Consider the following 121,896-nt stretch of genomic DNA (forward strand, 5'->3'; position numbering starts at 1 on the left):
ATTTTACGTAATTGAATAGGCATTAAAACAAATCTGGTGCATAGTGATGCCAATGGAGCAGGTGCAGTTAATTTTTTAAGGGAGGATGTACTTGTCAACAGCCAGATGCTGCTCTGAGATGTGTACTTTTCCCTCAGTTTTATGGGTACTACTGGTATTTATCAGTCCAGAGTGAACAGCTTCCGCATCTGGATTATGTGGGTCTATATAATCACAGAAGGACTTGTCCTTAATATAGCTGTCAGAATTGTTTCTTTTTTCCCATGTTCCTTTTTTGTGAGCTGTCTTTGGGAGTGAGAAACATGTTTAAATATGGGATTAAAATGTCTTAAATAAATACTCCAATAATACAAGGTTAGATTTGGACCTGGGAAGCCTCAGTTCAAATGTCTAATTTGGATTCACATCCTCCATTGCCATTTTGTAAAACAAGAGCAGAGATGGCCTGCCTCATCAGGCTCTGGTGAATAAGAAGAGATATCTCACTATTTATCCTGCCCCATAGGAACTGAGGGCAATAGAATGTTCTTGATCTGAGACCTATAGGTATGTGAAGTATTTTAAGGGTTTATTTATTTATTACATTTATATCTTTCTCTTTCCTTCAAGTTGCTCAAGGCAGCATAAATGGATCTCTGCCTCAATGTTATCCTAACAACAATGCTGTGTGGTAGGTTACGGTTAGATATAGACTTTCTTCACATGGAGCTTTTATCTTATGATTAAGATGGCTCCTTCACAGACGTTTGTGGTTTCTTTACATGATGCCATGAACCTCCAGGGTGTCTTCTGCACTAAATGCCCTTTGTTCTTTTTTTAAATAGATCGCAGATAATGAGCTACCAAATTACCCTGTTGTGTTCTGCTTGAGTTCCCTCCATGAAAAGAGGCAAGAAGAGGAGTGAGACCAATGAAAGATAATGGAAAACTCAGATATGGGGAGAAGGAGGGGGAAAGGGAAGGGGGGAAAGGAAGTGTGTGAAAAAGGGAGTTGGTGTGATCCTGCATTTAAAATGGAAGCAGAAAGCCCCATTTTAAATGCAGGATTTTAGGCTACTGTAGAGATACCCATAGAGACTTGCCCAAGTTCATCCAGTGAGCTTCAGGGCTGAGCAGGATTTGAAGAGGGGAATACTTTATTCCCTGCTTCCACCCATAAAAGCAGCCTAAAAATAACTGCAGACAAATAAAACCAAAGACTGCTGAGCAACCTTAGCAGTCATGGAATAAGAGGAGAGGCCCTCTTATGGATCAGTAAGTGGTTAAAGAACAGAAAGCAGAGAGCAGGAATAAATGGTAAATTCTCCCAATGGAGAGATGTAAATAGTAGGGTCCCACAGGGATTTGTATTGGGACCAATGCTTTTCAACTTGTTCATAAATTATCTGGAGTTAGGAGTGAGCAGTGAAGTGGCCAAGTTTGCCTATGACACCAAATTATTTAGGGTGGTGAAAACAAAAAGGGATTGTGAGGAGATCCCAAAGGATCTCACTAAATTGGGAGAATGGGCATCTAAGTGACAAATGTGCTTCAGTGTAAACAAGTGTAAAGTGGTGCATGTTGGGGCACCCCCCCCCATTTCATGTATAACTTGATGGGATCTCAGCTACTGGTGATTGGCCAAGAAAGAGATCTTGAGGTTGTGGTGGACAGCTCCATGAAAATGTCAACCCAGGCCCCATCTACATGAGCTTTTTACTCTGGGGCAGCTGTGAGTCAAGGTCCCTCAAGATAGATGATGCAGTCGCCACTTTGCAGCCATCCATGGTTTTCTCCCAGAAACTGTGGATTTCTGAGGTGGCATTTCACTGCAATTTTTGGGGTTTTCTGTGGGTTTCCCTGAGGTTGCAGGCCACCCGTCCCTTCCCCGAACTGACTTCGCATTTTGTGGTGGGCATGTTGTAGGCTTGTGTAGTGCTTGCTCTGTGATGGCCCTTTATTCCCCCATCCCTTTGCAGCTGCGCAGTTAGAGAGGCACAGAGAGGCATTTTCAGTTATTTAATCACACCTTTGCACATTTTTGCAGCTTCTTATCTTTGCAACGGTTGCTTTTGGACTCAGTGCCCAAGGGCCGGGAGGGGTCTTGAGGGAGGACCATCTTCGCTCCGGCCACCATGGTAGGCACGTACCGCTCATGCTTGTGAGTGCAAACCATCGTGAGAATCTTGGGCTGAGGAACTGACAAACAGATGGCGTGGAAATGAAGGTGCACAGAACAACCAATTTTTAACTAACAAGGGAGGGAAAGACACAACAGAACCCCTAAAATACAAAACAGCCAATTAAGTGTTGCACCCCCATGCTCACGGGACTGCACAGCTGCACATTTAAGTACAATGGCAAAAAAGGGCACTGCGAGCCTGTTAGGGAAGCCCGCAGTAAATCGCGAGTGTATCACAGGAAATGCTAGTTTGAAGCTGCATTGCTGCGCAGTTGCGAGGGCGTGGGGGGTGAAAGCGATGCCATGTTGATGGGGCCCCAGTGTGTGGCTGCTGTAAAAAAGGCAAACTCCATGTTAGGCATAATTAGGAAAGGAATTGAAAATAAAACTGCCAATATCATACTACCCTTACAGAAATGTATGGTGTGACCACACCTAGAATACTGTGTACGGTTCTGGTCACCACACCTAAAAAAAGATATTGTAGAGCTGGAAAGCAGGAAAGGCCACCTAAAATGATCAAGGGGCTGGAGCAACTCCCCTATGAGGGAAGGGTACAGCAATAGCTGGGATTGTTTAGCCTGGAAAAACGGAGGGTAAGGGAACACACGATAGAGGTGAACATAATTATGCGCGGCATGTAGAATGTGGACAGGGAGACATTTTTCTCCCTCTCTCATAATACTAGAACTCAGGGTCATCTGATGAAGCTGATTGGAGGGAGATTCAGGACAGATAAGGAAGTACTTCCTCACTCAGAGCATAGTCAGACTAATGAATTTGCTACCACAAGACGTAGTGATGGCCACCAATTTGAATGGGCTTAAAAGGGGGTTAGACAAATTCCTGGAAGAAAAGGCTATCACCAGTGGCTACTAGGTCTGATGCCTCTATGCTCCCTCCAGCATCAGAGGCAGTATATCTATGCACACCAGTTGCTGGGCAAAATGGGCGGGAGGGCGCTGTTGCACTCAAGTCCTGCTTGTGGGTTTCTGGTCGACAGCTGGTTAGCCACTGTGTGAATAGAATGCTGGACTAGATGGCCCCTTGGTTTGATCCAGCATGGCTCTTCTTATGTTCTTAAAACGAAAATCTATTAATTAATTAAATATTTAATTTGCCCAATAGTATATGTTTGATGGGCAGATTACTACAAGTGAAACAAATAAAATACAATATACTATGTACCACATTAGATACCATTTTCAGTGGTATATACCATTTTCAGTATATACCATACTGGCTTTCTACCTTATTAGTGATAAGTGACATATATAAATAGGAAGCACATTATTGGAGGGGGGAACTAAGTAGCCATCAGTTTGCAAAGGCTCCATCCCTTCAGTTTGCAGATGTGACCTGCAAATGTCCAAGGCCAGAAAAACAATAAGCCACTGATCACTAATACAAAATTTTTATTCTATGATTTGATGTCATATGCCAGGGGTGGGTAACTGTGGGAGGTCTGGAAGTCATTTTGGCCCCCCAGGTGCCCCCCATGGGCTGCATTGGGAGCAAATTATTTTTTTAAAAAAATTGCTGATTTGTCGCCAAAATCTGGTTGCAAAACTGTAAGACTCTGTAGTAGCACTAAAAGGGTGTACCTTGTTTGCATGCTACATGAGTGTTTCAGTGCCGCATAGCCACAACAGAGTGCTAAAATGGACAAATTTAGCTTGCAAACAAGTGAAATTACACCCTTTCAGTGCTCTGGAGCCTCTATGGAGCACCGTTTTATTTGTAAAAAAAAAAAAAAAGATACTAAATTTGGAGGAAAGTTACGGGGGGGGGAGAAGATGGGGGCAGCAACGGATTGTGAGAGCTGCAGTGGAGGGCAGCAGGGGCTTCATGTACCCATGGGCCGATTGTGGCTAACCCCTGCCCTATGCATTGCTTTTGCTGGAGGTCAGTCTTTACATTGTCTACAAGACCTAGCCAGTTCAACCCCAAAAAGTAACTGTGTGCAAACATGAGAATAAATGTATAGATTTTCAAGCATATCTTCTCCAGAAGGAATAGAAATTTGATCTTAAGGAGAAAAAGAGGGCAAGAGAAAGACCTTCTGTGACAAATCGCAGATGCCACATGGAATTCCATAAAACAGCAGAATTTGAACATCTCTGGTTATAGCGCAACATGCAGGGAAACTGTCCAATGTTCCTGAAGGCTGCAACACTGTTTATCCCTGGTTAGTGTTTACTACTGCAACACACTGCAGCTCATGTTTCAGTTTGATTTTCAAGAGCCCTGCCAAAGATACTGAGGGCAAAACAAGCCCCCAACCCACCTGCTGTGACATGTGTCTCTTGTTACCCAAATTCACAGTGCTATTTTTATCATACCTTGCAGCTTGTCCAAACTGGTTGCTGACTGTATGTGACTTACTGTTAGTCAGTGGCTTGATGGCTTAGATTAGTGGTGGGCAGAAAGTAGATGGCCAGATGTTTTGGACTTCAACTCCCAGAAGTCCCTACCAGCATGGCCAGTGCCAGTCCCAGGTTTTTGATGGCTTTTGGACAAGACACCCTCAATGGGCCTCCTCCTTCAGCAAGTCTATCTTCTCACTGTCATTGTCAGCAGCTGCTGTTGCTCCTCATCCTCTCTCTCATCGTTGCGACCATTTGCTTGCTTGACAGGTAGAGAGCCAGTGAGCAAGGAGGCAGTGGCATTTACTGCTCCCCCTTCTCTCCACCACCATTGTCTGGACAAGAACAAGAGGCAGATGAAGAAGCAGGTTGCAATGGTGAAGAAGAGGAGGAGCTACCCCAGGGAGCTCTTGTCAGTGGGCCCCTGCTGGGGTGTGGGCCCTCAGCGGGTGCCCAACTATGCCCGCCCTTGGTGCCAGACATGAGCATGGCCAATGGTCAGGAGTGCTGGGAGATGAAGTCCAAAGTATCTGGAGATCTACTTTCTGCCCACTCCTAGCTTAAACCACCAAGTGGGAGAAGATGGGATTTTGCTACTTTTCATACCAAAATATAGCCAGTTAATTTTTTTAAGATCTCGTTAGGGATGTCGGAGAATTTCTCCACGAATCTCCGCGAGGCCGAATGCCAATGCATTTGGCCCCCCGAAATTGGTGGGGAAATTCTCCGACCCCCCCCCCCGGATGGGACTTACCTCGTGCGAATGTCCCTCACGGTGGCGGGTCCCGGCGGCAGTTTGGCGGCGGTTCGGTGGTGGTGCGGCGGCTGGTCTTCTGACCGGCCGCTGACGCCGCCATTTCAAAGTAAAGTAAAAAAACCCAAAAACAACGTGATAGGCTACGTAAAGATTTACGCTATTTGCATTGCCCTTATTTTTGCTGTAGTCTACGTAAATCTTTACGTAGACTACCGTGCCCAAATAAGGAATGCAAATGGCGGCGCCCATGGGCGCCGCCATTTGCGTACGCGCTTTTTTTTCTTTCCCAAAGTCAGCCATGGTAGGCTACGTAAAGATTTACGTAGCCTATCACGGCTGACTTTGAAAATCTAGCCGTGATAGGCTACGTAAATCTTTACGTAGCCTATCACTTTTTTTGTTTTTGTTTTACTTTACTTTTTTCTTTCGCGGCCGGAGAGGCGGGGCGCTCCCCCCCGGCCAGAATTTCGGCGGGGAGGGATGGGGCGCCTCCCCACCCACCAAGAATTTCCTGGGGAGAAATGGAGCGCCTCCCCCCCCCCCGAAAAAAGCTGCAGGACCAGGTAAGGGACTTTTGTCCATCCCTAGATCTTGTGTGGGGAAAGAATGCGTCCATCCACCAAAGTTGCTTAGGCATCATTGCTGCCTTAAAGAAAACCTAAGGAGTAGGAAGAGAAGAAATGGAAGACTATTGCAAGTTAATTTGAACCAGACCTTTTCTGAGTCAGGATCAAGAGGTAAACATTAGAATAGTAGTAAAGACACCAATTTTCATGTCCAGTTGGGAGGATTTGTTGGCAAGAATCCTCTGGAATGGACTGGACCAACTGATTCATTTGTTTTCTGCTATCACAAAATTGTTTTAACAGTGCTATTTTCTTTTTTAGGGTGAACTTAGCATTCTATCCATCACTAAATAGTTTTAGATGTTCAAAAGTACAGAATGGTTAATTTAAAGCATTGACTCTATTTTGCAAACCAACAGTGCTCTTTCAAGTGTCTCCTGAAGTTAACGGGAAGGACACACACACACAGTCTTTGGGTATAAATTGGTTGTTATAAAATCACTGTAGCTAAAATTGGGGTTCTGAATACTGGACATGAGGATTGTGACTGATCTGACACATATTGGTAGGCTGCTGATGTTAGCAATGCTGTTAGTATCAAGTTGTGGGTGGGACACCCATTCTTGTTCTCTGTAAATGCATCTTCTTAATTGCTGAACTGGTGGGAGCCGGAAAAGATAGCGGGCAGTAGCCTATACTGCTACTGGCACCTTTGCTGTTTCTGTTGCACTGGTGGGACCCATTGCTAGCACAACAGGAAACTAACACTTCCTAAAGCAACCCCAGAAATGAGTCAAAACACTCATTTCCAGAATGGGACAAATCAGCAGAGCTCCCTTCTTCGAAGTCCGCTGACCTACCCTTTATTTAAGGATCTGCTAGCTTCCCATTGCAGTAGTGGTGAGTCCACAAGTGGATGGGCAGCACTAGATACTGCCCAGAATATCTGTAGTACAGATGTAATTTGGTTTAACAATCAATGTTGGGAACTGTAGTTCTGTGAAGGTAGCTGGGGACATCTAACAGGGAATTCTCAGCTATAATTCCCTGTGTTCTATAGTTCCCAGAACTGTTGAGGAAAGCCCCAACAGTTAAACTGGTATAAAAGCAATAAGAACAAGAGCTATGCTGGATCAGACCAAGGGTCCATGTAGTCCAGCACACAGTGGCCAACCAGCTGCCTGTGGGAAGCCCACAAGCAGGACATCAGTGCAATGGCACCATCCTGCTCATGTTCCCCAGCAACTAGTGTACAACGGCATACTGCCTCTGATGCTGGAGTTCCATATAGCCATCAGGACTAGTAGCCATTGATAACCTTCTCCTCCAGGAATTTGTCCAATCCCCTTTTAAAGCCATCCAAAGTGGTGGCCATTACTACACCTTGTGGAAATGAATGTGCTGTGTGAAGAAGTACTTCCTTTTATTTGTCCTGAATCTCCCACCAATCAGCTTCATGGGATGGCCCCACTGGGTTCTAGTATTATGAGAGAGGGAGAAAAAGTCTCCCTATCCACTTTCTCCACACAATGCATAATTTTGTACACCTCTACCATATCTCCCCATGACTTGGAACCCTCCTTTTTTCCAAGTTAAGCAATCCCAGCTGTTGTAACCTTCACTCATAGGGGAGTTACTCCAGCCCTTTAATCACTTTAGTTGCCCTTTTCTGCACTTTTTCCAGCTCTACAATGTCTTTGTTTAGGTGCGGTGACCAGACCAATGTATGTTTGTAGTATAGATCTGCCCACTGCCTTGTTGTGGTGAAGGAGCTTGCGTAACTCAGTGAAGCCATAAGCTATGCCGTGCAGGGCCACCCAAGACGGACAGGTCATGGCAGAGAGTTCTGACAAAATGTGGTCCAATGGAGAAGGAAATGGCAACCCACTCCAGCATCCTTGCCAAGAAAACCCCATGGAACATATCACAAGGCTAAAAGATATGACCCTGGAAGATGAGCCCCTCAGGTCGGAAGGTGTCCAATATACTACTGGGGAAGAGCAGAGGGAATTTCCAAGTAGCGCCAGAAAGAGTGAAGCGGCTGGGCCAAAGCCAAAAGGACACTCAGCTGTGGATATGTCTGGTGGTGAAAAGAAAGTCTGATGCTGTAAAGAACAATATTGTTTAGGAACCTGGAATGTAAGATCCATAAATCATGGTAAACTGGAGGTGGTCAAACATGAGATGGCAAGACTGAAAATCGACATCTTGGAAATCAGCAAACTAAAATGAACAAGCATGGGCGAATTTAATTCAGGTGACCATTATATCCACTACTGTGGGCAAGAATCCCTTAGAAGAAATGGAGTAGCGCTCATAGTCAAGAAAAGGGTGGGAAAAGCAGTTGTTGTTGTTCAGTCGTTCAGTCGTGTCCGACTCTTCGTGACCCCATGGACCATAGCACGCCAGGCCTTCCTGTCCTGCACTCTCTCCCGGAGCATGCTCAAGTTCATATTCATTGCATTGGTGATGCTATCTAGCCATCTCATCCTCTGCCTTCCCCTTCTCCTTTTGCCTTCAGTCTTTCCCAGCATCAGGGTCTTTTCCAGAGAGTTTTCTCTTCGCATTAGGTGGCCAAAATATTTGAGCTTCAGCTTCAGTATCTGTCCTTCCAATGAGCAGTCAGGGTTGATTTCCTTTAGGATTGACTGATTTGACCTACTTGTAGTCCAGGGGACTCGTAAGAGTCTTCTCCAGCACCACAGTTCGAAAGCATCAATTCTTCGGCGCTCAGCCTTCCTTATAGTCCAGCTCTCACAACCATACGTTACTACTGGGAAAACCATAGCTTTGATTAGACGGACCTTTGTCGGCAAGGTGATGTCTCTGCTTCTTACTATGCTGTCTAGGTTTGCCATAGCTTTCCTCCCAAGGAGCAAGCGTCTTTTAATTTCATGGCTACAGTCACCGTCTGCGGTGATCTTGGAGCCCAAGAAAGTAAAATCTGTCACAGCTTCCATTTCTTCCCCTTCTATATGCCAGGAAGTGATAGGGCCAGATGCCATGATCTTCGTTTTTTTAATGTTGAGTTTCAAACCAGCTTTTGCACTCTCCTCTTTCACCCTCAACAAGAGGCTCTTAGATCCTCTTCGCTTTCTGCCATTAGGGTGGTATCGTCGGCATATTGGAGGTTGTTGATAATTCTCCCAGCAATTTTAAGATTGTACCCCAATACTGCTTTTCCCACCCTTTTGTTGACTATGAGTGCTACTCCATTTCTTCTAAGAGATTCTTGCCCACAATAGTAGATATGATGGTCACCTGAATTAAATTCGCCCATGCCTGTCCATTTTGGTTCGCTGATTCCCAAGATGTCGATGTTCAATCTTGCCATCTCATGTTTGACCACCTCCAGCTTACCTTGATTCATTGATCTGACATTCCAGGTTCCTAAACAATATTGTTCTTTACAGCATCGGATTTTCTTTTCACCACCAGACACATCCACAGCTGAGTGTCCTTTTGGCTTTGGCCCAGCCGCTTCACTCTTTCTGGCGCTACTTGGAAATACCCTCTGCTCTTCCCCAGTAGTATATTGGGCACCTTCCGACCTGAGGGGCTCATCTTCCAGGGTCATATCTTTTAGCCTTGTGATACGTTCCATGGGGTTTTCTTGGCAAGAATACTGGAGTGGGTTGCCATTTCCTTCTCCATTAGACCACATTTTGTCAGAACTCTCTGCCATGACCTGTCCGTCTTGGGTGGCCCTGCACGGCATAGCTTATGGCTTCACTGAGTTACGCAAGCCCCTTTGCCACAACAAGTCAGTGATCCATGAAGGGGGGGAAAAGCAGTACTGGGGTACAATCACAAAAACGATAGAATGATCTCAGTACAAAACCAAGGCAAACCATTCAAAATCACAATAATTCAAGTCTATGCCCCAAACACTGACGTCGAAGAAGCTGAGGTTGATTGGTTCTATGAAGACCTACAACACCTTCTAGAACTAACACCAAAAAAAGATGTCCTCTTCATCATAGGGGATTAGAATGCTAAAGTAGGAAGTCAAGAAATCACCGGGATAACAGGCAAGCATGGCCTTGGTGTACAAAATGAAGCAGGACAAAGGCTAATAGAGTTTTGCCAAGAGAACACGCTGATCATAGCAAACACTCTTTTCCGACAGCACAAGAGGTGACTCTACACATGACATCACCAGATGGTCAATATAGAAATCAGATTGATTATGTACTTTGCAGCCAAAGATGGAGAAGCTCTATACAGTCAGTTAAAACAAGACCTGGAGCTGACTGTGGCTCAGATCATGAGCTGCTTCTTGCAAAATTTCAGCTTAAATTGAAGAACGTAGGGAAAACCACTAAACCATTCAGGTATGACCTAAATCATATCCCTTATGAATATACAGTGGAGGTGAGGAATAGATTTCAGGGATTAGACCTGATAGACAGAGTGCCTGAGGAACTATGGATGGAGGTTCATAACATTGTTCAGGAGGCAGCAACTCAATCCATCCCAAAGAAAAAGAACTGCAAGAAAGCAAAGTGGCTGTCTGCTTTACAAGTAGCTAAGGAAAGAAGGGAAGCGAAAAGCAAGGGAGAAAGGGGAAGATATATCCAACTGAATGCAGAGTTCCAGAGAAGAGCAAGGAGAGACAAGAAGGCCTTCTTAAATGAACAATGCAAAGAAATCAAGGAAAACAATAGAATGGGAAAGACTAAAGATCTTTTCAAGAAAATCGGAGAACTCAAGGGAATGTTTTGTGCAAAGACAGGCATGATAAAGGACAAAGAAGGCAGGGACCTCACAGAAGCAGATGAGATAAAGAAGAGGTGGAAAGAATACACAGAAGAACTATACAGGAAAGATCTTAAAGTCCCTGATAGCCATGATAATGCGGTCACTGAACTTGAGCTGTACATCCTCGAGAGTGAAGTCAAGTGGGCCTTAGGAAGCATTAGTAACAACAAAGCTAGCGGAGATGACAGTATTCCAGCTGAGCTATTTAAAATCCTAAAAGATGATGCTGTTAAAGTGCTGCACTCAATATGCCAACAAATTTGGAACACTCAGCAGTGGCCACAGGACTGGAAAAGGTCAGTTTACATTCCAATTCCAAAGAAGGGCAATGCCAAAGAGTGTTCAAACTACCGTACAATTGCGCTCATTTCACATGCCAGCAAGGTTATGTGCAAAATCCTACAAGGTAGGCTTCAGCAGTATGTGAACCGAGATCTACCAGAAGTACAAGCTGGGTTTCGAAGAGGCAGAGGAACTAGAGATCAAATCGCCAACATTCGCTGCATCATGGAGAAAGCAAGAGAATTCCAGAAAAACGTCTATTTCTGCTTCATTGACTACGCTAAAGCCTTTGATTGTGTGGATCACAACAAACTGTGGCAAATTCTTAAAGTGATGGGAGTACCAGACCACCTTACCTGTCTCCTGAGAAACCTGTACGAGGGTCAAGAAGCAACAGTAAGAACCGGACATGGAACAACCGAACGGTTCAAAATTGGCAAAGGAGTACGACAAGGCTGTATATTGTCACCCCGCTTATTTAATTTATATGCAGAGTACATCATGAGAAACACCGGGATGGATGAATCACAGGTCAGAATTAAGATTGCTGGGACAATTATCAACAACTTCAGATATGCAGACGATACCACCCTAATGGCAGAAAGCGAAGAGGTTCTAAAGAGTCTCTTGTTGAGGGTGAAAGTGGAGAGTGCAAAAGCTGGTTTGAAACTCAACATTAAAAAAATGAAGATCATGGCATCTGGCCCCATCACTTCCTGGCATATAGAAGGGGAAGAAATGGAAGCAGTGACAGATTTTATTTTCTTGGGCTCCAAGATCACTGCAGCCGGTGACTGTAGCCATGAAATTAAAAGACGCTTGCTCCTTGGGAGGAAAGCTATGGCCAACCTAGACAGCATAGTAAGAAGCAGAGACATCACCTTGCTGACAAAGGTTCATATAATCAAAGCTATGGTTTTCCCAGTAGCAACGTATGGCTGTGAGAGCTGGACTATAAGGAAGGCTGAGCGCCGAAGAATTGATGCCTTCAAACTGTGGTGCTAGAGAAGACTCTTACGAGTCCCCTGGACTGCAAGGAGGTCAAATCAGTCCATCCTAAAGGAAATCAACCCCGACTGCTCATTGGAAGGACAGATACTGAAGCTGAAGCTGAAATATTTTGGCCACCTAATGCGAAGAGAAAACTCCCTGGAAAAGACCCTGATGCTGGGAAAGACTGAAGGCAAAAGGAGAAGGGGACGGCAGAGGATGAGACGGCTAGATAGCATCACCGATGCAATGAATATGAATTTGAGCACACTCCAGGAGAGAGCAGAGGACAGGAAGGCCTGGCGTGCTATGGTCCATGGGGTCACGAAGAGTCGGACACGACTTAAGGACTGAACAACAACAACAACAACAACAACAACAACTAGCATAGCAAAAATAATGGTAGTACCAGTTTTCCTGTGGGAATTTTGGTTCTTCTTTTGACCTGTCACTTCTGTGTGACAAAAGAAGAGAATGTCAGACCAACTGCAGGAAACTTTATACTTGAATAAGCTCGGCCATGAGAAAGTCTGGAAGTGGAACATATGTACTTGTTACTCTAGCAGATTGCACACAAAAATACCAGCCTGCACACACTCTAAGTGCTCATCTGCAACTTCGTTTGGAATTTATGAGGTAAAATAATTCACAATAAGAAAAACAATGCACATTTATAGAGCCATGTTTTAATTGTTCAGAGGGTTTTGCTGACAGATTCCCAGGAATCCTTGCAATGTCCCTGTATTGGCCAATAATATTAATCTTAAACTACAGTTTGGAAGCAGGGCTGAGACTTGCTTAATGATGGCTTGCCTAATGCCACCCAGGCTTGAATTCAAGCTAATCTGAGATATGAACTATGAGCTTGGCTCCTAAGTTGCTTCCAAGGGAGGCTGGTGGCTCTGATTTCTGTGGGGCTGTGAATCCATTCTGGGTTTCAGTCAGAACCAGCCAGAACTTTAAAGGAGCTATCCAAAGTGCTGAACCCTATCCCCAACATAGCGGCAGCACCCTGGATTGCTCCTTTAGAGTCCTGGCTGGTTCTGACTGAAACCCAGAGTGGAATCACAGCCCCACCGAAATTGGAGCCACCAGCCTCTACTGGTTGCTCCTCCTTCCACCTATGGGAGGATGATTTCCCCCTCCATCTGCAGTCCCCTACATTGGCCTTCCCCAGCTTGGCTGAGAATTATGGCAGTTGCAGTCTTAGACATCTGGAGAGCACCACGCCAGGTTGGGGAAGGCTGCCCTTTGTCAAATCCCACACTTTCCCAAGGAAGCCCAAGTCCCAGGAGTGGATTTGGGAGTGGGGAGGGAAGGGGAAGGCAGAAAAGACGCCTTCTGTCAATGTGAGCTCCGTTCCATTCACAAAAGGGCAGTTAGGAACCGAGCCATTCTCTTTATCGCTACACTACACTACACTACACTACACTACACTACACTACACTAGCTCTCTGCCGCAGCACAGTGATAATCTTTTTGGTGAAGTCCTGCCAGGAATTTCAGGCTCCAGCTGGCTGAAAAACAGCTGTATCATCAACATAACGACAAGCCATTTCTTCTCAACCAGCAGCCAAGGCTAGAGTATGAGAGATGTAATTGGAAATTTCTTTCACACACAACAATCAATACTTCCACATTGCCAAAGTTGTTGCAGAGATAAATCATCCCTTGCTCCTTCTTTTATTATGGTCATGTTGCAGATACACGCGCGCGCACACACACACACACACACACACACTTATGAAGCACACAGAGTGAATTAGGGATGCTTGAGGGTTTTGTTCTGTCTGCATCTGACCTGATGTTCAGATCGGATGTTCTGCAGGCAAAGCATGTGCTCAGCCAGAGCCAGAGCCCCACCCTCACCTCTCTTCTCCATGGCGCCACAAGCACCAATGCGGATCAGAAAGCAGTAATCTGGATTTTGCACTTCTCCAGATTGTGTGATGCAGTTCTCAGCTCTAAGAAAAGAAGAAACGTAGTTTAGGATAAAATCCATTTACAGTGCAATCCTATACATGCCGACTCAGAATTAATTCCCCAGAACATTTAATTATGAATTTTTGTGTGGATTTAAACATGTCTGAGATTTATGTGGAAAGCCATTTGGAACAGTAGCACAACCCATTCAGACCCAGACTTAACACAACTGCCCCATGTCTAGTTTTCCGTACACATCAGCCCTTGGTTCAGACGCTGAGCAGAGTTTTGTAGCTATTTTCCCCAAATCTCAAATGGATGGACAGGTAACATATCCATTTCACTCTATGCTTGACTTGTTTAATAGGTTTAGGAACTGATTGAATCTATACTGGAATTTGTAGAATTCCCTGACTATTACTGCTGCAAGCATCTAATTCCTCAAGATCAATCATGTGTACATTTTGATTCCTATTCCATAAAACCAACTTCCCTGTTCTGGAAATGATGTGTGTGTGCGTGTGCGTGTGTGTGTGCGCGTGCACGCACGTGCGCACACTCATTGGGACAAATCTGTCTAGATGCAGTACAACTGATGGCAAAAGCAGTGATGTAGTGGTGCCAGGGGTCACAGGAATGCAGCAGTGACACTTTTTTATTAGGAGGGATGCTGATGTCATCTGCCACCCACCTCAGACTTCCCTGTCCCCTCTGAACTTAGCTGCAGTCCTCACAGTAGCTAGGAGGAAATGAATTTTCCCATCAAAAATATATTGTTCCCTTTTGCAATACAAAGTAGTTTGGGGTGGCTTGGTCTTGAATGGGCAATTCAGACCCATTAGTTCTACAAAAGGCCTGCTCCTGGTGGAGATGAAAACTGCTAGAACTGGTTTGTTGAGATAGATCAATACCGTTGCCTGAGTTTTTGGACTCTGCTTGAGGGCATGGCTATGAGGACTGTCACGAAGAGTGTCTGCACTTCAAAATGTACCACTACACCACTGGTCAAAAGGTCTCTTAGGTGCATGTATCTCTGAGCCTGTATATGGACATATGCATGTTCAGAGATGACACTCACTAGCACCATGAAGCAGACTGATTCTGTGCAAATACACATTCAGGAAAAAAGCTGAGCCCTCAATGACAGCATGTTCAAAATGTGGAAGTACAAGTCGCTCCATTTTCTTTCTTGACTCTGGGCTGTGCAATGGATTTTGGGACAGACCTGTTCCTGGAGACTGGATTAGGCACATCCTTAAAGCCAAACTGCATATGCCGTTAAACGTGCCTTAATGCCACACGCAAGTCTTTTGTTACTGTAAATAATGGCAGGCAACTGTCTAGGATCAGAACCAGTGTCCACAGGGAGGGGGGATTTAACCCATTCATCCATTGCTGTGATCCTGATTAAAATGCCCCCCTTGAATCTGCTCTTTGACATCAGTGGAAACTTTACTCCCATGCCAAATAGCAGCTTCCAGGGCAGGGGAGGTTAATCAGCACTATGGCACAGAAGGAAAGGGTTAACCCTCCACCCTGGGTACCATGGTCACAATCCTGACAGGGTCCTCATCAGCTGCTGTTTACAGTAATACACACACACACACACACACACATGCACACACACATGCACACACACACGGCATTAAAACATGTGTTCAATGTAGGGATGGACAAATCTATCCATTTCGGTTTCTGTCAGTTCTTCATTTTACAATCTTAAATTCAGTTCATCCCAAACTTTGAGATTATTTTTTAAACGTTGCTTGAAAATCTCTATGCATTTTTGAGTGCATTTCTCTTAAATATACATTTTTGTACACAATTTTGCTTAATATACAAGTTTTGGGAGCAATTTTCCTTAAAAAATGCTATTTTCACTAAAGTACACACTTTTGTATGCATTAGTTTTGAAGGATAACTGAGTTTCAGTTTGCGTGTTGGTTCAGAAGTGTGAAATTAGATAAGTTCACGTTAAAAAGCAAACTGAACAAGTTTCTCTCCCATCTCTACTTGAATGTCTCGTGTAGTTTTGCCCTTACAGCGTATGTTTGGCCAACTTCTGCTGCCTCGATTGTTTGCTAGAAAATGTACACTCTTTTGTCTACTTGTTCAATAAAGCAAACTTTTTTGCCCTTCTGTCTCACACCTGATGTTACTGCAGGAAAGACAAACATGAAGATCAGAGTGTGGAAAAAAGGTTCTTTGAACATTGGATCAGTGGAGGCTGGTGGCTCTGATTTTGGTGGGGCTGTGAATCCATTCTGGGTTTCAGTCAGAACCAGACAGAACCCGAAGGAGCTATCCAAAGTGCTGAACCCTATCCCCCAAATGTATTCAGCACCTTGGCTGAACTCATTTAGCATTCTGGCTGATTCTGACTAAAACCCAGAATGGATTCACAGCCCCACTGAAATCAGAGCCACCAGCCTCCACTGCATCGGACACTGTCTTATACGGACTGGTAGCATCTCTCCAGGCAGGATTCTTTCCTAGCCCTACCTAGAGATGTCAGGATCAAACCTGGGATGTTCTGCAGGCAAAGCATGTGCTCAGCCAGAGCCAGAGCCCCACCCTCAACTCTCTTCTCCATGGGCTGGGATTCGTGTTTCTTTGGCTCTAGATAACTGCTACCTTTCATTTCTCTGTGCTTCAGTTAGATCCTGGACTGCAGAGGATTTTTTCTTAGCTGTAGCATGACTCCCCCACCCCTGCCATTTCTTCCTCTGCAGTCTGAGCAGCACAGGTGAATTTGAACTTCCATAATGCTGCCTGTCCATTAACTCTTTGGTGCAATCCATCAGATACGCTGTTTGCGTATATTCTTGGATAATTAATGCAGCTTCAGAAGCACAGGGATGCAGTCCATTTGCATGTCAGACCAGGCTAAATAAAGACAGAATGCATTTGCATAATGGCTACTGCTTGGCAAGATGCAACGTTGTCTCTGAATACCAACAGCCCATGGATGCCCACAGTCCTGAGACTGCTGCTGAGGACTGAATGGGTCAGGTGTCTCATTTGAACATCATGAAAGATGCTGGGACAGAATTATTAGGACACATCAACAATTTTCCTTTTCTAGGTGTTTTCCATTAAGAATATAGAAACCCCATTTTGAGGAAATGTCACTGATGGGTGAATCTCTTTGGCTCAATTCAAAATTTAGCTTGGCAATTATGAACTTTGTCAGTGATCATTTGGGGGGAAAAGCTTCATGGGATTCTCCCCCCCCTCCCCGAGAGCTCTCTCCTGGCTTGCAATGTTTGTGCCTGTGCACTGAGGGAGCTTTATGCATATATATACCTTATCATATTGCTTTCTGAGAATTGTAGATCTTGCCAATAGCCATGGTGGAGAGCCAGTAGGAAATCAGGAGTGTAGGAAGCTGAGTCAGATCATGGGTCCATATAGCTTAGCATTGTCTTTGTTGACTGGTATGACTGTCCTGCAGTTCAGGCAGGGGTAAGAACATAAGAAGAGCCCTGCTGGATCAGACCAAAGGTCCAACTAGTCCAGCAATCGTTCACACAGTGGCCAACCAGCTGTCAACCAGGAACCTACAAGGCAAGCAGGACATGAGTGCAACAGCATCCTCCCATCCATGGTCCCCAACAACTGGTGTACAGAGGCATACTGCTTCTAATAATGGAGGTAGCATGGAGGCATCAGGTCTAGTAGCCACTGATAGCCTTCTCCTCCAGGAATTTGTCTAACCCCCTTTTAATCCCTTCCAAGTTGGTGGCCATTGCTATGTATTGTGGCAGCGAATTCATAGTTCATCCATGTGCTGTGTGAAGAAGGACTTCCTTTTGTCTGTCCTGAATCTCCCACCAATCAGCTTCATAGGATGACTCCAAGTTCTAGTATTATGAGAGAGGGAGAAAAACGTCTCCCTATCCACTTCCTCCACACCATGCATTATGTTGTACACCTCTATCATGTCTCCCCTCATTCGCCTTTTTTCTGTGTGAAACAATCCCAAATATTGTAACCTATCCTCCTGGGCTAGATAAATCAATGGTCTGACTTAGTCTAAGGCAGCTTCCTATGATTTGCTTACCATCACGAGACTGTTACAACTTCTTTGGAAAGACAAGAGAAGATTTCTGGGGACAGTGGGGTCTGCTGGAGACTAAATATTCTTTCTGTGGCTGATGAAAACATAAATGCTTGAAGCCAGTTTGCCACATATTAGGTCTGGAGCTCACGCTCAAGGCAGGTGTTAAGTTTTTCATTTGCATGATGATAGAAACAAAGCTCACAATCCAAGGGAGCATAAATTAAAATGGAGAAGCCAGTAGCTGAAGCAAATAGGATTGCAAGTTTGGAACAGATGTCATGGAGATTGCAGCAGGAAGGGCTCCATGGAATATATCCCTGAAACCGATGCCTTATTGTAAAGATCTTGCTCTGAAGGAACCCTAGCAATATGGTACTCCTTAAGAGTTAGGATTTTTCCCTCTGAAATGGCATAGTAAAATCTGGCATAAGACCAAATAGTTGAATTAAATAACCACCCTTATTAAAGTATGATTAATGGAGAACACCTTATTGGCACTACAGGAAGGAAGTATCTTCTCAGGTTTGTGCTTGTCTCACTGTAGATTCAGTCTTTGTGTGCAGCCTGATCCTCTGCGTATTCATAGAATCATAGAATAGTAGGGTTGGAAGGGGCCTACAAGGCCATCGAGTCCACCCCCCTGCTCAATGCAGGAATCCAAGCCAGAGCATCCCTGACAGATGGCTGTCCAGCCTCCTCTTGAACGCCTCCAGTGTGGGAGAGCCCACCACCTCCCTAGGTAATTGGTTCCATTGTCGTATTGCTCTAGCAGTCAGGAAGTTTTTCCTGATGTTCAGCCGGTATCTGGCTTCCTGTATCTTGAGCCCATTATTCCGTGTCCTGCACTCTGGGAGGATCGAGAAGAGATCCTGGCCTTCCTCTCTGTGACAACCTTTCAAGTACTTGAAGAGGGCTATCATGTCTCCCCTCAGTCTTCTCTTCTCAAGGCTAAACATGCCCAGTTCTTTCAGTCTCTCTTCATAGGGCTTTGTTTCCAGTCCCCTGATCATCTTTGTTGCCTTCCTCTGAACCCTCTCCAGTTTGTCTGCATCCTTCTCAAATTGTGGTGCCCAGAACTGGACACAGTAGTCCAGATGAGGCCTAACCAGTGCTGAGTACTTCCCGGGATTTGGAAGCTATGCTTCTATTAATGCAGCCCAAAATAGCATGTGCCTTTTGTGCAGCCACATCACATGGTTGGCTCATATTCAGCTTGTGATCGACAACAATTCCAAGATCCTTCTTGCTTGTAGTGTTGTTGAGCCACGTACCCCCCATCTTGTAACTGTGCATTTGGTTTCTTTTTCCTAGGTGCAGAACTTGGCATTTATCCCTATTAAATGTCATTCTGTTGTTTTCTGCCCAGCGCTCCAGTCTATTCATGTGGAAATAACCTTAATGAGCTCAATGGAGCTTTAATCTAAGTGAGTGCACATACGCATGTAGCTTATAAGAATGCTGTTGTGTCAAGGTTTGGTGTAGCTTGATCACTTGCTTAATGTAAAGACTAGGGCTGTCCAGTGGAGGTTGGAGGCTCCAATTTAAGTGGGGCTGTGAATCCATTCTGGGTTTCAGTCAGAACCTGCCAGAACTCTAAAGGAGCTATCCAAGGTGCTGTATCCTAGCCCAAAATAGGTTCAGCACCTTGGATAGCTCTTTTAAAGTTCTAGATGGTTCTCACTGAAATCAAGAATGGATTCACAGCCCCACTGAAATAGAAACCACCAGCCTCCACTAGTGCGATCTATCTTGGTGTCAGTCTGCATCTCCCTACTCAACTTGTATATTCATAAATTAGAGTGCAATCCTATGGGACTGCTGCCCTCCTTCTATCCTAAGCCCGTCAAGCAAGAGCCAGGCAGGACAGGAGAAATGACAGGGGTGTTCTTGCCTCCCACTCTTCCTTGAAAGGTTGTTTTAGCTAGATGGGTTTCTGAGCCCATATAGCTTGTTTACTTTCCTGGGCTGGGGCCGGGAAAGGAGAGGCTTATGGATCTGACAGATCTACTTCCTCTACTCACCCTCCCCTCCCATCAGTGCAGCCCTTTTCCTATCTCCTCATTCTCTTCCAGGGTCACTGATGGAAGAGAACTGGCATTGAGAATTGCAAAACCATGAGCACAGCTCCGCTTCCTTGGAGATTTCACCAATTCATTCTACCATTCATTTAATTGGTACGAGTGTGTAGATGTGCGATATAAAGAAGATGACAAGATCTTAACTGCTTTGCTACAAGGCCAGAATGGGCCTCAATAGAAGTCATAGCAGGGCTCAAGTGGAATACCCAACTCAAGTGGAACAGTTGCCAGCAATTTCTGCTAAACTAACAATAACAGCCTGCCGACTGCACCATCTAGTGTTTAGCAAGAACATCTTGGATGGTTCACCAGCAGCCCATTTTTAAAGAAAGCCGGTGGTTGTATCGCTGAGGCTGCTGATCTTCATTCCTAGGAAGATGGACTGAAATTGACATTAGCCTTATGTTGTATTTAGAGATGAGGAGAAATTAATTCAGTTCAAGTTTTAATGGGAATTTACCTACTTTCACACTTTCAAACCCATGCACAAATCGAAACTCATTTATCCTTTGAAATACACACTTCTCTGAGTTCTCCAATTTAAAAAAGTGTAGAAAAATATCAGGGAAAAGTGCACCCCCGAATGCATACATTACTGAAAATAATGCTCAAAATTGCATTTTATGAGAATTGCTTCAAAAATGTGTATATTAGGTAAAATTGTGTTAAAATGCCTGTGTTAGGGGAAATGCACACAAATATGTGTACAGATTTTCACTTTTTTTTTTTTAGTCTCAGCTTTCCAGATGAATTGAACTGAAGATTGGAAAAATTATCAAAGCTCAGGACAAACTAAATTTAATACTGGAAAAATGAGAAATGGAGAAAAACTGAAACAGATAGATTAATCCATCCCTTGTTGTATTCACTTGAAAACAACGGATTGATTGGGGAGGCTCTGAATCTTATAAATTTAGCAGTCAAGAGTGGAAAACAACATGTTCATGCCATTGCAAACCATTTTATTTGACAAGGAACCCCCCCTCCCACATACTTAACATGTCTACTCAGAAGTAAGTCTCATTGAGTTCAATGGTGCTTACTCCCACTGATGAGGTTGGTGGCTATGATTGGGTCTGCCAAGAATAAGAATGAAGGAGAGAGAACGAACAATATATGTATAATACAATTCATTTTTTGGTTGTGCATCAAAAAAACTGTAAAGGCTGCTACTTTTGCAGCAGAGAAAGTCAGAACATGCAGGTAAGCAATTTTGTAGAAAGCAATGAATTTTACTGCAGTATGTCACTGTGGTTCTTCTCCTCCTCCTCCTCCTCCTGAATGCTGCCATGTCTTTTTTATATATCTAGCATGACACAAACATTTACCGTGAAGTTTTGCATATCTGTGCAATGCCTGGCGCCTTGGGACAAAAATGCTATGCAAATAGGCAGCAAAGTGAGTTTGCTTAAGCAAACATTTAATACAACTTCATAATTTTTCCCCAGTTGCCTTTTTCAACAGTGAAGAACAAAGATGTGGATTTTGACTGAAGTTTCCATGGCCATATCCTGGTTCAACAGCTAAGGATTTGCAAACCCTACCGGGTGTCTGGAATGGGGCAAGGCTGTCCTGGAGTGAAAAATAATGTTCCAAGGGACGGGGACTTGATTTTGCTCCAGTCAGGAAGATAATTGATTTTATTATATATTGATAATAGAGGCTGATACCCACTGATAGCCTTATCCTCCATGAATTTGTCTACTTTGTCTACTTTGTCTAATGGTAAGGTTCTCAGAGTTGTCTGCTAGATATCCCTATTCCCACCTCCAATATCTCATCTCCTCACAGAAGTACAATTCCCAGGGGGCCCTGGGAAGAGAGTGTGATTCCATTTCCCAGCTCCCCCTCCCAGATCCGTGTGATTTGGCCTGTAGATGTGGGCAAACTGTTTGGAGGGAGTTTTTATCCTTGTCCTTCTTGGCGATTAACAACCAGTCAGAAGGGATTGACTGAGTGGTTCCATCAGGTAATTCATGCCTTTTTACAAGAGAGACTGGTTCCAGCTGTCTTGAAGGAAGCAATTGTGTGGCTATTTTTTTTTTAAAGAAATCCTATTTAGACCTGGGAAATTATAACTATCACCCAGTCACTAAAATCCTCTTTTTGGACAAGGCATTCAAGACGTTGGTGGGCCACCTCCAGACACTTTTGAAAGAAGCAGGCTATCTAGATCCATTTCAATCTGGGTTCAGGCCCAGCTTGGTGCTGAAACAGCCTTGGTTACCTTGATTCTTGACCTCTATCAGGAAAGAGACAAGAGGAGCACAGCCCAATTTGTTCTCCTTGATCTCCCAGGGGATTTTGATACCATGGTATCTTGCTGGAACAGCTCTGTGGGTTGGGAAAAGAAGGCATAGTGATATGGTCAGTGCTGGCTCCAGGTTTTTGTGGTCCCCTGGGCAAAACACCCCCAGAGGACCCCCTCCCTCAACGAACCTACCTTCTCACCACCATTGTCACCAGGTGCTATTACTCCTCCTCCTCCTCTTTCTCATCATTACTATCACTTGTTTGCTTGGCAGGCAGCGAGATAGTGGTCAAGCAGGCAGTGGCATCTACTCCTCTTTCTCACTAGTATCACCATTTTCTGGGTCAGGGTAAAAGGCAAGCAATCAAACAGGTTGTAATGGTAAAGAGGTGTCCTCAGAAATCGGGAGCTGGCACTGTTTGGCATAATGGCAGGAGATAGTTTGATCTGAAAAGATTCCAATCTTGGTCAAATAAAGATATTGTAAGAATACCGAATGGTGTTGCTGCAGCTTGGAAATCCTGAAAATATGTGATGTGAATCTTCAGGAGACACAAAGAAACCATTGCAGATATTGTGCTAAGAATGCCAGAACTTTTGTAGCAATATTTGGATATAGCAGAACTACAATATTCTTCCGGGTAGAATAGCAGTAGAATCTACTGGGATACAATTGTTGTTGACTTTCAGCAGCAGCACTGTTAAAACAAAAATCTGATATTTATTTAGTCCACATGTTTTCCTTCTTCAAGTATAATCCCTTAAATAAGGTTTGGTTTTTGTTGAGATAATCTGTTCATTTCTGAGTGGAAAATCTTTCCAATTTTGCATCCTTGTTTGCATAATGCTTTCAGTGTACAACAAAGTTGTCTGAAAGTGTAGATTAAACTCTGGGGATTACCTTCAAGCATTTGCAAATTACCACATCCATGTCCTTTATGTGAGTTCTGTAAGAGGCTCAGTGACAACTAAGCTGAAAAGCAACAGCGGATAAGGAATTTCCAGTACAATAAATCTTCCTCTCTTCTCAATTTAGCAGGCATTGAAGCAAGATGGGATGATTCTAACATCAGGAGGCTTAAGCTTTCCCACAATGACAAGAGAGTCGAAGTCTTAACCAGTTCTGCCTCCCATATAACTGCCATCATCAAATATTCTGCAATGCAGAATTTGGATCCAGGGCCTGTTTCCACCAGCGATTTCCTCCAAACTGGCTGTGTGTGTAGGTCGTTAAGGATAGATGATGTCCTGGCCATCCAGCAGCCACCCCAGAACTTATCAGGGAAAAAAACAGATTTACTGAGACTGCTCAACGTCTGATTCTTGTCCTCAAGTCAGATTCTCCCTGGTATAGTTGCTGTGGGCCCCAACCATTGACCTCAGGTATGCTAGTTCTGCCTAGGGGTGTGCCTTTCACCGTGACCCCAGTCAAGGGGTGTTTCCTATGTGTTTCCCATCCCTGCACAAACTAATTAGTGTCTACTCAGAAGTAACACCCATTGTGGTCAATGAGGCTTCTCCCCTGAATAGAGATTCTGTGGGTTAAAATGGGGGCTGGTTTCTGTCTTTGTGTTTACTGCTCTCTTTCCCACAACAAACCCATTAGTGTCTCCCCAGACGTAACTCCCATCATGCTGAATGAGGCTTGCCCTCTGACTGCCCACATCAGTACTTACAGAGATCCCCCTCAACTGAAATGGCAGAGTTTAAAGCCCAAATCCCTAAGTGCTGTAAAGCAGCATCTTGAGGCTCCAATTCTCCCTTGTTTGGTTTATTGCCTTAGGAAGTAACTACTTTGAGCCTTCGTTATAGAGATCCTGTAGGTTAAAATGGGGGCTGGTTTCTGTCTTTGTGTTTATTGTTCTCTTTCCCACAACGATCCCATTAGCGTCTCCCCAGAAGTAACTCCCATTGTGCTGTAAGTACACATCAATACTTACAGAGATCCCCCTCAATTGAAATGGCACAGTTTAAAGCCCAATTCCCTAACTGCGGTTAAGCACCTTCTCGAGGCTCCAATTCTCCATTGTTTGCTTTATTGCTTTAGGATGTAACTAATTCACAGCTTCGTTATAGAAATCCTGTGCAGTATCAGTTTGGTTAGAAAGGGGGCTAGTTTCCCATCCCTGTGTTGGCAGCGCAAGCATATGTGTATCTACTCAGAAGCGACACCCATTCTGTTCAATGAGGCTTGGGGCTCATTGGGAGGCTTGTGTTACAAATGTGCACAAGGGGAAGTAACTACTTTGCACCTTCCTTATGGAGCCTGGGAGAGGGGAGCCTCTCTTATTAGTTGAGCAGCCCCTGCCACTCAGATGACATTCACTCCAACCCCCACCCCCCCAGAAGCCACTTAGTTATGTGAAGCCACCTAGAATGGTGCGATGTACACCCTCATGGAGCCCTGCCCTGACCAAAAGCGGCCCTTACAAAATGCGGGTGAGCCACTCCTCCCTTCTCTTCTGTTGTCATGGAAACAGGGCCCAGGTCTGCAGTTCCACAACAGAAGGGCTGAAGAAGATCATTAGAAACTGCAGTGTTCAATGAGACCCATCCTTTATTTAAGTCGGGGCTGGGGAACCTGGGCCTTTCAGATATTCTTGGACACCAGCTCCCATCATCCCTGACCATTGGCCATAGTGACTAATGGGAAATGGTGTCAAACAACATCTGGATGGCCACAGGTTTCCCACTCCTGCAGGAAGGATGAGGTCCCTTGCCTAAGATGTGATCAGTGTTGTCAAAGGGCCTTGTGCCTGGAAAGGGGGAACCTTGACTGAGCTCCTACTTGTCTACTGTGTAAATCCAGAGTCATCCTCCAGAGACTTGTGGGCTGCTTCCACACTGGGCATTTAGTGTGGAATAGCTATGCTTGGTTCACTCAATATCTAAGGGCATCTGCATGACATCATGAGCAAAACATCCTCCCCCACATTTTAACAGCTTTTTCTGAAGTCAGAAAATCTAACCTTTCCCCCCATAGAGTGGAACAGCTGTGCAATCTCCTGAGGTATAGATAAAAGCTGTTTGATAATTTTTGTTTTGCTGGTTATAGCCTGTATCAGAGGCAGGCAACCTGGTGCCCTCCAGATATTTTGAATTACAACTTCCATCGTCACCAGTCAGCATGGCCAATGGTCAAGGAGAATGGGAGCTGAAGTCCAAAACATCTGCAAGGCAGGGGGAAGGCTGGTTGGGGAAGGCTGCTAAACATACAGAACTGACAGTATGTCCTTTTGAACTCAACAGGACTTATTTCTGAGTAGACATGCATGCTGGGTTTGTCCCATCCCAGTAGGCCCTGTGGCATCTGAACCAGTTTGCTTCAGCTTTTAAAAATCATAATGAAGAGTCCAGTATAGCTGTGAGAAGGTGGCTACCAGGAGAACATATCACTGTTTAACTTCTCAGCTAATTCTGGGAGAAAGGAGGGGTAAAATCCCAAAGAGTAACTATGCCAAACAGCTGCATTTTGGTCTTGTGTTGATTTCTGAGTTATTATCAGAGAGATCTTTCATGGGAAACAAGCTAGAGGGGAAGGAGGCTATTTAGGGGGGATATTTCAGCTCTCAGCATCTTCCTAAGGGGTCAGAACTGAAACACCCTGGTTTGATGCGTTAATTGCCTATGGGTTAGAGTCACTTGTCAGAACTAAGTAATTAATAATGGGATTAGTAACCACTCCCCTGTTTGTAAGCTGATACAACAGTGGAAAGGCTTTGCTGGTACCAACATATTTTATTGCCTAGAACCCTTTCTCGCCTGCACTGATTTTTCTTGCAGAACACTTTCTACCTGGGCTGTGTTTCCACCAGCGATTTACTCCAACCTGGCTGCGCGGTGAGGTCTCTGTGTTTCCATGACATCATGGCCATTCAGCCCCAGTGCCACATTTTATCTCTGAAAAACCGCTTCTTCTGAGACTGCTTATAGTCCGACTTTTCCAGCTTATTGCAGCTCCATTACTGACCTGTTTCCACAATCGCACTGGGTCCAGTATCATAGTCCTGCCCATGGGGTGTGTAGCCCAGCTTTTGTGGGTGTGTCGCTCTGACCTCAGTGACCCAACCCTTTCCCTCCCTGTTTTCTGGACGTTTCATCACTGTTTTGGGGCAGGATGCTGAGGGGCCGACTTTTAAAACATCATTGAAAATAAGCACAAGAACACAGCCCATGACCCCAGTCAAGGGATGTTTTCTCCCATTGTGCTGAATGAGGCTTGCCCTCTCAATGACCACAGAAATGACAGAGAAGCCCTTCAACTGACATGGCACATATCAAAGCCCTCAATTCTTGAAATGTGATTAAGTGCGATCTTGAGGCTCCGGTCCATTGCCTTATGATGTAACTCATTCACAGCTTCCAAATAGAGATCCTGTGCATTAAAATGGGGGCTGGTTTCCATTTCTTTCCCAGAAGACACCCATTAGTGTCTCCTCAGAAGTAACCCCCATTGCTGTGGATGAGGCTGAGATTCCCCCTCAATTGAAATGGCACACATTAAAGCCCAATTGCTTAAATGTGTTTAAGCAACCAAGCAAGGCTCCGAGGCTCCGATGAATTGCCTTTGGAAGAAAGTACTTCACAGCTTCGTTATAGCTATCCTGTGGGTTACAATGGGGGCTGGATTCTGTCTTGGTGTGTACTATTATCTTTCCCACAACAAACCCATTAGTGTCTCCTCACAAGTAACTCTCATTGTGCTGAATGAGACTTGCCTTTGAATACTTACAACAGAACTTACAGAGATTCTCCCTCAATTGAAATGGCATACTTTTAAGCCCAATTCCTTAAATGCAATTAAGCACGATCTCAAGGCTTTGGTCCATTGCCTTAGGATGTAACTAATTCACAGCTTCCCTAAAGAGATCCTGTGCATTAAAATGGGGGCTGGTTTTGCTCTCTTTCCCACAACAAACCCATTACTGTCTCCTCAAAAGTAACTCCCTTGTGGTCAGTGAGGTCCTCTGGGTTAAAATGGGGGCTAGTTTCCCTCTTTGTGTTCTCCCCCCCCCCTTTCCCAGCACAAGCATGTGTGTGTCTACTTGGAAGTAACTCCCATTGTGCTCACTGAGGCTTGCTCCTGAAATGCATGTGCATCTGGACTTTCAGGGGAAAGGAGAAAGGGAGGAGAGTGGGAAAGCCTCTCTTCATAGCAAAGCTGATTCCTTAAAAAAAAAATCCCATGCTCCTCCATTAGCTTCTCCTTCTATTGTCCTGGAAACATGGCTGAGGAGGTGGGAACACTGAAGTTGTGTGAAGGAGAGGGGGAGATGATCCTGGAGGGAACAGTCAGGCAGAGATGAAAAGATGCACACATAAGCACCCGTTTTAGGGGCAAGAAAGTAAGTTTAAAGGGGTGTGGGATGCTCCAGACACAGCACTGTGATTTTTCGCTTCTTCTCTAAAGCAAAACAAAGGGGCTGGGAAGGCAGGGAGGAGACTGGCCACAACACTTTGCTTTTTCATCTCTTTGTTAATGCACAATTGCAGCTTAAATACTTGTTTTAGGGGCAAGAAAGAAGGTTTAACAGGGTGAGGGGGTGCTCCAGACACAGCACTTTGCTTTTTCGCCACTTCATTAATGCACAATTGTGCTTTGAATCCCTGTTTCCAGGGCAACAAGGAAGGTTTAAAGGGGGTGGGATGCTCCAGGCACAGCACTTTGACTCTTCTCTCCTTCTCTAAAGCAAAACAAAAGGGCTGGGAAGGCAAGGAGGAAACTGGCCAGAGCAGGAAACTTCAGCGGGGCAGAGGGAGGGGGGAATCGGAAAGAGGAGGCGGCGGGAAAACAGACGGGGTAAGCAGACCCAACCCTCTCCAAAAAGACTCCACCCAGCCATCAAGAGAATAATGCAATTAGGTCTCTGTGGAAACAGCGTAGACCCCCAGGGTACAATCATGATAAACTGAGTGTTTCAGGACACGGAAACATGTGAGAGAGAAGATGTGATTGGGGAAAAATTGCAACAAAGTTGGAAAAGAAGGGAAGCCGATAGTGCAGAAACACACCCTATGTCTGTTTGTGCTTCCAGAGAATCTTGTAACCAGAAAACTCCAGACTGGCCCTTTGTCTGGTTTCCTGCTAGGGAGCAGCTGCTTTGCCTTTACTGCTTGCTATACTTTCTGTCTGGACTTCCATCAATTGGAGTAATGAAACCCTCTCTCCCCTGGACCTTTGTCTGTTGAACCTTGTATTGTTAGAACCTGCTGTAGGATATAATGTTGGTATTTTCATAAGGCCATGGATTATTGTTTGCCATGAACTGAGTACCTTCACCTTTGATTGCCCAGAAAGCCTTCTGGTCTGGACTATTAGTGCCTTTTAAGACTGTTGTTTTGCCTTGACAGCTGTACCTTAGAAATTTCCACTGCAGACTGTTGTTGGATCTGATCTCTGCCAGTGCGTGTGTGTTTCTAGCCTGGCCTGATTTTAGGCCTCTCCCCTGAACCAAAGATCTCCCAGGCCCCCTTTTCAGTAGAAGCTCTGAGGGCAAACTCTCTCTGCTGCTCAGGACTCCTTGTCTAGTTAATTCCTGAGTCCATGGACCCAGTTCACCTTGGACCCCAGCAATGTGAGATCCTGAAATATAGAATGTATCTCCATTAGCTGGGATTCTGCCTTGTCATAACTTATTCCTATATCCCTGAACCTGAGTCAGCTGGAGGCTTCTGTGCATGGAAATGCTGCATTTGGGACTATTTCCATCACCTAGGGCTCTTTGGCTTAATTTATTCTTGAACCCTTGTACTTAGTTTGGCTTGGATCCCTGCTGTGTAGCAATCCTGTAAAAGGAACTACCCCCAAAGCTGGGGCTCTGCCTGGCTGTGACTATTCTTGACCATAAACCTGACTCAGCTGGAGGTTTCTGAGCTTGGAGATCCTGCTGTGGGAATGTCTCCATTTTTGCCTGGGGTCTAGCTGTGACTCCTCTTGAATTGTGAGCCATAGTCTGTTATTGAATCTTGAATTGTGAAGCTGGATCTCTAAGTGCTTTGAACTCTTAATGTTGTTCTAAGAATTTAGTTTCTGACTATGACTATGTACTTGTTCCTGGACTGCCCCCTAATCTAAACCATGGGCCATTCACTCTCAAGCTAACTGACTTGTAACTTCTAAGATTAAGTGCTGTGACTTTTGCAGTGTGATCTGTGTTACCTGATTCGTATTTGAATAAAGCTAAGTAACTGAATCCCCCCCCCCCCCCAGCACTGGTTAGGCCTCATCTGGAGTACTGTGCCCAGTTCTGGGCACCGCACTTGAAGAAGGATGCAGACAAGCTGGAGAGAGTTCAGAGGAGGGCAAGGAAGATGATCAGGGGACTGGAAACAAAGCCCTATGAGGGGAGACTGAAAGAACTGGGCATGTTTAGCCATGAGAAGAGAAGACTGAGGGGAGATAGGATAGTGCTGTTCAAGTACTTGAAAGGTTGTCACAGAGATGAAGGCCAGAATCTCTTCTCAATCATTCCAGAGTGCAGGACATGGAATAATCGGCTCAAGGTACAGAAAGCCAGCCAGCTGAACATCAGGAGAAACTTCCTGTTAGAGCAATATGACAATGGAACCAATTACCTGGGGAGGTAGCAGGCTCTCCCACTTTGGAGGCATTCAAGATGAAGCTGGACAGTCAGGGATGCTCTGACTTGGATTCCTGCATTGAGCAGGGGGTTGGACTCGATGGTCTTGTAGACCCCTTCCAACCCTACTATTCTATGATTCTATGATTCTGTGATTCTATTAGTCTATATCTTGGTCATCCTACCCTACAGTGAGGAAGCTAGGCCCAGTCTGGGCAATGCATAGGATTCCACTGATATTTTGTGGTCTCACAAAGTGTTTATCAACTCCTGATGATGCTGGCTACTGAGAGTGAGATCCAGTTCACTGAATCAAAATTCTCCAAGAGTATATTGAAATGCCCCAGAATTGAGCTGAGGATCATTTTGCGAAAACATGTCTTTCAGGTGACTTGAGTGCAGCAAAATAAGATACTGCATTGCTATCAAAATATGAGCCATGATATTGCTACATTCAGTTATTAAGTCTTGAAATAGTGGCTAGAGGATTGAGACAGTAATTATATATGGTACAATGAAAGAGGTGTACACCAAGGCTGGAGAGAGACTGTTGTTTTTTGAGGGAATGTTTATTGTTTCTTTTGTGCCATGGTTGCCTTAACAAACAGGCATTGCAGATTTCTGAAACAATTCAAAAACCTTCAGTTAGCCCTCTTGAAGCATAAGATACCAAACATGTGAAGGGGATATTGAGAAAATGCAAGCTAGCCTTGCTTCTGGGTGCCAACATGCATGTCGGCTTGTCAGGCGCTGCTGGGAATGGAACTAGATCTATGTACAGCTGCTCCATGGTGACCCAATGAACTTCAGGCTGCAGCATCTTCCTAGGTAGCTAAGTACCTTCTGGCCCTGGACTGACTCTGCTCACTGGATCCTTCTCGACAGAGAGAAGCAGAAGGTGGTTTCCTATTCCAGATAAGCCTTGCCTCAATTCTACAGTTCTGACTTAGTCTTTGGTCCTGACTGCAAGCTTTCTCCATTGATTCTGATGCCATCATGCAACTCCTGGCTCCCTGTTTTTGGCTCACCTTAGACCACTGTTGACTGGAGGGAGGGGCCATAGCTTAGTGGTAGAGCACATACTTTGCATGCAGAAGGTCCCAGATTCAATCCCAGGCATATTCAGGTAGGGCAGAAAAAAATCCTGCTTGAAACTCTGGAGAGGTGCTGCCAGGCTGTATCAACATTATTGGGCTGGATGGACCAATGATCTGACTCAGTAAAAGACAGTGTCCTCTGTTCCTGTGATTCAGCCCTGACATAGCCTTACCCCTTGGCTGATGCATGATTAGTGGCAGTCCAAAGGGGGCCATATGTAGGCATGTTGGGTTCCTTTCACAGGGATTGACCATGGGTGCCATCCCCATATAGGGAAAAACAGGTTGCTACCTGTAACAGTAATTCTTCAAGTGGTCATCTGTGCATTCACTTCATCTGTCGCAGAAGTTCCCAAACAAGGTCACCACAGTGGCGGTCTCAAGGAACTGAGGGAATAGGCGGGAACCCACTGGGGACATGCACACTGAGACGGTGGGGGAGGGTCCCCGCCAAAACTCCTCAGCTATAGAGGTTTCCCAAATAAAGTCTCTGTGTAGGCGCAGAGCTCATATGTGTGGTGCATGGAGACCACAACGAAGAACCCTATATGCATACATCCATACTCACATAGACCCCCTTCAGACTGATGCTGATCATGGGTCACCCGGGATGTGTGGCTGACACATGCATCAGCATCTAGGGGGCAGGGCTAGGCTGTGCATTCCTGATAGACCTTCACATGCTCAGTACCCATGGCATACCAAACACCTAAACAGGGCTTTGACCAAAAGCCAAAGTGGGATGAGCATACACACTCTAAGCAGGGATTCTTCTTCAAAACCACCTTCAACACCCTCAAAGGGGAAAAGTGACCACAAAGTGAATTCCCCTTCTCAGTTTTGGAAAAGTCACCACTTTCCGTCTAGCCTGATAGCTACTTTGAAAGATGCAAAAGATGCAGATAATCCATGGGAGAGGAATAAAGAGAGAGGAAGATAAAGATGGTATGGAGGAAGAGCCAAGATTATGGCTACAGCTGGAAAACTGTATCTGCTCTTTAATTCAGAGTAAAATAAAAACTTCATAATATTTCACACACTGTATTGGTGCCTATAGTTTAAAAGTGAAACAGCTTCATTTGAAGCTGTCCTAGTATTCTGCTGAAAGTGAGAAAGTTTTAAAAATAGTTATAGCAATTTCATAGCAAAAAGACAGGGAGAATTTTGGAACAGTTATTAAATTAAACACCAAGGCTGACCTTATCACCTGGGGCCAGTTCCTCTGGAACTATAATTATCGGAAGCAGCCAAGTTAGAAAGACTGTTTCATATTTTTTGAAGGTGCAAATCACCTTCCCTCTCAGTTTTCATGTGTCCCTGCTCATGGATATTCCAAGATTATGGTTACAGTTATAACTTCCCCCTTCTCATTGAATATTTATCAAATCAGTGCAAGCTGGTGGCTCCGATGTCAGTGGGTGAATCCGCTCTGGGTTTTAGTCAGAAATCTAAAGGAGCTATCCAAGGTGCGAAGTTCTGAGTGGTTTTGTCCGAAACCCAGAACAGATTCACTGCCCCACTGACAGCAGAGCTACCAGCCTCCACTGACCAGATTCTCACCTCCAGCTCACCTATCACTACTTAACATGTCTCTCCTTGGGAAAGAAATCGTTATCCTCTTCCCTCTTGTCCCTATATTATTTTCAAATAATGGCACATTAAATCGGGGAGTAGCTTCAGTAACCAGCTCCACTGAAAGAACCAGAACTGCTTGCTATAAGGGAAATGTTTTCTGATATTATTTGAAGGATTGGATCTGTGCTAAAACAGCAACAACTTCGTGCCCAGGAAATCCATATTCTGTAAACATTTAAGTTGCACAAGTTTTTTGTTTTAAGTTGCTTCTATTTACTTATTTGGCACCATTTATTCTGCTTCTGTTGGCTAACGGTGACAAGGGCTCCTCCCGCTCCACAGACCACTTGAATTACTGTTCAGCTTAGGGATTTCATTTGTTTATTTACAAAGTTTATAAATCACTTTATATCTAAAAAAGATTCCTGAGTGGTGAACAGTAAAGGAACAAAAAAAGAATCAAAATACAACAGAATAAAAATATTTAAAATCAAGTTATACCAATGCAGCCATGGCTGTTCATTCAAGAAAATCTTTTTTAAAAAATAAAAATGTCTTTAGCTGATGCCAAAAACAAAGCAATGTTGGTGCATGCTTGACAGAAACTGGCAGGGAATTCCACAGAGGGGGAGCCAGTACATGGAAAGCTCTACTCCAAATGGACTCTAGATGGACTTAGGTCCATGCAGAACCACCAGGAGCATCTCTTCCAATGACCTCAGTGATTGGGCAGGATAAGGGGATAAGGCGCTCTCTCAAATATGCAATGAGGGATGAAATGGTTTCTTCCATTTTGATCCTTCACTGATCTTCTGGATTTCTCTCCCAGCATTCCACTCATCTTGAATTCCAACTTAAGGAGGATTTGTAAAACTATTTCTGAAACCGAAACGTGCCCAGAGCAGGATGACCAAATGGTGAGGGGCTTGGAGATCACATTCTATGAGGAAAAGGTTGAAGGACTTGGGTATGTTTAGCCTAGAGAAGAGATAATTAAGAGGCAATATGATAGCCATCTTCAAATATTTAAAGGGCTTCCCCTAGATGATGGAGCAAAGTGGTTCTCTGTTGCTCCAGAGGGTAGGATCTGAACCAAAGGGCTCAAACAAGAAGAAAAAGACTTAAATATCAGGAACAACTTCCTGATGGTATGAGCTGTTCAATAGTGGAACAGCCTGTCTCGGAAGGTGGTGGACTCTTCTTCATTAAATATTTTCAGGAAGAGCTACCTATCAGGGATGGCCACCCTGACGGGCCATCTATCAGGCCCATCATGGCCACCTATCAGGGATGCTGTAGCAGTGGATATCCTGCATTGGCAGGGGGGTGGACAAGATGACCTTTGAGATCCTTTCCAATTCTATGAAGTTTGCTGCAGCTTTCAGCTCCTTCAGTTCATTTGCATCTTCCTTCACTCTATATTACTTATATGCACATGTCTGCACTGATGAAACAAAAAAGCCATTTTGATGTGATTGTATATATGATTGCACCAAATTCTTTTGTGTGCTGTTTTACTGATGAGCACATGCATTTCTGAATACTGGTAAAACCACACAGAAAAAGAATGTTGATACAGCTGGGTCAAGACTGGATCTTTTCTTCCATCTGTCCGTCTGTCCTTCCTGTTTTTTTTTTTTTTTGCCATGCTTTATCAGTGCACACCAAATAGTGCAGAATTCCAAAAGCTGGGAACAATTTCTGATAAGGAGAATGCTGGACACACTCCTCGCACACCTGTCGTCTGCCTTTTGAGATTTCACCAGGCAAATAATGACATGGTTTTAAGTTTATCTTTACATCAATGTGGGCTGTGATTTTTGCGAGTGGGGGGGAAGGGGGAATACAGGGCTTTTGGAATGCCGAATTCTACAGCTCCTCCTAAACACTGTACTTGCGTAGTATAGTCACAGAAACCTGAGGCTAGAATTATGTGCCATAATTCTGTGACTCCTTTTTTCAGAACTTTGTTTCTTACACAATGCAGTCACACAGGTTGCAATTTTAAGCAGAAAACTGATGTAGGGGAAGGGGCCTTCTTCAAATTTTCCCTCAGGCCCAGCATTAGCAGCTGGTACCCTTGGGCAGCTGTATCACTCTGGACAGGTTGCCCGAGGCAAAGGACAAGATGGCTCCTAGTCCATGTACAAATGCTGATTGGACTGGCGGCTGGATCTTACTTCAGCACTAAGGGACAGTGATGGGACAGTGTCCTCTGCTGTTCTTGAGGCCAGCAGGCTAGCTTCAAGAGCACAGGGAAGGCCATGCTGCTCACACAGCTCTGTCCTCCAACACCTTGTTGCTGCTTGCCACTCCCCAGTATCTGCCACTTGAGGCAGCTGCCTCACTCTGCCTAATGGTAGGGCTAGCCTGGTCACTGTGGGAAGTGAAAATGTAGCAGGAAAATGACAAGAGGAAAACAGTTAAGAATCTCCTCCTTCCCCATGAAAGTGGAGTTTGTTTGTTTTACTTCAGACTGCATCCGCAATAGCTGTCTTGTGTAAAAATAAAATATCCCTCCCCAAAGACTTACAGAACTACATACCACTGCTTAGATGCTAAATTTGTTATCTATTTATGTAAAGGAGGGGATTTCTGTCAACTCTGCCTCCATCTGCAGCCCCCCACATCATTTCCTGCACTGTTCTCAAGGGTCCCTCAATCCCCAGGAGAAGATTTCAGGGGGCTGCAGAGAGAGAAGGGGAAGGCGGGAAACTTCAATTTCATGAACTCTGCTGTGTTCAAAGAAGGAAAGTTAAGATCCAAGCTAGTACACACAGTTCTGTCTACAAACAGCCTCATATTGGCTCCAATGTTTGCAGTCTCTCTCTCTCTCCCTCCCCCCCTCCCTCTCCCTCTCTCACTGGGCCAGTTCGCATGTTCACCATCCCATGGTCTGTTTTAGAGTTGTACGTGCTTCGTTAACCATCCCAACAACCCACCCTCTCTGGGTTTGGATGATACGATAAGCCACAGAGACTGCCTGCCACAGCTTGAATATTCAAAATGGCCACTGGCATGCAACACAACCAACCAGGGCTGAAATAAGCCACAGTGGGCTGCGGCGATCATGCGAACCAGGTCTATGCATTTTATTGGAAGCACAAGAAAACATGTTAATGATTTTTCCTTTTTAGGAGGCAGAAAAGGTGATTATGTACACAACCATCACCATTAGTGAAAATATCAAATGCTTTTTATATTAATTTTGTAAGGTGTTAATATTTCAATGCCTTTACATATGTGGAAAACAATAAATAGGTATTATACACCATTCATGCAGAGACTGAGGAAAAAATACAAGAGGCTTCCAGAAAGAAAACAGCAGGCATATAGGGAAAAAGTGGCAATGTAGATTAAAAAAATACTATGGAGAAGTAAGTACATTCTGTGTACATTCTGTTTGTAATTGTGTAGGTGCCATTGATTCACACCACCAAGGAAGTCCTGTGTCGGCCAAGGGTTCCTTTCAGGAGGAAATAATGAAATAGGAATTCTTCACACCTGAAATGCAGCAAAATTTCAAGATTATTTATTCCACCAAGTTTATTCTGGGCTTGTTATATGAAGGTTAAGTAGGTGGATTTTAGGGTGCAAAAATAAAATCAGCCCTATTATCAAGCTGTAGCTGTAGAGCTCAAAGGTTGATATGGCATTTGCTCCTCTGGAGACATGTACAGCTGCTTAGAGAGGTGCAAACTCCCCTCTGAACCTCCTCACAACCTCTCTGAATAACTGGAAGGATTAGAGTATGGATCTGACTTCTCTTAAGGCAATGTGAATGCAGCAGCCAAGCCCTTCGTAAGCATTAATGGAGACCAGGTTGACACATTACTTTCGCCATGGGTACTTGTATATCCATGGCAGGTTTCCAACCTCACAGCTGTATTATGAAACAGAGCTCATTGCATAATTTGAGGCCATCCCACAGTGAATTTCATTCCCTGCGATGCATGTTGATGGTCACTGCCAGTGGGAATGAGGAAACGCATTGTGCGAAGCCCTCCATTCATGCAATAAGTTCTGCTACATGATATGGCCTGGAGGTGCCATGGTAGAGGCTCAGCGAGATGATCTACTGCAGTCTTCCCCAACCTGGTGCCCACCGGATATTTTGGACTTCAGCTCCCAGCAGCCCCAGACAGTATGGCCAATGGCTGGGAATGCTGGGAGTTGTAGTCCAAACCTTCGGGAGGGCACTAGTTTGGAGAAGGCTGATCTACTGTTTCCCATTGGAGGGAACCTCTTTTCTGTCTAGGGCTGCATTCCCCCAGGGGTAATCTGTCAGGAGCCACAGAGGAGATTGGGGCAGTAGGTGGGCCAGAAAAAAAAGTGGATGCTCTCTTCTTCTGCTGCAACTCTCTGTCCATCTCCCCCTTCCCCCCTAGGGAAGGGACAGGTGGCTCCTGCCAGAGGTCTGAACTGACCACTTGCAGAGGGCTTCTGAAATCAGGTTGTAGGACCACAGGTTGCCCACTCCTGGATTGTGGGATCCTCTCTTGTAGGCTTTTGTTTTATGGGAACCAGTTTTAAAGGTTTTTGTGTTGGAACAGAGATGGCAGGAGATCACATCAAGAAAAAAGGGGTGCACCTAAGGATTAATTTGTTGTTAGAGTTTTAAAGCTATAAATGCATCACCCAGGATGCAGAGCTAATTAATTGTCCTGGATGCATATATAGAGCCCCAAGAGGAAACAGGGGTCATAGGGTTGGGGAATGTTGCCTAATGGCCAGATGGAGCCAAAAATGTTTCCTTCTTAACCAAGGCTTCTTGCATATAAAAGTTTATTTGGGGTGCCTTTTAGAACCAAAATTTGCTTTACTTTGCCTTTACTTTGTGGACTCAGTTATTCAGTCACTCATTTTGTTCCTTCTTTGGGGTTGCAGCCACCATCAGACACAGAATCAGCATGAACATCTGATTTCTGCTTGCTAAGTTACCTTTATGCACTATTACATGGCCCTTCAGTGCCCCAATTCCAAATCAACCCAGCTGCTACCCAAAAGTGAATGGAAATCTTCCATTTGCCCTCTTTGATATTACAAGCATGCTCTCTGAGGTGCTTATTCACCTTGTCTTCATTGCTTGGGGTCCTGGAATGGTATTTGCTCCAAACCCTTTGAGTTATGTAAGAAAAAGTCTCTTTGACTTTTTTTTAGCAAAAACTACTGGTTACCACCAAAGATGGGACATATTAATTCAACATTTAGCAAACACAAAGAAAGTCTTGAACATACACATTTGTTGCCCAGGTGCGATGAGGAATTGTTGGGCTGCCGAGTTTTATTCTTCCCTTGAGAAGACTGCTCTCCTAAGAAACAGAAAATGTGTGTCAGTTAATTACAAAGATGTACATACAAAGATATAATCGTGTTAAAGTTTACTATATTAGCCATAGGCCATTGCAGTCAGCAGAGGAGAGCAATAGATGTTAGATATATTTAGAAAAATATGGCCCAAACATTCATGAAATATGTTTATAACATTGCACACAGTTGCATAATGAGAAATAAGTTCAGGAAGAATCATAGAATAGTAGGGTTGGAAGGGGTCTATAAGACCATCGAGTCCAACCCCCTGCTCAGTGCAGGAATCCAAGTCAAAGCATCCCTGACAGATGGCTGTCCAGACTCATCTTGAATGCCTCCAGTGTGGAAGAGCCCACCCCCTCCTTAGGTCATTGGTTCCATTGTCATATTGCTCTAACAGTTAGGAAGTTTTTCCGGATGTTCAGCCGGAATCTGGCTTCCTGTAACTTGAGCCCATCATTCCATGTCCTGCACTCTGGGATGATGGAGAAGAGATCCTGGCCTTCCTCTCTGGGTCAGCCTTTCAAGTACTTGAAGAGCGCTATCATATCTCCCCTCAGTCTTCTCTTCTCAAGGCTAAACTTGCCCAGTTTTTTCAGCCTCTCCACATAGGGCTTTGTTTCCAGTCCCCTGATCATCTTCATTACACATTTATAGTTTTCAAAAAAAGGAAACAACAACGTTTGCTCAATTATAGGAAAGTTTCATATAAGCTCAACCCAGGACGATGTTGGGATATGTTCTGTCACTATGTTGACTGCCAAATGGAAGTAACTTAACCAGTCTTAATGGCACAGGTTGAAAGCAACATTCTAAGTAGATGGCCAGGGCCAGCTCCTTGGCCAAGACACCCTCAACGAGGTCCCTCCCTCGGTGAGTCGACCTTTTCACTGCCATTGTCGCCAGCTGCTCTTGCTGTTCATCCTCTTTTTAATCATCGCTACTGCTTGCTTGCTTGACAGGCAGAGAGCCAATGAGCAAGTCAGCAGTGGCATCTACTGCTCCACCTTCTCATTACCACTGTTGTCTGGGTGAGGCAGGTGAACAAGCAGGTTGCAGTGGTGAAGAGGAGGAGCAAGTCCAAGGGGCTCTTGTCAGTGGGCCTCTGCTGGGGTGTGGGCCCTAAGCGGGTGCCCAACCATGGCTGCCCTTGATGCTGGCCCTATACACAGTCATGTATTGCAATCTTGAGGCCTGATTGCAGACCTGTAACCCAGGGGAGGGCATACGTCAGACTTGTGGGATCTACTTGGTTTCCTCCCCTAAGGAGCATGGTACAACAGATGTATACTTAGAAGTAAAGAATTGGTTCCGAGTACCAGAACTGAGCAGAGCTCATAGTCCTTCCATTGAAAAAATAAGAATATAAGAAGAGCCAAGCTGGATCAGACCAAGGGTCCATCTAGTCCAGGATTGGGTTCACACAATGGCCAACCAGCTGTTGACCAGGAACCCACAAGCAGGGCATGAATGCAACAGCACTCTCCCACCCATGTTCCCCAGCAGCTGGTGTACATAGGCTCATTGCCTCTGGTACTGAGTCTATCACTCCTAGCTACCCAAAGCTTTCTTCATTTCAGCATTATAACTCAGGGCAAGAGGGGAGTCATCATGTTCTTGCTATTGTTAAACAAATTGTGAGTCAGATCCTTGCTGACATGTTCCAAATCACCCAGAGATCTACAAGTAGATCCTGTCCTACCTTCTGCCCACCCCTGCTGTAACCAATGGGAGTACTCACATTGGTTTGTAGGGCTCCAAAGGTAATGACATGCCTAAGGGCAAGTCATATGAGGAAAGGGTCAAGAAACTGGACATACCTACCCAGAAGGAAAATAAAGATTAATGGGGAACAGCAGTAGTTTAAAACAGCCTTTCCCAAGCTTGCCCCCCCCAGATGTGTTGGATTACAACCCCCATCATTGCCAGCCAACATGTCCAGTGGTTGGGAATGATGGGGATTGTAGTCCTACACATCTGCCGAAGAGGTTTGGGGAAGGTTGGTTTAATATATATAGGAGCTGAAAAACATAATTTCAAACCTTGTAAAATATAAATATACAAGATGAAAATCATCCAAATCTGCTTAGCCACCACCATTATACTAACGTAAGGTTTTTTGCAACTCCCTGACAGAGCTCTTAATGTAGGCCTGCAGCAGTTTTTTTTTTTTTAATCTAGGCCAAGAGGAAAGAGGGAGGAAGGAACATGGGTTGAGCTTAAGGGGACAATGCACAGTTAATCCACTGCACTGAATATAATGAAGGTACCAGTGGTGCCTCCACCTAAAGAGGACTGGGGCAATTAACTTTCTCTTATCCTATGCCAAACAGCAACTATTTGAATCAGTGTAGAGGTAACTTTTAACTATGGTTAAGCTTTCTTAAATCATGGTTATGTGTTAGAATCTGCAATGGGCTATATAACTGAGCTGTAATTTTGCAGTTGCCCCTCTTTCGGTGCATTTCTGCTATTATGAATAGCTTTTTCCTGCATTCCCCATTTTCAGATCTGGAGGAGTTGGTCTTATTTCCTTCAGAAGGCATAGATGAAGGTGAATGTGATTACACATATGGGAAAGAAATCTCCCAGGAAGATGTGGAGTCAGACGAAGCTTTACATTTAGGCCTTTTTACTGAAAAAAACCCTGAGTATTTCACAGGACTGGACAGGCAAAAGTGGATTTTATACTTATGGAAATGTGTATGAGCTGAAAATATATTAAACTTCCGAAAATCCAACTGTAAAAAGTGTATTAAATATGAATCAAATTAACTGGAGTGTGAGAGGGAAGAAGAAAATAATGTTCCTCAAGTGGCCATGAGTCAGATGTCCTTCAAATATAGCATGCCTACTACGTTGTTCAGTAATGAGTTTATTGAGCATTGTGCTCTGCAAAAGAAGAACTTATAGCCAGGGTGGAAGATTTAGAAGCTCCCAGAGGCACTGGAAGCTTGCTTTCCCATTTCCTAAAAAATAAAAAACCTGCCAATGTGATTCTCCTGTTGCTGCAAGTTAGAAAGCATTAACACTAATAGGAAAATGTTGATAACTCTATAGTAGGGGTTTCCAAACTGTGTTCTGCTGAGCCACAGGATTTTTTTGAAAGCTTATCAGAGATTTCAGTGGGAAGATTGGTAATGGCAAACACAATTCTCTGAAAGACAGCTTGCCCACGATAACTGATCTTTCCCTGTGATCATAAGAACACAAAAACATAAGAAGAGCCATCCAGGCCCACCCAGGCCAGACTAGTTCACACTGTGGCCAACCAGCTGCCAGCTGCCTGTGGGACTGGGAGAGTGCAAAAGCACTCTCCCAATCGGCTCCCCCAGAAGAGTGACATGCATATATGAGGGCACACTCTCAGTTCACATAGGCCAACTATGAGGCCCAACAGGGCTGGTAAAAAAACCCCAAACCCATTGTTTCATTTAAACATGATAGAACTTTAAAAACCTCAATCTTGGCTTCTTCCTAGCTCCCAGTAGGGTGGCTACTTACGCATCATCAAAAAAAAGAGGAAACGCACCACCAAAGAGAGGACACACATTTGTATAAACTTTCCATGTGTGTATGTATGTAAATTTAGAAATAATGGGCAACTTTAGGATGTTGATGGGGCATCTTCACCCCGTGAGCCCCTCCCCCCACAGGCTGCAGGGCAACTGAAAAAATTATTATTTTTTAATCCCCCCCACAAATGCTGTCTAGAGCACTACGGAGTGCCCTAAAAGTCAAATGTTGCTTCTTTGCAAGCTAAATTTGACCCTTTTAGGGCTGCATAGCAGCTATGGATCCCTAGAAGGATCAAACGTAGCTTGCAAAGGGGCTACATTTGGCCTTTTTGGTGCTCTGGATGCCATTCTGTTTGGGGTGTTTGGGGGGTGTAGCAGGGGCCATACGTGGGCCATGGGTCATGTGTTGCCCACCCCAGGTATAGAAAATTGAAATACAATTCACCTCACTGTCCTGGGGAGGACTGTGGCCAGGCAACCTGTGTACGTGCTCAGTCCACATGGCGATGAGCACTTTCAAGGCCTCTGTTGCGCTGGTGCCTTAACTTTAAACTCAGCTTGGACTGGGCAGCCCTTCAAATGGAGGGTGCCTTCAAATAGAGGCCTGTCCTCTGCAAAGGAGGACACCTGGCGATCCTTGTTCCCAGCATAATCAGTGATGAGCAAGCATGACTTACCGATCTCTGGAGAAGTTGTCTTAACAGAAATAAGTTTCACATTCTCTTTATCTGACGGGGCTCTGTTGGGAGACATCGAACTGTTGGCAAACACTTATATCATGTGCGGAAAGGAGTACATTGGTGGAAGAGGATTCTGTAAGTTGGCAACTTACGAATTGCCAAAAAAGTGAAATGAATCACCACAAAAGAGGACAACGGGTGGCAAAAATTTACATAGCATTTGCGTATTCTAACTTAGAAATAATGGGCAGTATCAAATGCTGCTGCTATGCTTATGCCATTGACATTGCACTAGATTACCCAGCTGACTGCCCCAAGAAAGAGGACATGATACACTTCCTAGCAGAATGCCCACTGTACACTGATTTGAGGAAGCAATACCTCGAACCTCTACTAGCTGTGCCTGAGGATACCTCCGGTGTAAGCATAACCCAATTATTATTAGCCGGAAAAGATCATTATATATCATATAGGACTGCTAAGTTTGTCAGCTGAGCCCTGGAGAGGTGAAAGATATTAACTGTTATAAAAGAACAAAATCTGTTAATATGGTAACAACATGCCGGCAAATATAGTTTTAGGAGTTTAAAAATTGTTTTTAATTTGTTTTTATTAGCTATTTATTAACAATTTGCACCCTGGTTTTCCCTCTGGATGTTATGGAAAATTGTGCCTGTTTCTCCATGCGGATGGCCTGGTTGGCTAAAAAGCAATAAACTATGTGTGACATTGCACTAATGTAAGTAACCTCTAGCACAACGCCAACAGTGTATGCAGGTATGAAAGGTCTCCCTGTAAGAGTAATGATATAAGCAGAGTGGCTGCATTGGATAGTGCCCTGTTCTTATAATCAATGGAGGCTGGTGGCTCCGATGTCAGTGGGGCTGTGAATCCAATCTGGGTTTCAGTCAGAACCAGTCAGAACTCTAAAGGTGCTCTCCAAGGTGCTAAGCCCTACCCCTCGAATGGGTTGCCCCCAAATATAATAGTTCTTCTGGTTCTTTATCTTTAAACTTGAACTGGACAAGACAGCCCTTCAAACAGAGGACTCCTTCAAGTACAGGAGTGTCCTCTGTAAAAGAGGACACCTGGCCACACTAGTACAGCCTCCCGCTTCTCCTCTCTGGCCCCTCTGCTCCTCCTCACCCCACCGCCTTTCCTGCTGAAGCCCAAGAGAGCTGCCCGTGCAGAGGAAGAGAGATTGCTTTGCCCCTCCCCAGGCAACCCCTTTAGCTTCCATGCTGGGTGGGGGAGGGTGGGGGAGAGGATCTCTGCTCCTCCCATCAGCAGCCCATTGTGTCTGTGTGCTTGTCAGGTGGAAGGGAAAGCCGCTTTTCCTCCACCCAGCACAGAGGCCGGTGCTTCGCTTCTGTGCTGGGCAAGGGGGAAAAAGGCTTTTCTTTCTCCCTGGGCAGCATGGAAAGGCACTGAGCCAATGCCTGTTTACTCAGAAATAAGGTCCATTAAAAAAAGTGAAAGTGTCTCCACAGGAGTTAATGGAGATTTTTCTTCTTTTTTTAACCTCCCCCCTGCCCCCTCTAAGTGTGGCGGTGATGGAATTTGGGGGGAAATGGGTGTGGGGGGAAAGGTGTAATCCTCCCTTCCCAGAGCGCCCTGGTCCTCATCCAAATCAGGGCTGCGTGCACTTATATGAGAGTAAAGAAAGACATAAGCCTCAGCTACATGCTACGGGATTAGCGCAACACGTAGTTTTGCTCTCAATGAGCTAAAAAGAGGATGTCAAGCATGTTATTGTTTTTACAGATGACGGTTTGGTATCTGGGTCAACAGCAGAGGAATATGCCAAAACCCTCAAGGACATCCACCTGGACTTAATAAAGTCTAGGACTTAATAAAGATAAATGCAACTTCTGCCTACACAAAAATGATTTTTGGAACAAAATATAAACAAGGACAGAGTGTAAGCTCAGGTCTAGACAAGGTACAGTTTATTAGAGAACTGGAAACACCCACTCCTGTTCCAGAACAGGCATATATTGGTGATAATAAATTAACTGAGATGCTACCATCCAAATTTGTTTACGGTGCTAAGACCTTTAAATGAGTTGGGGAAGAAAAATGTTGCCTGAACAAGAGACTGATTTTAGGGGAATGAAATAAATCAATCTTCTCAGCTGCCCCCATCCTGAAATTTTATGACCCAAACAAGTAGGGTGGTTACTTACACATTGCTAAGTATGAGGAAATATATCACCACAAAAAGAAAAGGAACAAAAGAGGAGACATATTTGTATAAGATTTGCATATGCTAATTTATACACATAGATGCAAATTTGGAAATAATTACTATCATTTAAATAGAAATACAATACACACCACCATAGTAGGGATGTATGAATTCCCTTACCTGCCATCCGCAGGGGGGCCTGCCGGGGGGGGGGGGAAGTGATCTGTTCCTCCCCCCTGGAATCTGTCCGGGCTGGCTCCACGCTGAACCTGCAGAGCTGGCCGCCGGCTCCGCGCCAAACCTGCAGAGTTGGCTGCCAGCTTTGCAGGGCTGGTGAAAGTCAATATGGCCGGCAACCATTGCCGTGCCATATCTCTGCCTAAGTCAGTCCCCCGGACACAAATATTTGTGTAGCCTATCACAGCCAAAAACAGGGATGCAAATGGCATAGCAGATGCCATTTGCGGCTGTAAAGCTGGTCGATTAGCCTAAATGCAGTTGTAAATGGCTGCATTTAGGCTAATCTACCAGCTTTATGCCGCAAATGGCACCCACTACCCCATTTGCGTCCGGGGGACTGACTTAGACATTGATATGGCATTGCAATGGCTGCCAGCCATATCGACTTTCTCCAGCCCTGCGGAGCTGGCAGCTGGCTCCGCAGGTTCGATGTGGACAGGGATCCGACCCGGATGGATCCCGTGGGGAGGCGGAGGTGAGTGGTCCATTCCGCCACGGATTCCGGGGGCGTCCGGATTCTAAAGAATCCGGCCTCACTGGAGTCCATGGTGGAATTCTTTGCCATCACTACACCATAGTGGGGAAGATTGTGACCAGGTGACCTGTGTCCCTGTTCAGTCTGCTATCTGGATGCTAAATGTTGAGGGTCAACTTATAGATCTCTGTTCTCCCTTCTTACAGTTCTTTATCTTTAAACCAGACATGGACTAGACAGTCCTTCAAATAGAGGATGCCCTCAAATAGAGGATTGTCCTCCTTCAGTTAGAGGACTGTCCTCTGTAAAACAGGGCAAATGGCAACCTTACAAATAAGCCCACACTGGTGAGCACAGAGGCCAGTAGCAATGGTATAGGAGGTATACTGTTACAACTAGAGAGCCAGTGTGGTGTAGTGTGGTGTAGTAGTTAAAGTGCTGGACTGGGACTTGGGAGATCTGGCTTCTAGTCCCTACTTGGCTATGAAACTCACTGGGTGACTTTGGACCAGTCACTGACTCTCAGCCTAACCTACCTCACAGGATTGTTGTGAGGATAATATGGAGGGAAGAAGCACTGTGTGAGCTGCCTTGGGTTCCTTGCACGGGGAAAAAGGTGGGATACAAATGTCACAACAACAACAACACAACTAGATCCATGCACAAATCTCTTCTCAAAATCCTCCACTCTATTTGTGGTCAGAGAAACTCTGGGGACCATTTCACTTCATTTCTCCAGCTGGAGGAGAAATCCTCCAACAGTTTCTCAGGGCTGGGGCCCAGCATGAGCAGTGGCACAATAGCACAGCTTCTTTCTTTTTTCCTAAGGTGTTTTGTTTTGTTTTTCCCTTGCTGCAAACGACAGTAGCAGCAACAGTACAGGCAGCCTGGCCACCATTCTGCATCTTTTACAATGCCCTGGACCTAGTGTTATTATGGAGCATTACACATATGCTTGTGTGTGTGGCCACTACAGAAGAGATTGTGTAGAGTATTTGGAGAAAACTTTGCAAAGTGGCCTCCTTTTTCCAGGGGGGTGATGTCTTCCTGTAAAATTTGGCTTAGCTCTACATACATACTTCTATACCCTTACAGATGCAGAGTTGCAGTGCACTCTGCTGAGTATATGGGTGTGTGAGAACACCTATTTTTGTTGACTGACTTCTTTTAAACTAGTAACCGGCCACAGACCTCGTCACTCTGATTAATGGGAAGGGTCCAGGCCAAACACTGTTGGGATATCAATACCTTCTTGATAAGGCTGAGGTGTTGTTTCACCCACTTACTGAAATTTGTCTTGGGAAAGAAATGGATAGTAGCAGATAGTTACAAAGCCAATGCCACAGTGGGATAATTCTGAACCTGAGGAAGATGTAGGGCTGTGCTTCAGATACAGGGAAGTAGAGGACTTCAAGATGAGTTGAATTACTTCTAGTGGTCGAATGCCATTGCTCTTTTTGAAAATTGGGCCCTTAGAATAGGGATGTTGGAGGGTGGGGCTCGCTGAGCTTTCATCAGCTCCGTCCCCTGGACTTTGGCTAGTTTCCTTTGAGCTGGTCTGACTTGATCTGCATTGAGTTGGGCCAGTTTGTGAGTTTTGGGGGGGGGGTATTTGTGCAAATTTCTATTTATGCAAATAAAACAATAATAATTTTTTAAAATGGGAAAAGTTCCCGGATTTCAAGAAAAACCCGTGGCTCAGCTCACAAATGCAAACTGAGTCGGGGGTGCTGTGGAAATCCATATTTCCTGGTGAAGAACTACCCTACCTTTGAGAGACTGTGACTATAAGATCCCTTTCCCTTAACATCAAGGAGCAGACAGGATAAAAGGAAAGACAACAACTTACTGTTCAGTTATATTCTCTTGTCTCTCTGGAAGGAGAAGGAAACGTACATTATCTTGGTATAACAGCACGATACGTCTGGGAGCAGGCTTCTCACCTAGCCTTCTCCTTGAGCTGTTTTTCTTTTACATGCCAGAATATTTGGCTTTTTTTTTTTTTTTTTTAACAGCAGTGCTGGCTCCAGGTTTTTGAGAGCCCTTGGGCGAGACACCCTCAATGAGCCCCCTCCCTCAATAAGTCTGTCTTTTCACTGCCATTCTCACCAGCTGCTATTGCTCCTCATCACCTTTCTCATCATTGCTACCACTTGCTTGCTTGACAGGCAGAGAAGCAGTGAGCAACTGGCCAGTGGCATCTCCTGCTCCTCCTCCTTACCTCCGCCGTTGTCTGGGTCAGAGTGAGAGTCAAGGGAACAAGCAGGTTGTAAGGGCAAAAGAAGAGGAGCAAGCCCAGGAGGCTCTTGTCAGTGGGGTGGGAGGTGCCCAACCATGCCTACCTGTAATGCTGGCCCTAAGGAGCAGCATCGGACATGCAATGTGAGTGTTCTGTAAATTCAGCAATAGGGAACCAACGACCTGTTTGGATCATGTGGAAAAGCTTTCTAGAGCAATAAGGGTGCGAGCCTCAACTACCACCTCTCCCCAGAAGATTCCGGTTTGTTCAGTTGTGCCAGAAAGCTAGTCATGTACAGTATATAGTATCTGATAAGGATGCCCACAGAGATCTCAACTATAGTGAAGCAGACGAGGGATTCAGCAAGCTCTTGCTAATCATGGAAGCTGTAGAAAGGATTTTCATGTCTTTATGAATAAGATGTTCTGGCAGATTGTTTGCAGCAGGGGCAGATAACTTGTGGCCCTAAAGCTGCATGTATCCCTTGGTCTAATTTCAAAAACCTTCTGCATGGGATCCATTTAGACCTCTGGCAAGAATGGTCTGTCCCTCCTCTGGCAGGCTGTTGGGTGAGAAGAAGGGGAGAGAGATTGAGGGGGGGGGAAGAGATAAGGGGTATCAGAAAGACAGAGAGAAAAGGCAGAAAGAGAGAAAAGGGGGTAGCCCTGCTCACCACTATCATGCGCCCCCTGTCACATTACCCATGAGGGAATGTGACCCGTGACAACAAAAAAATTCTGTGCCCCTGGTTTAGAGTGTACTTAAATAAAATAAGGGCACAGTCCTATGCGGCTTGGCTGGCTGGGGAATGCTGGGAATTGTAGGACTGTTTTCTGCCTAAACATACATAGGATTGTGCCCTAAATGCAAATTAGGCATTCAAAAATACAACCCACTGAACATCAAAATTTAAAACAAAACAAAACCACTCCTCACAAAAATCCCGGTCAGTTCAAAATATTCTACCAAATGTTTCTACCATAGCTAAAGTTATGACAAGGCGATTTTAAAAAATATTTTTAAAACTCTGTGTGTGTGTGTGTGTGTGTGTGTTTTAAAGTTGATTGAATACCTGGCGTAGTCTTGAAGCACATTCTGTACAAAGCCATCAGAAGGAAAACAGTGAGGGTTATTACGATCAAGGCAATGATGACCGGCAAAATAATACCTGTAGGTCATGGAGAAAATTATTTTAGTTCAAACACGCTGCCAATGGACCATTCTTCAAGTAAAATAAAATACAAAAAAAGTTCTGTTTTGATGCCTTTTCTGATCATTCTCTTCAGTACATACCACTGGTAGTCATCTAACTTCAATATTCCAGCCAACCACTAGGTGGCAGGCTTACAATCTTAATGAAAGAAAATAAGCCAACTTGCATCCATTTCTGAGGTAAAAGCAGTACCTTCGCTGTGCTGCCGCTGCCAGCATCTATATATACACTTCTCTCTCAGACCTTAAGGCAGGGGTAGGGTACCCAGTGCCCACTAGGTGTTTTGGACTACAACTCCCACAGGTTGGCAACACTGGCTGTGGCTGATGGGACTTGTAGGCCAAAACCTCTGGAGGCACCGGGACGCCTACCCTTGCCATAACACTGTCCCCATCCAAATTAATAAAATTACGAAACAAGGGTTGCCCACAACACAGTATAGTTCCAGTTCGTGTGAATATGTTTGTGAGTGTGTTTATAAGCCAGCCTTCCTCAATGTGGCATCCTCCAGATCATATGGATGACCATCCCCCAAACCATTGACCATTCTGGCTGGGGTTGATGGCAGTTGTAGTCCAAAGCATCTGTCTTTTTTTATTGGTACTCCCAAACAGTTTACTATATTGGCAGCTGGAGTGGGATGTGTGCATTTTGGGTTAAAACATGGCTTATATAAAACAAGGGGATAATAAAATACATTTATGAATTCTGTATTTATGAACTGATTTGACATTTAAATTCAGAAAGTTTGTTTTTAAGTTTACTGCAGTATTTTTATTGTTAAATCATTTTTCAGGTCGTTGTCTTTCGATATTCTGTTTGATCTTATTGTAGTCTATATGATGATGACGTTAGCAAGCCCGAGGACCTTTTGCATGCACACACAGGCTGGTGGCCTGGTAGCAAGCAGAGCAGTCCTATGGTCCCTGGGACAGCATCCCATGGACCAGTGGAGGCTGGTGGCTCTGATGCCAGTGGGGCTGTCGATCCACCCTGGGTTTCAGTCAGAACTCTAAAGGAGCTATCCAAGGTGCTCAGCTCATTCGGGGGGGGGTAGGGTTCAGCACCTTGAATAGCTCCTTTAGAGTTCTGGCTGGTTCTGACTGAAACCTGGAGTAAATTCACCTCCCCACTGACATTGGTGCCACCAGCCTCCACTGCCAGGGACCATAGCATTTTCCGGAGTCCCCCTCCTGAGGCCCTAGACAGGGTTCTGATCCCTCCCCACTCCCCCGCCCCTCGCAGTTGCTGTGGCAGAGCTGTGGTGGCTGCTTCCCAAGGTCACCAATCCAACTTCAGGGAGATGAAAAAGGGGGTGTCTGGGTGGGAGGGGAGCGGAGGGGAGAGGCTGGGATCTGCTGTATTCTGTGGTCTCTCCAGCCCCAGCCCCGGCCATGCAACTCCTCTAGACAGGCTCAGAGGTCATCTAGAGGAAAACATTAAAAAGGAGGACAGAGAGGCAAAAATCACTCCCATCACTCCTTCTGCCTTAATGGTGGCAGCCCGGTAAGGGGTAGGGTACTCGGAAGCCTCCGAGATTGGAGCTTTCCACCTAACGGGGGTTGTGCTCTAAAGCCTCTCTTTTTTTGTGCAGATGTGCCATGTTTATTTTTATGTACCGCACAGAGAGTGTAACCCCCAAACCTTTGTGGTTGCAGTGGTTTGTAGATAACACCGTGAAGTCTTCATGCACTGAATTCTTTGCCATGAATGATTCTTTTATTGTTATTGGGCATGAATATTCCTATGCCTGCTCTCTGTAAGGTGACGCGATTCAGGTTTTCCACTTCTATCGCATTGACCTCAATCCTCAGAGCTCAGATTGTGGAGCTCAAAGGTGAAAGCAGAGTCAGTTCTGTGCTCATTCTATCCAGTCGCCCTTTCAGAAAGGTCTAGACAGACGGGCAGATCACTTTCCATAGGTTTGCGGTCCAGCAAGGACTGAGGTAAAGTTGACAATTTCATTTTGGCAGCTCCCTTAGAGCTAAACGACTTCTTGCAAAAGCTCCTGATGGGGAGGGGATCGAAAACATCAAGTTTACTCACCACTGTAAGAGGCATCATCTTTTCCTTCCTGGCCTACGTTTTTAGTTTCATCTATGGGAAAAGGAATGTGTTCAAATTAAAAGACTCATAGTTCACCGTCATGTTTTCTGCTCTTTCGAAAAGCTACAACTGGGAAATTTGGAGTGGATAGGACACATTAAGTTTATTCATCAATGCAAGAGGGATCATCCTTAGGGATTTTGCGAGCTTCCAGTTTGGGGCTCAAGCTCGGTAGGTTCCTGCCAGCTCAGCCTCCTGGATGCCAGTCTGTGGACCCCCCCCCCCAAGTTGGGCAAGCACGGCAGCCTGCTGCTCTGCTGAGCCACCATTTTGCTCAAAATGGTGGCTCAGCCTTTTTTTGTAAATCATGATTCCAATTAGACCATTTAGACATGTAATTTTGTGTAAATGGGATGCTTTATGGCCACCATTTGTGCAGAAGTGCAATTTACAGAAAAGGTCAAGGAGGAGGCTGTGTACCACTCACCAGGCACCTACGGACCACCCAGCAGCTCTGTGTGCTCCGCGAACAGGGTCAGGCAGCCAGTGGGGGTTTGGTGAGTGGCACGCAGCGCAGGTTGGGGTGAGTTCGCCCATTCCTAGTCATCCTGTCTTCCCTGGCCTGTGTGTACAGTGTTCTTTAGGAGAAGAAAAGAAAAAAAAAAACAGCTTTTTTCCCTCCCCTTGCACTACCCTGCTCCAAAGAAGAAGAGTGATATCATCATGATGAAAGAAGTCACTTTGGTTGTTCCATCTCTCTCCCATCACACGCAAACTTGCAGGCATATCCAGGGAGAGCAGGGCCTCCTGTCCATATAGGCGAACTAGGTGGTCACCTAGGGTACCAAGTTAAGCGGGCAGCCGAATTCGAGGAAAAAAATACATGCGCGTACAGAGGGAATAGGACCAAGGCTGTGGAGGTGAGCGAGGCAACACGGGATATCTTCCTGCTCTGCTCCTGCTCGCAGTTGGAGGCAGGGGGTGAGAGGCTCCCCTGAGAGCAGCCACTCCCTTTGCCCTCGGAGGGCTGAGGGCAAAGGGGCAAGCAGCATCTTTTTGGCCATGTCGCCCTGAGGATGCGACTGGGACCTTCTTCCAGGGACCTCCCTTGGGCATTGTGGAGGGCTTCTGTTCCTTTGCAGAGTGGATGGCTGTGCTCCCCCCCTTGCTGTTTTTCTCAGCCCCTCTGTGCTCATACAGTGCTTAGTAAAACACACACACACACACACACACATTTTGGGCACATTTTACTATAAATGATAATATTTCTGCTTCTGAAGATGTGTGTGTGTGTGTGTGTGTATGGAGGGGTTGCCCTTTCATTAAATGGAAAACAGGGGCAAGACCGTCAGGCTAGGCCTACCCTTTGGGTTTGGGGTGGGGGCGCCAATTGCACGGTTCGCCTAGGTTTCTGGCAGCTAGAACATCTCTACATCAGCCTAAAATCCTACATTTGAAACAGGGCTTTCTGTTTCTGTTTTAAATGCAGGATCGCAACGGACTCCCTTTACACGTGCTTCCTTTCCCAGCTCCCCTTTCCCCCTCCTTTCCCCCCATATCTGAGTCTTTCACATGTTTCATTGATCTAGCTCCTCTTCTTGCTTTTCCTCTTTTCACAGAGGGAACCCAAGTGGAACACAGTGGGGTAATTTGATAGCTCATTATCTGTGATGAATTTAAAAGTGGAATACAGGTCACTTAGTGCAGGAGACGCCCTGGAGGTGCACGACACCATTTCACGGGCCCACAAACTTCCGTGAGTGACCAATCTCAATAGTAGGATAAAAACTCTGTGTGAAGGAGCCCCTAGTCTAGGGCTGCCTGAGGGTGAGGTAATGTAGAGTACATATTAAACCAGGCAGTGTGTCTCCCTTCACACAGATTTGCTTTCTTGCCAGGAGGCAACACACACACACACACACACGGTCTCTGTCTCTGTCTCTCACACACCCACACCATGGCTGATGACATGTAATCCTTTGAATGCGGCAGAATGATTACTGAGGGTGGTGGTAGAATGGATTGCACCACTGCACGTGGCGAGTGCCATTTTGAATGCATTGAATACTACATTAAACACACAAAAACCTCCCTGAAAGCACCCTGCCCCCCAGCCCCCAGCATATCAAAGGAAAAGGTTCTAAAACAGCAGTCCCTGTTATGCTGTTTTCTTCTTGCAGGAAGTTTTTTTTACTTTAACTTTATATGCAAAGGAGTGTTTTAAAAATGTGACATCCCACACCCTGCCCAACCTGTAGAGCTTTTGTAGGTGAGGCTTTTAACCTGCCACTTTAACCTGCTTATGCTTCTGGGATTCTTTATGGGATTAAGATCAGATCCTTGACACGTTTTTTTTTTTTTCCTGGGGTTTTTCCTTCTCTGCTTTTCTATATGTTCTGCTCCATAACCTCTAGGTGGCACTGTAGTATAGCGGAATTGTGCAACTAGCAACTATACTAGCATTTCATTCCGCTATTCTCCAAAATACCAGCCTCTCCCCAATCAAAAATACCCTGCAAAGATGCTTGGGAAGCACAGGAGAGACCCTGGAGGAGGACAACATAATTTAAAGCACCCACGAACTACCATGAGTGAGGAAACATGAGTGCGCAATAAATGCCTAGTGTAGAAAAGCTCACAGTCTAAAGTGATATATTCTATTCTACTACCTCACAGTTCTACCACTTCATTTCCACCTCAGTCCACTGCATGTGTAGACCAGGTCTGCTCCTCAGGTAGAGTTAATTTCTTCACCCTTAATTTAGCTGGACAACTTGTCTTGCTTTCTAATGTCACCACAGGAAAAAGTTAATGGAGTGTTTACACATCTCATAATGGGAAAATTATGGGCGTAATGGAGGAACATGGAAATACCAAGTGGCAGAGACTTGCGTTTCCTGTTCCCTTCTTTTCTTCAGTAGTGGTGGGTGGAGCCAATGGAAAAAGGGGTGTGGCCAAAAGAGAAAACTGCCCACATATTGTCGCTTAAAGCTCTTACTGCCGGTCTTTAAGCCTTAGGAGAGTCATTTCAACCTTTTTGGAACGTGGAAAAAACTACACAAAACCTGAGAAGACTACACAAAAACTGGCAGAGACTTGCGTTTCCTGTTCCCTTCTTTTCTTCATCACATCTGAAGTCACTCTAACCCAAGGGTGGGCAACATGTGGCCTCCAGATGATGATGGATTCCATCTTCCATCATTCCTGACCACTGAACATGTCAGGAACATAGGAAACTACCTTATTCTGAGTCAGACCATTGGCCCATCTAGCGCAGTATTGTCGACCCCAAATGACAGTGGCTCTCCAGGGTTTCAGGCAGGATTCTTTCCTAGCCCTACCTGGAGATGCCGGGGATCGAACCTGGGATCTTCTGCATGCAAAAATGGGAACTGGAAGCCTACAGCTGCCCACTCATCCTCTAACTCAAAAAGAAGCTTACCAGAAAGGAAGAACATGAGCTACGGACCAATCCACAACAACTCAACTTATTAGCCCAGTTCATTCAGATTTGACCTAATTTCACTCCCTGGATTTCAGATACTTGGGTTTAAACCAATTAAGTATGATTTGCTTCAAAGAGATTTAAGTTGGATTAAATCCAAGTATCTCAACTTCACAGTTTCAGAGAGTGAGCTGTCTATATATAATTTTTAAGAAAATTAATTTCTTAACTGTAGCGCATGGTTTATCTAACACTTTTCAGGGATTTTGTTATAGCCCACTTCATTGACATTGGTGGTCTCATTAAAATTAGATCTTTTTCTTTTTTTTGCTGATCCAGGTACAATGTTATTGACTTAATGTTGATCTTATGCTCATCAGCGATATTCTGCCTCTCTACCCTGTGATGTTATTTCTGCCAAAGATCGTCTGGCATTCATTATTATGTTTTCTTGAACTTTTCTATATACTTAGACAGCTACTTTCTAGGTGATATTTTTTTACTTCCAGTGGAGGCTGGTGGCTCCAATGTCAGTGAGGTGCTTCACACCTTGGAGAGCTCCTTTAGAGTTCTGACTAAAACCTGGAGTGGATTCACCACCCCACTTACATTGGAGCCACCAGCCTCCACTGTTCCCTTTCCAGTGGGCTGCTGGGGGGAAGGATAGCTTACTCTTGCCAAGAATCTGAACTGATCGGGTACAGAGGGCTTTTGAAATTATGCTGGGAGGAGCCATACAAAATTAAGGCACGGCCTACATGCAGACCTAAGGCTACAAGTTGCCCATCATCTAGTATGTTAGATCAAAACCATTTGCATCTAGCAGAATGTAATAAACTTAACAGGCTGATCCTCCCTGTTCACTGATTTTATCCCAACATTTCTAGGATATAAAGAAAATACTCTATGTAAAGACTAAATGGTTAAGGAGATAAAATTAGAGCTGTGCGCAGATGGCCTCTTGAAATTCTCCACCTTACTTGTCGGCAGAGAAATTTGGGAGACAATTTCACCAAATTTCTCCAGGGGGAGGAGAAATTCTCACAGTTTCTCCCAGCTAGGGCTCCCCATTGGCAGGGCTTGTAGCACAGCTTCTTTCTTTTCTAGTAAGAGGTTTGGGTTTTTCTGCACTGCAACAGCATCAACTGTCTTGGCAGGCTGGCCCCCAGTTTGCATCCACCACAATGCAGGTGGGGGCAGTGTTGTGTCCAGCTCCAGGGATGAGGTGGAGTGAGCACTCTGCCAAAATCTGTCCTCCAATTTCCTGAAAGTCCCCCCCCCCCCGCCCATGAAAGAGGCTTCCATTGTTCTGCCTCATTCAGGATGTTTTATAATTTATGTTTGTGGTGTTTTTGAGCTTACCTAACCACAGCTGTCCTCCCAGGCTGCCTGCACGTCCTGATCTGAAAAAGCCGCATGGGAGGAATTACTCTGTGGTGCCTTAAACTGGGCTTTGATTGAAGTGTAGGAAGCTGAGGAGGCTACAGGTGGCCAGAGAGATGATTGTACAACAAAAAACAGGACACTTATGCTCACTCCTCAGCCCCCTCCTATGTAAGGAAAGCCCAAGAAACCCAAACCTAGCCCATGATAATTTCTCTGACATTTCTTTTCAAAAGCAAATTCTCTTCTGTCAAATTGGAATGAGAATGGTCGGGGGAAAAAAAATGGGAGAAATTTTTGGCACAGCACTAGATAAAACATTATGTACCTCATTCTGTAAGAAATTTGTGGGCATGATGACCAATCCATCATAATGCCGTGCACGGATACTTGTATGAATTGCACACCATACATATAAATAACTCATTCCATTAAGTCCATATCAATTAAGGGCAGCAGAGGGATTTCTGACTGCTAAAAATAATTTGAGAGTAAATAATGGAAGAAGGAATGCATTCCTATTGATAGATTTATCTATGATGCAACCAAAGGAACATAACTGCTATATCTCTGTGTTGGTACCTAATATAGTCTACTGCAGAGGGGTTGAATCTCTTTCAGCCCGAGGGCTGAACTCCATTTCAGAGAAGCCACATTCCACATTCCACAGTGGCAGGTGGGGCCGAAGGCAAAAGGAGTGAAGCAGAAATACCAGTGTATTTTAATTTTACTTCCTGTAGCAAAACCTTAGGAGAGGCATTTCAACCTTTAAGAATGGGGGAAAACTGCATGAAAGCTAGGAAGCCACCAAATGGTTGGTAGTGGGGGAAAAAACGGTCATGGCTAGGGAAACGGGGCATGGCCATATGGACAACACTGGAAGACTGGATCTGGCCTCTGAGCCTGAGGTTTTCTAATGGTTAAGGGCATGCAGTATGATGTCCCCAGTTCAAACCACAAAACAGCTATGGAATTATGGAACAGACTTCAGCAAAGATCCATTTCTCTGCCTTAGCCCTCTGGCCTGTAATTCTGATATATTTAAAATTTGTTTATACCACTATTCATGTACATTTAAAAGGCAATATTAAACAAATCTATTAAGACAAGATGAAACATCAAACAACAAACAGCACATAAAAAGCATAACCCATAAACAGCAGATCAGTAATCAAAGTCTTTTTGAAACATGAAACATTTTGACCTGCCTTCCAAGGGACAGTTGGGAGGAAGCTGTACATGGAAGAGAATTTTAGTGTATTGGGGCTGTCACTGAGAAGGCCCTGCTCTTTGCAGAGGAGGCTTCCCTTAAAATGGAATCTGGATCAGATCCCGCTTCAAAAATTCATTTGTTCATTCATTGTATTTTTAGCCCACCCAATAGCAAAACATCTCTTGGAGGGTTACATGATAAAAGACTAAAAACTGTACATTATAAAAACAACAATAACAACAATCAGCACAGAATTACAATATAAAAAAATATAAAAGCAGCCATTCCAGCAGTCTATGGCTTCTCTAAACTATAAAATCTAAAATACCTGGGAGAAAAGGAATGTCTTTGTCTGGTGCTGAAAAGATGATATTGTACACACCAGGTGAGTCTCCTTGGAGCAGGCATTCCATTAGTGGGACACCACAACTGAGAATGCCCTCTCTCTTGTAGCCACCCACCTAAATTCATTCCATGGGGGCACGCACAGAAGGACCCCCAAAGATGACCTGTGGCATTTGGATGTATGCCGGGGGATAGCACAATGCGGGGGTTTATGAGCTATAATCTTTTATAATGAAGTTCCAACACATCTGTTAGCTTTTCTTTCTAGTCACCTTCTCCTTCTGAACTACTTCACAGGTATGGGTGAGACAGGTACCATCAGAAAATTCAGAGGGTAGGGAAAGCGTTCGGGGAATCTGCAACCTTTTCTCCCTCGCCAAGAACTCTTTGAATGAATGTGTCTAGAGTAGGGTCTGCAGCTCACTGGTAAAGCACATGCTTTGCATGGAGGAAGTCCCATGTCCAGTCTCTGGAATCACCAGAGAGGGCTGGGAAACACCTGTCCGAAATTCTGGACAGGAGCTGCTAAGTAGTGTTGACAGTACTGTGCTAGATAGGCCAGTGGGTCTGATTTGGTATAAGCCCCACTGAATGAAGTGGGACTTATTTCTGAGCAAATATACTTTGGCTCAGTTGGACAATCTACTAGGCTGGAGAGTGGGGAAATCTTTTCTCACTGAGGGCTATATTTCATTGGTGGTAATGTTTTAGGGACTGCAAGCTAGGGTTGGGAAGGGTCAGATCTGGCATTGAGAGTGACTGGAGACAAAAGGGGTGAAGCCACCCCTTCTCTCCCTCTCTCTGCCAACCCCCTTTCCACCTTTCTGCTAACCCCTCTCTTTCTGCCACTCCTCTCCCTCTGGATGTCATCACATGAGGCTTTTATTGCGCACTCATGGTGGGTCCCTCACGGACGTTTGTGGGTGCTTTTCATGATGTTGGCATCCTCTGGTGCCTCTTCTGAGGATTTCTAGCTTAATCCCGCAATGTTTTAACTCGCTGATAATGTAGTAATAAATTACACCACAATTAAAGACGATGTGTAATTCTGGAAACCCGCAATATTGCTGTAAGGTCGCAGTGTCATCTAGTGGCTATATAAATGGAACATAGGGAACTTCTGTACAAGGGAAATGCCCCCCCCAAACCGAAAAGGGGGAGGCATGTGTATTGTGCCGATCGTGATGTCAGAAAGACTCCAGAAGAAGAAAGCCCTGTTGGGGTGCAGGATTTCTGCCTTGTCTGATGACACCCCCCCCTCTCTCCTCTTCCCTGTTCAGCAGCCTGCCATAGAAGGGACAGATCACTCTTGCCAGAGGCCTGCACAAGAACTTCCATCCATCCTCCCATCCCTCTGTCCATTTCACCTTTTTGGACTGATGATCTCATCTGGCATATCTGCTCAATAGTATAATGGTTTTCACTTCACATCTTTGAAAACAGCCAGCCAGTGAGTGATTGCATCACATCAGCTTTATCCATGTAGAAAGCCAAAGAAGTAGACAATGACGGACAGATTAATTGCACCTGTTCTATGATTCCATATTTCTTGCGAATCAACCACATGATCCTTTGGGGGGCTGTGAGTTGGAGGGGAAGCTGCCCTTTAAAAAAAAGACATCCAGACTCATTGCTGAAAAATGAGGAGAGCAATATTGTCTGAAATAAGTTGTTCTTGGTCAATGAACTATGAAAACGGGAGGGGGGAAACCTAGTATTTTTGGCATACTGGGCTTGAATATTTCAAATTGTCTCATTTTAGTGGGTGTTTAACAGGCCAACAGATGGTGTGGGAGAAAGAGACTCCCAAACTAACCTTCCTCCATCGTATTCTGAAATGGTCCTTTGACTAAATAAGCTGCTGTAGCTTGCCATTTGTTTCCTTCCTTCCTTTCTTTTTGGATAGCAACCAACTGAAATTATATCACTTCTGATTGCTCAAAAAGGATGCTATAATGTAAGGTAAATTAAAAACACACCTTTTAATTATTTTTTAAATGTATAAATATTGTATTGCATTCTGAAAATACTTCAAATGATAGAAGTAAACCTTATAGTCTTATAGGCCCCTTCCAACCCTACTATTCTATGATTCTACTCTTTCAGACTCACATAGTAAGGAAGACTGTGACCAGGTGATGTGTGTGCTTGTTCAGTTTGCTGCCCAGGGATAACTGTTGATGGTTTCTTCTTATGGAATGTCATCTTTAAACCAGTCTTGGACTGCACAGTCCTTCCAAAAGAGCGTACCCTCAAGTAAAGGACTGTCCTCTGACATCCCTTCAAATAGAGGGCTATTCAATGCAAAGTAGGACACATGGCCACCCTAACTATAATTTCCACAGCTGAAGGGACTACAGTTCTTATAGGGTGGGACTAGCTGATGTCAATGAAGATTATATGTCTTCTGATATCAAATGTCTTACTGCATGTCTTACTGGTTTGCAAATCCTGCCTACCAACCCTGGTTTGGAGGGCAAGAACAAATCACAGTTTGCTGATTGAGATATAACATCCAATAGTAGCTTGCCACAAACTGGGAAAGGAAGAGGGAACTCCAGAGGGCAGGAAGGGGTGAGGGGTGAGCCTCAAGCTTTTTCCAGGTTTGTGCAGGTAGTGTCAAACCATGGTTTACTGTACCATCTGGACCCATCCATAATGTTTGTGTGATATCTGTTTATTTACAAGCATACGAGTTGAGCAGGCATCCAGACAGGCAGTGCTAATCTTTAAAGCCACATCAGTTCCCCAAAAGCATGTCACTGCAGCTCCCCAAGGTGACTTCTTGCCAGCTAGTTGCAAAGTCTCAGACTACTTAATTAATTAATTAAATTTCTTAATCACCCATCTGGCTGGTCACCTGGCCACTCTGGGCGATGTACAATAATACAACAGTTTAAAACAATAAAATTCCACATTAAAACATCGTATTTCTAAAAATACCCTTGTTGTTGTTCAGTCGTTCAGTCGTGTCCAACTCTTCATGATCCCATAGACCATAGCACCCCAGGCCTTCCTGTCCTCTGTTCTCTCCCAGAGTGTGCTCAAGTCCATATTCATTGCATCGGTGATGCTATCTAGCCATCTCATCCTCTGCTGTCCCCTTCTCCTTTTGCCTTCAATCTTTCTCAGCATCAGGGTCTAGCCTTGTGATATGTTCCATGGGTTTTTTTGGCAAGAATACTGGAGTGGGTTGCCATTTCCTTCTCCAGTGGACCACATTTTGTCAGAACTCTCCACCATGACCTGTCCGTCTTGGGTGGCCCTGCACGGCATAGCTTATGACTTCACTGAGTTACGCAAGCCCCTTTGCCACAACAAGGCAGTGATCCATGAAGGGGAAAAATACCCTAACCCACCCCAACTGCTTGCCTGAACAACCATGTTTTTAATGCATGACGAAAGCTCATTAAAGAGGGGGCATGGTGGAGTTCCCTAGAGAGGGAGTTCCACAGAGTGGGGGCCACCACAGAGAAGGTCCTCTCCCTCGTCCTCACCAGCCTAGCTGTCCTGGCTGATGGGACAGAGAGAAGGCCATCCAAGCCTGATCTTGTTGAGCAGCCTGTCTGGTGCTGCTAGAGGCACTCCTTGAGATAGGCTGGGCCAGAACCATATAGGGTTTTAAAGGTCAAAACTAACACCTTGAATTTGGCTCAGAAAACAACTGGTAACCAGTGCAACTCCTTCAACCAGTCCATAATGTTTATGTGATATCTGTTGTGATATGATCATGCCGGTGATGTGATCATGTTGTGATATGATCATGCTGAGTGATGTGATCATGCCAGCGGCTGCCTTTAATCAGGCGATCTACTACATTCTGCACCAGCTGCAGCTTCCAAACCATCTTCAGGGGTAACCCCATGTAGAGTGCATTACAGTAGTCTAGACAAGAGGACACCAGGGCATGTACTACCGATGGGAACAGATGGTCGGGAAGGTAGGGGTGCAGCCGCTGTATCAGATGGAGTTGGTACAGTGCTGTCCGGCTCACAGTTGACACCTGAGCCTCCATGGACAGCTGGGTGTCTAAAATGACCCTCAGGCTGCGGACCTGGTCTTTCAAGGGTGGCTGTACCCCATTCAACACCAGGTCGACATCCCCCAACCTCCTCTTGTCTCCCACCAAAAGTACCTCGGTCTTAGAATCATAGAATCATAGAATAGTAGGGTTGGAAGGGGCCTACAAGGCCATCGAGTCCAACCCCTGGCTCAATGCAGGAATCCAAGTCAGAGCATCCCTGACAGATGGCTGTCCAGCCTCGTCTTGAATGCCTTCAGTGTGGGAGAGCCCACTACCTCCCCAGGTAATTGGTTCCATTGTCGTATTGCTCTAATGGTCAGGAAGTTTCTCCTGATGTTCAGCCGGAATCTGGCTTCCTGTCACTTGAGCCCATTATTCCGTGTCCTGCACTCTGGGATGATCAAGAAGAGATCCTGGCCTTCTTCTCTGTGACAACCTTTCAAGTACTTGAAGAGCGCTATTGTATCTCTCCTCAGTCTTCTCTTCTCAAGGTTAAACATGCCCAGTTCTTTCAGTCTCTCTTCATAGGGCTTTGTTTCCAGTCCCCTGATCATCTTTGTTGCCCTCCTCTGAACCCTCTCCAGTTTGTCTGCATCCTTTTTAAAGTGTGGTGCCCAGAACTGGACACAGTACTCAAGATGAGGCCTAACCAGTGCTGAGTAGAGGGGAACTAGTACTTCCTAGGATTTGGAAGCTATGCTTCTATTAATGCAGCCCAAGATAGCATTTGCCTTTTTGGAGCCACATCACATTGTTGGCTCATATTCAGCTTGTGATCAACAACAGTTCCAAGATCTTTCTCGCTTGTAGTGTTGTTGAGCCACGTATCCCTCATCTTGTAACCGTGCATTTGGTTTCTTTTTCCTAGGTGCAGAACTTGGCATTTATCCCTATTAAATGTCATTCTGTTGTTTTCTGCCCAGCGCTCCAGTCTATCCAGATCACTTTGAATTTTGTTTGTGTCTTCCAAAGTATTAGCTATCTCGCCCAATTTTGTGTCATCTGCAAATTTGATCAGCATTCCCTGCACCTCCTCCTCCAATTCATTAATACAAATGTTGAAGAGCACTGGGCCCAGGACTGAGCCCTGCGGTACCCCACTCATTACCTGTCCCCAGTTTGAGACGATCCCACTGATAAGCACTCTTTGAGTCCAATTCTATAGCCAACTGTGGATCCACCAGATTGTTGTTTCATCTAGCCCACTTTGAGCTAGTTTGCTCATCAGGATATCATGGGACACTTTATTGAAAGCTTTGCTGAAGCTGAGGTATATTATGTTAACAGCATTCCCACAGTCCACAAGGGAGGTTACTTGATCAAAAAATGAGATTGGATTCATCTGGCAGGACTTGTTTTTGACAAATCCATATTGACTTCGAGTAATCACTGCATTGTTTTCAAGGTGCGTACAGATGGATTGCTTTATCATCTGCTTCAGAATTTTCCCAGGGATTGATGTCAGACTGACTGGTTTGTAGTTCCCAGGTTCCTCCTTTTTACCCTTTTTGAAGATAGGGACCACATTAGCCCTCCTCCAGTCATCTGGCACTTCCCCCGTCTTCCATGATTTCTCAAAGAGAATAGACAGTGGTTCTGAGAGTTCTTCTGCCAGTTCCTTTATTACTCTAGGGTGCAGTTCATCTGGCCCTGGAGATTTGAACTCATTCACAGTAATTAGGTGTTCGTTGACCATATGCCTATCGATTTCAAGCTGCAATCCTGCCCCTTCAGCCTGTACTTCACCTTTGCCAGGGGGGTCATAGACCCTCTTTTGGGAGAAGACTGAGCCAAAGTAGGAATTGTGCACCTCTGCCTTTTCTTTGTCATCTGTTATCGTTTTGCCATCCTTATTTAATAGCTGAATCACCATTTCTTTCCTCTGCCTTTTACTGTGCACATAGCTGAAGAAAGCCTTTTTGTTGTTTTTAGCATCTCTCACTAACCTCAGCTCGTTCTCAGCTTTAGCCTTCCTGACACCATCCCTGCAATTCTGTGCTACCTGCCTATACTCATCCTTTGTTACTTGGCCTTCTTTCCACTTCCTATATGTGTCCTTTTTTGTTTTCAGGTCATCCCTAAGCTTTTTGTGAAGCCACATTGGCTTCTTCTGTTGTCTTCCACCTTTTCTTCTTGTTGGAATTGTTTGTAATTGTGCCTTGAGAATTTCCTTTTTAAAAAACTCCCACCCATTTTGGACTCCTTTTCTTGTTAGAGTTGCTTGCCATGGGACCTTACTGATCATTGTTCTGAGTTTATTAAAATCAGCTTTCCTAAAATCCAGGGTAAGCGTTTGACTACACTCGGCTTTTGCTTCCATTAGAACCAAGAACTCAAGTACAACATGGTCGCTTTCCCCCAGAGTTCCTGTAACTGCTGCTTTATCCACTAAGTCATCTCTGTTGGTTAAGATCAAGTCAAGGATAGCCGATCCTCTAGTTCCTTCCTCTACTTTCTGTAGGAGGAAGTTATCTGCCACACAAGTCAGGAATTTCCTGGAGGGGCCATGTTTTGCAGAATTTGTCTCCCAACAAATATCGGGGAAATTGAAGTCCCCCATGACTACAACATCATGCTTCCTTGAAACATTGGTTATTTGCTTTTCAAAAGTTTCATCCTCGTCTTCTCCTTGATTGGGTGGCCAGTAGTAGACTCCGACCACCAGGTTCCTTTTATTCTTTGCTCCATATATTTTGATCCAGATGCTCTCGATGGGGCCACCAAGCTCATCCTCCTGTATTTTTGTGCAGAGATATGTATTTTTCACATACAGTGCAACCCCACCTCCCTTTCTGTTCCTCCTATTCTTTTTGAACAAGTTATATCCTTCAGTTGCTGTATTCCAGTCATGAGAATCATCCCACCGAGGCTCAGTTATACCTATCAAGTCATAATTTCCCTCATGTGTTAAGAGTTCAAATTCGTTCTGTTTGTTTCCCATACTCTGGGCATTAGTATATAGACATCAAAGACCATGTGCCTCATAGTCTGGCTTTCTTCCTACATGTGTCTGAAGCCTATTATTGGGCGCTATCAGAGCTGTTCTCTCCGTTGCAGTGCATGTGCCTACAACCATTGTTACCTCCAACATTACATCTCCCTTCCCTGTAGGATTCAGGGAGGGTTCAGTCTTGTCAGGGTTCAGCTCATTCCTCCCCATCCAGCCACTCACCATCTCCAGACATTTGGACAGGGATTCTATGGCCAACCTTGGTGAAGATTTGACCGAGAGGTAGAGCTGTGTGTCATCCGCATACTGATGACACCACACACCAAACCTCCTGATGATAGCCCCCAGCGGCTTCACATAGATGTTAAATAGCATCAGGGAGAGGATGGAACCCTGTGGCACCCCACAAGTGAGTGGCCACAGGTCTGAAACCTCCTCTCCCAGTGCTACCCTGTGGTACCTGGTGGAGAGAAAGGACCGGAACCACCGTAATACAGTGTCTCCAATGCCCAACCCCTCCAGGCAGTCCAGGAGGATACCGTGGTCAACGGCATCAAAAGCTGCTGAGAGGTCGAGGAGAACAAGGACGGCGCATTCACCTCTATCCAAAGTTCTCCTCATATCATCCACCAAGGCAACCAAGGCCATTTCTGTCCCATGCCCAGGCCTGAAGCCCAAATGAAATGGATCTAGATAATTGGCTTCTTCCAAGTGTGCCTTCAACTGCATCGCCACCACCCGCTCAATCACCTTGCCCCAAAATGGCAGATTCAAAACCAGGCGAAAGTTGTTCAGGACTTGGGGATCCAAGGAGGGCTTTTTAAAGAGCGGTCTTATCACTGCCTCCTTGAGAGCTGATAGCATCACCCCCTCCTCAAAGGAGGCATTCACCACCACCCTGATCCCCTCACCCAGCCTCTCTCTCAGTTTGACTCTTTTCCCCTAACAACATTCCCAACTGAAAAATGGTTTCTTCTGGCCACTACTCTGTAATGGGCCAGTTCTGGTGTAATGTTTTTGTACCTGCAAGTCCACATTCATGCACATGGACATGTACATGATGTTATATTAGTATGGCAGTGCTGATCAACCCCACCCCCTTCAGACTCATGCCTCAGGAAGCCAATCCCCACAACTGATTCTACATCTGTGTGAAAGGAACAAAAACAGTACAATGTCGTTGCCATTCTCACATTACAAAGTGCTGATATCCTCAGGGTGCACAAAGGAGTATGATCACATTTGGCACCCAGGGAACTGGGGATATAAATAACTTGGGATTCTATAGTCAACAGATCAGTAAAAAAAAGAAAGAACAAATATGAGTTGGTATCATATAGTTATTTTCCCCTAGGAGGATGGAATCTCTGTCTTCACTTACTTTCATCTTCACTTTCAGTTGGTTTTGGTAGTGCGTCTGATGTAGTTTCCTGGGAGTCAGGCTTCCTAGTTGTCTTGTCATTTGGGCCTATAAGAAAAGGAACTCTAATGAATCTACATTAAAACACAAACACCATCCCAAGTTGCTGTGTGTGTGTGTGTGTGTGTGTGTGTGTTTACTGGTAGGAGACTTCAGAAAAGACTTACTGCCAATCTACACATTATTTGTTTATCTGTTACATTTATATCCTGCCTTTTCCTTCAAGGAGCCCTAGGCAGCATACATGGTCCCCCTCCTCTCCATTTTACCTTCAAAACAACCGTGTAGGGTAAGTTAGGCTGAGAGTCAGTGACTGCCCAGACATAGTCAACCAGTGAGCTTCATGGCTGAGTGGGTACTAGAACCCAGATCTTATGCGTCATAGTCCTACCCTCTAACCACTACAGCATGCTGGCTCTCAATATTACCATATTCCATCCTGCAACAAACTACTTCCACTTCTCTAGAAAGTGTGGATCTTCCAGATTCTCTGCAGAGTTTTCATGCCAGTAACAGATGTCCCCAGGAACATCTAGCACTACCATGGAAACCTTCCATATGATTAGGCACATCCCATGTGGCAAGTCACTCTAGATTTTATGGCAGACTGAAGTGAGTCGTTGCAGAAGCAGCTTGCAATGGGAATAAAATAGTAGATAGATAGTCCTTACGCACAGTGTTTTAGGATGTAGACAGCTATGGAAAAGACGCTCAAATAAGCCCAGGTGGTGAACTGTGTCTGTATAACACAAGGGTTCTTTCTGACATGCTACTTTTCCTACATGTGGGACATTTTTTATATTGGGGAGCATTCAAACAAGTAAGGCCCCACCATCAATCCAGCAGATCTACCCCATGTTATTCTGCTGATCATATTGCTTGGCTTTAAAGCATAAACTAAAGCAGATGTATAGCCAAGGATTTCATCTGATGTTAGGAAATAAATAAGCTGGCCTAGTTTACATTAAAAAATGTCTCTGTATTCTTTTGAGTAATAGAAAATGTGTGTGTGCACACACACACAAACACCCCTCCCCCTACATAAATTGTACATGAAATGTCACAAACAAAAGTATCCACAAGGCCCTTTGACCACTTTTGAATTCCCACAGCATAGGGGTGCAGAACCTCAGGGGTAAATCCAGCCTTCCGGGAGTCCAAAGAGGCCACACCCTCTCTCCATGGCCCACCCCCTTCTCCCAACCACCAATCATTTGGTGACTTCTCAGTTTTTGTGTAGTTCTTTCCACATTCCAAAAAGGTTGAAATGACTCTCCTAAGGCTTAAAGACCGGCAGTAAGAGCTTTAAGTGACAATATGTGGGCAGTTTTCTATTTTGGCCACACCCCTTTTGCCATTGGCTCCACCCACTACTGAAGAAAAGAAGGGAACAGGAAACGCAAGTCTCTGCCACTTGGTATTTCCATGTTTCTCCATTACGCCCATAATTTTCCCATTATGAGATGTGTAAACACTCCATTAACTTTTTCCTGTGGTGACATTAGAAAGCAAGACAAGTTGTCCAGCTAAATTAAGGTGAAGAAATTAACTCTTCCTGAGGAGCAGACCTGGTCTACACATGCAGTGGACTGAGGTGGAAATGAAGTGGTAGAACTCTGAGGTGGTAGAATGGAATATATCACTTTGGACTGTGAGCTTTTCTATGTTAGGTAGGTATTGTGGGCTTGTGTTTCCTCACTCATGGAAGCTTGTGGGTGGTTTAGATTATGCCATCCTCCTCCAGGGTCTCTCCTGTGCTTCCCAAGCGTTTCTGAGGGGTATTTTTGATCCAGCTTCTCTTGAATGGAATTCAGCCCTTAAACCGAAAAGGATTATGCATCTGTGCCTTAGCAGAATGCTAGGCAGTTTATTATGAAGCCACTCATTCTTGTTTGAATGCCTTAGGCAAAAATGTTGTATTCTAAATTTTTACCTGAGGCCATTTGGCAGTTTCAAACAAACATCTCTTCTATAAGGTAGGTGCTTAGTGCCAAACTAAATGAGGCACTGGAGAGCCATGGTCAGAACTCCCATCTTTTTCAATATCTTTTAAAACCAGTCCCCTCTGAATTGTATTAGAGCCGTGTGCTAATCTCCCCACGTACCATTTTCCTAATCTCAGAAAGTCATTAAATACTAACAACGCATAATAACTAATGGAAATGCAGTTTTCAGGAAATCCTTCATGTACAACATCAGTGCTATGTTATTAGGTGTTATTAGTATTTATTGACTGGGGAGACCTGGGTTCTAGTCTCTGCTCTGCCATGAAACTCATTGGGTGACTTTGGGCCAGTCACTCATTCTTAGGCTAACCTACCTCACAGGGTTTTTGTGAGGATAAAACAGAGAGGAGGATAATGTATGCCACCTTGGGCTTCTTGGAGGAAGGGTGGGATTTATTTATTTATGTATTTATTTATTGAATTTCTTAATCGCCCATCTGGCTGGTCACCCGGCCACTCTGGGCGACGTACAATAATACAACAGTTTTTAAACAATAACATTCTACTTTAAAACATCATATTTCTAAAAATACCCTAACCCACCCCAAATGCCTGCCTTAACAACAACATTTTTAATGCGTGGTGGAAGCTCATTAAAGAGGGGGCATGGTAGAGTTCCTTAGGGAGGGAGTTCCACAGAGTGGGGGCCACCACAGAGAAGGCCCTCTCCCTCGTCCTCACCAGCCTAGCTGTCCTGGCTGATGGGACAGAGAGAAGGCCATCCGAGGCTGATCTTGTTAAGTGGCCTGTCTGTTGTTGCTGGAGGAGCTCCTTAAGATAGGCTGGGCTGGAACCATATAGGGTTTTAAAGGTCAAAACCAACACCTTGAATTTGGCCCGGAAAACAACTGGTAACCAGGGATATAAATGTAGCAAACAAATAATTAGAGTTGTTGCAGAATATCCTCATCCCCTAACACAGAGTAATCCTGTTCAAGGTACCAGCCAGCCAGGACAAGCCAGGAAGGGCTGGGGCAGCAATGTCAGTTATGAAGCTGCTCAGCTGGAGCCTAGCCATGGCTGAAACAACATCTTGTGCTCCAGCATGGAGCACCTGCTTGTGCTCCATGCTGGACAGCTCCCATGCTGGCACATGGGATGATGCCCCACTGAAGGAGGCCATGGTGCTGGAAGCACCAAAGTGCTCTTACTGGTCTCATCTCCCCACCCAAGACCCACCAGGAACACCCCCGAGGATGCTGAGACCAAAGGTGTCCAGAGCAGTCAAGAGATTCATCTGGCAGCATGTCAAATACTCTGGATCCCTACTTGTGGGGAGGAAGCTGGTTGGGGATGATGGGAGTAGTAGTCCAACACATCACTGGCCTGGGGAGGTTAGCCTAGTGACTAAATGGTAAAATAGTCTGTTTGGAAACTTCCCTTGCATTCTACTCTGCTCTGCCTTAAGACAACATGTTTCCCCCTTCAGCCCTTCATTGACTCCTTCCCACGGTGTTGTATGATCCAGCAGTCCCATTTCCATTGGCAGCAAAGCAACTCTAAGTGCTGCACTTATGTCTGCAAGCACAGATTGTTCTCAGGGATATGCACATAATCTGACTGTAAGAGAACACATGGCAGAATCTTTATTGAACTTTTGTAATCCAGAATCTTTTTGTAACTTTTGGAAGTCAAGGACTAGTTTGAAGTCCCTTGTCTATGGAACCAGCATTCCATAGATCAGAAGCAGAGGTGATCTCCCTCCCTCCCTCCCTCCCTCCCTCCCTCCCTCCCTCTCTCTCTCTCTCTCTCTCTCTCTGTCTCTGAATTAATGCCCAACTCAGGTCCTTTATAAGGTTTTGGGGTGGGGTGGGAACTGAATGTTCACATGAGACTCCATTCTTTCTTACTGTATCCTGTGCCAGGAATTCTTCTTCAGTAGGAAAAACACTAGGGTTGGGCCAATAATTTTGGTTCAGCTCTGTGTGTGTGTGTGCATGTGTGTGTGTGCGGGAGTACTTAGCTACTTACAATTTTATGGGTTGGCAAGAACAATTATTTTTACCCCCCCTTTTCTTTATTGACTTAAAAAAAAACAAAAACCCTGAGATTTGGCTAAGTGGTAAGCAAGCCTTGTTGCCATCTTGAAAATGGAGCTGAGAGCAAGTGGGAAGGAAACATGATTCTGAAGCACCAGTAGTGTAACTCTCTTCCCACTTCCTCTTGGCTCCATTTTCTAGGGATGTCACAGGTGTCTTACATGGGGGTAAAGTCTGATGGACTCCACTCCACTCAGCCTGCTGGACTGGGATCCGTGGACCCACTAGCTACCTGTCTCTGTTTACCACACTGTGCCATCCCTAGAAAAGATTAGAGCCCCTATCTTGAGGAACAGATTTCCATAAAATGCCTTTTACTTAGAATAATGAGCTGCCATTTTTATGCAAAATGGCAGCTCACTAAGGGACTGGGTGGCTGTACTTGTCGGGCTGTCCAGAGGCTCACACAGTGTGGTGAACAGGGGCAGGTGGCGGTGAGGGTTCGGTGAGTGCCCAGCAATCATGGATGGAGGGAAGTCCATTCCTCCCTACCATTTTCCAATGGACAGTCACGCAGCCAGTTGCTCAGATAGGGTGGTCACTTGTGACTAGGGATGTTGGAGGAATCATCTAGGGAGTGGAGCTCACTGATCTTTCATCAGCTTGGCCTCCTGGACTTTGGCTTGTTTCTTGTGAGCTGGCCCAACTTGATCTTCATCGCGTTGGGCCAATTTGCAGATTTCCCCTTTTAAAAATCTGCATAAATAGAAATTTGCACAAATTGCAGCTGTAATATGCACAAATTATGGAAATTAGAACTGCAATTTGTGCAAATGATGCAAATTACAGCTGAAATTTGTGCAAATAATGCAGATTGCAGCTGCAAGTTGTGAAAATTTCTATTTAAGCAATTTTTTTTTAATGGAAAAAGTTCCCAGATTTCGGGAAAAACTTGCAACACAGCTCGCAAATGTAAGCCCAGTCAGTGGCGGCACAGAAATTCGGCGAGCCCTAAAAGGGCTGGATTTGCCAGCGACGGACATCCCTACTTGTGACTCACCAAAAAAGAGGACAAAAGAGGACACCAATTTGCATAACATTTTGCATATGTGAATGTAGTGGTATCATTGTTCAGAATGATACCATAATTTAAATAGAAATACGATACATCGGACTATATTGGGGAAGACTGTGACCAGGTGACCTGTGTGCCTGATCAGACTGCTGTCCAGTTGCTAACTGTGGATGGGCAACTTCAAGGCCCCTGCTGCTCTCCCTTCTGATGGTTCTTTAGCTTCATACTGGACAGCCCTTCAAAAAGAGGATGCCTTCAAAACAGAGGATGGTCCTCTGGCAGCCCTTTAAATAGAGGACTGTCCTCTGTAAAAGAAGGCACATGGCCACCCCACGTTGGAGCAGCAGTATGGCTTTTTAAAAATACAAAAAGGAGAATGAGAGAGAGAGAGAGAGAGAGAGGGACAGAGAGAACCCCACCCTCACCACTTTGTAAAAGTGTAAGTAGCTAAGTATTCTCTGGAAGCTGAGCAATTCTCCCTAGTTCCTCCCTCCTACCTTTGCAAGGGGATGATGGTCATGTGAAGATGGTGGTGGTGGGTTAGCCCTGCCCTAATCCTTCCTAGATATACATATAAATAAACACAGAACAATTCTTCCTCTCCTGCTTGGGATTGACTCTTAAATGATCCTGGTTGTTTCCAAAAATGGGAAGCAATGTAGATCTAAGCAAATATAGATCTAAGCAGATCTCATCTAACCCCTTCCTTGCTAGCCATGCCCAACCTCAAAACACTTTTCCTATCATCTCCTACTCCCCCAAACACTCTCACCCTCCTTTCTTGTACTTTCCTGGCCGTGTTCAGTTCAGGAGGTGTGGATTGGGTAAATTCTCATTAAAAAATAAACTAAAACGAATTTCTCATACATCCCTAATAAGATGGACTTTATCAAAGGCTGTGCTAACACAAGTTAAAATTGTGGTAGGAAGAGAAGGCCCCAATTCCAAACTTCCAGATGACAGCATAGCAAACCACGGAAAATGTCTTGGAGGGAATTGGTCCCAAATTGGTAATACAAGGAGCTGTTCAATTATCCAGTCTAGCCGGTGCACTAAATTATATTGCTCCATTAAGTGCTCCATTAAGTACAGTGTACTGACGAAAGATCTGTTGTTTGATGTCCATAACTGGAACTAACTAAATGGATATTTATGTATTTATTTAAGCAATTTTATCCTTCACTTTAGTGCAAGTGCTCTCAGGCCTGCTAACCCACCGAAAGGTCCTCCCCACCCCTCTTGGCCACCTAACAATCCAGTCAGGTAGAGGGAGGAACTAGCTCAAGGTCACCCAATGAACTTGATGGATGAGTGGGGATTTGAACCCAGTTCTCCCCAGTCCTAATCCGGCACTCTAACCACTACACCACACTACAGCACTCTGTTGCTACACCACACTGCCTCTGGCTCTTCTCTAGAAGGCAGAAAGAGAGAATATATAGAAGTGGAGCTCTTATTCTACTGAAGAGGCAGTACTCTGTTCCCCTGGAACATGCTGGGATGTGCTTTCCTTCATTTATCAGGTTTAGGGTGCAATCTCATGCAGGATTACTGGGAGTTGTAGGACTTTTTTTTTTTATCTAAACCTGCATAGGATTGGACCTTTAACATTCGACCAGCTACGATAAAAATCAACAATGAAAAACCTCTCAAATCCAGGGCACCTGGAGCTGCAATAAAGCATCTTAACCCAGAAGGGAAACTTCTGCTGTATTACAGTCATGTAATTGTTTAACTGGGCAGTTGTCAATGTTCAATTATGAATTAGATTGTAAAGGGGACGCCTTACCAGCAGTTGTTTGAGTCAAGGAAGACGCTGCAGTCACAGAAATCTGTGCTGATGATTCAACTGTCCCTGCTGATATTTTGATAAGATAAATGACCGTGTGTTAACTGCTGTTCTCAAAACGTATTTGTCAAAGGAATAATCATCAGCTAAGTGAGGGGAAACTAGAGTTATTCTACAGAGCTATTTTCTGAGCATTCTCAGATCTGACCCTTTAAAATTTTGCCTCATTTTCCTCTAAGCACTGTAAAATTCAAACGTTCATAACAGAATATCTGAGTATTCCCAAGAATGACATCCCATCCCATTATAGAGTGTAACAACAATTGGTAGACTTCAATTGGTTTGAGATTCACACTTTCAGAGAGCTAAACTACACAGTATGTTAAATACATAGCATGCATTTTGTTTGCCTTAGTTTTGTTTACCTTAATGTAGAATCATAGAATCATAGAACAGTAGGGTTGGAAGGGGCCTACAAGGCCATCGAGTCCAACCCCCGGCTCAATGCAGGAATCCAAGTCAGAGCATCCCTGACAGATGGCTGTCCAGCCTCCTCTTGAACGCCTCCAGTGTGGGAGAGCCCACTACGTATGTGGTTTAAGTAAGTATGTGGAGCCTCGATACAGATCAGGACCACCACGTGTGGGTAGGGGAACTTTAAATCTTCCCACTGAGCCACATTTTCCCCCCAAATTCAACACCCAATACTGTGGGGACTAAAAACAGCAACCCTCAATTAGTGCCAATGGAGCTTCCCCACTTTTTTGTCCCCCTTGAGGGAGCTTGAATTTCGGGGAAAAAGTAACTGGGTGGGAAGGTTTAAACCTCCCCTACCTGTGTGCAGTTGTCCCAATCTGGATCAGGCTGCTGCACATATACAGTACAGTAAAAAGAAAAAAAAATGGTGGGGATCAGCTACATGTGACATATTTAATGTAGCATGAAATTTAGCCCAGAGATGCTTAAATGCCCCAGGCACACCTGCCACAGCCAGGGTTGGTCCTAAACTCTAGTGGGTCATTGGTATAGTGCTGACAATTGGCCCTTACCACTGAATTTCCCTGCCCACCTACTCACCCACCCAAGCTTCCTGCATACTGGTCAAATCCCCCCATGCGCTGAAGCTTCCCACTCCCACCATCACACCCCACTGTCCCTGTCCCTTGCAGTCTATTCATTGGGGACGGAGGTCTGAAGAGGGGAGCCTGCCCTATGTGCATAGGTTCACCTAGTGATGTACATCACTGGAGACAGCCTATGCATATAGAGCATGGTATCATCTTTGGATGTCTCCACAGATATATGTGGAGCATGACCACAATGACAGGTGTGGAACAAGGGGCACAACATTGCCCTCCCATTCATGTGATGTTAGTCATACGAGGGGATAACACCCAAAAGGAGTACAGATTTACACCGAAGTTTTGCAGCATTAACATGAGGTTAAATACATTATCCAGAGATAATCAAAGACTAGGCCGAAGGAGGGAGGGTGCTTTAGAAGAAAGCCTCTACAGAAATACATAATTGGTCTTACATGCTCTATAGTCACAGTGCAGGTGTAAGATTTAAACGTTTATTTAGGAATTTTTAACATAAAATGTATGCTTTGCTCTTCTGGAATGCAAGTGATTAAATGGAAGACAGGAGAGAGAATGGGAGGAAGCAATAAGGTGACAGACAGTATGAAGACAGATGGATCTCCTCTATGAGAATGAAGCTCTTGGCTATCTTGTCTTGGAAGGGAACATAGAAATGAAACTTTATTTCTCTTAACAGCAACCCACAAATAATCAAGTCTAGTATTTAGTATGGGCTCTAGTTGTAAATCTTACACATAATTGAAACCTGGTGATTTTACCACATTCAGAATGGTCAACTGCAGTGGAGAATGTGAAAGAGGCCTTAAATTCTGCAACAGTCTCCACCATCTGTGAAGAACAGGGGAAGGCAACCGTTTTGCCCCACGAAGGCTGGATGGGGCATTGACTGATGGGTTGGGGTTTAAACCTCCCTTTCCATCATGTTGAGATTGTGCTTCTTCCCCCCTACTAATTAGTTGGGAGCAGAGGGAGATGCATAGCTTAAATCATGCTCCCAACAGCCCTGGAGCACAATTGCGCTGGGTAAGGGGTGCAAACGGATAACTCTCCTCCCATGCTCCTTTCCCCAGCAGAATCATGCTCCCGACAGCCTATCAAACAGCTGTTTGGCAGGCTGTTGGAGTACACTTATGGTGGGAAGGTGGGTAACATATAGAGACTCATCCCCATGTACCTGTTTCTCCAGAAGAATTGTGGTGGCAACTGCAGCATTGGGGCGGGGGGCATTTGGGCGAGGCATCTGGCAGCTTGGTCACCCATGAAGAGTGAATATCTATTTTCTGATTGTGCTTGATATATGCTGTTCTGATAAGTACTTGTGTATTGGATTTGGTTTCAGAAGAATGGTGAGGAGTCAGGTGTGAACTTACACACAGTCATATGCAGTGTCCAGTAGCATATGTATACTTGAGAGAGCAGTTGGCAACTTTTATGAAGTTAGACTTTTTCATACAGCTGCACAGTGAAGTTCAGCGCTTCTTGCTGCTAATGAAAGCTAGACAATGCACAGTAGTTGCTTTGCACAGTTTGTACCTTCCTTGCTGATAAGAATGCCTATTTCTTGGCTGGGAGAAACTATATTTCCTGCCAAGAAAGGAAGACCCCCATTTCTCCTCCTCGGTGAAGGGAGGGAAGTGTGTGTGTGTGTGTGTGTGTGTGCGTGCCTGTGTGCCTTCTGACGGTCTGAAACTACATGAGACAAGCCCTATAAAATCCTGGGCAAATTGTTCTGTTACTGGTTCTTGTCTGAGAGGTGGAAGGTGCACCACCTGTTCAGATAACTGGCGCTTTGGGACAACGCCCATCACTTCATGGGAACTGGGGTGACAGCAACTGTGAGTTGAGGGGTGTGTGTAAGCTCTTCCCTTTGCTTTTATTACCTGAATCCATTTCCCACCAATACTTGAGTCATATTGGTACCTTCAAATCTTGTTGATGGGGGTCCTGCATGGATCAGGCCCCAGGTTTAAGAGAAGTTGTTTAAAAGCAACTTTAAAAAACTGATTAATGGAGGACACCATTTTAGTTGATCAACATGGTGCATTTGATGGTGCAAGGTTCTGAAGGGAAAAGGGGCACTGGTGAAAATTGCCTCCCTTCCTTCCTCCAGGGGGAACCTCCATGGGATTACAGTCCTTTCCGGGAATGGATGGAACACCTTAGGTCCAACTCATTGATGACTTAAATCAAATACTGCAAAACTGTATTTTTAGCGATGTTACAAATGTGGGGTTCTCTTCTTGCAACCCCAAGTGGAATTCACTTTGAATTAGTGGAGAATATCAAATTTAAAGATGATTGGAAACACCATCATTCCATTTTTACAGTGTTTGTTCTAGGTTGGTCTACTACAGGTGGTGAAGTAACTGGCTTCCAGTGGTTATTCAGGCCACTACCTGGAAGTACGCTGAAGAGACAGTGATGTTTTTGCTCACTTTATTCTCCCTTGTTGTTGTTGTTGTTCAGTCGTTAAGTCATGTCCGATTCTTCGTGACCCCATGGACCATAGCACGCCAGGCTTTCCTGTCCTCCGCTTTCTCCAGGAGTGTGCTCAAGTTCATATTCATTGCCTCGGTGATGCTATCTATTACTCTCCCTACATGCCACTTTAACTTTCAGTAGAGGTTAACTCCAGTGTGCTCTAGTGATACCCTTGAGGGAGGTACTTCTCCATGACAGAAAGGAAAAGAAGCCGCATTTGTGGCCTTTTTTGGTATTGTTTCTTTCCACCCACTGGGACTTCTGTTAAATGTGGAATGACAAAACACATGCGCGCTTACGTGAGTTCAAGTGGTATCTGCATCAGAATTCAGCAAAGCTTTATTTGGTGCTTTCTTTCTTTGGGCAACAGAAAAGACAGGTGCACCAGTATTTGGAGGCTGGAGGAAAGCCAAAAAGAAAAGATGTGCTTCTAGGAGTGTGGTTAATTGAGACGCCTTCATGTGCAATGATGTCTTCTGGGTGCTGCAAGGCAACTCTTGCTTTTACAAGGTCTCCACTATTCCTTAGCAATATGCCTCACCCATTCACAGTATATCCTGAAGGGGAAAGACAGCATATGCAGAAGGCTGACCAAGGTTGCATTTTGACTTATGTGAGAGCAGTGCCAGCTCCAAGACTTTTAGGGTGCTTGGGCTAAGCCCCACCCATGGGCCCCTCTCTCAGTGAACCTCCCCACCATTTATATCAGTTGCTATTGCTCCACATCCTCTTTCTTATCATGGCTACCACTCGCTTGCTTGACAGGCAGAGAGCCAGTGAGGAAGTAGGATCTCCTCCTCCTTTTTCTCAGCACCACTATTGTCTGGGCCAGAGCGAGAGACAGGTGAACAAGCAAGTTGCAATGATGATGAGGAGAAGCAAGTCCAGGGGGCTCTTGTCAGTGGGCCCCTGCTTGGGTGTGGGCCCCTGACAGGTGCCCAGCCATGCCAACCCTTGAGGCTGGCCATGGGTGAAAGCGAAATGAAATGACCCTCTGCAAAGAGATGAAGCATTATTCTTTCTCAGGGGGAAATCCTATGCATATTTAGACAGAAAAAAGTCCTACAATTCCCAGCATGCACCAGTTAGCATGGCTGGCTGGAGGAATGCTGGGAGGTGTAGGGCTTTTTTCTGTCTACACATGCATAGGATTGGGCCCTCATGCACTTAGAGCCTTTCCTGTTCAGAGTGCTGAAACGGAGCAGCGGATCCTGCACACAAAGGAAGTTCCTTCAACTCGCCCTCCCCTTCTGCATGCTGCGCCCCACCCCCAAATCACCAGCAGTATGCCAATTAAGCTTAGGGGGGGGGGAAAGCTTCCATTGGTGTCAATGGGAGCTTCTTTTCCTAACTGCTGAGCAGGCAGGGCAAGGAGGGGAGACAACAGGTCAGATCCAAAAATCACTTTACGCTGGATGCAACCAGTAGGCTGGCCTTTCCCCAACATGGCATCCTCTGTGAGGCAGCTGCATTTTACCATTCTCGAGGTTGAGGGCCAAACTAGAGGAGACATTGGAGATCTGTGATGGGATCTCTTGCCTTCTAAGGGTGCAATTCTATCCGGATAGTCACCAGCCTCCAAAATCAGAGGTTGCTGACTATCTTATGCAGGGCAGTTGGCGCACTGCCCTGCAGTTTTGCCTGGATGGGAGATTTCACCTGTTTACGCATGTTAAGACGCTGAACTGCAGACCGGAAGGTCAGCAGGACAGCAGTTCGAGACCCGAGTGCCGCGTGACCGAGTGAGCTCCCGTCTTCAGTCCCAGCTCCTGCTGACCTAGCAGTTCGAAAGCAAGAAATTGCAAGTAGATAAATATGTACCGCCTCGGCGGGAAAGGTAACAGCGTTCCGTGCACCTTGGTGTTCAGTCATGCCGGCCACATGACCACGGAAGCGTCTTCGGACAGCGCTGGCTCTTCGGCTTAGAAACAGGGATGAGCACCGCACCCTAGAGTCGGACACGACTGGTTGGGGACACCCTTACCTTTTTTTATCAGGAAGGGGGAGGGAAGGAGCCTGGCGTAAATCAGCTCCTGCGGTTTCTTCCCCTCTCCTGGGACCTCCCCCTTTCCCCCATCTCTGTGCCATTTCCAAGTGTGGAGATGTAGCCGGTGCAGAGAGAACCACACCAGCTACAAGGGTGCTGGGGAAGGGGCAGGGGGTGTAGTTTCTGGGAACTGAGGTCGGAGCCCTGGTTCTGGCCTCAGTTCCCAGAAACTGAACAATCCTATGGCCCTCTAGATAGTGTCTAGAGGCCATAGGATTGCTTCCTCCATGTATTTAAAACACAGGAGGGAGGGAGGGACATGAATTTCATTGGGACTGTAAAGTGGTTAGGGGAGGGTTTTTAAACCCTTGCAGCAGGGGAGGCTGGTGGCTCCAATTGTGGTGGGGCTGTGAATCCATTCTGGGTTTCAATCAGAACAACCCAGATCGCTAAAGGAGCTACCTAAGGTGCTGAACCTATTTTGGGTCCAGTACCTTGGATAGCTCCTTTAGAGTTCTGGTTGGTTCTGACTGAGTCCTGGAATGGATTCACAGCCACACCAAAATTGGAGCCACCAGCCTCCATTGCTTTGCAGTGGTTTAGTGGAGCCAGGATTCACAGCATCGAAGTGCTGGGACTTTTTGATTAGCAGGAATGATGGATGTCATCTGCCACCTCTCTTAGGCTTCCCTGTTCCCTTTCAGTTTAGCTGCAATTCTAACAGTAGCTTGGGCAGTGGGGAGAATGGATTTTCTGAGCAACAAGCTATGCGGCCAGGCTGGCTTAAACACTCATACAGACACACACAAAGTCTTCTGTTTCCACATCAGACCTTCTAGGGAGACAGCCTGCACCCAAAGATGCTTCTACAGTCTAAATTCAGCAAATGAAGGCCGGGCGTGCTCTGGTCCATGGGGTCACGAAGAGTCGGACACGACTGAACAACTGAACAACAGAAGACATGGATGCACATTGCACACAGACTAGTTAAGGGCTTCATAGAAGTGTTGGGTTTAAAGGAGGGATCTGGAGAGGGAAAGAAAAAGGCAGGAAGAGAAAGAGAGCAGGATACATATAGCACAATCTATGTGTTGTCGGAGGGAATTCCAAGCATAACGGGCAGTAAGAGTGAATTTGCAATTACAGTTAAGAGAACAAAAGGCTTTTGGGTGATGGAGTTGGAGGAGTGAAGGCTCATCACCTGTATGGATTTATTGGGATATTAGGGCAGAGAGCTACAGCAGGGCAAGGAAAGGGAGGGAGACTACAGATCAAGGACAGGCAGCTTGTGACCCTCCAGATGTTTTGGCTTGCAACTCCTATCAGCTCTAGTCCATATAGTCAATGGTGACGGATCATGGGAGTTGTAGGTCAAAACATCTGGAGGTCTGCAAGCTGCCCACCCTATTTCAGCTGTCCACTTAAGTATAAGATATACTTAAAGATAAGGATCCTTTGCCAGGCTGCCTTTTAATTGCAATCCCATTCAAAAAGTTTGCTACCAAACACTGGGCATTGAGTTTTGTGACCCCGATAGAGGTGCCCATATAGTTTGCATGGCGGCTGTTGCCTACATCAGCACACACCTATGCTTCACAGCTGCCCTGCCTGGGTTTGCTTGGAGCACAAGTACACCGTCTTAGGCCATAGCATTCCCCAGTTCAGCCTTCTAAACAGTCGCAACTGGGTGTCAACAATGGAGTCTCACCAAGCTCATAAGGGCTGACTACAAACTGCAGCAGGTTCAGCGGGTGGTATGAAACAGCTCTCCAAACTTCTTCTGAAAACTCTAATGCTTACTTTACTGCACCAAACAGTTGTGTGTGTTTTATGTATGGCTTATATAAATTTATCAGGAGAACCAAGATACACAATACTTACTGAGAAGTGTGGCACTGGATGCCAACAGCGATGCAGACGTCGGGACCAACAGTTGTTGGTGTGTTGAATTTGTTGAATTTGTTGATTCTATGGTAACGACTGAAAGAAAGAACATGCAACTTTTTATATGGCTTTCCCCCTTCCAAATAAATGTGTGTGTGTGTGTGTGTGTGTGTGTGCGCGTGCGTGCATGCATCTATCCATCCATCCAAAAATAGCGGTGCAGGTCTATGAGAGAGAAAGAGAAATCCAAAATCCACAGTTGGGCAATCCTTTCTTAGGATCAACCAAAATGCGACAAAAGGGTGCACAAGCACTCGGGTTTTCTAGAGCTCTTCATTAGGCTAGGTGGTACAAAAAGCAAAGGATGGAAGGAAGAAACAGAAAAGTCCCAAAGCAGGGCCAGATCTTGTGTCCATGAGGTCTGTGTTATAGGCTGTGTCAGTATATATTTTTTTAAAATTTCAACCCAGTTCCTAATTTGGTAATATTATGCTTTTTAAGGTTCATGCATTGGATGAGGTCTGCCATGGGGAGATGGCCATTGTCATACATGCTCCCTCTGTTATTTAGAAACTCTATGCATGATGGGGTTTTCCACATCTCAGGGGCTTACACAAATAAAGCAGGCACCCTGCTGCAGACCTTTGCCCTCACAGGGTGGCCATGTGTCCCTTTTTACAGAGGACAGTCTTTTAATGGAAGGGCTGCCAGAAGACTCTTGTCTATTTGAAAGGTTGCCCAGTCCAAGTCTGGTTTAAGGATAAAGAACCACCAGAAGGAAAACCTGGGCCTTGAAGTTGCCCATTAACACCAAATAGACAGCAGACTGACCAAGGTACACAGGTCACCTGGTCACAGTCTTCCACACTATGGTGAGAAATAGAAAATTCTCTTTAAAGTAGAATTATTTCTAAATGTGCATCTATACATATAAATTAGCATATGCATATTTAATATAAATTGCTGTCCACCTTCGTCCTCTTTTATGCTCATGCATTTCCTCTTTTTTGACAATTCATAAGTGGCCACCCTGCTAATGCATGGAGAGCAGTGTGGTCAGGCTTTCCAGGCCTGCACAGGACTTAAGGCACAATCCTATGCATGTTTAGACAGGGAAAGGTCCTACAACTCCCAGCAATCCCTAGCCAGAATGCTGGGAGGTGTAGGGCTTTCCCTGTCTAAATGCATAGGATTGCACCCTTAAAGTCTCATTGAATTCAGCAGAGTTGACTTCTGGGTGAATGTGCATACGATCAAACTGCAAGTAATCAGAGGTTCAGTTCATAATTCCCAAGGCCATAATGAGTTTTCTTTTCACATGATGGAAGAATAGGTGCAGCCTTCTCCCCAAAGATAATTTCACATATGACACAACTGAGCAATTCTTTACTCTCAGTAAAGAAAGTCGATTACTAGGGATGTCGGAGAAATCCGCAATGGAATCAAATAAGTTTGGATTTTTAATAATCCAATCTGTGGATTCTGCAGTGGACCAGCTTTTCCACTAGTTGGGCAGATTCCACAGGCTTGCAGACCGTTTTTCTAACTTCCTGGAATTTTGTGCAAATTTAGTAAATAGAAAAATACGGATTTTAAAAAAAAAATGATAGAAAATGCACATTCTCCCCGTAGGCTTGTCAGGGATGAATCCAAGCCCCTTGAGATGTCTGACAGCTCTAATCCTGAATCAGAGTTGGAGCAGCTAGATCAGAGCCTGGGAGAGGAACATTTCGCAGAGTCCCAAGGTGCTGGGAGAGATTCTTCCCAAGGCCTTGACAAACAGATGGCCCAGGCTGAGTTGCTGCCCCCTCCCTCCATCATGAGAACTCAAGTTTCTGAGAAGGAGAAGGAAGAGGGGTGTGAGACACTAGGGATCATCACAAGGCAAAGTTAGGGACGGGGCTCAGTCACTCTGCCAGGATAGCCATTCTTAGGAGGGAGCTGCCCTAAGGGAAGGGAGACATGGTGAGGCACGTTTGGCCATGAGGTTCATGGGCAAACTGTTGATAACTTCATGACCCTCCAGTTTATTTTCTCTAATTGGAGATCGCAGATTAGTCATTCAGAGCCTAGGGCAGTCTGAGAGCTTCCTTGAATCTGCATTTGTAGAAAGGCTAGTCTTTAGCAAAATAAAGTCATAATAGCCTGAAGTTTTGATTATCTGTAAAGTTGATTGAGAAATGGGAGAATCTATTCTTGACAAGGCTAAAATGTAAAAATGCACATTGGGGGATTTGCGCATTTTTGCAAATGCAAATTTGCACAGGTGTGAATTTGCACAAATTCAGAAACTAAAAAAAATCCAGTTCCATCAAGGAATGGACAATGGAATGAAAGGTGCCTGACAACCTGCACAATGCAGACGGAATGGATTTTACACAATCCATACATCCCTAATGATTACTTAAGTTGGGTGACCACATGGTTGAATATGTACATGGAACACCCACGCACATGTGCTTACAGATCCAACTTTGCTCTTGTCCATTTCTCAAAGTGCATATTAGATCCATATGTCTTAGAGAAATAGTCAACAACATTTATACAAATTCTTGTTGACCAGAGAAAAGGACTATGTTTGTTTGAATTTTGTGAAGAACTGTGTGAAAAATGTTCTTCTTTTTGTGAAGAACTGGTTGGTCTACAACAGACAATAGTTTTAGCTTGGCAGGTTTACTTCTGTGCTAGAAATGAGGCAGTTGAGGGGCTGTTTTTGAGAGTTTTCTTGTTACTGAGAGGTTTTTTTTTCTGTTCTGTAACACCAGGTAGTGAAAAAAATCTTTTATCTATGCATCTGAAATTGGTAGAAAAACCAGAAGCATTCACTAGAAAATAATGGTTCTGGCTATGAATGGTAGCTTATTATGCACCACAATGCAGCTGCCATTGTAGGAATAAAAATCTGCACTATCCTCTTAAACCTTGGGTTTTGTATAAATCTTCATTTTGGACAGAAATATTGCCCAAAGAGGCAGAAAAAGATAAATAGTCTTTATGTTTTATTGTTGTGGAAAAGTCACCAGAAGGTGGTTTTCTCATCATTTTTGCATTGTCAAGTGCTTGATGAATTCACGTCCATCTGACAGAATCACTGTTTACCATGTTCTAGAAAGCATTCACTTTTTGAAAAAAAAAAATTCAGAATGTAGTAAATTGTAATCTTACTATATGTGTGTGCACCATAGAATCATAGAATAGTATTGTTGGAAGGGGCCTATAAGACCATTGAGTCCAACCCTAATCAAATCATAGAGTTGGATCCAGACCAAGTTAGTTGCACTTAGGTCGATTTTGAATCAAGGAACCTTGTAAGTCATAACTAACTTTTCACATTAATTTGAGTCTCATCTAAGTCCCAATCATTTCAGTGGGTCTACTCTAAGTAGGACTAACATTGGATACAAGCTGCTGGGGAACATGAGCAAGACTTGTACTCTTGTACTCATGTCCTACTTGTCTTGTACTCATGTCCTACTTGTGGGCTTCCTACAGACATCTGGTTGGCCATGGCCAGTGTGGGAAGAGAATGCTGGACTAGAGAAGACTTTGGATGGATGAAGCACAGGTCTTCTTATGTTCTTATCTCTACATTTTGTATTTCTCCCCCTTTCTATCACCAACCCTTGCAGTAGCTTTGGGATCCTCTAAGTCTATGAAAATAAGGAATAATGATATTCTTACCCACTTACATTGCAGGGGAGTCACAAAAATGAATTAGCAAATGCCGTTATAGCAGTTCTGGAAAATGAAAAAAAGGGTTCTCCTTTATTAGAGCCAAGCTTTTCGAAGGGACAATGCAGTGTCACTTGTAGGCTGTAGCACAGAATCCATCACCTTGAGAAGAGTAAATGGCACTCTGAGGAAATCATTCCAAGCATGATTTGCCTTCTTACAGCCACCACATGTTTCTTTATGTCAGCATGTACTTTTTCTTAGATGATAGGGGAATGTAGCTCAAGTTCCTACGCTAGCAACATTAAGTATAAAGGACTCTGAATGGAAGAAGATACAAGGAAGAGCAACTAAAGGGACAGGGCTGGGCCAGAACTTCTAATCAGTGGCACAAAGATTATCTACAAGGGAGAGGGCTTTTTGGCAGTGGCATCCCAGTTTTGGAATGCTCTCCCCAAAGAGTTTCATCTCACACCAACATTGCTAACACTTAGGCCTGCCTTCCACAACCAGGTGCCCTCCAGATGTGTTGGGCTGCAATTCCCATAATTTCCAGCCAATGGGCTGGGAATTATGGGAGTTGCAGTCCAACACATCTGGAGGGCACCAGGTTAGGGAAGGCTGATTTAGACACTAGGCATTTTTAAAATCCACCTAGGCATTTTTTCTGATTTACAGTGCAGTCCTATGAGTTCAATGAGACGTATTCCAATGTAAGTGTGTATAGGACTGCAGCCTTAACAGTGCACATTTTATAGTGCAACCCTACACGTGTCTACCCAAAAGAAAGCCCCTTTGAGTTCAGTGCGACTTACTCCCAGGTAAGTGAGTATATAGGATTGCAGCCTTAATCTGTTCTGAGATTTTTATCAGCCACTTTCTTGTTCTTTTGTATTGGTTTTATGCCGTATCCTCCCTGAGTAATGAAGTTTGGTAGGAATTTCTTTTAACAAAATAAATAATTAAATATTTGAGTTATATTTTGCAGTCTGGAACCCAGTTTAAGAAGGTAGGTCTGGAGAAAGAACTGAAACTCTCTGTCTCCATCTCTATGGGCTGTTACCTCGTTTGAGATGGGGATGGGTGAGAATTTCATTCAGTCCTAATTTTTATGAGAAGTCAATAAATTTGCATCTGCTGAACCAATAAGCAAACTGGCACAGAGTTGCGTACTGAAATTCACACTTCTGAATTTAGTGTTAGAGTTCTCCTCTCCCAAAACAAACAAACACAAAATTGTGCACAAAAATGCACACATCAGGGAAAAGTCTGCAGAAAAAGTGCACAATCATGAAAATAAAACAGAGAAATGCATTATTATAGGAGGACAATGTTGTACCTGCTGGCCATGGAGTTGTTAAAGATGAGAAGCCTGTCAGAAAACAAAAATACTTAATTCAGCATCACAAACATGGCTGAATACACCGGGATTCAAATCTAGACTTTCAAGAGCCAAGCACTCAAAGCCCTGGACTTTGATGGATACATCAGTTTCAGTTCCTTGCAAATTTATTTTTTTAAAAAAAAACCTAAAATTGTTTCCATGTCAAATATAAAGAATTCGTCAATTATGGTAAATTCTCAGCAAAAATGAAGAAAAATGAAATTCTCACCCATCCCTAGCTACAAATACATTCTTTTCCGAGTAAGGTGTCCTACAGTAATGGCTATTTAGAAGCATTACAGATCGTTGCTGAAAATCTAAGTCTGCAATTCTATACACCAGTGTTCTTTACTGCAAGGCCTCAGAGCTGCTGGCAGCCCCCGACTACCTCTACTGCAGCTCCCTCCCAACCTCCCTCCCCGCTCTCTCTGTTCTTGCAGTGGCTGCTCATGCTCAGCAGGGCTCTCTAGCTTTGCCTTGTTGTTTGCTTTAGTGGTGGGCTGACTACTGTGACCTGGGCTACCAGAGAACGCTTTGGGCGCGGGGAGTCAGAAAACCAGCCACTCCTCAGTTGTAAGCTGTCTGGGAAGGCGAAAAGAAGAATGCAGGGGCAATCAGCCAATTAGCTGTGGCGGGAGAGAAGTCCAAGAGGCAAAGAGCAACGTGATTGGCTAGCTGTAGTGGGGCACTGAACAGGTGCAGGAGGTAAAGGGGAAATTGAATTCATGAGCAAGAAATAGACCAATGTGGACCTGCACTGGGAGATTTTGCAGCGCTGAGTAGCACTCAGCTTTTGCAGCACTCTCTCAGTGGTGAGAAAAAGATCCATCCCGATCCAAGGACCTAGCCAGCCTGTCAGAACTTGCCTGCCTAGTGACTGCTTTGCTTGGATGAAGAGAAGTAAGATGGGAAGGAGAGGCCGGCAAAGGCCTTCAGCCATGTCAGCATTGCTACTTGATGGGGGTGAAAGGTGATGAGAGACTCCTCACAGCCCAGAAAAGGTCCTCAAGCGGCAGCTGCTTGAAAAATAGTGACGACCACTGCTATACACAGTTACCAGGGTGTAAGTCTTATTCAGGTCAGTGGGGCTTACATTTGAGTATACAGAATATACAGTCCAGTTGCTCCGGAACCGCTGGAGCATTCTAAGGCCTCCTGTGAGGCCTTGGCAAGGCACTTTGCAGATAAAATTGATCAGTTTAGGAGTGTTATTCCGTGCGCTGTGGATACAGTTAGTGAGCAGGAGGTGGTCTGTGGCACACCGGATATGTAGGATCAGTTCCAGCTTCTTCTTTCTGATGAGGTGGACAAGGTGCTTTCATCTGTAAGGCCGGCCACCTGCTTACTTGATCCCTGCCCATCTTGGCTCATTATGAGCTGTAGAGAGAGGCTGGGTGAGGGGGTCAGGGTGGTGGTGAACGCCTCCCTTGAGGAGGGAGGGATGCCATCAGCCCTCAAGGAGGCAGTGATAAGACCGCTTTTAAAAAAGCCCTCCTTGGATCCCCAAGTTCTGAACAACTTTCGCCCAGTCTCGAATCTGCCTTTTTTGGGCAAGGTGATTGAACGGATGGTGGCAATGCAGTTGAAGGCACACTTGGAAGAAGCCATTATCTAGATCCATTTCAGTCAGGCTTCAGGCCTGGGCATGGGACAGAAACGGCCTTGGTCGCCTTGGTGGATGATATGAGGAGGGCTCTAGATAGGGGCGAATGCTCCTTCTTGTTCTCCTCGACCTCTCAGCGGCTTTTGATACCATTGACCACGGTATCCTCCTGAACCGCCTGGAGGGGTTGGGCATTGGAGACATCGTATTACGGTGGTTCCGGTCCTTTCTCTCCACCAGGTACCACAGGGTAGCACTGGGAGAGGAGGTTTTGGACCTGTGGCCGCTCACTTGTGGGGTGCCACAGGGTTCCATCCTCTCTCCGATCCTATTTAACATCTATGTGAAGCCGCTGGGGGCTATCATCAGGAGGTTTGGGGTGTGGTGTCATTAGTATGCGGATGACACGCAGCTCTACCTCTCATTCAAATCTTCACCAAGGTTGGCCGTAGAATCCCTGTCCAAATGTCTGGAGACGGTGAGTGGCTGGATGGGGAGGAACAAGCTGAAGCTGAACCCTGACAAGACTGAGGGACTTTTGGTGGGAGACAAGAGGAGGTTGGGGGATGTTGACCTGGTGTTGAATGGGGTACGGTTACCCTTGAAAGACCAGGTCCACAGCTTGGGGGTCATCTTAGACTCCCAGCTGTCCATGGAGGCTCAGGTGTCAGCTGTGAGCTGGACAGCACTGTACCAACTCCATCTGATACAGCGGCTGCGCCCCTACCTTCCCGACCATCTACTCCCATCAGTAGTACATGCCTTGGTCTCCTCTCGTTTAGACTACTGTAATGCGCTCTACGTGGGGTTACCCTTGAAGACGGTTCGGAAGCTGCAGCTGGTACAGAATGCGGTGGCTCACCTGATTAAAGGCAGCCACCAGCGAGATCACATCACTCCAGTGCTGAAGGAGCTGCACTGGCTACCAGTTGGTTTCCGGGCCAAATTCAAGTTTTTGGTTTTGAACTTTAAAACCCTATACGGTTCCGGCCCAGCCTATCTCAAGGAGCGCCTCCAGCAACACCAGATAGGCCGCTCAACAAGATCAGCCTTGGATGGCCTTCTCTCTGTCCCATCAGCCAGGACAGCTAGGCTGGTGAGGATGAGGGAGAGGGCCTTCTCTGTGGTGGCCCCCACTCTGTGGAACTCCCTCTCTAGGGAACTCCGCCATGCCCCCTCTTTAATGAGCTTCCGCTATGCATTAAAAACCTGGTTGTTCAGGCAGGCAGTTGGGGTGGGCTAGGGTAATTTTAGAAACGTGATATTTTTAATGTTGAATTTCATTGTATAAACTGTTTTTATTGTTGTACATCGCCCAGAGTGGCTGGGTGACTGGCCAGTTGGGCGATTAATACATACATACATACATACATACTTGTATGAGATTTCACAGTTAGTATAGAATAGTATAGTATACTAAAATTTAGTATACTAAAATAATATACTAACTATACAGTTAGTATAGAAAATGTTCTAGCTTAACTACATCTAAACAAGAACAAGTCACTTTCATCATGAAACAGGGTTTTATTTACAGAGTACTGCATTGAAAACTTTTGACATGCGTTAATGTAGCAGCAGACTCTTGATCAATGCCTAAAATATTTCAATTATTTAAGAAATTACCTTTATGCTTAGTTGTGTTCGTGTTCGCTGAAGAGAATATAGTGCCTGTTATGGAAAGGATGGGATAGAGAAAACAAAATGAATTTTATTATTGAAAAAAATACCCTCGTCTGCTTGAAGGAAAGGAGAAGTTTCAGATAAATTGCTCGATGACCTTTTGGAATGTGGTAATATCTCATGGTAATACATTCCACATTTTATATGAAAGCTACCTGAAAGCATATTTGAAATTCTGAATTTCTATCTTGCAGCATTGAGTGTCCTTGCTGTGCTTGGATTAGGAAATGAGGAGAGTGGCATCACTATATGAAACCTCTGTATCTTTATGTTTTAATATACCCTTTTTTCTGCATCTCCACTTCAAAGCAAATGGCCCCCAGTTTTCCCTTCAGATGAGAGTTCAGCCAGGGATTTGTTGCCCTCTTAACATTTGTTTGTTGTTTATTCGGTCAGTCACTTCCGACTCTTGGTGACTTCATGAACCAGCCCATGCCAGAGCTTCCTGTTGGCTGTCGCCACCCCCAGCTCCCCCAGGGTCGAGTCCGTCACCTCCAGAATATCATCTATCCATCTTGCCCTTGGTCGGCCCCTCTTCCTTTTGCCTTCCACTTTCCCTAGCATCACCTCTTAACATACAATACCCTTAAATGAAAGGCAGTCTCAAGAGGTGGTAATTTTGAATGAATGAGTGGATAAGCAGGAGTGATGATGAACTGTTTTCCCCCAGCTGTTTTCCCACAGTTCCATGGGTTCCAAATGGATATTTACAACAGTAAGAGAGTCCAAACATTCAGGTAACCGTTCTCTCTTTTTCTGTGACCGTGTTTGCACAGAGGGGGAAATAAAGCCACAGTAGCTTATTGTCCCTGCCCTGTGTGCTGGTCATATGCCAGCGGGATTTGCATAATTACCTTCTGAAGCATGGCTTGTCGTGTCATGTGACCTGGCCAGGGTGGCTTTTTTGCCATGGTTAACAAGCCAACCAGAACCTATGGGCTGTTGTAGGTTTCTGGGGTGAGTTGTTAACCATGGCAACAGCCACCCTCACTGGGTTTGCATGACACAGCAAGCCCGTCCGGGCCAGTGAAGGTAATCATGCAACACTCCCCCAACATGCGTGGCAGGGGAAATATTTTCCCCTCCATGATCATGCCAACAGGCTCTCCCTCTCTTTGTTTTATATGTCTTTTGTAGGTCTTTTGCAAAGCTTATGGATCTCAATTACCCATTCAAGAACAAACCACCCCAAACTTATTTACATTACAACAAGGAACAATATACTGTTGCTGGGAAAATCCATTTCCCCCCGCCAAAGCATTCTCATTTAGGTGGTCACTCTGAATGCTTATGACGCCCCTACTCTGAACACACAGAGTTGGATCCAGGATCTGCCTTCAGTTGATGGAAGGGCTCCGCTCATGGAAGGTGCCTTGACCCAACTTTCAGGGATCCCCCTTTCTCTGCACCACAGCTCACCCTATTCAGTGGGGTCCCATGGCCCTCTGTGTAGCATTTTCAGGAGGGGTGGAGGGGCTATCCAGGGGAGGAAGGGGCAGGGATGCCCACTTCTGTCAGCCCAGTTGCACCCACCTAAATCTGGATCCAACCCACAATAATGTCCCAGTCCTGCAGCAGCCCTGGCTCTTCCCAAGCATGCTCTGCCCAAGTATGCTCCACCCTATTTTGTCTTTCAACCCCAGGACCTTCTTCAAAGCAGAATTCCCCGGTAGCTTTAATGGCTCCATAGTTTTCAACAGCTACTGCAAGATCTACAACCCTTCCCAAGCCAGTGGAGGCTGGTGGCTCCGATGTCAGTGGGGCAGAGTGAATCCACTTTGGGTTTCAGTCCGAACCAGTCAGAACTCTAAAGGAGCTATCCAAGGTGCAGAGCTTAAGGGATCTGACTGGTTCTGAATGAAACCCGGACCAGATTCACCACCCCACTGACATCGGAGCCACCAGTCTCCACTGCTCCAAGCTATATTTTGTTCTGCCTAGCTCTCCTTGTGGCTCCCTCACTCCCTCTCCCCTAAAGACACATATTTCCAGCTTCTCTTGGCCATTTCCCACATCCCTAGAAGGCTTCCCTTCTGAAGCTCATCTCCTGTGTTTGCTCAGATTCATCTCAGTTCCCCAGAAAGATGCCTCCTATTACAAGAACAATCACACCATTCTCCACTTTCTGCTTCAGGCATCCAGCTTCACAATATTAGATGAAATGTCTTATATTTGTTCTATGTGGAGGACTAATTTAGGCTGGCAACAGAATCTTTGCAAGTGAAAGTAATGGAAACTTGGTGCAAAGGGGTTTAACTCAACCTGTGAACACTGAAGACACTGAGAGGAGCTACAAAACATCGCATATATAAATTATGTTCATTGAGACATATAGTTTCTTTAAGAATTCCAAACAATTCTCAACACGAGACCTTACCTGTGGGCACTGGGCTGCTTTCCCTTATGGACACACCTGCACAAATAATATTATGCATTCAGAGTGGTGATTTCATCTTGCAGTTCAACTTAATGTTACAATAAAAAAGCAATCGAAGGATGAAGTATCATGTGCCTGTTATCCCGCCCCGCCCCCCAGTTTGCTCATACAACAACCCTGTGAGGTGGGTTGGTCTGGGGAATAGTGAATGGCCCAAAATCACCCAGTAAGCTTTGTGGATGAGAGAATTTTAACAAGGTTGCCTTCATCCTAGCCTGACACTAACCTAGCTTTTCCCACCCTGGTGCCCTCCAGATATGTTGGACTACAACACCCACCACTCCCAGCCAGCATGGTCATTGGTCATGCTGGCTGGGAATGATGGGACTTGTGGTCCAATACATCTGGAGGACACCAGGGAGGGAGAAGGCTACACTGTATTGACCACACTGGATCTTTGGGTTCACCATTCCTGAGCCCTGAATCAGCAGCAGCCAATGAAGTTATTTGGTAGTTGGAACTGCTAGGTGCCACAAAAGGGTAACTGAGATGGTAGGAAATCCCCGTCTTTAGCTGTAAATGCCAGGAGGTGGCAGAGCAAAACATGTCTCCCTCTGGCAATAAGAGTACCATAATAACAAAGGTAATGACAAACATTTTGCTGCCGTTCATGATACCACAAAACTGCGGCCTGAGGCAGCTGCCCCACTCTGCTTAACGGTAGGTCCAGCCCTACAGCACTTCCAACTAGCAAACCATCTCACCAGCCGCCGCTGACCAGGAGGTTACAGTAAAAACAAAAAAGTAGATCCCACAAGTTTGAATTAGAGATGTCAGAGAGGAACCAGGGACATAATACCTGCAAAGCATGTGTTCTGCCATTGAGTTAGGACCCAAGCAACTGGTTTCAGCACCACCTTATCTGGGTTCAAAAGAGTGGTTTTGTGTTTTGGAGCTCAGCCCCACCTCTGTCTTGTACTTAGCTTCTTGGGTAAGTTATTTTTCTTTTAGTGTCACCAGTTTGACTTCAGGGAAATGAGTGTTTTGTGCCCAGCCATGCCCACTATGGTAGCTATTTTATAAATGGGCAAGCCCTCCATGGCAGCCATTTTGTGAGAGCACCCACAACACTCTCAAAATTCCAAATGTGCCCACCAACATAAAATGGTTGGGGACCCCTGTCATAATCTATATGGTACCACTGCAACTGATGCCTTGAAGAAAAGCTCCATCTCCTATGCTCAAGGAGAAAAATCTATTTTCTGATCATTTTAGGGAGAAATGCTTGGGGAGTGGGAGCTGCTACATCTACCCCCACTATAGCCTACATGTCCTCAGCTGTTGTCCTTTTGCCAAGGCCTCACTTCAATAATGAATCAAGTTATTTGTTCAGCTTTCTGACATTTGGATTTGCATGAAGGTAATATGTTTTCCCCCCAGAGTTTCACAGGTGGAGGCACAAATGTATGGTGTAACTGGCAAGAGGGGAAGACATTTCCTCTAGCTAGGGATGTACAAGAAATTTGTTTCAGTTTGCAAATCACCCAAACAACAACAACAACAACAAAACACATTTGCAACCCTGAATGTGAGTGCATTAAAAAAAATGTTCACAAACTTCTCATTGCATTTCGAAAATGCTTTTTTTAAAAAGTGCACTTTGAAATGTGCATTTTTCAAAACCAAACAAAACAGATTTTCATGCTTTAGTCTTGAAAAGTGCACACTTTTGTAAAATGCACACAGAAATGAGCAGTTTTCCTGTTTGGAGTGCACACTTTCCCTGTTCGAATGAACCGAAAAACAGATCACAAACAGAAACGGGATTGAGCTGAACTGAGCTTCGAAGTGAAGTCTGGAGAATTTCGGCAAGCTCAAATATCCCCGATTCTCCCATCCCTACTTCTAGCAGAAAGCCACCCAGATGGAAGTGCCCGTTCTCAAGAGATGGTGAAAAATAAGATGATAAAAGGCTTGTTCCTTACCAGTAGTTATCGGAGCCTTGCTGGGTGTTTTTGTTTCCTGTGCTGAAGACAAAAACAATATGAATGTTAGCCATTGTTCTCAACATTCTCTGACAAAGGACTAATTAGACTCAAGCACGGGCAATGGGATGCAAGAAGCAGGAGCCATTCTGCTGAGCAGCTGTTTGAACAGTTGGTAATGCTTTCCCTTGTTGCTTTATTGATTAACCTTTCCTGTTATACCCCACCACTTGTTTAGCAGTATTGGGATATTCCAGTCACTACTGGAACCTTTCCCCCCCGTCATCTACCATATGTGCCCTCCAAATGTTTTGTACAACTCCCTCCACCCCTGACCATTGTCTATGTTGGCTGGGGCTATTGGGGATTGTAACTGAAAACATCTGGAGGGCACCAGGTTGCCTATCTACGCATAGTAGAATATTTTCAGGTGCATCTCTTTTGTGTACATATTTACACTTCAGTGTTTGACATCATCCTCTCATTAAAATGTGAACAGCTGCTAATTACGTTTGTTGATTTTTCTTGCTGAAATGGTGCTCATTTCGCAAAACCTACTCTAAAAAAAAAGTTGTTACATGCATCCCATTTTTCTGAGCCATGAGATATTCCACGGCCACAGCACTTACATGAGTTTGGCTTCCTCTGGAAGGAGGGATCATAGGAGTTTTGTAATATTTGAGTTGATTTAGAAATTGAGTATGGGACTGTCAGGGAGCTCAACACTCCAACCATCAGTTCATTGACTCACATCAGATCTTCAGAGAGAGGAATTCTTGCATCCCTAATTTTTTTTCGCTTACTAAGCCTAAAACCCCTCTCCTCTCTCTATGTCTCTTTTTTAATCCGATTAAAAAACCTGCGGCATTTGTCTCAAAACTTCCTTTTGTCTTTCTGTTCCTTGTCACAGACACCTAGCTTGCCCCCTTCCTCTGGCTGGAGGTGGAGGATTAGAATGAGTCATCTTCTCCAACCATCTTCTAGGTTTCCTGGCTATTTCCCTAACAAAAGATGCACCTGACCTGCTTTGCCATGGACTTTTAAGGACATTTCAAGCTTTCTTTCTGACTCTGTTAACCCAGTCCTGTCCAAACCCTGAATTGCACAACAATAGGATAACATGAAGTAGATCAGCTTTCCCTTGAAGCCTTCTGGGCTCCTATGGTGAATTGCAATACTTCAGAAAGCAAGAAGCAGGAAGAAAGTCTGTAGTTAACCTGGAAGAGACCATAGCACAGGAAGGAAGTGTGTTTTGTAGTAAGATTTCAGGTTCAGCTCCTGACATCGCCAACAGGGATGGGAAAGGGTCTCAATCTTGGCAAGCCGCATCCAAATATAGGTAGTCCTGGATTAGACAGACTAATGCAGAGGTGGGGAATCTTTTTTTTTTCTATCAAAGGCTATTGAGCACCTCAAACAAAACAGCCAGTAGGGCACACAGTCAATTGGGGTTCTGGTTAGAGATGTGAAAAAAAAAGGAAAAATAGGGAGAAAAACAGAAACATTCAGTAAAAGATCATTTCCTGCCAAATTTCCCCAAATTCCTGGAAACAAAGAAACACCCCCAATTTTTCTGTTTTTTTTCCAGGCCTTCACATCTTTAGTACCAATTGATGGGGGGGGGGGTAACTGCCCATGGGGCATCTTTGAAAGCATGGATCATGTTGGCTACACTCTCTGCAGGCTCTCATTGCCCCCTCTGCCTGCCACCACCCTATCTCACAGGGATGGCGGACAATTCAGCCACGGACCCCAATGAGGTCAGATTCTAAAGAATCCAGCCCCCCGGAGTCCATGGCGGAATGGAGCACCTACCTCCGCCTCCCTGCGGAATCCTCTTCGGCCAGATCCTCTGGCTCTGGAGCACCAGCGATACGGCTGCCATGCCATATCGCTGGCTGAGGGGGATTGACTGCAGATGCAAATGGCATCCAGTACGCCATTTGCAGATGTAAAGGTCTTAGTTTAAGGTAAATGCAGCCATAAATGGCTGAATTTACCTTAAACTAAGACCTTTATGGCCGCAAATGGCATACCGGACGCCATTTGCATCTCTGCTTTTTTTTCATGCGATAGGCTACGCAAATATTTGCGGCTGCATTTACCTTAAACTAAGACCTTGATGGCCACAAATGGCGTACTAGACGCCATTTACATCCACAGTCAATCCCCCTCAGCCAGCGATATGGCATGGCGACCATATTGCTGGCACTTCGGAGCCTGCTGGTGGCTCTGCGGAATTGCTGTGGAGCAGAGCCAGCTGAAGAGGATTCTGGTGGGAGGAACGGATCGCCTCCCCCCAAGGGCGGATTCCTGGCTGGAATGACAGGTAGGGAATCTGCCCATCCCTACAGTAGCATCTCATCCACCCCCTCTGTCAGTGACCCCCTCTCTTCTTTCTCTCTCTGCTCCCCCTCTCCCTAGTTTCTCTCTCTGGGGTGTTGGGTGCCACTGCTGCTTGGATCGCTGGGCAGCCTCCTGCCTAAGGGAAACTCTGAAAGTACAGGGGGTGGGGAACTGACCTGACTCACACTTTCAGAGGTGTCCCATCACTTTCCCCACCTCTGTATGTTTCCTGTCCAATAAATCAATGTAAATAATTTCTTGAAAACTTTGAACAAAGGAGATTCCACAGCCACATGGCCACCAGTACCAGCCTTGAATTCAGGTATGGTGAACCTAAGAAGAGCCCTGCTGGATCAGACCAAAGGCTAGCCTTCTGTTCCCTCACTGACCAGTTAGATGCTTCTGGAAAGACCACAAGTAGGACATGAGGGCACATTTATGTATGTATGTATGTACAGTCAGGGCCAGAAATATTGGAACAAGGATAACTGTTTGGGCAGTTGGTCTCTGTACACTACCACATTGAAGTTGAAGGAAACACACCCAGATGGGAGTGAAGTCAGGACTTTCAGCTGTAATTCAAGGGGTCTGACAAAAGTGGGGCACTAACCCTTCAGGAAGGACAGCCAGTGGCATACACACACACCCATCGTTGGTGGCTCATAAGTAATGGAACAAACCAACATCATGTCAAAATTAAGGATCACCTTTAATACCTGGATGAAAATCCTTTGCAGACAATGACTGCCTGAAGTCTGGAACCCATGGACATGACCAAATGCTGAGTTTCCTCCCTCGAGATGCTTTGCCAGGCCTTTCCTGCAGCTGCCTTCAGCTGCTGCTTGTTTGTGGGTCTTTCTGCCTTCAGCTCTATTGGGTTGAGATCAGGTGACTGACTTGGCCATTGAAGAACATCCCACTTCTTTGCCTGCAGAAACTCTTGGGTAGCTTTTGCTGTATGTTTTGGGTCATTATCACATATGAAGTGGCGTCCTATCAGTTTGGCAGCATTCGGCTGAATCTGAGCAGAAAGTATAGCCTTATACACTTCAGAATTCATCCTGCTGCTTTTATCAGCAGTCAGGTCATCAATAAACACCAGTGACCCAGCTCCATTGGCAGCCAAACATGCCCATGCTGTAACACTGCCTCCACCAGGTTTGACAGATGATGTGGTCTGCTTTGGATCATGAGCTGTTCCTTTCCTTCTCCATACTTTTCTCTTCCCATCATTCTGGTACAAGTTCATCTTGGTTTCATCAGTCCAAAGAATCTTATTCCAGAACTAGGCAAGTTTTTTTAGGTGTTTGCTGGCAAAGGCTAATCTGGCCTGTCTGTTCTTGAGCGTTACCAGTGGTTTGCAGCTTGTTGTGGAGCCTCTGTATTTACATTCATAAAGCTGTCCCTTGACTGTAGATGTTGACAATGACATGCCTCAAGAGCATTCTTGACCAGGCCAGATGTTGTGAAAGGGTTCCTCTTGACCCTGAGCAGAATTCTGTGGTCATCCCCTTTAGTTGTCTTCCGTGGTCTGCCAGGCCTTTTGCTGTTGCTGAGCTTGCCAGGTAATTCCTTCTTTTTCAGGATGTTCCAAACTGTTGTGTTGGCCACTCCCAATGTTTTTGCTATCTCTCTGATGGGTTTATGTTGTTTCCTCAGCCTAATGATGGCCTCCTTCACTAGCATGGACACCTCTTTGGACCTCATATTGGGAGTTCCAGTGAACAGCTACCAAATGCAAATGGAACACTCAGAACCACCTGCAGGCCTTTTCTCTGCTTGATTGGTCATGGGGTACCCAGCAAACAGGCCACACCTGGCCATGCAGCTGCTTGCCAGCCATTCGTTCCATTACTTCTGAGCCACCAACGATGGGTGTGTGTGTATGCCACTGGCTGTCCTTCCTGAATGGTTAGTGCCCCACTTTTGTCACACCCCTTGAATTACAGCTGAAAGTCCTGACTTCACTCACATCTGGGTGTGTTTCCTTTCAACTTCAACGTGGTGGTGTACAGAGGCCACCTGCCAAAACAGTTATCCTTGTTCCAATATTTCTGGCCCTGACTGTATGTATGTATTACATTTATATCCCACCTTTTTTCCTCTTTAAGGAACCCAAGGCAGCGTACATAATCCTCCTTCCATTTTAGCCTCACAACAACAGCCCTGTGAGATAGGTTGGGCTGACTGGCCCAAAGTCACCCAGTGAGCTTCCATGGCCGAGTGGGGACTAGAACCCGGATCTCCCGACTCCCAGTCCAACACTCTAGCCACTACACCACACCGGCAATAGCACCCTTCTGCTGCTATTCTCCATCAACTGATATACAGAGGCCTACTGGCTCCGATACCGGAGGTAATACATAACCATCAAGACTAACAGCTTTTGACAGCCTTATCCTAAATGAATTTCTATAATTCCTTTCAAAACTGCCTGGGTTGGTGGACATCACTAAATATTTGGTAGCAAATTCCTTTGTTTATGTGCCGTGTGAAAAATAATTTCCTTTTATTTATCCTGAATCTCCCACCATTCAGCTTTACTGAGTGACTGGGTTCCAGTGGTATGAGTGACTAAGAAAAACCTCTCCCCGTACAATTTCTGAGTTTGGGATAAATTTATTTCAGCTATAATAGGAAAGATCTGGTTTGTGGCAAGCAATTTTTTAAAGAAATATGTCAGTTTGCAGGAACAGGATTAGTTTGCTTCCTTTTTATGAAAATTGTACTTAAAAAAGAAGAAGCAAGCACAGGAATTGGGTGGTGTCTCTATGTGGGTACTTATTCCTGGACCTGCATTTATAAAGTAGATAACATGGCTATATGGCAAAAAAACAGCTAGGATATATACTTAGGCTCAGTATGGTTTATTTTCAGTAAATATACTTTGGTGGCCCTGCTCTCAACACATTGACTTTGCTGTGCAGGGGTCAATCTACTATGCAAAGCTTAATTATATGGCAGTTATTATAATGTGAAAAGCAAATTATATAGTAGAGGATCCAGAAACTGGAAAAGTCTATTGACAGTGATGATAGATCTGACGTTTTCAGTGCCATGTGCAATATAAATTGCAATCCTTATTTCAGAAAGTATATACTGGTCCTGGAAGAGATGTTCAGGGATATAGTGTGGGCAGAGACTTTAGAACCTCCTTATTGCTCACTGAATGGATGTACATGCTGGTGTGCATCTTAATAAGCAACTGACGTTAATTGGATTTAAGTAACCTCGTTGGGTGCCTGATGTGTGTAATCCTTTGAGAGTCTCTCATTCCAGGATCTTTGCTTATTGTCAATTGCATTGATGTGTGTGTGTGTGTGTGTGTGTGTGGTAAATCACAGAGTTCACATTGGGGCTTACACTTGTGGGAATGTCGAGAGGATTCAAGCCTCAAACTTTCTGCCTTATTTCCATTTATTACTCATCTCAGTAGACCTTTCCTATAGGTCATGGGTGCAGAAATTCAGGTCCGGGGGCCAAATTTGGCCCTCCGAGGTAACAAACTGTCCCCCTGGGGTTCCCCAAAAGGCTATGCCCCCTTTTCTGACAGGGCTTCTGAGCGAGAACATTGCCACTCTGATCTGATCTGCTCTAGGGCTCTAAATTCAGCCCCTCCCCCTTCAAGGTCACTGAGGAGGAGCTGAAGATGAAGAAGGGGGAAGGGGCTCCCCACCCAGGAAAGGTCTGCATACTGTTTAGGGAAGGAATTAATCTTTTAATTGCTGCAAAACACACAGGGTTTTAACACCTTTAAAAAGTGTTTGTTTTATATCACAGACCCATGCAAAGCACAGGTGGGCAAGTGTGGGAGGTCTAGGAGCCATTTTCACTCCCAGGCCCTCTCCCATCACAGACTGTCCGGGGGGGGGGGGGAAGGATAAATAAATAAATAAATAAATATCACTGGTTTGCTGCTGAAGTTGGGCAGCAAACTGCTCCATAGCTCTCTGTTGCACTGCAATGGTTAAATTTAGCTTGTTTGGAAATTAAATTTGACCATTTTAGCACACTGTAGCCACTACAGGAGTACCATTTTGTTTGTAAATGAAAAAAAATCGGGGGGGGGAGCCGGGGGCAGGGGGCCTTTTAGGCTGAGGAGGCAGAGTGGGAACTACGGGTATGTTTCTGCTCCCTGCATCTCTGCTCAGAATAATGTCGGAACAGTCCTCTTTTATTTATTTAGGGCACAGACCTATGCATGTTTAGAGAGAAAGAAGTGCCCCAGCAAAATTGCCCCAAATTGCTGGTATAGTTTGTGCATATAGAGAGACACTATGTATCCATGGATACATGGATACATATCCATGGCTTGGTGATCACAGACAGGATCCCAGTTCTGCACATGCTGGCTGGGGAATGCTGTCTGAAAAGGGCTAGAACTACCCAGGTTTGGGGATCTGGGGTGACTTGCTTTTCTTAACATGGGTTTGTCTCTACAGATATCACAAAAATAGAACTATGCAGTTTGTAAATGGTTTTTACCATAATTGTCTTAGCAGGCAAGTTCATGCTTGTTTAAACAAATAGATATTTTATAGGTCAGCTACAACTGATGCTTTGCTGAGGGAAGCAGTGTCCGTAGCAAATGTTGTTCAATGGGAGAGACAAAATGCTGCTTCTGCTCCCACAACAAGGCTTCTCATCTTTGCTGCTTTGGTTTGGAATGATCAGACGGTTTAGATTTCTGTGAATTTAATTAAGACTAGAAGACATGGACCATGCAGCAAAATAAACTTTAATATAAACAGTTGGAATTTAAGAGGGGGAAACTATGATGTCAAGAGATAGAATTTATTACATTAATATAATCTAACTAAGAGCCAAACTATACATTACAGACATAGCGTGCAGCTGCCCATCTATTTTTAATTACTCACAAGTAAGAATGTGGGGCCCTGATCCACACTGGGACCACCACATACAAGGAGGTGTGGGTTAAACCTCCCTACTGCTCTCTTCCTTATATTCATCTGCCCAGGAAGGGTTTTTTAAAAAAAGGCGGGGGAGCTCCATTGGCACCAACAGATATTTTTCTTCTTTTAAAAACTGTTTTGAATCGGAGAAAATTAATGGTTTAAAACCCTGTATGTTTTAGCCTTGTATGTTTAATTTTTGTTTAGGTTAAAATAAACTTTTTAAAAAGTTGGAAATTAATATCAGGGAATTTGATCATAACTTTTAGTTTGTTAGTCCCAAATTATTTGTCATTTTCTTGATCTACATTAAATTTGTCCATTTTTACTTTTTGTAATATTCTGGCTATTTTCATTCTGTTATACTGGGGTGATCTAAGGTTATAAACAATAAAACTGAACTGAAACTTTAAAAAAACCCTGCTCATGGGACGGGGGCTGGGGAGAACGTCCTTACCTTCCAGGAGGCCAATGAAAAAGAACATAGGATGGTGTCTTAGATCAGGTTAGATTATGTATCCATCCAGGCCAAAACTGTCTACTTTTGACTGATAGCAGAACTACAGAAACTCAGGCAGAAAGAGGTCTTTCTCAGCACCTTCTACCTGATCTCTTTAATTAATTAATTAATTAAATTTATTAATCGCCCATCTGACTGGTCACCCAGCCACTCTGGGCGATGTACAACCCACCATAAAACAATTTAAAACAATAAAATTTTACCATAATTTTTTTTTTTTAAATACCCTAGCCCACCCCAAATGCCTGCCTGAACAACCACGTTTTTAATGCACGACGGAAGCTCATTAAAGAGGGGGCATGACGGAGTTCCCTAGGGAGGGAGTTCCACAGAGTGGGGGCCACCACAGAGAAGGCCCTCTCCCTTGTCCCCACCAGTCTAGCTGTCCTGGCTGATGGGACAGAGAGAAGGCCATCCGAGGCTGATCTTGTTAAGCGGCCTGTCTGGTGTTGCTGGAGGCGCTCCTTAAGATAGGCTGGGCCGGAACCATATAGGGTTTTAAAGGTCAAAACCAACACCTTGAATTTGGCCCGGAAAACAACTGGTAACCAGTGCAACTCCTTCAGCACTGGAGTGATGTGATCTCGCCGGCGGCTGCCTTTAATCAGGCGAGCCGCCGCATTCTGTACCAGCTGCAGTTTCCGAACCTTCTTCAAGGGTAACCCCATGTAGAGTGCATTACAGTAGTCCAAACGAGAGGAGACCAGGGCATGTACTACTGATGGGAGCAGATGGTCGGGAAGGAAGGGGCGTAGCCGCCGTATCAGATGGAGTTGATACAGCGCTGTCCGGCTCACAGCTGACACCTGAGCCTCCATGGACAGCTGGGAGTCCAAAATGACCCCCAGGCTGCGGACCTGGTATTTCAAGGGTAGCCGTACCCCATTCAACACCAGGTCAGCATCCCCCAGCCTCCTCTTGTCTCCCACCAAAAGTACCTCGGTCTTGTCAGGGTTCAGCTTCAGCTTATTCCTCCCCATCCAGCCACTCACCGTCTCCAGACATTTGGACAGGGATTCTACGGCCAACCTTGGTGAAGATTTGAATGAGAGGTAGAGCTTTAACTGGAGATGTCTGGGATTTAACCTGGAATGTTCTGTATGGAAAATATGTGATCTAGCACTGAGCTATATTCCTTCCCACCTTTCATTTCCATCAGACATTACTTGATTCTACATAAAGTCAGGGCCAGAAATATTGGAACAAGGATAAGGTTTTGGCAGTTGGCCCCTGTACACCAACACAATGAAGTTGAAAGGAAACACACCCAGATGGGAGTGAAGTCAGGACTTTCAGCTGTAATTCAAGGGGTGTGACAAAAGTGGGGCACTAACCATTCAGGAAGGACAGCCAGTGGCATACACACACACCCCCATAGTTGGTGGCTTAGAAGTAATGGAATGAATGGCTGACAAGCAGCTGCATGGCCAGGTGTGGCCTGTTTGCTGGGTACCCCATGACCAATCAAGCAGAGAAAAGGCCTGCAGGTGGTTCTGAGTCTTCCATTTGCATTTAGTAGCTGTTCACTGGAACTCCCAATATGAGGTCCAAAGAGGCATCCATGCGAGTGAAGGAGGCCATCATTAGGCTGAGGGAACAACATAAACGCATCAGAGAGATAGCAAAAACATTGGGAGTGGCCAACACAACAGTTTGGAACATCCTGAAAAAGAAGGAATTACCTGGCAAGCTCAGCAACAGCAAAAGGCCTGGCAGACCACGGAAGACAACTAAAGGGGATAACCACAGAATTCTGCTCAGGGTCAAGAGGAACCCTTTCACAACATCTAGCCAGGTCAAGAACACTCTTGAGGAGGTAGGCATGTCATTGTCAACATCTACAGTCAAGAGACGGCTTTATGAATGTAAATACAGAAGCTTCACAACAAGGTGCAAACCACTGGTAACGCTCAAGAACAGACAGGCCAGATTAGCCTTTGCCAGCAAACACCTAAAAAAGCTTGCCCAGTTCTGGAATAAGATTCTTTGGACTGATGAAACCAAGATGAACTTGTTCCAGAATGATGGGAAGAGAAAAGTATGGAGAAGGAAAGGAACAGCTCATGATCCAAAGCATACCACATCATCTGTTAAACATGGTGGAGGCAGTGTTATGGCATGGGCATGCATGGCTGCCAATGGAACCGGGTCACTGGTGTTTATTGATGACCTGAGTGCTGATAAAAGCAGCAGGATGAATTCTGAAGTGCATAGGGCTATACTTTCTGCTCAGATTCAGGCGAATGCTGCCAAACTGATAGGATGCTGCTTCATATTGCAGATGGATAATGACCCAAAACATACAGAAAAAGCTACGCAAGAGTTTCTGCAGGCAAAGAAGTGGGATGTTCTTCAATGGCCAAGTCAGTCACCTGATCTCACCCCAATAGAGCATGCTTTTTACTTACTGAAGACAAGACTGAAGGCAGAAAGACCCACAAACAAGCAGCAGCTGAAGGCAGCTGCAGGAAAGGCCTGGCAAAGCATCTTGAGGGAGGAAACTCAGCATTTGGTCATGTTCATGGGTTTCAGACTTCAGGCAGTCATTGTCTGCAAAGGATTTTCATCCAGGTATTAAAGGCAGTCCTTCAGTTTGACATGATGTTCGTTTGTTCCATTACTTTTGAGCCACCAACGATGGGTGTGTGTGTATGCTACTGGCTGTCCTTCCTGAATGGTTAGTGCCCCACTTTTGTCCAACCTCTTGCATTACAACTGAAAATCCTGACTTGGCTCCCATCTGACTTGGCTCCCATCTGGGTGTGTTTCCTTTCAACTTCAGTGTGGTGGTGTACAGAGGCCAACTGCCAAAACAGTTATTCTTGTCCCAATATTTCTGGCCCTGACTGTATATCCTACATTTAACTATCTAATCCCAATGCAGCTCCCATCAAACAATCACCCAGATGAATTGTTCCAGGCACTTAAGGCCAAACTACAGGTTCTCCAAAGGTCTCCATTGAAATCAATGGAGGGTTCTCCCCTTTTTAATCCCCCCCCCGAGGGGGGTGGTTGAAATTTGGGGACAAAAACAGGTGGCTTGTAGCTTAAACCTTCATCTCCTGAAGCACCAAGGTCCTAATCTGAATTAGGGTTGTGCATGCTTTCAGGAAAGTAGGGAAAACCATCACACATAGCTTCATGATGCATGATCAGGATAACATTTTGGGGCTTCCAGACAGAGAGCTCCTAGCACTCTACCAATCAAAAGCACTCTACCATTGTGCACTTTTCCTTCCTTGATGTGGTTTTCTTGGGAAAGAAAAAAATAAAAAGTGGCTGGAGAGAAGATGGAAGATGTGGAAGAACATGGAAGGATTACAAATTGAAGGACAAGTTAACTGGATCCCCCTCTATGTTCTGTGACCAAGGCAGAACTATTGCACAATAAAAACCTTGCCTGGGAGCATTCTTCGTGTTGATTTTTAAAGCCATGTACAAAACAACCAAGTATACTTTGGGTGTGTATGTGTGTTGGGGTGCGGGGGATGTTTCCTGTAACATGCCACATTCTAGGTTTTGGGTACACATCTTTGGGGAAGACTCAAATTGGTCTTCCAAAGGGAGATTCTAGCCACAGCTTCCAGTTCCTGAATCTGTTTACAAAACCATTTCAGGAACTTGGACCTTCCTCCCAACTCTCCCCAGAAAAGGAGGAGGCTTGCTACAAGAATGAGAGCAGTGTTTCCACACTTGATAGAGATATGAAGCTACTGTTTGTATCACTCAGATGCAAGAGGGGCAACAACAGGGGATACAGTTGCTATCAGCTTGCTGCTCACCATAAGAACATAAGAAGATCCCTGCTGGATCTGACCAAGGTCCATATAGTCCAGCATTCTGTTCACACAATGGCTAAACAGCCGCCTATGGGAAACCCACAAGTAGGACATGAGTAGCACCCTCCTGCCCATGGTCCCCAGCAACTGGCATACACAGGCTTACTGCCTCTGATACTGAAGGTAGCATAGAGCCATCAGGACTAATGGCCATTCATGGCCTTCTCCTCCAGGAATTTGTTTAACCCCTTTTAAAATCCATCCAAATTGGTGGCTATCACTACATCTTGTGGTAGCAAATTCCATAGTCTAACTATGTGCTGCATGAAGAAATACTTCCTTTTATCTGTCCTGAATCTCCCACCAATCGGCCTCATGGGATGACCCCACTGGGTTCTAGTATTATGAGAAAGGGAGAAAAAATGTCTCCCTATCCACTTTCCCCACACCATGCATAATTTTGTACACTTCAGTCATGCCTCCCCTTACCCTCCTTTTCTCCAAGCTAAATAATCCCAGCTGTTGTAACCTTTCCACCATCTCAGCCGAGCCAGTGCCCAGGATGAATGTCTTATCTGTCCAGTCAACCTGGCTAGCATTACAGTGGTAGAAAAGAATATAGCTCTGGTAAGGATGAAGATGCCTACACCAGTTGCTTTTCATGAACTCGATCATACAGCTGATGATGTCTGTCTTTTATTCTGGATAGTGTCACTAATTAGGACTACACTTCTCAGCTCTGTTGTGAAGAAGGCAGTCTCCCAGGAAAGAATGATTAATGACTTCTCCACAATGTTCCTTGTAAGATCTGTAGAAGTGCCATAAGAAGAAACACAATTCACTGCAAGCCTGCTTTTTTGACCTCCAGCTTGCTTGGTCAAGCGGCAGGCTGGGGTCTTCCCTGACAGTGGATTGACTCATCACAGTAAGTGCCACAGTATGTCACTTGACATCCAAAAGGGGCACTTAACTTACTAACAATCTCTCTCTCTCAATCTCTCTCTCTGTGTGTGTGTGCGCATGTGTGTGTGCATGTGTGTACTGCACACATGGAAGAAATTGGATAGGAAAACAATGAAGCCAAATTTGGAAGGGGGGAGGAGTAGCTCTGATGCAGGCACAGCCTAAACTGGATTTAATTCGGGCAGTCTCTGGGTTGCTGCTACATAGAATAGTTAGGCCCCATCTGGAGTACTGTGTCTAGTTCTGGGCACCACACTTTAAGAAGGATATAGACACGTGGAACAGGTTCAGAGGAATGTAGATGGATTCATCTGTCAATTTGGGGTTTCTCATTTTCTCATTTTTTTCCATTCTTAAATTTGGTTCATCTCAAACTTTGTGAATTTCTGCAATGTTACATTCAGTTTGTCCCAAATTTAACAGTGTTTTTTTAAATGACACGAACATTTATAAGTATTTGTATGCATATTTCTCCTAATACATAGATTTTTGTATGCATTTTGGCCTCATATTTACATTTTTGCAAGCAATTTCCCCACCAGAACACATTTTTGAACTGTATTTCCATGTATGTATGTATGTATGTATTTATTACATTCATATCCTGCCTTTTTTCCTCCAAGGAACTCAAGGCTGCGTACATAATCTTCCTCCTCCTCCATTTTATCCTCACAACAACAACCCTGTGAGGTAGGTTGGGCTGAGAGTCTGTGACTGGCCCAAAGTCACCCAGTGAGCTTCCATAGCCAAGTGGGGACTAGAACCCAGATCTCCCAACTCCCAGTCCAGCACTCTAGCCACACTGTTTGATTGGAGAATTCCATTGCAAATTTGGAGAAGGGCAAATTTCAAAGGATAACTATTCACATATCGGTTCTACATTTTGCTTCACATAGTGGTTTTAAAGTGCAAAATTAGGTGAGTTCGCATCAAAATGCAAACTACATTCATTACTCTCCTACTTAGAGGAGGGCAACAAAGATGATCAGAGGTATGGAAAACAAGTCCTATGAGGAAGGGTTGATAGAACTGGGTATGTTTAGTCTGGACAAGAGAAGACTGATGGGGAGTATGGGATGATAGCAGTCTTCAAATACCCCAAAGCACTGTTACATAAAAGATGGTTAAGACTTATTCTCTGTTGTCCCAAAGGGCAGGACTATCTGTAATGGGCTTAAGTTACAAGAGGGTTTTATATGCATTTTTGCCTAAATTTTACATTTTTGCAAGCAATGTCCCTAACAGAATGATTTTTTGAACAATTTCCCCACTAATATACATGGCGTGTGCACTATTTGATTGGAAAACTCCATTGCAAAAGAGGTTTTGATTGAACATTAGGAGAAGCATTTGGATGTTAAGAGCAGTGTGACACTGGAACCAATTAGAGGGCAGTGGGCTCCCCGTAGTTGGGGATTTTCAAGCAGAGGCTGGACAGCCATCTTTTGAGAATGCTCTGGATTTCCTCCATCGAGCAGGGGGTTGCACTACATGGTCCTCTCTCACTCTTTGGTTCTATAAGGGTGCAATCCTATGCATATTTAGATAGAAATAAGTCCTGCAATTCCTAGCATTCCCAGCCAGCTATGCTGGGAGTTACAGGACTTTTGTCTGTCTAAACATGCATAAGATTGTGCCTTTAATGTAGCAAATAATCCTTGGCACCTTAGTAATTAAGAGGGAAAGTGTAAAGTGGCCTTGGGCAAACAGAAACTGAACAAGATAAAAGGCATGAGGCATTTTGCACATGAACTTGTTGTACAAATGAATCATAATAAACTTTTATTTTGACCCTCAGCACTTATGAACCATGGACCATGTACATGACAGTAGGCATGGCTAGTGTTAGCAGTCGGTAGAGACTAGAGAGGCTTTTGCCCAGAGACTGTTGAAGGCCCACCATAGATCCTTGTTGCCATCTTCCCTGTGTGTGCATGTAGTTGGGCTGTGATCTCCTACTGCAGTGTGATCAGAGTCATATATTTCATAAATATGTAGAGGTGCAACTTGGAAGTGACAGCCCCTTCCCCTAATCTCAGATAAGAACATAAGAAGAGCCATGCTGGTTCAGACCAAGGGTCCATCTAGTCCAGTGTTCTGTTCACATAGTGGCCAACCAGCTGTTGACTGGGAACCCAAAAGCAGGACATAAGTGCAACAGCACTCTCCTGCCCATGTTCCCCAGCAACTGGTGTACATAGCCATAGCCTCACTGCCTCTGGTACTGGAGGTAACACATAGCCATCAAGACTAGTAGCCATTGATAGCCTTCTCCTCCAGGAATTTGTCTAACCCCTTTTTAAAGCCATCCAAAACCAAATTAGTAACCTTCACTACATCTTCTGGTAGCGAATTCCATAGGTTAACTATGCATTGTGTGAGATTGGTTGTGACACTTTGTACATGCTCTTTACACATGGTCAAAGGACTTTGTACATGTTCAAGGGCTTTTCCCCTTGTAAAGTGGGACGATGGTGAGCCTACCAATTGCCTCTTGCCCAAGCATTCACAAAATCCCAGAGCCTGCTTTGACCATTGCAGAAAAGTGAGTGTAAATAGGGTTGTAAAATAAATGTAAGGAGCTGGTAGTCATCTCTATGAAGAAATGCAGTCGGAACCACAGTAATTGCTCATCACATCCTACCTTAGTTTACACTAACCTTTCTCCACCTGGAGAAAGATTTTCATACCTGTGAGTAGGTGTGCATAATTGCGTGGAGGAATCTGGCAGTGTGAGAAAATATTTTATACATGAGAAAAATCTAAAGTGTATTTATAATTCCAGCCACGGGGAAAAACAACTGTTCTGTACTGAAGCAAATTATGGCCAGTGTTGTTTTTGCATTATTCAGTCCCATCTTGGTGTGTAACTGGCCTGACCTTAGTGTCTAACATCAAACAGAGGAACGTGACTAAGCCATGTTCAGCATGAAGAGGGTCACTGGAATTGCTCCGGTAAAGCACTTATTTTTAGAATATATATCCTGTTATCTTCCATACACTCACTGCAACCACACCTACTCCCACACCACTCTGCTTCTGACACATTCCTGGAAGCAAGTGATCGCACTGAGATCAGGGAACAGAGCTTGACTCCCTCATGAAACTTTCCGTGGGAATACTACTAATCACTTCCATGATGGATGCAAATCCACACTGAATGTAGACCAAGTGAGTCTGTTCCCAAAATGGTGAAGCTGTGATGGCCAAAGGTACAACCACTGCCTTCCCCTTCTCCTGCCTGAAGGCCAAAAAAACCTACCTTGGAACAGGGAAGAGGGAGGTAGGCACTGCCAAGCCCTGATGGAGCATCTTTTACCACCAGGGACGGGGACTACAAGTCCCAGGATCCCTTGTGGGAATCTGATGCCCCATGCATAATTCCTGCCAAGAAGCATCCATTTCGCATCAGGGATTCTGGGACTTTTAACTCTCTGCTGGGGAGTGGGAGCTCCTGCCTCTATGTCCCCCTGCCCTATAGCAAGTTGTTTGGTCCTGGGACAGAGGAAGGAGCTGGAACTGGTGATCAGCCATCCCTAAAAAGATTGAGTCATGGCACAGGAAGGCCTGGACCCTTGCCCATCCTAGCTTGTGAAATTGGCCAGGTCTCAGCTGGGTATTTGGACTTCAGAGGTGGTTAATGTCTCCTTGAGGGATGGCTGTTGCAACCTGCATTAGCACCCTGGTTGCCATTTTTCATCCCCACAACATCCCTGGCCCAGTATCATTCCAGGGTAGTGTGTGTGTGTGTGTGTGTGTGTGTAATGTGGGCCACACAGACAAGTGTCAGAAATATTCTACAAAGTTATCCTTTTCATTAGGGAAGGTGGAAAAGAAAATTCTCAGAAATTTTCCCAGAAAAATATTTTATGGGAAATTTCAACCCAGCGCTAATTCCTACTGGGTCTTATCTCTCGTTAAAATCACCAGACTGAGAAGCCAGCTGAGTATTGCCTCCCCCAAACTAAGATTCAGAAGAGTTAAAAAAAAAGGGGGGGGGAGGAAAGAAATTGTATAAGGAGGATCAAGATGCCATTACTCAGAGCAACAGGGTGACATTTTGTAAGACACACACACAACAGCCCCCCCCCCCATTAATTTGAATGGTATGCCACCATTCAAAATATGCATTGGGCCTTACTAGACCAGCCTGGAAGGAAAAAGAAGAACGGCTAAATTCCCATTTATTCAAGATCATAGTTGGAAGGGGCCTATAAGACTATCAAGTTTAAAAGATATTTAAACAGAAAACCTAGATTGGACAAAGCTGTGGAAAACATATTTACAGGAGGGAAAAAAAACCCCTTCCAAGAGCTGGATACTTTGCCTAAGTAGGTCAGGTCACTTCCAGTTCTAATCCATGAAAAATGTAGAAGATGCTATTGGGTCAACACAAATAGGATTAGGGTAACTGTGTGAATGTTTTGATTACTAGCAGCATGTCTCAAGTACTGGAAATATTCCTAAAGTAGTTTACGATCACCCTAACTCTTGATATCAGCAAGGAAGAAGCAGGATTGATGACAACGATATTTAATTGCTCTCGGCCTTATGTATATAATTTAAATGTCCTTATATACATTGAGGAATGAGGCGAGTATTTGCAAAAGGGAAGGGGTTTGAAAACATAAGCCTCTCTGCTAAAATACTTATAAGCCATTTTGAATCCAGATAAAACGCACTTGAGTCTCAATCAGACTTGCAACGGGGCTTGGTTTCTGCCCACCTGCTCACCCTCCTCTTCCATTTTCTCTCTCCCTCTCTGCAAGCTAAGATAAGGGGACACCATTTATACATAGGTATACAGGAAGTTGCCCTATGTTAAGTCATACTATTAGTCCATTAAAGAACATTGGTTATTGGGTGGATTAGTAATGTAATAAGATAAATAAATAAATAAATAATAGCTCATTGTCATCTACACTAGCTTTCCCCAATCCCGGTCCCTCCATATGTTTTGGAGTACAACTCCCATCAGCCCCACCCAGTATGACCAATGGTCAGGGAGGATGTGAGTTGTAGTCAAAAACAGGGGGGGGCAGAAGGTAGATCTCCAGATGCTTGGGACTACAACTCCCAGAAGCCCCTGCCAGCATGGCCAATGTTCAGGAATGGTGGGGGCTGAAAACAAAAACATCTGGAGACCTACTTTCTGGTCCAAAACATCTGGAGGGGCACAGGTTGGGGAAGGCAGGTCTACACCGACCAGCAGCAGCTTTTCAGGGTTTCAGGCAGGAGCAGAGTAGGCAGGTGCAAAAGAGGGCAAGGTTGCAGCACCTTTTAATATCTGTGTAGAAGAGATGTAGCTTGTACAGCAGAGATGCCAGAGACTGAACCTGGGACATTTTGCATACATGAGTGTTGCCATTCATGCTTGTGGAGAAAAGTAACACTTTACTTAGAGATACTGCCATTGGGAGAACAAAGTGTACCCTCTGCTCCTGACAGTGGGTGGCCTGGACTCCGCTAACATGGATCCTTTAGTCGGTTCCACATCTTTCTGCTCCATTGCTCCTAAACCCACCCTTGCAATACACTTGTACTCCTTCTGCACTCACCCCACCCATCACAATGGTGGGCGTTTTGCTAATAGATAATTCACACAAGACCATGAAAACAGAGCGAGAAGAGCAATTAAAATCACAAGGATCTTATCACAACACTCCAAAATGGGTGGGTGACTCTATCAATGAGACCTGCACCATTTGTTGGTGACCAGCAAATTAGGACGCTGCTGTAAGTAGAGTGTTCCAGAGCAAGAGGCCACCAGAGTAATAGGCCTTCCACCAGCTCAAAGAAGACAAAACATGTAGAACCAGGACCAGCTGAATGAATTGCATTCTCCTGTAGGAAGAACATTGGCTAGCAAGAGCACCAATTTGGAAGGGGATCAAAACATCATTCAGTCCAGTCTCCACCCCAAAAGTCACAAGTGGAAAATGCCCAACATCTTAGAAAACACACATCTCAGTAAGGTACCAGAGAAGTAGACCCAAGCGGATCAAACAAACTGTCTAGATCAAATACTGTTAGGAAAGGCAGGGAGTCAGTGGTGTAGGGTCTAGAGCAGGGGTGAACAGAAAGCAGATCTCCAGGTGTTTGGAACTTCAACTCCCAGAAGCCCCTGCCAGTAGGGCCAATGGTCAGGAATGCCTGGAGTGGGTCCAAAATATCTGGAGATCTACTTTCTGCCCATCCTTGGTCTAGAGGCCAACCTAGTGGCCTCCGGATATGTTGAACTACAACTCAGATCATCCTAGCCAGTATCTGGAGGGCATCAGGCTGGGCAGGGCTGTTCTAGAGTGTTAGGTGTGGATTTGAGAAGCCAAGCATTAGGTTTTCTTGGGCAAGTCGCTGTCCAAGGTTGTCCAGAAGCTAAAATGCCACTCATTTGAGGAAGGAGCTCCTTTGGGGTAGGCCTGTCCAGGCTTAAAGGCATCTTCCTAAGCTGTTGTGGTTACTTAGCAGCAGTGGTAACTGTTACCAGCAGGCACAAAGACCAAGCCCTGAAATAAACCCTCGGCCAGCTTTGTTCATCTTCTTTACCAAACCCAGTATAGGGCCTGATAAGGAATAACATACTTCCTTCGGCTTGTTCGTGGGCATATCCTGTAATGCCATATGTGTCATCACTTACCATTAATATCTTTCAGAAAGAACAGTAGATGTGTTGATTAGGGGGAACATGGGTAGATCTCATGGGATTCTTCTTCAGGAGTAATTGAACAATAACTTTTTTTTTTTAAATCATGGCTCCCCCCTCCATGTAAATGTCAATATGTCCAAGAGCAGGCCTTTTGGACCATGTTGTGAATCTGCCTCCCTTTCCTGAAATGTGTTTATCTCCCCGGTAACTGAAATCCTGAACAGCCATTACATAACAGAGTTCCTACATAAAAGAATGAAAGCAGGGCTGGGGTCAGGGACCCGTGGGCAGCTGCCAGGCCCCACTGCTGACACCACCATGTCCCCCTTTTTTCTCACCCAGCACTCCAAGCAGCATTAGGCAGTTGGCTCTTCCCAGCTCTTCTGTTTCCCACAGTGCCCCAGCCCCTGGAGCATTATGGGAAGTTAAACATATGGCTAGATAGAGCTGCCCAGTGGTGCTTGGAGTGCAGACACCACAGCCAGTAAGCATACCAGAGGGCGATTTGCCTCCCCCCTCAAACCTGGAGCCTGCTCCCAATGAAATAAACTAATTGAATATTAAACATTTGGAACATATATAGAAACTAGCAGGGGAGCATTTCTTCTATCATGACCTAGGAATGCTGGAGAAATTCAAGACGGACTAAAATGAGCTCAGATTTCTAAGAATCCGACTTGCGGAATCTGCTGCGGAATGACCTCCTCAGGCCATGTGGAGTCCGTGGGCTTTTGGATCTTTTTTTTTTTTTTTACTTTCCCAAAGTGTGTGCATATTTATTCATTGGGAATAATTGAATGGAATGGGCGACAATACATGACATGTTACATACTAAGGTAACTTATGAAAATTGTTGCAAAAGCTCTTATGGAATTATTTGCATGTTTTTCCAGACAATGAAAAAAATCCGAATCTGTCTGTGAACGGATGATGGAATGAAAGGCGCCTGACAATGCGCAAAACACAGATGGAAAGAATTTTACACAGTTCGTACATCCCTATCATAGCTCAGTGAATGCAACCACCAGTGACTGCAGTGAATATGTTACCATCTGGCAACATGGAAATGCATGTGCATTAACTGTGTGTATTTCTATTATGCTGCATAGAGATCCCCATGCAGTAGCCTCTCCAGCTGCACACATTTGGGCATTAGGCTCTGTTTACCAATGAGGAAAGGCAACATGGATGCTCAGCCTATTATTATTCCCATTGTTCTCTAGATCAGGACATTGATTTGCACCTTTGTATCAATGTCATTGAATGTCTTTATAGGCATAAATGTGCTTGTGATGCAAAATCACATACAAAAATAATTGCTCTGAATTATTTTCTGGCCTCTAGTTCTGTTCATTGCTGACATCCATGCATCCATCCATCTACACAAGAGTGGATGCCAAAAAAACTTTTCCTTTAGTAAATATAGGAACACGGAACCACCCATTCGCTGTAGCAGTTTCATGAGCTTGTGTGCTTTAAGGCATTTTATACCTGGTAAGCAACATTGTAAAAGGGAGTCTTCATGATATTTTATATATGCATGTATATATATTCTAATCTTTATGTGCATCAGCCTGGAGTTTATGTGCTGCCCATTATCCAAACACTTTTCTGCAGAACTTAGAAATGGCCTTAAAGAAGGGGGTTGAACTTCTTTCAGCCTGAGGGCCAGATACAATTCCGGAGAAGCTCTTGGGGGCTGCAATGGGGGGGCAGGGCTGAAGGCAAATGGGGGTGGGGCTAAAAATATCAAAAATACCAGCATATTTTAGCTAAACCTAACTAAACCTTAGGAGAGGGATTTCAAACTTTTAGAATAGGAAGACAAAAGCCAGGAAACCACAAAATGATTGGCAGTCAGGGAAAGGGGAGTGGAGGGGGCATTTCCAGTTGGGGGGTGCTGGGGGCTGGATTTGGCCCATAGGTCTGAGGTTCAACACCCCTGCATTAAAGTCTGCATCCCCTGGCAGTGTTGCTTTCTGATATATAGGGCACAGAGCTAGGGCTGTTAGAGAAATCCGCAACAGAACCAAATGTGTTTGGATTTTCATGAATCTGACCCACGGATTCCACAGCGGACTGGCTTTTCCCCCGTTGGGCGAATTCTATGGACTTGCAGACTGGCTTTCTAACTTTCTGAAATGTACACAAATTTGTTGTAGAAAAATATGTAAAACAAACAAACAAAAAACCCTGGTCAAAAATGTGCATTTCCTCCATAGGCTAAAGCGTGAAGATGCACATTTGGGGGGCATTTACACATTTTTGCAGGTGTGAAATTGCACAAATGAGCATTTGCACTAATTCAGAAACAACAACAAAAATCTGATTCTATCAATGGGCGAAAGACAGAATGAAAGGCTCCTGAATTCTGCAAAACACAGATGGAACGAGTTTTACACAATCTATACATCTCTGTGCAGAGCTGAGTTTTCCCCTATTGCTCCCTGTTCATTTTGCTTTTGGAAAGCCATACAATTCATTCAAAGCTTAACAAATGCAACAAGGCTCCTCCTTACACTAACAGCATCAGATAGCAGAAAGGGGGGCTCCCACAAGTATTTCCAGAGCTCAGCACCAACATGGCATGGGTTTGAAGGCTGACCTTTCAGTCACAGCACCATTCATTCCAATCTCCTTCACTACAGCAATGAACAGTTTGAACACCAATGAACCTGATGAATAATGTAGGTTATGCTACACCAGATTTTTTGTTTATTTTCATTTCGAATGAGTAACCCAAGGACAAGACTTTGATTCAATACCTGTGATTACATAATCATTTAACAACAGGCATTCTGCTAGATGATTAGTAGCCATTCAGTCACCTAGACTGTTACAATACCTGTGAAACGGCTATGGAACTTTTTAAAAGCTACAACTAACTATACACAGAATCAAAAATTCCTGGCTTCATGTGGAATCTTTCCAAACACAATGAAAGTAACAGCTCCAATTGCTCTCTGGCTATCATTTTGAATCATATTCTTCATTTTGCCTGAAAACTAAACAGCACTACAGACTAAAAACAACATGGAGTGCATCAACTGTCTGTATCATCGAGTTACTGGAATCCAGAGTAAATGTAACAAAAGGAATAATTCTTGATCTGCAGTACGAACCACACCAGAATAAGATCTTTGCCATCCTATTCTCCAGCTATTTTTCAGAGGCTGGAATGCTATACACTTGTCTGTGTTCTTGTTTTCCCCCCGCCCTGCCCTGCCCCTGCCATCAAAATTACAAATAAAATTAGAAAATGGCAGTAAATAAATAATACACACACACACCTCTCACCTATTCCCTCTCCTCTCTATATATAATATAATCAAAGTAAACCTCTGCTTTGCAGCATATTATGTATCAGTCCAAGTCTGCATACACTTACTTGGAAATATGTCTCATTGACCTCAATGGGACTTGCTTCTGAGTAGACACATCTAGGATTGGGACAGTGCAATGGTATGCATGATTACTCAGATGAACATCCCACTGTCTTTAGTGGGTCTTACTCTGTAGTAAGTGTGTTTAGGGATGCAGCCTTATCCTTGTTTGTAATACCCAATAATATGAATGATAACTGTTAATTTCTAAAGGGTATGCAGTATTCAAGAAACTAATATTGGCGGGAAATTCTGCTAGTGGACCATTAGGGACCCTGTTTTACTGCTATTGCTGGTGGTGGTGCTAAAAATGATGATGATGATAATGTTTTCCCCCACCCTCAAATGCCAGGTTTATGAGTATGTAGTTCTTCAGAAGAATTTACCAGCAAGATATATTTTTTTCTCTTTGAAGACATGCAAGTTCATTTAGAAAGAAATAATTCTGTTTCTCCCTTCTGCTCTAGATTTGCAGTCACAGAGCCTCATGCATGTGGCAATGAAGCATTGTGAAGAAGTGGCAGTAATTTAATAGTCTTTTACTAGTTAGAAATCCCTACTGCTCCAAGAGGTTGATTAAGAAAGCCAAAAGAGTGGCAAAGAGGAACGTGCCCTTACCACCAACACAGCAGAGTCTGAACAAAGCCAGAGAGAGGAGGGCTGTTCCAAACCGCTTCATAGCTATTACTCTCTGTCCCGCAGGGATCCCTTTTCGAAGGCAGCAGCAGGCACAAAAAATTCTCGCCCGTTTGAGATGGGGCCTTAATTAGCCAGAGGGAAAGGTGTGCAGAAAAGAGACTGTGAACAGCCACTGCCCATTCTGGCTTATTTTGGGGACCTTGATAAAGAACGGAAGGAAACATGACAGACTCCCTCCGGGAATTCAGCATGGAGCAGATTTATTGTTTCAGCCCTTTAACAGGAACTCCTTCTCTTTGGCAGGCATTTCTGTTTTTGTTACTACTTTATTTTGTTCTTCTTCAACCTCAGGGGTCAGGAAAGGTTTTAAAGTGAGCAGATCTTTCTTTAGAAGAGGATCTGATTTATGCTTTTAAAAATGTGTTTGAGGAATACACATACACAGTTGTGTTCATGTATAAGGTAAAGTTGAATAATGCTATTATTACATTTGATTCCCCTTGCCTGCTTAAAATAAACATCATAAAGAGTCCAACAAGTTAATCTTATTGTTCAAGACTAACAATGCAATCCTATGAACACCTACTAAGAGGCTGAACATCGGTGCAAAATCTGGCCTCCATGATGTTGATGGGAGCAATTTGCTCAGCTGACATAACACCAATTCTATAACAGTTTTGCTGGTTACCAGTTAATTTCAGGGCTGCTGATATTGACCTTTAAAACCCTAAATGGCTTGGGACCTGGCTACCTAAAGAATTGCCTTCAGCCATAAGAACCTGCCCAGGTTCTAAAAACCATTGGGCCAGTTTGCACAACACGAGGGTCGTTAATAAGCCACAGTAGCTTGTTAACCACTTTGCACTAGCCAGTCATGTGCTGGCTCAGGTAACATAATTACCCTCGTGGGCGCAACTTCTCATGTTGTCCGAACCTGGCAAGGTTGGCTTATTGGGGTGGTTAACAAACCAACCAGAACCCATGGCCTATTGAAGAGTTGTGGGGTGGTTTGTTAGCCACCCCAACAAGCCAACCTTGCCAGGTTTGGATGACACAAGAAGCTGTAGCAGGGGCTTGAATAGGCAACCTGGTGGCCACAGGTGCCACAACCCATCATGGTTTAAATAAGCCACAGTGGGCTTTAAATCAGGGTGCAGAACCTCAGGCCTGGTGGCCAAACCCAGCCCCATTGCGATCTCAACCTGGCTTTCCAGGGTTTTCCAGATGGCCCCACCCTCTTCCCCTGGCCCCACTCCCTTCCCCCCAACCACAGATTGTTTGGGAGTTTCCCAGCTTTTGTGCAGTTTTCCCCAGATCCTAAAAGGCTGAAATGCTTAGTTACGCTAAGCCTGAGGTTTAGTTACTGGCAGTAAGCACTTTAAGCTAAAATATGCCGGTATTTTTGGTCCTGCCCTTTTTGCTTTCAGCCCTGTCCACCACAGAAATGCAGCCGAGAGCTTCTCTGAAATGGAATCTGGCTGGAAGAGGCTCAACACCCCTGCATTAAACCAGGCCCAAGCGAATATTCATGGAGCCAGCTATCAGTGGCTACTAATCATGATGGATACATATTACCTCCAGTATCAGAGGCAATGTGCCTCTCAATGCCAGTTGCTGGGAAGCATGAGCAGGAGGGTGCTACTGCACTGAACCGGATAGGGGTCTTTGGTCTGTTCTTCTTAACTACCGGAAACAAGGCGTTTTCTGCAGCGACACCACCAAGACTCTGAAATTCCCTTCCTTAGGAAATCTCTCAAGTTTCCTTACTGCATGCTTTTAAGCACACTTTCAAAATGCTTTTATTCTGGAAGGCTTCTTATGATTCATTTCTCAGTGTGCTGATTGGGAATGTTCCATTTTAAGTGGTGCTGTTTTTATTTATTGCTTTTTACTGCTTTGATCTTATTGTTGATTTAATTGTTGTATTTTTGTATGGAGATTACCTGTAAGCAGCCTCATGTGATTTACCCTCCCTGAAAAGGCGAGCTATAAATCTGTAATGAAATAACAAAATAAATGAAAGACATTTTGTTGTGAAAAAGAGGTCTTTCCTTTACTGATAGCCCATATCCGTCTTTGGTTATAAGGTGAGGAGTGCTATTCTTGGCACGGCAATGTGCAGCTCATCAGAAACAGATCCTAATACATTTATGGTGGAGGGGCCATTGAAGAAAAAGTTGTTGGATTGCTGCCAGACAAGATGTCATGTTTAGGAGATTGGAAATCTGGGGACAAGATATAGATAAATTGAGGCTCACCGCTTTTGTGAATAATGGACTCCCCCAGTATGTGTTTATGAGCCCCACATCCTGCTTCAGCCTAATTAAATGGGAAACAGTGAGTCAGTGTCCTTGGCATCTTTTGTTATTTGAAATGCATGCACCGATTATACTCTTGGCTGTCTTGCAGGAAGCAAAACAGAAGCCATGTGTTAGGGCCAAGCCTTGATTTTCCAAAGACTGTGTAAGCTCATCCACTGTCAATCACAGCATGATCCAAATCACATGTCAGGTGAAAGCAGCAATGGGAACGGAGAAGATAAGATGGGGTGGATGGGGAAAATGTTTAAACTAAATGGACACAGGCACAACAACTCTATACCTTGCAAACATATCTGTTTCAGCCCTTGTGGCTAAGTGATAAATTACAAAATCACAACAGTACTGTGGCTTCAGGAACAGGCCAGGCAGTCAGATTTTGTGGGAACATTTTTAGTATCACATCCAAGGGCTGTCTGAGGCCAAATGTCCATGTATTTATCAAGGGGAAGTGGATCAGGATGGATCATTACAGGTAGAAGTAATCATCCGAGAGAAGCAAAATTACCTGCTTAAACTTCAGATGGAGAGGAAGGTTCTTAGTTCCTTACATGGGGAAGGACAGTGGAAAGTGGTAAGAATTTATAACTATACACCCAAGATCCTATCCTGTCATCCAGAGGGTGACCTGCTTTAACCTTGCCAAAGATCTCTGGGGTGGATTTTCCCATAGACCCTGAGTGATCTGGGGCTTTTTATGAGATGAGACACTCTAGTACTGAATTAGCAGCAGGGGATTAGAATAAATGGCCCACAAGACCCCCTCCAACTCTATGATCCCATGATAATTAGTTTGTGCATCCCATTGTTCCAGTAACTTCTATGCCTATCGTGTTTTGTGTGCGTATTTTAATTTACTGGGAATGTGTTTGTTTGCTTTAATTCATTGGCTGTAGCCGTCCACTTCAGGGGGCAGGAATTCTGTGCGTCCGGAAATTATGTCAGCAATTAACCCCAGCCAAAAATATCTAGGCCAAGTCAACATCATAGAATAGAGGTCTTAGACATGTAGATAAAGAGGTTCAACTTCCTGGTGTTTAGCATTGCTAATGGTCATCTGTCTTTTATTTCCAAGCAAATACCAGGCTTGATAGTGGCTTGCATTACTTTTCTACAACTGCAATTATTGCATCATTGAATGTCTTCCATGTTTGCCTTACCATTCCTTTCTTGTAAATGTATATATTCCTGATTCTCATATCTCCTACAGCTCTACCAACAGGCATTCCTTGAGACTAGGGATGGATGAACCACCCTGCGCCCACCCCGTGTGAAACTTGCCAAACCACCACCACTTACCTGCCCCTGTTCAGCTCCCTGGATGAGCTGTTGGGCAGTCTGTGGGTGCCTGGCCAGTGGTGTGCAGCCACCCGACCCCTCAGCGAGCTGCCATTGTTTTATGTGAAAGGCCTTTTTATGCAATTGGCGGCCATAAAGTAGCCATTTGTGCAAGATTACAGGTGTGATTCACACCTGTAACCTTGGGTAAATGGCCACTTTATGGCTGCTATTTGCGTAAAAGGTCTTTTACATAAAATAACGAGCTGCCATTTTTACGCAAACTGGCGGCTCGCTGAGGGCTCAAGAGGCCTCATGCTGTTTGCTGGGCACCTGGAGACTGTCGGGCGGCTCGTGCAGGAAGCCAAACCGGGGCAGGTAAGTGGCAGCTGTCTGTGGACTGGAGGCTGAGCGGGGAGGAGTCCGCCAGACTCTACTCCCTCTCAGATTCCCCTGACATCCCCATTTGAGACACAGTAAGAAACAAGGTGCATATTCTGACCCCAAATGTTGTCTTGTTACAGTGACGACTAGTAGCTAATTCATATGACCAGCTGGTAGGGATGCGTGATGATTTTGTTTCAGTTTGGTTTCTTTATTTCAAAAATTTCTTGGCCGCCTTTCAGGGCAGAAGCCCTCCCAAGGCAGCTCATGGCAATGAAAATACATAAAAACAGTTAGACTATTAAAAGATATAACAACATAATAAACACAATAAAATAGCAGTAAAAACAACAACAAAAGCCGACAATAAATCCACCACCAACAGCAAAACAGCAACAACAGCAATCATATCACGAGAAGGCCACGGTAAAATAAAACATTTTCAAGGCATTCTTAAAAGCCTGTAATGACGGAGCATAGTGGACCTCCGGTGAAAACTTGTTCCAAAGGTGTGGGGCCACTGCAAAGAAGGCCCTCTCTTGTGTGGTCACCCACCTAACTGCTCACACAGGTGGGCAGATTAGAAGGGCCTCTCTTTCTGATCTTAAAGTGCAGGCAGGCTGATATGGGTGAAGGCAGTTCTTCAAGTAACTTGGTCCCAAACCATTTAAGGCTTTGAAGGTCAAAACAAGCACTTTAAATTGGGCTCAGAAACACACTGGTAACCAGTGCAGCTGGCGCAGTATAGGCGTTATGTGATTGAATCGCCTCGCTCCCACCAAGACTCACGTGGCCGCATTCTGCACCCGCTGAAGTTTCCAAACCATCTTCAAAGGCAGCCCCACATACAACACATTACAGTAGTCCAGCCTGGAGTACTGTCCATAAGAATTTACGAAAATTCGTAAAGTTCATATTCAGGAGAGGAAGAATTAGAGATTTTAAAAACTTGAATGCAAGAGAAAGTGAAACTGAAAGGTTCATCCAGCCCTACCATCGGGTAGTGTAGTGGCCACTTTACATTGTTAGATCAATTGGGTAACTAGCATAGGTCACAAGTAGGTGTGCCGATCATGAAATCATGCTCTTGGCATGCCACTGCTAGGCTGAATTTAGGGTGCTTGGTAGTGCTGCTTAAGGGCGCAATCCTATGCATGTTTAGACAGAGAAAAGGCCTACAACTCCCAGCATGCCCCAGCCAGCTTATCTCTTCAGCTTCATCAGCAGTTTGGTAAGGAAAAGCCGTGGGAACTATGCACACAATCAGGGCAAGCTTGCTGGATCAGGCAGATAGACTAATAGCTGGGTGGTACAATTAAGAAGTGCTGGTCTGCTGTTTCCCAGCTCTTTAGCTTCCCCTTCAAAGAGGAACCAAGGAGGAACCATTTTCACCATGGGGAGATGTCCTCCCAATACAAATACCAGCTGCAGAGATCTTCCTCAGGTCATGGCGAGAGAGGAAAGGGTTATATTTTCCTTCCATGACTGCTATGTCCTGACCATTATAACCCTCCCCCACCCCACACACACATTAAATACAAAGATGCATTTAACATTACATTTGTTTTGGCCTTCAGGCTGGAAGGAAATGTGTGTGGGGGTGGGGGTGGGGGTCTATTTGTAAGTAGAGATGTCTCATCTTGGGCCTCATTTGGAGTACTGTGTCCAGTTCTTGGCGCCACATTTGAAGAAGGATGCAGACAATCTGGAGAGGGTTCAGATGAGGGCAACGAAGATGATCAGGGGACTGGAAACAAAGCCCTATGAAGAGAGACTGAAAGAACTGGGCATGTTTAGCCCTGAGAAGAGAAGACGGAGGGGAGATAGGATAGCACTCTTCAAATATTAAAGGTTGTCACAGAGAGGAAGGCCAGGATTTCTTCTCGATCATCCCAGAGTGCAGGACACGGAATAATGGGCTCAGGTTACAGGAAGCCAGATTCTGGCTGAACATCAGGAAAAACGTCCTGACTGTTAGAGCAATACAACAATGGAACCAATTACTTAGGGAGGTGGTGGGCTCTCCTACAGTGGAGGCATTCAAGACGAGGTTGGAGAGCCATTTGCCAGGGATGCTTTGACTTGGATTCCTGCACTGAGCAAGGGGTTGGACTCGATGGTCTTATAGGCCCCTTCCAACCCTCCTATTCTATGATTCTATGTCCATTGCTGGGAAATCTGGCCCTATTTGGGCTTGCTGGACTTCTGCGGCATGCCTGACTGGGCTTACTTTTGTGAGCTGAGCCATGCAGTTCCCCCAAGTTCTGGGGACTTTTTACACATTTGTTACACCTTGGCTGTGATTTGCACAAGTTGCAGCTGTGAACTGCACAAATTTGCATCATTTGCACAAATTATGGCTGTAAATTGTGTAATTTGTGCAAAATATGTAATTTACAACCATAATTTGTGCAAATGTTATTGGATGCAAAAAATCTTTTTAATGGAAATTCCACCAGCTTCCCCAACTTGTTGCAAACTGAGTTGGCCCAGCTGGCAGAAGATGGAATGGAATTTGCAGGGATGGAGCTGACAAAAGCTTGTCAAGTTGCACCCTACAACCCTATTCCTCTGACA

At 44.8% G+C, this 121,896-nt stretch overlaps 1 protein-coding gene across 4 annotated transcripts; it reads right to left on the reverse strand.

The window, feature by feature from the left end:
- Positions 1 to 34,093: 34,093 nt before the first annotated feature.
- EMCN (endomucin) lies at positions 34,094 to 115,541 on the reverse strand. 4 transcript variants are annotated; one of them, XM_084860237.1, is made up of 15 exons: positions 115,319 to 115,541; positions 92,148 to 92,189; positions 90,163 to 90,198; positions 87,729 to 87,773; positions 84,455 to 84,487; positions 79,441 to 79,539; positions 71,989 to 72,057; positions 65,101 to 65,187; positions 50,360 to 50,410; positions 48,173 to 48,268; positions 46,711 to 46,735; positions 41,956 to 42,017; positions 39,502 to 39,580; positions 37,689 to 37,762; positions 34,094 to 35,954 (listed from the first exon to the last, which is right to left on the reverse strand). In XM_084860237.1, the coding sequence occupies exons 1-14, from the start codon at positions 115,377 to 115,379 to the stop codon at positions 37,735 to 37,737; spliced, it is 813 nt and encodes a 270-aa protein (XP_084716363.1). In that variant the 5' UTR covers positions 115,380 to 115,541; the 3' UTR covers positions 34,094 to 35,954; positions 37,689 to 37,734. The 4 variants fall into 4 exon arrangements, with proteins under 4 accessions (XP_084716363.1, XP_084716364.1, XP_084716365.1 ...); XM_084860238.1 differs by lacking the exon at positions 39,502 to 39,580; XM_084860239.1 differs by lacking the exon at positions 71,989 to 72,057 and having other exon boundaries at positions 115,319 to 115,516.
- Positions 115,542 to 121,896: the final 6,355 nt, after the last annotated feature.

Source organism: Heloderma suspectum, chromosome 5, assembly GCF_057233095.1.
Source record: "Heloderma suspectum isolate Gila_16-S chromosome 5, 16-S_ref, whole genome shotgun sequence".
In the NCBI taxonomy this organism is placed as follows: Eukaryota; Metazoa; Chordata; class Lepidosauria; order Squamata; family Helodermatidae; genus Heloderma; species Heloderma suspectum.

Coding starts and splice junctions, on each gene's coding strand:
- EMCN (XM_084860237.1), bottom strand. CDS start 115,379: ATGAAGCGGTTTGGAACAGCCCTCCTCTCTCTGGCTTTGTTCAGACTC. Junction 87,774..90,162: donor AAGCAGCCCAGTGCCCACAG/GTAAGGTCTCGT, acceptor TTTCCATAACAG/GCACTATATTCTCTTCAGCG. Junction 37,763..39,501: donor TTGGAGCCCTACAAACCAAT/GTGAGTACTCCC, acceptor TCTGTTTCTTAG/GAGAGCAGTCTTCTCAAGGG.